General features: G+C 34.5%; 1 non-coding gene and 1 pseudogene across 1 annotated transcript; both read left to right on the plus strand.

Annotated features, from left to right (window-relative positions):
• Positions 1-13,482: 13,482 nt before the first annotated feature.
• LOC140594112 (large ribosomal subunit protein eL6 pseudogene) lies at positions 13,483-75,227 on the plus strand (annotated as a pseudogene).
• A 46,519-nt stretch (positions 75,228-121,746) lies between these two features.
• Positions 121,747-121,851, plus strand: LOC140594348 (U6 spliceosomal RNA). Its single transcript, XR_011995063.1, has one exon. It is a non-coding gene; the product is annotated as a U6 spliceosomal RNA (small nuclear RNA).
• Positions 121,852-144,179: the final 22,328 nt, after the last annotated feature.

The raw sequence follows: 144,179 nt of genomic DNA on the forward strand, positions 1-144,179 counted from the left end.
GGAATTTTCTAACTTTGTACACTCTATTTAACCTCTCCAAGTCTCAGTTTCTTCTTTTGTCAAATGGGGCCTCTAACTGGTAAGTTTGTATGAACCTATAAATGAGTTTGGACACAAGGTTTGCTTATTTTTTTTTGCAATTATTACTCTTGTTTAAGATAAATTCACTTATATTTCACTATTTTTTTAAGATGTATTTATTTATTTGAAAGAGAGAGACACACACAGACAGAGAGAGAGAGCATTGGGGGAAGGGATATAGAAAGAGGAAGACAAATAGACTCTCCCTTGAGCAGGGAGTGGGATGTGGGGCTCCATCCCAAGACCCTGAGATCATGACCTGAGCCAAAATCAAGAATTGGATGCTTAATTGAATAAGCCACCCAAGTGCTTTTTCACTATAATTTTATGTTTTTACCATGCATTAGTTTGGAGACATCTAAAAGTAAGGATTAGATTAATTAAGAAGTTAACCTGACTTGCAAATTAACATTTTTATAAAATATGTACATACACAATTAGCCCTATATCTTTGCAAGCTACAATCCATTTTTTCAGTGAAATGACTCCAAAACTCACTGAACAGACATAGTCCTCCATAACTATTTTGTTAAATAGATAGGGCGTTGAAATTACAGTAAATGATGACTAACACAAACAAAATAACTGAATAGTCATATGATACTAGGTGAAATGGAAACTGATTCTTAGAGCAATACAGTATTATAGGTGATACTTTGGCCTAAGGATATCAAGTTTTTCTTTTCTTTTTTTTAAGATTTTATTTATTTATTAATGAGAGACACACAGAGAGAGAGAGAGAGAGAGAGAGAGAGAGAGAGAGGCAGAGATACAGGTAGAGGGAGAAACAGGCTCCATGCAGGAAGCCCAATGTGGGACTCGATCTCGTGACTCCAGGATCACACCCTGGGTCAAAGGCAGGCGCTAAACTGCTGAGCCGCCCAGAGATCCCCCCAAGTTTTTATTTTCATTTCAAATTATAAGTGCATTGGAGTCAGTAAATCTTTTAATGTAGAAATTATTGTTTTGGCCAATTCTACATTTGCTGCTAAACTCACTTAACATAATTCATGTCGGGCTTTTTCCTATGTTAATATCACATAGTAATGAAACATTTTCATATTTAGAGTTAATTAAGAATGAAAATCTACCCAAATAATGTTAAAATGAAGAAACTACTGAGGAGGGAATTACTCAGATAATATCCAGCTTCTTTGTTCTAAACCAGTAGCCAAACTTTGGGAAGCTATGCTATTACTCCAGTGTTTGAAAAAAACACCCTAGGATGCCAAGATTAACTGGCAAAAAAAGAAAGCAAATAATAATACCAAACATCAAAAGCTACTTTTCACAGTTCTGCCCTGAAACAGAGGATTATAAAAACCTTACTTGTTATAGTCATAACAAAAACACAAAGTTTTGCGTCAAGGCAGGAATAGTTCTGAACCTTTTTAAATTCCAGCTTAAATGAGACCCCTGATTAAAATATTAAAAAGAAAAAAGGAACATGTTTGAGGTGCTAGGATTAAGGGTAATCACTGGTGAAAACCCTACATTGGAGCCATAGTTCAACAAACACATTTATTACACTACCTTTAAGGTGTTATTCTTGTGTGGTTTTTAGGTAGTATAACATTTAGCTTAGTCTATCCTAAATATGGATCTCTGAACTTAGAATATGAATAAAATAATTGTTTTCAACATTTGCTAACTTCTGTTTTCTACTTGGATTGGTGCAGAGAAAAGCCGTGGGTTTCATTAATGGTTCCACCTATTTTTTTGTCAGCTTTTAAATGGAAATAATTTTCCCATCTTGAGAAACAGGCTTTTGGATTAACAATACAAGCAGCCCTTACCATTAGGTGTGTTGTGAGAATCCAGTTTGAAAAAAGTCTATACATAAATATCTTTTTCACAGTAAGTGTCTGTAAAATGTAAGATGTTGCTTTATTAATATTAGGTATTTTTGTGAGTAGGCTTTGGCCCTAGAATTAGGGTCCATGTGTTATGAAGAATTTGTCACCTGCTATTTTTGCAACTAATGCATGAAGAAATGCTATCAGAAGACCACAGGTTTTTGGAGGAAAAGCCTATTAAAGCATTAGCTAATGAACACTTTGGATAGTGATAAGATTATTCAAGAACTGTCAGTTTTCAATAAGGAATATAGAATGACATAGTAATTTCAGCTCAATAGGCTCTGTTTAGAATTTTTAGTTTTAGTTTTAAATACCAGTCCATTCATCTATTCTCCTTTAACATAATTGAAGCTAATTAAAGAAAATTCTTTTGAATGAAGTCTCAGATACTCTGGATCATAGGAACTTGAATTGTTGTTTTTCTTACTTGACGCAATCCTAATTCATATCTTCTTAAATGAGGCATATTAGTTTTACATATTTTTACCCATGTCTGTGTATTTCAGACTAAATTATAGCTATGGCATGAATCTGCATATTATCTTTTTGCCTATCAGTTTTAGCAAAGGCAAATCAATAGGTATTTCTGAAGTCACTGTCAAGTGAATTATTTCTAATCCAGTAGTTTAATCCTGATGAATCATGAGCCATTTCTATTGTAGATCTATTATTTAATCACTATATGGTACATTTTTCTTGAGTACCCATTATTTGGCTGGCACTGTGTTCGGTGTGGAAATATGCAGTTTAATAAGTTTTGCTCTGTGCCTGAAAGCAGAGTCCAGTGTCCTTAAGTGGAAAGAAGAAAGTTAGGATTTATGTTTTGTGTTGTGCTATATATGCATGCATTGTACTATAAAATGAGAACCCAAAGAGAAGCCGTTTACTCAGACTTGAAAGACAAGGTAGGCTTCAAGAATTAACTATTGTGCTATTCTGAGTAGGACAGAAGGCACTTGGCCAGGAAGAAGTACAAGGCATTAACATCATTGTGAAGCAGGTGCTCTGATAAGCTTTTTTAACATAGTGACTTTTAGGTCCTCTGAAATTCAGACTCTAAGTTCATATCTACTTTTATTACCAAGAAGCATGCAAAAAATAAATGTTCACCCAATCCTGAGCCACACCTCATACTTCAACCTTAGCCCATCTATGACTTTGAAGTTTGAGTTTAAGAATAATGGATGAAGGAGGGCATGTGCCAGAGTAAAGATTTAGAGGGGAGATTTGGGAATAGCGTGAGGGGTGGGTTTTGTGTTTTCACCCTCTGATCAATAACAGATAACCCAGGGTCATATATTTGCCACACTTACTCATTTCAGGAAGGGCCATCATCTCTCTAAGTAAAGTTTCTACTCATCTTTGGCTGCTCATTTGTATCTTAACCTGATTCTCAAATTCTGGGTTTCTTTCTTTAGTTACAATAATTACAACCACTTACTTTCAATTAATGCATAGACTTGACTACACAATAAGTATCTTTGAATTTTCATATATTTATAGAAGTGATTACCTGTATTTTCAATGGGCTTCTGGAGCCAGATAATCACATTGTGAAGGAACATATTATCATTGTATATCTGATGGACCACTGAAAAATATAATGTAAGTAGTGAAATAATCAGATTATGGGAGACAACTCTCACTGGGAGGTCCTAGGAAATATGTGTGAAGCAGGTAAGCTTTTACAAAATGTAAAAGAACAAATAACCTTCTCTTCTAGTCTTTATGATCTTTCTCCTTCACACATGGGCAACAAGTGTTCATAGGTCCCCCTTAGCAGTACAGAAATCTTTCATGGAGTAAGTTCTCCTGCTCCAAATGCATCTGTGGTGTCTCTCCTGATCAGATGGGGACCCTCAAATGTGTTGTGATGAGTGGGTGGAAGCTGGTGTTGGGGCAGTGAAAGGATTCACCCAAGGGTGAAGCAGAAGTTTATCGAATACACTGCAAGGGAATGGCAGAGGGGACAGAAAAAAAAAAAGAGACTGAGATAATGGGTTGGGTTGTTTTTAAAGAGGAAAGGTGAAGAGGTGTGGGGATATATGTATGGAGTTCTCCCTCTTTGGTAACTGTGCCTGGTTATAAATAGCCCATTGGTCAGTAGGGTCTATGGCTATTTTGAGGTGGGTCACCTGAGGGGCCTATCTGTATGCAGCCAGGTGGTCCCCTGTGGGCCCTTTCTGCATTCCATGGCTCAAGTCTGTTGCCAAAAAGTGACTTCTACACTTACTAAAGTCTTTTGACCTAACAGGACAAGGAGTTCTAACCAGTGCATTTTTATAGTAAATAATTGGAATTCTATATAGGTCTTAAGCATTTAAAAGCACACCCACAGCATCCTGGGAAGGAAGAAAAAATTAAAAACAGGAATAGTTGAATGATTTTGACAAACATTGCTGTATTTTTTTTGAAGAAAATTTTTTTTCTGATGAAGAGAGATCACTATGTAAAGATAATGTGGATCCCTATAATGTATTATCTAAAGCGTATAGGTAAAGGTTAGGTTGTGTAATTTATGTAGTATAACAAAATTCAGTATAGGAAGGTGGAAAAATTAAAGCTTTAAAAGGGATGTTTATGGGGGATCCCAGGGTGGATCAGCGGTTTGGCACCTGCCTTTGGCCCAGGGTGTGATCCTGGAGTCCCGGGATCGAGTCCCATATTGGGTTCCATGCGTAGAGCCTGCTTCTCCCTCTGTCTGTCTGTCTCTCTCTTTTTCTCTCTCTCTCTGTGTCTCTCATGAATAAATAAATAAAATATTTAAAAAAAAGGATATTTATTTTAAAATCATTGGTGGAAAAAAGGAACAAATGAATTTCCTTTCCTGCTAGTTTGGCATAAGTGGTAGTCCAAAACAAAAAGTCACATGGAGACAAATAATCAATGAAAGAATATTGCTGGGAATAAAGCCTAACACGTGATGACTGTTACTGAATCACAAGATGTGAATGAGAGGAGAGCCTTGGAAAAGGAATCCCATCATGCCTAGAACTGTTATTTGTGTATGTATGTATTTATTTATTATAATTTATTTTTTTAAGATTTTATTTATTTATTCATGAGACACAGAGAGAGAGAGAGAGAGAGAGAGAGAGAGGCAGACATAGGCAGGCTCTTTTGTGGGGAACCTAACGCAGGACTCCATGACAGGATCCAGGGATCAAGCCCTAAGCCAAAGGCAGATGCTCAACCACTAAGCTGCTCAGGCATCCCTAGAACTGTTATTTAAAAATAGGGGATCCCTGGGTGGCTCAGTGGTTTAGCGCCTGCCTTTGGCCCAGGGCGTGATCCTGGAGTCCCAGGATCGAGTCCTACATCAGGATTGAGTCCTACATCAGGCTCCCTGCATGAAGCCTGCTTCTCCCTCTGCCTGTGTCTCTGCCTCTCTCTCTCTCTGTGTCTCAAAGAAAGAAAGAAAGAAAGAAAGAAAGAAAAGAAATATGACTGTTATTTAAATAAAATACAGTGTAGTAAGCATAGTTTCTTGTTTGCTTTATGACTCATTTAATAAATGTTAAATATTCCATTAAAATTTTAACACCGGAGAAACAGTAACAGATGCTTAGTAAATGTAAGTTTCCTTCCCTTTTCTCACTCTTGCAAAGATTTAAATCATTTTTTAACCACTATCCTATGCATTTTGATTTCTGATAATTCCTATCACCTAATACTTTCTACTATAAAGGCTGAACAGTGTGTGTGTGTGTGTGTGTGTGTGTTGGGGGGGGGGGCGGAGGAATCAATGTTCAACTCACGATTTAGCCAGAAAACACACTTGTACGATCAAATTTTTCTTATGAAATTTCAAAATCTATATCTAATTCAATGCCTTGAGATTTTCCTTATTATTAATTTAATCAGTAGCCACAAGACATAGAAGATACATACACGATATAACATAAGGAAGTTATCTCCACATAAGAGAGAGAAAAGCACTCCCTGGGAGATTTGAATGGAATGAAACCAGGTTTAAAGTGCTGCCTGGCTCCCCGAGATAGGATTCAGCAGCACAGTTAGAGGCATTCAGCTGGATTCTAGCAAGATACCTGGAAGCCAGCAACGAGGAAGCCATGGCCAGCTACTGGAAAGCCAGAGACTTGTCCTGGGAGCACTCCACAAGGAACCTTATCACCTCAGGCAGGCCCAAGATGTGGCTGTCATGACAGGAAACCCCTGACCAAATAAGGAACAAAACATGTGAAACCTTGCTTCCAAGAAATCCCTGCACCAAGTAACAAATATTCCAGCCCCGAGTTAATAACTATCAATAAAATATAGAAATCCAACCCTGAGGGCACGCAACTATCTCTCAAGCTCACTCACTCTTTCATCTGGAGAGTGTATTTTTTCACTTTAAGAAACTCTTGCTTGTGTTGCTCATATGCTGTGCCATGTCTATCCTGGAATTCTTTCTGGTGACAAGACCAAGAGCCTCTAGCAGCATCTTTGGGATGGAATGGGCTGAGACCTCAGGGCTCAGTGTCTTCCCAGTTCACCCAGCAAAAGCATCACTATGTGGGCTTTGGCCACGAATGGCAGAGTGCAGCGGTAGCAACCACATGAAAGCAGAGGGCACTGGTGCACTGCTTACCATTGGAGTTTTTAGTGTGCTCCACGATCCCAGGGGGTGGCCCTATTAGAATGGAAATAGTGACATTGTGTGATGAGGCAGAGAAAGAGCTCAGATTAATTCCCTGCATTCCCCATTTCCTGCTCCTGGCATGCGGTACACTAAGTTATTTCTGGAGCTTCCATGATGAACACAACAAGTGCGCTGAGAGCTGGAAACCAGAAAGAATCCGAGGCCTTCAGGAAGGGGATGCAGTGTGGGAAAAGGTCCTTAGGTATTTGCATGGATGTTAATGCATGCCCGGAGGGGTGAAGTACAAAGGCCAGGAAGACCCTGGAGCTCAGTGTTCAGGTAACAGACTATTCCCTCCTCTATCATGATGGAATGTTTCCATCTGTTCCCAGATGCTACAGAGGGAAAAGAGAAGAAAAAGGACAGATTAAAACCTTCAATTGACCTGAATTCAAAGTCGCCTACTTCTAAGTAGATATGAAGTCAAATCATTCAAGAGCAATTGATTTCCATAATAGGAAAGTAAAGGGAGATATATTTCTGCCCATTAGAACCATAAAATGATTATAGAAAACATTTACACTTGCTAGGATCTGTTTCTAAACATTTAAAATATATAAACTCATTTTATTCTCTAAACAACTCCCTGAAGTAGGCACTATTTTTATCAGCAACTTAAAAATGAGCTAACTTAAGTGGGAATACTATACTTCATATTGGGAATAATTTCTATCTAGTTAATTTTATGCACATTTGCTTTTTTATCTCCATCTCTATTCTTCATAGCATATGTTTCTTATTGATACCAACTATTACATATTTTGTTTGTCTCATTTATAACTTAGCCACTTGGAATCCTTAAGTTTTTATATTCCTTCCTTTGACAATATTGCTCCCCCATGTCACGTAACTTTTTTACTTGTGATTTTGTGTTATCGAGCAAGCTGAGTTAATAAAAGTTTTGACTCTACATATTTCATTCGGAATAGTTCATTTGGTGCTGATAGACTTTCACAGGATGTTCATAGCAATTATTTTGCAGTTTTATAAAGTGAGTAGTAAAGTGAAATAAATGATTCATGAATTCAAGGACCAGAATAACAGTCTCCAAAATATCAAATGGATTGGTGAAAGGCCATATGATATACTGTACTACAGTATCTGCAATATATTATCCATATAAAATAAATTTATTTCCTTTATTGGTCAGTAGTCAAAGCAAGTATGAAATTGATTTTCCTAAATTATTATTTTGGGAATTATGGCATCCTATAAGATAAGGGCCTAGATCTTGATGTCTGACATATCTAGATGTCAGTCCCAGTTCCTCTAGTTTATTAGGTGTTAAATCCGAAACAAATTCCTTAACTTCTCCAGTTTTTTTTTCATTGATGATAGAAATATTATAATATCTATGTGCCACAGTATTTAGTGGGAAGTTTGGGTAAATTATGAAAGTTAATTACTTAGTCCAAGGTAGAAAACAATAAGCACTTCATCATCATTATCATCACCACCACTATCATCATCATCATTCTTTATCATCATTACCTAATCATGTTACTTCTCTTCAAAAAGATCAAATGTTTTGGGGGTGCTTAATGTGAAAAAATCATTGTTTTAGCAACTGGGACACATTAATGGACAAAGCAGATACACAACTATCAGTCTTTTGGGCTGCTATAACAAAACAACACATGCTATAACAAAATAAGGCAAGCTACAAACAGAATGCTTTAAATGGCATAAATTTATTTCTCACAGTTCTGGAGGCTTGAAGTCTAAGATCAGGGTCCCAGATGGTGATGGGAGGGCCTACTTTCAGGTTGCAGCCTGCAGAGCTCTCACTGTGTCCTCACATGGTGACAGGGCAACAGAGTTCTCAGGAGTCTTTTTATAAGAGCATTAGTCCCATTCATGAGAGCTGCACCCCCATAACCTAATTATTCCCCCAAAACTCCATCTCTAAATACCATCACATTGGGCGTTAAAATCTCAAAAAGTGAATTTGGGTGGGACACAAACATTCAGATCATAGCAATAGTGTTGTTTTTTGCTCTGTACATTCTATCAGGATTTAGACCAATTTCACACAATACATTAAATATGTAAGTAAATCACATGGCCTTTTCAGAAGCCATAAAATGTCATGGAAAGTGGCAAGAAGCAGAGCAGGGTAAGGTATATCTTGACTCTTGATTTGAAGGAACCAGGGTATGGAATGGGTTATATTTAAAAATATAGTCCTCATTGGAAAGGCAATATTTAGGCAAATGTTTAAAGGATGTGAGAAAGTTAGCCAGAGAAAGTAGTTTCAGGCAGAGGAAATGACCAGTGCAAATGCCCTAAGACCGGAGCTCATGTGAAGGTAGAGAGATTACAAGGAGACCAGTGTGGTTGGAATGGAGTGAGTGTCTGGGAAAGAAGGGATTGAGGTCAGAAAGTTAACCATGGAGACAGATCGTTTTGGTGCATGGAAGCTGCTGTAAGGGCTTTGGTTTTATTCTGAGTAAGATGAGGGGCGACTACCGAGTTTGAGCCAGGAACCGATGATGTATCAACATCTTGAAAGACAGTGAATCATCACTTAAAATAAAATTCTCAACATATAAGAAATGGATCTCTTATATTTCTTAACAGTTATAAAATATCTGAATTGTTATAAGATATCTGAGGGGGATACCCAGGGTGGATTTCATGTAACAATTGAGTTAAAATTTTGCATGTCCCTTAATATATGGTCACAAATCTATTTATGAATATACCTCTATCGCCCTAAATATTTTGTGTTAATTACTTATTATACCTACACTACTCTGAGATTTTTTTTAAACATGTGCTCAAATATATACTAAATGGGGTATAAAATGTTTAACTACTTGAAAGCAAATGAGTTAAAAATATTCATAAATGCAAATAGTTTTATCATTTTCAACACAGCTAGTTAAGAAATGTGATTTGAAGCATTGAATGTGCAAATATTTTGCATTTGATTTTCCTCTTCTTTTTTTCTGTCCTATTCAGAAATTGATTTGATTTATAAACTTATTGTCATGGTCAGCTTGGCCCTCACATGAGAGGACCTCATCTTGGAGCCATTTAGGCATTTGTCTAGCTGGCATGCACATTGGAGCTTGGACTATAGCTCAATGAGGCTGTGCAAAGTATAAATTGAAGAAACAATTAGAATACAGAGACTCTTCTAGAAGTATAGTTCAGAAGCCATGTCAGCACATTTTCTACATTAGTTCTTTTATGTACCTTAAAATGGTCATCATAACTCAATGACTACTCAGTAACCACAATGTATTTGAGTTCACAGCATACCCTAGAGCTTAAAATTCAAGTGGCACTTGTTTCCTACTTCACAGACCTAAAGCACTCTCTAGCTTTTAGTCTAGGCTCTACCTAGCCATGTCTTTCATTTAAGACAGAGACACAAAAAAATGAAAGGGCCTGCCCACAATCTCAGAGCTCAAGTAAATGATTAATGCTGAGCTTTCAGACACATAACTGCTTTCTGAGAAGGCTTCTATTTGTCCGTGTGTAAGGAAGCAATTCTTATTTTAGGTAGAAGCGGTCTGCTACAGTCATTGAAAGCATGATGCTGATTTTTGTTATACAACTAGGGTGACGTGATTGAAAAGGAACATCTGATGGAGTAGAGAAAGGAAAGTCAAAATCTAAATGATTCATAAAAGATGGCCTTGGAAGTGATTAACTCTGGTAACCAAACTGGAAATTCCTTGATGACTCAGGGCCTCCTACTCATCTGTGCTTGGCAAATTAGTGAAGAACTGAAGGCTTGCCTCAGACAGGAAATTGGAATTTAGTGGGTAGTGAAGTAGTAAAGAACAGGTCTGCAAGAGCAAGAATAAAAAAGTTTCCTTGTCAGGAAACTGAAATGAAGTTTTTAGTCTCTAAGAAAAAGCTCATTCACTCTAGAAATCACGTTCTCATGGATGTGACAAAGTTGAGATGCCAGCCCAGAAAAGAGGTGAAAGAATTAGATGTTGACAAAGAATAGAAAACTCTCAGACAGAAGAAAAAGATACAATAGATTTTGAAATGATGTCCTCTTGACTCTTAAATTATACTATTGAAATTATATTTAAATCATTATACAATAAAATTCAAATAGAGTACAGCACACATCTTATATCAGCAATGTATGTGGTATATTTGATAGCCAAAATAATAGAAGAGAATATGGTCAGTTTTTAGTGGACAATGGGCAGGGATGATAAATATCCTGCAATATGGCAAACACAAATAATCATCTCATCCAAAATGCAATCACTTGTCCCACTGAGGAAAAAAAATGACTCAAAAGAGGTTTTTTTGAAGAACCAAGTCTGTATCATCAAGTATTGAATCCAGAGGCAAATGGAAGATGCTCAGAACATGTTGAGTGAAACCAAAAAGAACCTCTCTTCTATAACCTAATCTATTTCTAGATGTTAATATCGTTTCATTAATATTTGGTTCAATGTTGGACTTTTCCCTTAAAAAAAGGTCCAAATCTTTAAAATCTGAAATAGAAGTCCAAGGATCTCCTTATTTTAGATAGAAGTGATGGCAAGTCAAAACAGTGAAGCAGTGAACGAGGAGCAGTAGAATGAGCCAATATCATGAAATGATAAGGGAGGGGAATTGTGACTGCTGTTATCCTAGCCTTTTTCACAGATTAACTCCAAAGGGGCAGAGGAGTCTGTATTTCAGTATCCTGTTCCAAGTATCTTGTGATGGTCTTTAGTATCCATAATGTGCAAGGAGAGCCTGGAGATGTTGGGCAGAGAGGTGTCAAAAGAACAAATCTGAATCCAGTGCAATGCCTAGTCTTTGTTCTGGACACTAACCTGATCTGAAGCAGATGCCTCCAATCAAAGATTTTTGAACCACCCAGTTTAATTCCCAATTCTTGGAGAGTGACTTTGACTTATTCCTATTTGCTCAGTGTTGCTTTAAAAGTCAGAATGGAATAATGAGGTCACTGACTGCCCCACTACATTTGGAACTTAAGTTCGATTTTATGACCCATAGCAAGCTTACTCATTTTTTAGTCTGTTAATTATCCCATCATAGTTGTCAGCCCAAGCTGATCATGTAAGAAGGAGAAAAGGTGAGAGTCACAGACACATTTCTATATTAAAAATGGAAAAGAAAATTACATTGGGCTTTTATAATTAAAATCTCTATGTCCCATTTGTATGTCATATGTTTTTTAATTGTACAGTCTTTATTCTTGCTCTGCCAATTTATTATTATTTTTTTGCTCTGCCAATTTATTGATAAAAAGTATCAACTCCATAAAAAATATTTAGAGGCATTTTAAAATTTATAGCTTCATTGTACATGTCATTTTCTTGAGGGTCTCCTAGAAAAATTTCAAAAATGTCTCTGCTACTTAAAATAAAATAAAATGTTATTTTAAAGAAGGGGGTAAAACTCTTTATCATGCCAGTGTATATTTTCACAATTTAACTTCTATCGACCTTATCAAAGACCTTGGAATAAACCCAAAGTAGATATTACTTACAGATTCTATGAATAACTAATGATATGGTTATAAAGCAATTTGCCAAAGTATTAAGTACCCGTAGGTATTAAGTGTCCAAGGATATGCTGACTACTGGGAAGTTGCCTGCTCTTATAAAAGAAGTAAATTCACTCCACGAAGGCAAGAGCATATGATTTACTATAAATACCTTCTCAGGTATTCAAGAAAGAATAAACTTATTTCACATGATTGAGAAACGTTCTCTAAATTTATTTTAAAATATTCTCTTTCTCAGGGGTGTATGTTAAACCCAGATCCCAATATCCTTCCCTAGAGCCTATGATTTAGTACCTCTAGTGTGCATGTGAATATATATGTAACTGTGTCCAGGTAATTTTTCTGATGTAGGTAAAAGGTACACTATGAAAAACCCTGCTATTAAATAGTATTAGGCTTACTCTACGCCAGTTATTCTAACAGAGAAAATTTAATACAAAGAATTATTACCTAGGTATAGAAAACTATAAAAAAAGAAGGGAGTGGAAGAGAAACTAAGGTGTGTTAGGGGTCCCTGTTAGCAGATCTAGGTTTTTAGAGAGAACTCACTGGGTTCAACATATAGGCATCTTCATAGCTATGATTTATTACAGCAAAATAATAGCAAAATCAGCAAAAAGGAGAAGATTATGGGTCAACTTTGGAGGAAACCAGACTAGAGCTTTCAAAGGTCCTCCCTCTCCCAGTGGCATCTCACAGAATGCCCTTAATTCCCTCAGCAGTGAATTGTGACAACATATGTGGAATTTGTCTATCAGAGAATCTCATTAGACACTCAGTAATCAAAAGTTTTACTGGAGGTGATCACGTAGGCACTCTCTGCCTATCACCTACCAGAATTCCAGACCACCAGAAAGAGAGCAAGTACTCAGTATAAATAAACCACAGTATCTGCAGTTTAGGCACAATAAACCATTCTTATGAGGGAAGGGTGAGACCTAATCAAATATTGAGAGTTCCCACACACTAGCCAGGAGACAACCTTGCAAGCAGGACTTTCCAAGGAGAAAAGTCCCCCTACCTACTATATGAACCCTTCTTCACACATAAGGTGTCAACAGAGGTAGCGTCTGGGGGAAGCGGTTGCCAGCCCTAGAACAGGGAAAGAGAAAGCAATAAAAAGAGGTTGGCATTATTAAAATTTAAAAGTTTGGGGTAGGGGACTCCTGGGGTGAAACTTAGATCTCTGGAAAGGGGATGGTGCACCCCTGGCCATTTTGCCTCTGAGTCAGGGGCCCCTGATTGCCAAACATCTGACAGGGACAGTGGTATCAGATGTCTGATGCCATGTCTCAAAGGCGGCTCAATGAACTGGTTCTACAGGAAATGGAAGCAATTCAATCTGGAGTGCCCTCCATTTCTACAAGCTGCCAATGCCAAGGGGACAAAGGAATGGAGCAATGCTGATTGGAACAGGAAATCAACAGTCAAGCAAGAAGGAGGAAGTCCTTTCTGGAGCTTCTCAGTCCATGTCTAGAGCCCTCTTTGTGCAGAGACTGATGGGATCCCTGGCAAAGCTAAATATGGTTTGCAGCTTCAGCAGCAGCCTCAGTGGAGTCTGTAAAGGTGGTTTTGGAGCTCAGAACCAAGAGCTTAGTATCCAGCACAGGATTTTGTAATTTTTCTCAGAAAAGTTACAAAATGGTAACCTAAAAAGTTTATGGAAGATAATGCATACATATAAAATTGTGGCATTTGGAGTGATGCTGTGGGAATATTTGCAATACCAACACACACTACTACAGTAGTGTCTAGAATGTAAAGTGATCCGTGAAAAGTAATATATCTGTGTACTGGAACACTAGTTTGTTTCCATCAAGTGGCTTCTAATCCATTTCCATGGAAAGCTAATAGAAAAGGGCAAGAATCATAATTATGCCACATTATCCTGGATGGCATCCCACTCTGTGTATTCTTCTCTGTTACTTCTGGGAAGTAGGTATGGTAGTCATGCACTGGCCTTGGCCAATCCAGTAAAATTTTCTGTCTGTAATGTCTCATCTGTTATTATGGTTTTGATTATCATAGCCTGACATTCTTTTAGTAGAAAAATGCAACCACTTCTGTTCCCTATCTTGATGTTACCCAACTGATCTGACTCCTTTTGACTTTACTCTGATTACTTCTACTTCCTTTGTACACAGAAACCACTTGGGTTGCATTCAGTCCAAAGAACAGTGTGCAAAAAGACGTGAAAATGATTAAACTATCATACACTGATCTCTTAGCATGAGCCAGACATTTTCCCAAGTACTTACACATTATCCCTCATGTCTATAAAAATCCTACAGGCAAGGTATTATTTTCCATTTTATAGATATGAAAACTAAACTCACATTCATAGAACTCTAACATTTGTGTTCTCCATAGCAGCCCCTACTGCACCCAAATATTCTACATTAAACTTCAAATTTTCAACTTCATACTCCATCTATTACCATAGACAGAGTCTTGGTTTAACAGAAGGAATCCAGAAATACAAGTCATGATAGTTAATCTTTGCCTTCCTTTTATCTATAACTAATAGGGCTACCATTTGCTTCCCTTACAAATTAGCCTAGTTGACTTCCAAAGAAAGTAATGAGATCCAGTGGAAATATTATAGGCCTTGCAATCAGATATAGATAGTTTTAAATCCAAGCTCCAACCTTGTTATCTCAAGTAAGCTTAGAAGTTCTCTTAGCCAATTTTCTCAATTGTTAAAACGAAATAATACCTAACTCACAAAATTATTCCAAGAGTTAAAATTGTGCATGTAAAGTGCTGGTTATACATCAAATTTGTGAAACTGATTCAATAAAATCCCTGTAAAATTTTAATCATAGGCTCGAAACTTTCCATCACTTGTAAAAATGCTTTTGAGAATTTGGTGAATAAATAGTTAGTTCTCTCTATTTCAATTCTAAATTTGAATTATAAATTTAGACCCTTTTCTAGATCTTTATTTTTCATTTCCTCTCAGGCTCATGCTTCCAAGGTTTTGGCCACTAAAAATAAAACAAAAACAAAAACAAACCACATCCATCATGTGTACTGTATTCTTGCCTGGTTTCACCGGCCACTTAACCACTCACAGTTTTTGCAAATAGTTAAGTCGTATTCTTTTATTTTTAAAACCAACACTCTAGGTTAAATCTAAAAATAATTCTGTATAATGGAACTTTCCCTCACCTAAAGTGCTTCTCTCCTTTTCCTTTAAAGCAGCATTTTTGGTTTTGGTTTGGTTTATATTGTCACATGCATTGACAATAAGGCTTTACTACTATACTTAAGAAGGCAATGAAAATGTATGCTGTGAAGTATGAGAGCAATGCAAAACCCTGGTAAAGCATGAGTCATTTCTTAATTGAAAATCTGAGAATTTTAATTATTGAAGTAAAAATCTTTGAATGCTGTATATTTAATTAAGTCATTCTTCTGGATCAAGTAATCATTACCTATTACTTGCATGTTATTTATTTTCATCTGTGGCATTTATTAGATATGTCATGGATTTTTTTTTCACAAATTGGCATTTTATTTCCAAGATTAAGTCCCACAGTCAGTTAAAAAAAGAGCTACTTGCCATATAGCCAATAGCAATTTTACAAGCCAAAAAAAGAAAAAAAAAGTCTGAGCGTATAGATAAGACTTCACAGGGAATTTATTGAATCAGTTTACAAATTAAGTTAAGAATGGACTTCTCAAAGATAATCCATACATAATAATAATAAACAATGAAGAGTTAAAAAATCTACTACTGTAGATCCAACATTTTCTGTTAGGGACAATTAACAAACATAAAACCAATCTTATGCATGAGCATAACAAGAGTAGAGGAAAATAAAGTCCAAATATGGATAACTAAACAAATGAAAGCTTACATAAAATCTTATGTGGGTAGCCCAGCCCTCCAGAGGAAGTCTGCTATATGCAGCAATTCAGATACAGAAGCCCTTGGGTGGCTCAGTTGGTTAAACATTGGACTCAATTTTGGCTCTGGTCATGATCTCAGGTGAGATCAGGCTCTGTATTGGGCGTGGAGCCTGCTTCAGATTCTCTCTCTCTCCCTCTTCCTCTGACCATCCTCTCTCTCTCTCTCTCTCTCTCTGTCCCTCCCTCCCTCTAAAAAAAATACATACACACATACATAACATAGCTATTTATCCAGAGATACAGAAACCTTCACCCTATTAACAGTGTTGTCTCAACTGGCAGTTCTGTGATGCTAACAGCAGAGGAAGAGATAGTGTTGAGTGTAGCACACAAGTTCTTAAATGCTTTGGTACGGAAGTGATGCACATCATTTTGGTTCATATTTCTTGGCCTAGATTAAGTCAATAGGCTCACATAACCATAAAAGGACTTGGAAAGTTTAGTCTTTCTATAAGACCAGAAAGAGAGAAGAACCAGAATTGGATATGCATTAGAAACCACAACTGACGGGATCCCTGGGTGGCGCAGCGGTTTGGCGCCTGCCTTTGGCCCAGGGCGCGATCCTGGAGACTCGGGATCGAGTCCCACATCGGGCTCCCGGTGCATGGAGCCTGCTTCTCCCTCTGCCTGTGTCTCTGCCTCTCTCTCTCTCTCCCTCTGTGACTATCATAAATAAATAAAAATTTAAAAAAAAAAAAAAAAAAGAAACCACAACTGTAGTCAAAATGTATTTTTTATGATATTCAATTAGTTAACATACACTGACTTCCAATATGTGCTGGAGTCTATGCTAGATATAAATGTATGTAAAGGATGTAAAGGTAATCAAAAATAGGGATATTTAAAAATCTTCCTATAGCTTACTATTCAGAGAGAAATCTCTACTCATTGTCTTTAAGTAAACAATGCAGCTCTCTGCCAATCTGTTGACCTCATTCTTAGCTGCCCCCCCCCCAAAAAAAGGCTAATAGGCTTCATGCATGGTGTGAGGGTACAGAACTACTCAAGATTGACTTGAATTACAAAATTTCTGGTCCTGGTACATTTGCATGGCTGTTTATGGCCTAACTGAAGTCACAACCTTAAGGATTTCATAAAAGGGCAGCCAAGGGTGCTGCTGCTGCACCTTGACTTTCCGTGATGCATGTGCATGCACAATATTTGCTACTTGCATAAATCAAGGGGGCTGGATTAAGCAGGTGTAATGTTAAATATTGGTTTCCAATTTAGGCAAGCAGCACGGGATATGTTGCCCTAAATTCCATACTGCATTCAGTGTCAAAAGAAGAAAAAATATACAGGTGAAATTTAGAGGTACAGGGCTTGCTGCTACAGGCTCAGGGGTCATTCCTTTTTGGTCTTAGTGTGACCCTGGGTTGGTTAGTTGAACATGAGGGAGTAATTTCCATGAAAGGCAGGTTTCATACACGAGGTTGCTATTTGTTTTAAATAAGAGACAATGACATCGGATTCTGTACCATCAGCCTAAGGATTTGGAAGGAGTTATTATTATTTTTTTAGATAATTTTTTTACACAAAAACATGGGCTAAATGGGGAAATAAAAATTAAAGAGATTTTATAAATTTAGGTGGATTTAAATATACTCTAAAGGAAATTGAGATACCTGAAATAAAATTCAGGGAAAACTCAAATAATGATAGGTATAAAGAAAAAGGGGCTCCTGGGTGGCTCAGGGGTTGAGCGGCAGCCTTCAGCTCAGGTCGTGATCCTGGGATCACGGGCTCCCTGTGAGGAGCCTGCCTCTCCCTCTGCCTGTGTCTCTGCCTCTATCTCTCAGTCTGTGTCTCTCATGAATAAATAAATAAGCTTTTTTTTTTTTTTAAAAAAGAAAAGAATGAAAATGAAACAGAGTCCCAATAGAGATGAAGGCAAAGCTGAATAATATCTGAGATGCTAGAGGCTTCTATGTGAAAGTAGTCTAAGGTCTCTCTAGAGGTGGTCATAAATATATTTGACCCGATCTATACAGAGGCTATAGAAAGAGGCCTTGGTTCTAAATTGAAAAATTTGCCAGTATGTTGAATCCCTCAGGTGCAAGTGACATTTAGTATTCAAGCCATTTTCCAGGGTTAGTGCTGAAATCCACAAAATGAAATCTTTGACTCTGACCATGACATTTCTCTTCAAAATTGCCAAATAGGTCGAATGATGAGACAACCTAAATAAATGTGCAGTAAGATATAACAAATCTAGCCTGTCGGGCCTTGCCATCTAAAAACAGTTATACTAATTGATTGTTTGCCAAAAACTATTTATCCTTTCCATTAAGTCACTGATAAGAAATTCTGACAGTGAAAACAATTCTCCAATACATGAAATCTCCAGTCATTTTGGTGTTTGCAAATCACTGTTGTTTTTGACTTCTGGGAGTGAATATTCTAAGATATGATTCAATTATATAAGGAAAAGCACTTTACTATTCCAGGGTGTTAAAGAAGTGCCAGAAACTATCCTTCCTTTTACAGATGTGTAATCAGGAATAGATTTTAATCAAGAATTTTAAAAAAAGGCCTCTCTCAACCGTAACAAAATACCATAGGCTGGACGGCTTCAACAACAGGGATTAATTTTTCACAGCTCTGAAGATCAATGTGCCACTAAGTTAGTTTCCATTCTGAGGTCTCTCTTCCTGCCTTGTAGGTGGTTGCTACCTGGCTATGTACTCATATGATCTCTTCTCCGTGTGCCCGTGAGGCGAACGAGCAAGCTCTCTAGTGTCTTACAATAACAGTAATTCATCATGAAGGCCCCACTCTCATGGCCTAATCTAAACTGAATTATCTCTGAAAAACCACATGTCCAAATACCTTCACAGTGAGGATCAAGCCTACAACCAATGAACTTTCGGGGGACATGAACCCTTTGTCCCTAACAAGAGCTGTTTAAGGCCGAGAGCACCATTATTCCAGGACACTAAAACAGCATTAGAAATAATCCTTTTCCTTATGGAGCATTTAAGTGAGAGAAACTTATGAACAAACAATAATCAAAATCTGATCATACATAATGGCAAGATAGTAGATTATAAAAATAGTCATTCAGAAAATGAATGAATAAATATATAAATGATAATGGTGTACATTGATAATAATAAATAAATACATGGGTATCATTTTGATAGTTAAATATACAGGATATAATATAGACTATAATAAATATATATATATTTACTATAGAGAAATATGTGGTTCATGCAAAGTAAATGTAGTCATAATAGAAAATATAAATGTTTTATGACCTTATGGAAGATATAAGATTTATATTGGGTCTGATGTTGCAAAGAATAATATCAACTCTAGTTTTAAATTCCAATTAATTTTATTGCCAAAACGCATCGCAAAAAACGGCTTAAAAATGTTATGTCTGGACATAGAGATTAGAGATATTTGCATAAATAGATATGGGTTATAATTATACAGCATTTTAACTGCCATACAAATCAGTTTTAAGTATGATTGTTTCTTATTTGAAGTATTTTTGATGGTCAATATTGTGAGATGTGTTTGCCATTTATATACTGGAGAAGTTCAAAAACATTCTATGTTGGGTAACTCTTGCAATCCAAGGATACTTTTTGAATACAAATGACTAACCTTGCTAATAGGTACAAGAATAAACTTCATTCATACATTTTCTAATATTTTATTCTCTTTTATGAATATTGCATGTTATTTTGTCTTTGACCAAGATACAAAGATTCATCTTAGGTAATTATTTTTAAATTAGTGCTTTCCACAGGGTTGTAACAATAATAATGGCTATGATTATACTACAATTACATTTGAAGTTTTTATTAGATGTTTTACATACACTATGATAATCTGCCTGTAAGGGGGTGAATTGTGTCCCTCTCTCCAAATTTGTATATTGAATTCCTAACCCTGAGTACCTCAGAATGTAACTGTTTGGAAATAGGGACCTTAAAGGGATAATTAAGTTAAAATGAGGTCATTAATGTGAGCTCTAATGAAATATGACTTGTAGCCTATTAATAAGAGGCAATTAGGACACAGACAAGTATGGAGGGAAAACCTTATGAAGACATGAGCGAAGATGACCATCTATAAGCCAAGGAGAGCAACCTCAGGAGTAACTAATCCTCTCCACACCTTGATCTTGGACTTCTCTGTTATTTAAGCCCTGTCTGTGGTACTTTATAATGGCAAACCTAGAAGACTAATACACTTCCTAGCACCATTTCAAAGGAAAAAAAAAAAAGGTTCAGTGGGGTTGATTTACTCAATGAAGGGATGAAGGGTAAGGACACCTACCTATAGTTTGAGTTATCATAAGTCATTATTTACATTTTGTGAATAATTATATTGAAAAGGGATTAATTCATTTCTCTTTCTTTGATTTTTTTTGAATGTTAGATGGATTGTCAACAATCTAATTTCTTAGCTGGGATGGTTTTCTGTATGTATCTTATTAAATTAAACTGATATAGCATGTGCATAATAAAACGTAATAAGATATAAAAAGATTTAAGAGAGTCACTTAATACATATTCTGGCAGGATACGTCTTCTTTCAGTACCTTAGAGAAATTTCAAAGCAATATTAAAATATCTGCTTTTTATAAAGCTATGCTTACAAGAAAAGCTTGTACTAATTAAAATTAATGTTTACCTTTGCTATTAGCTGTAAATCAATTTATCTCTTTTTACCTATTAGATTCAAAATTAACAACAAAATTAGATTTAAAATTACCTATTAGATTCAAAAATCAATTCTTTTCACCAACTAAATAGGTTAAAAAAATATATATGTATATATATTTTTTTAAATCAAGTGAATATATAAAATACTTAGTTGTAGCTTTTTTCTTTCTTCAACTTTCAGCATCTCTAATTTCTCTTTTCAGGGGAACTATGGCATAGTTTTTCAGAATTTACCATACTGATAGTATGGAGGAGATCCTGAACTCCACCAAAATAACTCTACAAGCTAACATAAAGCCTTGTCACAGTTTCATGAATGCTGACAGAAGACAGAGGACTCTTGAGTCAGAGATAAAGGACTGAATGACAACAAAAGTGGGGTCAAGCTTGTGAGCATTGTCCTACTGGATCTCTGCATCCGAAGTCTCACAGCAAAGCCTGTGAGGCCAGGTGGAGCCTATATGTGCCATGGGATGTTCCACGTGAGAACTTAGGGAACCCACTACTTTCCTGCTCAGTTGTAAGCAGGTCTTAATTTTCTCGGAAATGACTAGGTGCATACAGAACTATTTGAGGCATTCCTGCAATGTATTTCTTCACTTCTCAAGACTGTTAGCTGCATAAACAATGAGAAGTAGTCTGGGTAAAGGACAATCCAAATGTTATAATTTTTGTAAACTCAAGATATATAAGAATGCAAGAAGCTTATAGCAAACTGCCTCCTACCAGTAAATTCTTTAATGCCATCATATGTGTGTGTAGTATATATATATATATATATATACACACACACACACACACACACACACACACCATATGGGAGATATATGGAATTATATATTGTATGTTGTTTATGATTATATGAGATATATGATATAGTATATATGTATATTGTATATAATATATATAGTCATATATATAATGTATGTGTGTATCATATATATGTGTGTGGTGTGTGTGTGTGTATATAAAGATTTTGGTCTGTAGAGAGTTTAGCTAAGCTACTCCATGGTACTTCCTCCATATCAATTTTGTTTGGCCAAGTGGCCTACAAGAACTTTGACATGACACTGGCCCTTCATGCAAGCCTATGCCCTACTGTATCACAGGCAAATAGAAGTTCCTGTTAGGATTTCCCCAACAGCCCTGGGGTCAACAGCTTCCTCTGTCTCCTAACACCTTTCGTATACACCCCTTAGATAAAACTTTCATATAGCTTTTTAAAACCCTCTTTTGGTTTGAATTGACCAATTGAGCTTTTTTAGCCAGAGGACCCCAACACTCAACTCATGGACTCTAATAAAGGCTGTGCCTGAGCTCCAGTCTCTCTCTCTGCATTCTGCCCTGACCTCCTTGTATAGCTCCTGTAGGCATTCTGGGTACCTCCTCCAGGACTTGTGAATAATACACTTCTCTATTTCAATTTCTCCTGTGGTCTATTGCTGAACTTTGGCTCACCATGAGGTACTCTGTGCTTCACTTAAAAAGTGTTAATGTGACAAATTCATAACATGGTTAATACATCATTTATATTTATTACTCACAATAAAATTATAAGTACTAATCATTTACCATTTTGAGAAGTAAAATTAATCTTAAAAAACATAAAAAAAATCTTAAAAAACATTATATAATTGAGCAAATCTCATAAGGAGAGTGATAGGCCCATGATTCTGAATTCTAGGATTAAATTTTCAAACTTTCTATTCTAGGGCAGAAGTAAATCAGTAAATATTGTCTTAGGTGATTCCATAAGAATTATTATTTCTCCCCGCACTGTTATGAATTTATCACAGGAGTGTTCACTATGCAGGAGGCTCATTTACTGAGATGCTAATTTGCATAAAACACTAAGAGCTATTTATGTTTGGTCCAGTATATTTTTTCCTCTTCTATTCCAAGATGGTAGCTAGTCCTTCTTTGTTACCATGTCTCAGTAATTTAGCAGCTCTCAATACATTAGTTTACTAAAGAGAATGCCTCTTCCGGTTTGGATTTGGGAAGGGTTTAAAAATTAGGGATACATTCTAAGGGTCTGAACGGTAGGCAGAGAGTTAAGGTAAATAGAGACATGCTTTGAGATGAGAAAGCAAGAGGAAATATAGACAATAGTTGTTCCACCAAAGAAGGAATTAGTTGATAGTCTGTGGTTTAGCTGCTTCATTAGGAAATGACAGAAATTTGGAAGTTCTAGGCGTTAATGGAAATATGAACATGTGGCTTGGTAACAATAAGTACTGAGCACTTAAAGCATTCTGATGTTTTCCTTCTGTTTAAGATCAATGTTATTCTTGTACCAAAAGTTTTTGCACAAAAAAGGGTATTTGGGGGTACTTGGGACTCTCCACAGTCTCACCAAATGAAGATCCAAGCTAGAACTAATTAGATTTAGGGAAAATACACAGCTTTTTTTGAATGCCAAAGTGTGTGAAGAAGTGACATTTATGCAACAAATAAAATACACCAAATAACTGGTGAACAAGGTAGTACTTGACTTAAACCGAACTGAATTTGAATTATAAGTCAATTGAATTGAAATTGTCCAGTGTACTTAGGTTTAATACTATCCTGGGGGAGAAGAGATGTCATCATTATCAATGGTGGCTTCTTATCTAAGGCACCATTACCCCCAAGGTCATATTTTATTGTCACTATTGGTATTTACTCAATGAAAATGTGTCTGCCTAATTTGGGGAGTGAAGATAGATGTGGAGTAGATTAATGTGGCAATATCACAAGATTAATAATATCTGTTTCTGGGACAATACTCTACATCATAAGAAAGTTCTTCTTAGAATGGTCTATAGAACTATCTCAAGTATGTAACACTAAAGAAAGGAACATTTAGGCAGCACCAATATAAAATTAATTATGGAATATAAGTTTAGCTAAGGCTGTGAATAATCTCCCAGCAACCATTGTAGAATCCCTAAAATGTCAATCTTTTTTAGAGCTATGGGAAAAGGAATTTGAGATTTGCAAAAAGATAATTTAGAGCTGGAATAAAGAAATTCTCTAGCCTAAAAATTTTCTATTTTTGCTTTCTATTTGCTGTAATGCAGATTGTATCAACTGTAATGTGTGCATATGTATTTTCAACCAATTCATGTAACTTCTTTCTAAATCTGAACAATGATAAAATTGCAAATATAATGCATTTATTTCAAGTCAATATTTTCTGCATTTATAGACTACAGATTAATAGTTTAATGTTTTTCAAAAAGGTTGGATATAACTGTGATAACTGTGAGTAACATGATTATCTAAATGAATGGGGTAGTTATCAAAGTAATAAATGAGATGATGTAATCTAAACTGCTCAAACATGTTTCTCCCTCGATCTCTCTCTCTCTCTCTCTCTTTTTTTTTTTTTTTTTGTCCCTTGCAAGATTTTGTTGAGGAATTCAGGTTATTTGCTCTCTAATTTCCCACAGTCTAGATGTTGTACATTACATACTCATGATATTATTTAATATATCTCTCTTTTCCTTATTTCTTTTGAGTCATTGTTTTTCTTCTTTAAATAGGTAGTCATAACTATAGGTTTGATTAAATTCAGATTAGTTTTTTCCCCCCCACAAGTCCTTTTAAGGTGGAAATTGCTTGTCTCAGAAACCATTGCCTAACCTAAGTTGAAAACACAGAAATAAAATTGTTATAATTTTTGGTTATATGGTGGTTTCTTAGATATAACACCAAAAGCATAAGCAACAAAACAGAAAATAAATAAATAAGACTGTGATACAATTAAAGATTTGTTATTTATTACTTATTTATTTTTTTATTTATGCTTCAAAGGACATCATCAAGAAAGTGAAAAGACGGTCTAGTAGAATGCCAGAAAATATTTATAAATCATATATCTGATAAAGGCTGGCATCCACATTTAAAAAGAAAGTTTATACTCAAAAATAAAAAGACAATTTAAAAATGAGTGAAGGATTATTTAAATAGATATTTTTCTAAAAGAAAATACTTAAGCACTCAATAGTATATGAAAATGTTCAACATCATTTGCTATTAGAGAAATGCAAATCAAAACCATGGCATACTACTTCATATCCACTAGGATGGATACAATAAAAAGACAGTAAGTAAAAAGTGTTGGCAAGGATTTAGAGAAACTGGAAACTTCATGCATAAGCTTGTGGGAATATAAAGTGAAAACCCACTGGTAGTTCCTCAAAATGTTAAACATACAGGTACCATGGAGCTACTCCTAGATATATACTGAAAAGACATGAAAACATATATCCACTCAAAAATTTGTACATCAACACTTCCAGTAGCATTATTAGTACTATCCAAAAAGTGGATATAATCCAATGATTATCAATTGAAAAATACACAGGTAAATTGTGATATATTCCTACAATATACTATTTGGCAATAAAAAGAAATAAAGTACTGATAAATACTATAGCATGGATGAATTTTGAATACATGTTAAGTGAAAAAAGGCACAAAACACCACATTCTGTTTCTTCCATTGATATGAAATGTATGTAGTAACAAATTTATAGAGATATAAAATAGATTATTGGTTGTCTAGGGCTGAAAGTTTTAGGGAAGGAGGATGGAGAATGAAAGCTGATGGGTATGACTTTTTTATTAAGTATTTATTTATTTTTTATTTTTTTTATTTTTTATAATAAATTTATTTTTTATTGGTGTTCAATTTACCAACATACAGAATTGTTTTATTAGTTTATTCGTGAGAGACAGAGAGAGAGGCAGAGACACAGGCAGAGGGAGAAGTAGGCTCCCTATGGGGAGCCAGATGCGGGACTCAATCCAAGACCCCAGGATTACACCTTGAGCCAAAGTCAGATGCTCAACCACTGAGCCACCCAGGTCCCTGACTTTTTTTTTTTTTAAGAAGGAACAGAAATGTTCTAAAATTAGATTCTGCTGATGATTGCACAACCTTGGAAATGTGCTTAAAAACATTACATTGTATACTTCAATTGGTTATATGATATGTCATGTGCATTGTAGCTCAATAAGTCTGTGAAGAAAGAAAGAAGAAAGGCAGGAAGGCAGGAAACAGGAAGGAAGGAGTAAGCAGGCAATGGTCCAGAAATCAGAAAATGGAGTTCCAATCTTCATGAATCAGTGTGCCTTAGAAACATATCTTAAACTTTTTAGCCTCAAATCACTTTTAGTTTATCATGTAGAAAATGAGGGGTTAAGATTAGGTTATCCTATTAGTCACTTTTGGTGAATTTGAAAATTAAAAGAGTATTCTTCACTTAATTATCATTATACATATTAATAAATTTATTTCTGATATATTCATGTCATTAATCTCTCCTTGAGTAATTTATTAAGTTTATTACAGTTTCCTGAAAATAGATAACACCTGCCAAACCAAAATAAGGCAGGGGCAGAGTTCACTGTATTAGCATTTTTGGCTGAGGTTTATTTCATGAAATCCTTGAACTCTGGTATTATTGGTCCTGTCATCAAGACTGTCATTAAATAGTCGAGTTACAATTGTTAAAACTTTTTTTCTGTACAATAATAAAAAAAAAAGTTTAACATTCATATGTGATAATACCCATATACATTATTTAAATATATTTTGCCAGCATTTATACATTTAAGATTGAAAAAGGAAATATCAGTAATTTGTTAAAAAGAAAAAAAATTCCTTTATATTTTTGTTGGGATAGATGTTTATTTTACTACTCTTAATACTGTGGGGAATAAAACATACCATCCAAAAGACCATGCTATAATAATTCCTTCTCTTTGAATTGATTGAAGAATGACCAGATATCTTAGTTATATTTTTCTAACATGCTGCACTTTCCTGGAGATAATGAAAGGTAGCTATCATGCAGTAAACAAACACTTGTCACAAACATCTAAGGTCTTCAAATATAGGATGTGTTACATAAAATGAAACAAGAGAAATTAATTATGTGTTTAAAATAATTATGCAACTTCATTTTATGTCCTTTGTTATTTACATAAATATCTAGAAAATTCTAATAGTTGCATAAAATATGCTAGGTTTCGGCAATTGATTCCTTACAGTTACCCAATTTGGCTTCTACATGGAACTTTGCATATATTACACACTCCATTGTGTTTTGAGAGTTGCTATTATTTTACCTGGACACAGCTAATGAGGTCAACCAAAGAAAAACATTAACTAATCTTACAACATTCATATTAATTATTTTATTTGTAATTTATTAAGATCAAGATAGGACTCATTTTTTTAGTAATATAAAAATCATCTGAAAGGATATTTTCTTAGAAACTTCATTTAGTTTAATGTTTTCACCATACCTACACTGTTTCTATTATTTCAGAATTATAGGTTTATAATATATGATAGAGAAAGAGAATGGTGTACTGTAGAGCAAATTCAATGGGAGTCAGATGACTTTAGTTTCCTTTAGCAAGTTGTTTATATTTCTTTTATTTTGTTTTCCTTTCTTTTCTTATTTACAAATGATGTAAACTATACATACCAGAAAATAGAACTATCTTAGGTGTACTGTTTGTTTAACACAATCATGTATGCAGCTCCCAGATTTAAAAATGGAACATGACTAGCATCCTAGAAATGTCCTTGAGCCTCCTTAGTGCTATTCCAAGGGGGCTGCTATTATTCTGGTGTCTAACATGAGCAATGCATTCAACTTGTTTTGATACTCATTAAATTGTAATAAAAGAATATTCTCTCAGATGACTGAAAATAATTGCAATTATCCTTTTATATTGGTATATTGCTAGCTTGCAAATGTGCCACAATTTATTTATCCATTTACTGTTGGTAGAGATCTGAGTGGGCTTCCTTTTTGGGGTTTCTATGATTGCTATAGCATTTTGGTATATGTCTTTGGAGAATATACATGGAGCCTGCTTCTCCCTCTGCCTGTGTCTCTGCCTCTCTCTCTCTCTCTGTGTCTCTCGTGAATGAATTAATAATAATAATAATAATACATCTTAAAAGAAAACATATGCATGTGTTCAGCGTTAGTAGGTAATTTTTTTTTCAGTTTTTCAAAGGTCTGGACCAACAGCATGAGAGTTTCAGTTGTTATTCATTCTAGTCAATATGTGATATTTACAATATTTCATTACAATATGTTTCATTTAGCCATTCTGATGGGTATGTGGTATGATTACATTTGATTTAAATTTGCATTACCTTTTTTTTTTTTAAGTAGGCTCCACGCTGAATGTGGAGCCTAGAGTGGGGCTTGAACTCACCATCCTGATAGCAAGACCCGAGCTGAGATCAAGAGTCCCACACGTAAATGACTGAGCCACCCAATGCCCCTGCATTCTCTTGATAACAATAAGCCTGAGTGCATTTTCATATATTTCTTGACCATTTATTTTTCCTTTTTTTGTGAAAACTGTTCAAATCTTTTTTATTGGATTTTCTAATGCTTCTATCTCACTTAACATTAACAAAAAGAGAAAAAGAACTCCATTTGTTGTGCTTTAAATTCTCTATAATTTCTATCACCTTTTAATCTGTGGGCAAGCCTCCTGATATAACTTAGATCTCTTTGGCAATTAACAGTCTTATTTTAGAACCTGTCCCAGGAGCTTGCTCTGTGTATTGCCTTTTAATTAATTAATGTTAAATTTACCCCAATGTCTACTTAGTTTTTGATATTCTCCCTCTTTAAAAGAAAGGAAGGGAATCTTTTATTTCAGCTTAGGATCTTATGTTAAGCCATCTCAGATATATGTTTTTTATTTGTTTCTTTTTTTTTTTTCCCCCTTATTGGTCTCATTTAGACTCTATTTTGAAGAATGGTCACAGTTTAAAAGGCAACTAAAGAGTGAATTTCAGGCCGAGAGAAGAGGATATGTAAACCTGTAGAAGCATGTTGTTTTATTGAGGAAGCTCATATTTTGACAGAAAGTAATAAAGGGTTAGGAAACAGCTGGTTCATAAACCTTGTATTTCTAATACATGCAATTGATTTTTTGCTTATTTAAAAAATGAAAGAAAGAGAAAGGAAGGGCGGAAGGAAGGAAGGAAGGAAGGACAGAAGGAAGGAAGGAAGGAAGGAAGGAAGGAAGGAAGGAAGGAAGGAAAGAAGGAAGGAAGGAAAGAAGGAAAAGAAAGGGAAATAAAAAGGAAGAAAGAAGAAAGAAGAAAGAAAGAAAGAAAGAAAGAAAGAAAGAAAGAAAGAAAGAGAAAGAAAAGAAAAGAAAGAAGAAAGAAAGAAAGAAGAAAAAGAAAGAAAAGAAAGATGAAAGAAAGAAAGAAACAAAGAAAGAGAAAAAGGAGGGAGAGTGCAGGGAGCGAGGAGAGAGGGAGGGAGGGAGGTCTTATTCTTTGTGAAGTACAAACAGATCACTCTTCTCTCCAGGGTGAAAGAAAACATTTAAGGGCTTGTATTTCTGATAATACTGGACAAGATTTTTAAAATTTACTCATTTGTATCAATTTATTTTTTTTATTTGTATCAATTTAAATTTATCATCTGTATTGGGGAGAAAATGAGGCAGTCAATATATAAATAGAAAATCCCTGATCATTTTCTTGTACTGATAATAACACCAATTCAGGAAGCCTAAGAAATTCTTTTTATGTTCTTAAAAAACAAAAACAAAAAACCCTCACATTTGGACACTGCTTAATGAAACTTGAGAGTGTCAAAACTAAAAAGAAATTCTTAAAGTTAACTAAAGGACAAAAAATTAGCTCACAAAGGTACAGTGCAAAAGCATCTTCAATATGTAAGAAAGAGAGACAGAGGACTGGGGTCCTAGAACTTCGTATTAAGCAAAAATTTCTTATAATTATGATAGTAATTTGAATTTATTTTCAAGCAAGTACCATATCTCAATATGGCTCTGACAGAAAGCAGATGATTATACATAAGAGGTTTAAGAAGGAAGAAAAAATGATGATCCAAGAAAATAGTAAACATTCTGGTAAATATAACTAAATAACATCTGCACAAACATAAGTCATAATGCAGTTTAGAGCTAAAAACCAATGCAGAATTAAAACACCCAGTAACAGTAGCATAAACACCAGAAGATGGTTACTGTATTTTGAGCCACATGACAATGAGCAGGAAGAAAGAGTCAAGAAGAAACTTTTAATTTAACATGGATGCTATAATTTGTAGGATGTTCATGAAAAGAAAAGAAAAACATCATATATTTTAAGTAAGTAAACACCCATATCTAATGACCCAACAGTTCTATTTTTAAGAATACATCCAAGAGAATTGGGTATTTGACACCAATAAACATGTACAGGAATGTTTATTGTAGCATGAATCAAAATAGCCCCAATCTTGAAATAATTCAAAGTGTTGTATCAACACTTGTTGGTTAAATACATAACAGTGAAGTCTAAAATATAGTTCTATACAATATCGAAAATAACAAACCCTACCTACATGCAAAAATACAGATGAATCCCACAAATTTTGAATGAAGACATACAGAGATTTTAAGACCTTTGATCTTATTTATATGGTGTTCCAAAAATAAGCAAAAGTAAATTATATTGTTTAAAGATGTGTAGGTGATAGCAAAACTATAAAGGAATGCAATAGGCTAATTATCAGAAAGTTATTATAATGGGTACTTCTGGAAAGAGAGCTTTATGGATTTGTGTTTGGAGTAGGATACATGATTTTATTTCTTTTTTTTTTTAATTTATTCATGATAGACATAGAGAGAGAGAGAGGGAGAGAGGCAGAGACACAGGCAGAGGGAGAAGCAGGCTCCACGCCAGGACCCCAATGTGGGACTCGATCCCGGGACTCCAGGATCATGCCCTGGGCCAAAGGCAGGCGCTAAACTCCTAAGCCACCTAGGGATCCCCCATGATTTTATTTCTTGATATGGATAATGGTTATATGGGTATAAACGTTATAATTATTCATTAAGGGAGATTCTTCTTTGAGTATGTTTTATATATCTTAGAAAAAGGAGATTTAAATTGAATGTATATTGAGGATCCTGAAAGCAAGTTATTAGAGTATTACTAGAGTAACAGAGCCAAGAATTTGGAGGATAATGTTTAAAGGGTTTTTCAGTATTAGATAGCAAAGATCCCAGTATGTCGGCTTCCAATTTGAATTTACCTTGAATTAGCTAGCAACGTAACTAGCAATTTATGTTTTACAAATTTGTTTATATATTTTCAATGATGTTGGTAACAAGGTTAGGAATCTGTACAATGTGCATTATATAAATGAGGAAATAAAAATATATGAATAGATTTTCTCAAGAAAACAGAGTCAATAAGTGACAGCTTTAAGTGTTCTTTTCTCGGCTTTAAAATCTGAAAGAACTTGTATTTAGTTGGTATTCAGTAAATGCATAATGAGCTGACATTCTACTAACAGAAAGAAAATACTGTAAAGATATCAGTCTAATTACATAATCTTCTATATGATATTTGCTCTCAGTTTTACTCTCCACTATATACTTTTCTAGGATAGTTATGTATTTCTAGGTGTTTTTCTTAAGTAATAAAAGTAAATAGTTAAGTTTCCAAAGAGGTCTACGTTCTTCTGGCCAAATTGGAAAGATTCTGAAGTGTCTCTGAGAACCTGGATGGCACATGTGGTTTTATGCACCACCATGGTTATTCAACAGTGAATAAAATATCTTCATCACACGATTGTGATTATTCAATCTTTCTTTAAGATTCTTTCTCTGAAATTGTCTGCAAACAAATCAGAATACATCATGCAATTTTATCCAGTATGTGCTTTCCGTCATTTAACCATTCAACTCAACTGTAAGTTGACCAAGAATTAATACTTTCCATATTTAATTAGAGTTAAAACACAGTCGTTTCTACTTATCAATTATTGACTATAGCTTGGTAGAATAATGACAATCATGATACTAAAGGTTTATTTTCTAGCGATATCTACAAATTGGAAGATATAGCATGATTATACGCACAAATTAGAATGCGCTTGCTTATGAGAACATCTTCAAGGAAATCAAACATGCTTTGATTAGACACTTTAAGTTACCCTCACTCATGCTGATGTACAAAGATTTCCCCAAGGACTCCACTATGATTGCTACCTAAATATTTTATGACACTTGGATTGATCGGGTTGTTCCAAAACATAATGAGTATTCAAATTACTTTAGTTTTGTCCAATAACTGAGTAGTGAATTAATTATCATGTCATTAACAGAACATCTTTCATAAATGTCTCACTTTTTCTGGCTGTTTTAATATATCATGTGGAGAGATAGGAGGAAAGAGAGAAAGACACGAAAGAAATTCTTATTTCAGGAAATTGCCAGTTTGTAATTTTTGTTATTTTTTTATTTTTTCAAAAGACTTGTATTTATTTGAGAGAGAAAGAAAGCATGAGCAGAGGGAGGAGCAGACTCTCTGATGAATGGAGAGCCCAATATGGGGTTAGATCCCAGGTCCCTGGGATCATGACCTGAGCGGAGGGCAGATGCTTCACTGACTGAGCCACCTGGGCATTCCAGGGAATTGCCAATTCTTAATTATGAAAATTGATGCTGAATTTCTGAACTGAGCTTCAATATTTTGATAAAATTTTATGAACCGACAAACAGAAAGCATGCTGCATTTTGATTTTTTCCCCCTTTTTACCTACTTTCCTAAAGATCCCTGGTAACATCGCAGATTTAAAAAGCAGCAAATCAACTATCACTGGCATTCTAGAAGTAGTAATTTTGATAATGATTAAAGAAATATGAGCCAAATTAAATGTGATTTCTTGCCAAAAATGCAGTTAGCTATGAAAGCAGTGCCTGGAATACATAAAGGTAAACAAGCCTTCTTGTCAGCTTTCAAAGGCAGCCATCCTATTCAATTAGACCCGGATGACAGACTCCCAGCTGAGTCCCCAGGCACACTGCATGAGGACAGACTCAAGATTATTTACCCAGCGCTATGTTTATATTAAATTGGGATAAATTGAGCCTTGGGAAAGCTGTAGACAAGGAAAGGCTTTTTGGTTAAAATTCCTCTTTGGACAAGAGCAAATGTCATTTATGCTCGTTTTGGCGAGCACAATCAAGTTATGATGTTCAGAGTAGATGTGCTCAAGGAAAGGTGCTATATCCCAAAGAATAAACTCTTCCCAGCATGATGATTAGTAATAGCCCAAGAGTGATAACGGTGCTCTCTTCTTGTTCACATGATTAAAACATTTCTTCAGCTGTGAGTTGCCAGAGACAGATTCTTGCTCCACTCTTCTTCATTTAAAACCAAGGAGCTACACTTTGGCATGTGAAGGATTTCTTCTGCATCTTAATTATAATGTAAGTGTGTAAAATCTAAAAAGAAAAGATAGAAAAAGGACTTTAGGGAAAAGATATGCTTGCTTTAGATATGTGCAAATTTATCACAGAAATCCATTTCAGAATTTTTTTTTGCTAATTAATTATTTTTCCCTTTTAGAGACATAAAACATCATAATTATAGAACATGCTGGATGGACCCTCGTTTCTTTTTCCCCCAACCTTCTGGTGACAGCCACATCACAGAGAAGACTTATTTCTGCTAAAGCAGATTAATTATTTTCTCTACATTAATTTCCAGTGTAATTTTACTCCCCTTTGGTAGTTAAGTGAATCAATCTCAGGTTATTAATAAAGTACAGATTAAGCAAATTCTTCATGTTAAGAACAAAAAATACACTCGTTTTCCTTTGTAAATTTAGAAAGGTGCTAATGCATATCTCCTGAGATCAGATAAGAGACTGTGACTTCTCTCACAGTTATTCGTCCCACGTACCCTTAATGTGATCTTAAGGGACTAAGATCACAGTGTGGTTGCAGTCCCCACAGAATGGGGTATCTTCAGACTAAAAATATATTGTGCTTTGGCTGCTTTATCCTGCAGTAATTTTTAAAAATTATTTTTGTTCATTATCTTTTACACAGAATATTGAGATCAGGCCTCTTAGCTGAAGCAAAGAACAACCCAATATTGCAGATAATCCAAGTAACGACATTCAATAATAGCGGTGGCTTAAGCGAAAGTTCACCATTTTTTCTGAAAACTGTCTGACCTCTCTGACTTATTTGGCCTTGGGGCTGTCATTAAACTGTGTGGAAGAAGTGCCTATTTTCTTATGGTACAGGTATAAATAATTTAGTGGGGAAAGAAACACACCTTTTTTTTTTGGTTTGGACTAACATTATAATAAGCTGTCCCCAAGGGGTTGAAGGGCAGATAGTTTAAAGCACAGGAGATTCTATTTTGAAATTATGATAAACTTTTGTCAAGGAAAATAAGTAAGGAAGGAGTATATCTCTAAGATACAAACATGATAACCAGGAATGGCACAAAATGGAGACTAGTCAAAATTATAAATAGACTAGCTACAAAATGGATGATGATGAAGTAACTAATGTGACTCAATAACCAAAAATCTTACTTTCATGTTTTTTTTTTTTAGAAATTTACTGATAGAGTTGACATTTTTGAGTATTAAATGTGGATAGCAATATGGCTAAACTATAACAACATTATATTTTTACTGTTTCTCATTTCAAAATTTTCTACCCACATACATTATCTCCAAAGGCTAATTCTGGCCTTTGACTTCTCCACATCATTCATTTGGAACTTATTGTAAAATGGTCAGTTATCTTTGTGTTTTGTCACCAGCTTGCAAATGTTTTGAGATTAGAAATTTACACTTTTTTTTTGTATGCCCTCCAATACTCCTGAATGTATCTCTCAGAGAGGCAAAGGGTGGCCTGCATGCCAAATCTGGCCCACTGCTGTTTTTGTGAAATTTCGTTGGAACAAAGCCAGACCCTTTATTTATAAGAACCAGTGCGATTGGAGGTCAGTGGAGTAATGAGTCCTGTTAATATAGCAGCTAACATTGTGAAAATGTAGAAGAGCTGGGACAATAGCATTTAACCATTCTGTGACTTCTCTCAGAAAAAAAAAACAATAAAGAAAACCTTTAATATATGATAATGGATTTGGGGGAGGATTTCAACTTTCTTAAAGCTTCCAGGAATATTCTTTGAAGAGGATTACTCTAGTGTCACTATAGTTTCTTTTACTCATATGAGACTAACGACCTGAATTCTTAATGAAAATTGTTGATAGAGTAATTGAGGGAAATGGAAACATGAGAATTCTATTCTGGAAACCAGAAGACATCCCAAAATTTTGGAATGTTAAATGGTGGGTAAGGACATTTGTACATCTCAGGAAATGATTTTGCCTGTTTGGGTGTATGTTGCTGGACATTAAGTCCCATTTTATGAAGTAGTAGGCCCCTGAAGTCAGGGTGATGCAAACTTAAAAAGAATGAGTATTGCTGTGATCATCTAAATCAACAGGGAAAAAAAACAGTCCTCATAACTAATGAGCTAAGTTATTTGTTACTGAGGAAAGGTTAGAGCAACGGAGAGTAATACAACTATGGCAATGATGTATCCAAATTTGATGGACTTTTAAGGTCCCAGTGAAGCTCAGTAAAATTAAGAAAAAACAAAACAGATCTAGGCCTAATATTAAAAATATTCAGCCAACAACTTTTACTCCTCTTTTTTTCTTATTTACTTTTTACATTACATGTTGACATGAAAGGCACAGGAAAGACCTTACTTCACACAAATATACAGCCATTGTTTAAAGTAAGTAAAAGTAAAGAGTAAGGTGGGGTTTGTTGATTTGCTTTTCTTTTTCCTTTATTTGGGGGGGGGGATTTTTCACACATTTCAGTGAGATTCTTGAAAACTTCCCAGCAGTGATATTAACATGAAAGTGAGAGCAAAGAAACAGAATTGAAAGACCTTTCGCTGACCAGTCACATGAAAGACTATAAGATCTAAATTTGTGTTTTCTAGTCTTAGACAGAAATAAGCACTTTTTATGACTTCCCATGCTTGAAATAACATGAGCCTAATTTTAGTCCTCAGGTCAGACATCAGATTGGACTAAACCCACAGAGGAAATAACCTACAGTCCACAAGAATTGTCTGAGACTGGGGAGAGGACAGAGATTAAGAGAAACGGGGCTATAGAAAATGGAGGGGTGTTTTTTCTCTACCTCTCTTGCTTGTTTTTCCTTTTTTATGAAGATATGAGAAAAAATAAAATGCCACCTCAAAGGGAAAAACTGAGAAGATTCTCTTGCTAAGATTCAGTGGGGACCAGAAGATACCAGGTCAAGGATTGTAGCTGTAATTAGGTTATTAATGAGGAAGAAGAGGAAAGGTGATACCCCAATGTGACAGAGGAGCAGATACAGGCCCTCTGTCTATACCTGTGCCCAAGATTTCTCCATGTCTCCTCTACAGATTGCCAGTGAGCGGAATAATATTTTAGAAACATGTATTTTACAAAAGTTTCCTTTTTCAGACAATATTGCACAGATTTATTGTGTTTTGCTAACTTCTATTGTGCAGAAATGTTTCCTAGTTTCCCACACTTAAAATGGGGGAGTGTCAGGCTATTTAGTGAGTTATATTTTTCCATCATTAAAACTTCAGAGATAAAATAAAAGGCAACATTTAGGCACTAAGGGGTATTAACCTATTTATACTTAGAAATAATTTGCCTTGTTAGCTCATATGGAACTCAGAGGGAATTCCCACATTTGATGCCAAGTGGAGCTGTTTGATTTCAGCACCTGACCCACTCTGATCATTATATCTTTCCTAACACTTTTGTAAATATCTTCTCTCTGTATATAAACTTTGCATAAAACTTTGATTGAATAATTTTGTAAATAATTTATTTTTCTTCTAAATAATTTACTTTAAACAAAACCTCCTTTCTCTTGCTTTAAATGAAATTCTACCGAGAGTGATCAGTGGTACACAGAATCTTCCAGTCATTGGACAACCTCTAAATTTTGAAGGGCCAGCCCAGAACAAAAAGTGCATATGAAAGTTCATATATTTTATGTCTAAATATTTAAATACGGCAAATCAATGTAAGAAACTGCCTAATTGTATATATCCTGTACTCCTATTTTGACAAAGAAAACTTCATTAAACATACAAACAGACACCCCTCCAAATGTATAAACTATGGTTGTTCATTTAAAAAGACCAAATTTAGGTATTATTGCATAAATCTGAATATATAATTAAGGAGTCAATAAATTTTTGGTTAGAAATAAAATAAGAATGCACATAATTCATAATATGTTTATATATTTCATAAGTTATTTTATTTCCCTCACTCATACAAAAGCAATAATGATTTTGCTAGAGTCAAAGTTTTCTTATAAATTTGTGTTTATTGAGTCCAAATCAAGACCGGAAAACTGATGAATCACTTTGGTCCTCACCACCTCTCCAAACCAGTTCCCCTACAGAAATCTCTCTGGAGACCCAGGTTTTCACCTCCACTCTAGCAAAGCCTGTGCTCTAATTTCAGACACTCCATTTCTCCAGATCCAGAGGTGGAAGTCATGGACCAGCCTTTCTGCCACTGTGTGAAGAAGGCTTGGGAATCTGCAGAGGTGGTGCTAGAACTCCCACTGCCTTTGCCTCTGAGCTCAAAAGATTTGGGGCCATGGCCTCTCCCTTTCTACCCTAAGCTGGGGGAACCCTGGTGGGACAGTATATATTTCAACTGGGAACTACTTTCTAGTCTGTGTGGGCTACTGAGCCACACCTGCCCTCAACACAGCCACTCATCTGGAGCCCAGAACACTTTGGAGCCAGACTTAGACCTGTATGCATAGGAGCCATCATCCACGAGCCAAAAGGAGTCAGACAGCCTCCAGAGAACAGGGTACTACAGAACACTGGACAGCTACCTGCCATGGCTGGCTCTTAGCCACATCCATCCAGCTCTGGACACACCCCCCAGAGACGGAGATCTGTGGTGGTGGAGACCTCCAGAATGATGCTGTCCTCCCCTACCCCACCCTAGATACTTGCTACTTTTGAACCATGAGGCCTTAGGACCATATGGCCTTAAGAAAGCTGAAGGATCAGCCTGGGAACTTGTCTCTTCATTTAGTCTCTAATCAGACAATAAATGTTGTTTTTAGAGGCCTTTCAAAAAAAAAAAAAAAAAAACTGATCTGGAGATTCCAAAATCTTGTATTAAAGATTTTGTATTAAAATAATAAAATCATAATTCATTGGAGATGTTAACACAAAATTTAAAAATAAAAATGCAGTTATTTTAACTTGCTTTTAAAAGGTTATTTTATTAAAAATAAATAAAATAAAAGGTTATTTTATTCTGAAATATTAAAAGTTGCTGATCAAAATTAGGTGGAAAAGACAAATTCTAGGAGTACCTGGGTGGCTGAGTGGTTGAGCATTTGCCCTTGGCTCAGGGCATGATCCCAGATTCCTAGTACAGAGTCCTACATATGGCTCTCCCTAGAGAGCCTGCTTCTCCCTCCTCCTGTTTCTGCCCTTCTATCTCTGTCTGTCATGAATAAGTAAATAAAATCTTTAAATAAAACAAACAAAAAACAAATCCTGGGTAAAAATATCAAAAATTTAAATAAAAATTATTTAAGTCTAAATGACTATACATGACTTTAATTTTTGAAAATATAACTAAATCTTTTAGAATACAAAATAAAATTATCATTCATTGTAATTAAGATTGGTTTAGGAAAGAATCTTTAATTGGTGCTAAATCTAAAAGAAATTTTGGTAAGGAGCAGGATCCTTGGCACCATCTTAAATTGTTCTCTCACAGATTCCTTAATTTTTACATGCCAAAAAAAAATTGTAGCTCTGTGATAGAGAAATTGGAAATCCCTAGGCCAAAGGATTAAGTTGAACATTACCAGTGAGAATCAGATGGACATTACGTGCCACCAAGATAAGGTTCTAAGAAAGACGGAGCATCCTTAGACATTACTCCATGTCGGAAGGCATACATTTAATGTCATCATGAGTCAACATCAGAGAACCCAAATCGAGGCATGTTCTGTTTCAGAAATAAGGGCAGGATGTATTCTTCAATAATGCCCATGTTATTACATTATTATATTAAAGACACAAAGGCTATGGCAATGTACTAGATTTAGAATGATAAAAGACACATGAGAGTCAAATGCACCTGACCCTAGACTTGGTACTCTACGTGTTTCTTCCATGTTTGGCTTCTTTCTCTCTCTCTCTCTCCTTTCCTTCTGTTATTTCTTCTGTATACATAAGGCTGTCATAAGTTTCTCTGAGGCTCTTTTCTGTTTTCTTCATTTTTTTTTCTCTCTGTTCTTCAGACTGTATACCCTCTATCAGTACATCTTCAAATTCATGGATTCTTTTCTTTTGCCTGTTCAAATCCTCTGTTGGGTCTGTCTAGTGAATTTTTCATTTTAGTTATATTTTTTTAATTTCAAATTTTTTAAATTTATTTTTTATTGGTGTTCAATTTGCCAACATATAGAATAACACCCAGTGCTCATCATGTCAAGTGCCCACCTCAGTGCCCGTCACCCAGTCACCCCCACCCCCCGCCCACCTCCCCTTCCACCACCCCTAGTTCATTTCCCAGAGTTAGGAGTCTTTCATGTTCTGTTTCCCTTTCTGATATTTCCCACTCATTTTTTCTCCTTTCCCCTTTATTCCCTTTCACTATTTTTTATATTCCCCAAATGAATGAGACCATAAAATGTTTGTCCTTCTCTGATTGACTTATTTCACTCAGCATAATACCCTCCAGTTCCATCCACGTCGAAGCAAATGGTGGGTATTTGTTGTTTCTAATGGCTGAATAATATTCCATTGTATACATAAACCACATCTTTTTTATCCATTCATCTTTCATTTGATTTTTTTCATGTTTTCCACCACATTATTGATATTTGCTATGCGATGGGAGATTATCACCATACCTCCTACTTTTTTTTAATTGACGTATAATTGACATACTTCTGTTACTTTCTTAAACATGATTTCCTTTAGCTCTTTGCACCTATTTATAATGGCTGCTTCACAATCTTTGCCTAGTAAAACCCAGTTTCTCACCTTTGTTTTCCTTATATAGATCTTTTTTTTTTCTTTCCATACTTCGTAATTTGCTTCTTTTGAGAAATGGACATCTAAAAAAATATATTATTGGAACTCTGGGAGCTGATATCCCCCTCCTCCTCTAATCTCCCATGAATTGTTGTTTGTTGGTGTGGATTTGCTCATCCGTTGAGTAACTTGGCCAGAGAATTTGAGTGAATTTTTCCCCCTGAGTGTGAAGTCTCCCCTGTCATTCCTCAGAGGGCTTAACTTTGGGCTTATGCAAGGTCAGCCTGCAGTGGCAGTGGTTTTAGCAGGGCTCTTTTGATTTTTAATTTCCCTGATCACTCCATTATACTGTCTACCTTTATTATGTTCACACCCAGATGTTAGGCTCCACTATTTGGTGGCTGATTGTTTTAAAGTTTCTGGCAATGCCCTGAGATATAAATTGCTCTCGTCCAATCCAATTATATTTGGATCCTTTGCAGGGCTAATTTTGTGGGCCAGTCTTTGAGGTTTGTTTTGACAACAGGAGGTCTAGATCTCTCTTAATAAACTAGCTGGCTTACAGTCAGCTGTTGCTTTCATATAGCGATAGCCTATTCTAAATTGCTGACCACCAAAATATCCACAAATATCCGTTGTTTTGGGAAGTACTACTAGGCTTGAACTTCTCCACAGTGTTTCCATTCAATTCATTATTTTGGGCAAAGCTTTGATGCTTGTTCTTATAATATGCCTCTCCCACTGAAAACAATCTGACCCACTGCTCAGGGGCAGGAGGCAAGAACAGTTGTCACCAGTGAGACCCCCTAAACTCAGGAAACTTCTAGAAGCTTCTGCCTATTAATTTTATCTTTTAGAAACTTACTAATGAGTTCTTGGAACAGGATAAGAAAGATTTTGAATATGACCCCAGGAGAATGCCTGCACAGATAAATTATAAAGTGCTGGACAGTTACCTCAGCCTCATTATAATATTAAAGTCTCTACCCTGGCAGGAGCATAAGCTTCATTGACATAACATACATGTATATACAGGCATGTTTTTTGAATGTACTTGTGCAACTTTATGCCTGCCCATTCATTATATGTGATGATGAGGTGTCCCCCTTTCAATATTTATCTCAAACCCTAATAAAAGGCACCTGCATAGCTCTACTGGGGGAGTCACAGCTTTTGAAATTATTCCTTGTGGTCTCCTTATATGTTGCAAATAAAGGTGACTCTGTGAGGCAACTCCACCTAGTGTAGTCTATGTATGTAACTCATCAAGGAGCAGACCCACATTGGTTCAGTAACACAGTGACCCACTACTCTCAGAGTAGCACCCTTGGTTTGTGATTGGAGTGTTGTTTGGGGAAAATAACTTCTGGTGCTTTCAGATTATCTTACTCAATACCAAACCTCCGCCCTATGAGTAAGCTGTGGTAAGGGTGATCAAAACCCCAGTATTTTTGGCCTTCCACACCTGTGGTAAGCCTCTGGTTCATGAGTCAAGTCTGGGTGGAGAAAAGGAGTTCCTGGCCTCTTGGCCTCATTCACTTGGAATTTAGCTTCTACAACATGTAGCTGGGGGAATGAGAAATGCTGGCTCACCACTCATCCCAGAGACATACCATACCTCTTAACTGGGAGCTGGACAGAAAAGGAGTCCCATTTTCTTGGCCACATTGTCTCCAAGTGGAGTTTCCATTAGTCTGAGCTATGTGTGTGTGGGTGGGAGATGAATTGTGACTCAAGTACTACTAGATGCTCTTACCAAGGTTTAGTAGATTTTCCTGAATCGATATTTCTTCATTTATTGTATATACTTTGAAGGATTTACAGAAAAAAAATTTGCATTGTTAATAAGAAGTCAACAAATAATGATTATCTTTTAGGGGAACTGATCCACAGAGCTCATGCTATAATTCTAGTACTGGAATGATATCAGATCTCTCTACCTCAATATCTGTCTTTGTAATTATTTAGTTTTTCAATGTATTCATTCAGTCATTCAGCAGCTACTCCAAGACAATCTTGAAGGATGCTTCTGAATGAAGGAACAAATGTGGCAAAACAAATGCTATTATATGAATCTAAACATATAATGTTTCCATGAAATAACAAATAAATGGTCTTTATGAAGCCACATGTTGTCTTATTAATATATTTCCACTGGAATCACTGCCAAAATAAAGAAAAAATAAATTCATAGGAAGCATAGCATAGAGGTTAAGAATAGAAGGATTGAAACAAAAGTCTTTGTTTTTGAATCCTAAGTCTGGCCCCTAATGACAAGGTAGTCGACCTTCCTTTTTTTCTGTTACCATATCAATATAACAAAAACAATAACAGTACCTACTTACAGGGCTTTTGTGAGTTATATATAAAATGCTTAGAGTAGTCACTGGCACAGAGTAATTTTTATATAAATATTTGCAATTTATCTTTAATAATCACGAAACCTACATTGACTACATGATGGAATTCAATCTGTGTGTACAAAATTACTCCATAGATATTTCTTTTCAGTATCAATTAATTACACTAAACCTACTATGGCTATTGTTAAGGCAATTAAAAATGTGAATGTTGAGGACAAGAGTTCTTTGTAAGCTCAAAAAGCAAGTAATTGCAAAGGAAAGCTAACTTGAGACATTACTGCTCTCGTCTTAAATACATCCCTATTTTTAAAAACTTATAATTGTTCCTGAAGTCAAATATCATCAATGGTCAATGAAAATAAATTAAATTAACCTAAATTTCTCTAAATTTTAGATATTAGATATTTAGGTTTAGATATTTAGATATTAACTTTAAAAATTCAGTTATATTTTCCAAAATGCATCTAACATCTATAATATTCATTCTCACATACTGGATTTTATTAAGCAACTTTTCATCCAAGAAACAATTTAATTGAAAAAAATCAAGCTATGCCTATTCCTATCATGTGATTCCATGTAGGTTCTCATCATAACAATTGAGATTAATTATGATCTACATAAGTGAAATCCCATCCTACAAGATTCCTCCTAAACCTGACATCAAATTACTATTGGAAGGATTTTAGAAATGGAAACTGGAAACTGCTGTGTTTTATAGACTTATGCCATAAGTTATGCATCCAGAATAGGTAGAGATATATACTTTAGGTGTCACATAAAAATCTGGAGAAGTAAGGTCCCAGGTGGCTTAGTTGGTTAAGCACCTGCCTTTGGCTGAAGTCATGATCCCAGGGTCCTGGGATCAAGACCCACATTGGGTTCCCTGCTCTGTGGGGAGTCTGCTTCTACCTCTACCCCTCCCCCCTGCTCATGCTCACTTTCTCTCTCTCTCTCAAATAAATAAATAAATAGGGCAGCCCAGGTGGCTCAGCGGTATAGTGCTGCCTTTGGCCCAGGGCATGATCTTGGAGTCCCAGGATGGAATCCCGCATCAGGCTTTCTGCATGGAGCCTGCTTCTTCCTCTGCCTGTGTCTCCCCCCCTCCCCTCTGTGTGTGTGTGTGTGTGTGTCTTATGAATAAATAAGTCTTTAAAATTATATATATATATATATATATATATATATATATATATCTTTAAAAAATCTTGGGAAGTAATGAAGCTAAATAAGGCAAAGAACAACAGCTGTGTTGAATTCATCTGGTTCTAGACAATAAGATATAGAGGTATTCTCTTTTGCAATATTAGCCTCCCTCAGGTGAAACTTTCTTCCCTTTGTGAGTTCTCTTGAATGTATCTATCATTCTAATTAAGGATACCACTGTTCCACTGTCCTTTGCTTTATTAAACTTTACAACTTCAAATGCCTTCTTTACAGACTATTCATTAATGATAAACTAATATATTTTCCTCTTTCATAAAGAACTTAGAGACACATCATAGAGAAATGGAAGGATACATGGAATTTGGAATAATATATATGTTGTTTAAAATCTTTATGGTGTACTGACAGTGTTTGGCTGATAATGTATGTTCCTTCACTAAGAGCTTTAAGGAGAGAGAAGATCATATTATAATAAAAATCACTTCAGAAAGACAGTAATGATGTAATGAGCACCGGGTGTTATATATAAGTGATGACTCACTAAATCTACTCCTGAAACCAGTATTATACCATATGTTAAGTAACTATAATTTAAATAAAAAATTGAAAGGAAATGGAAGAAGGTCTTGAGTTGAACATAAAATCCTGTGAAACCAAAAAGTATAAGACAGTTGAAATCAGAATCTTGTATTCATCAACTTAGTGCAAATAAAAACTGGTTTAAATGGAGCATGGGCCGTATATAGTGAAGAGGAACCTAGGGAAAAGGGGCCAAGGGTTATCCATGAAATACATGATAGACTATTTCTGATGTTTTGATCCTTGTTTTACTGTATAGTTTTTTTCTCTATTAATGTTTACATTTAAATTAACTTTTTTCAAAGAATAAGTAAATATTTGATTTAATGATTTAAATATAAACATAATTTTGAAAAAAAATAATGTTCTTCATTTCTACTCCTAATGCTAATAATGTCTAAATATCATGCTATTCTTACTTCTCAAAAAAAGGCACATGAGCTGCATACATGTTTTTCAAGAGACTTAATCTGGAGGAAGTACAAGCCTCTATAGAGAAACTTTGAATGGTGATGAAAAGTCCCCCAACAAAGCAGAAAAGAGACTTGTAAAATATGTAAAGAATTTTCATTGTGTGGGGTGCCTGGGTGGTTCAATTGGTTAAGTGTCTGACTCTTAATTTCAGCTCAGGTCATGATCTCAAAGTTGAGAGACAAAGCCTTGCATCTGTGTAGGGGCTCCCTACTCAGCAAGGAGTCTGCATGGGATTCCCTCTCTTTCTTGCTCTGCACCCCCCTCCCCAAGCTCTCTGTCTCTTTCTCTCGCTCTAAAATAAATAAATAAATCTTAAAAAAAAAAAAAAGAATTTTCACCGGAAAATAGATAGGTGAATGGATAGATAGGTGAATGATTTATATCATCCATTTTTTTCTTAGTACAGAAGAGTTTGGCCTAAGAACCTTTCTGGGTTATTGGTACACAACTGTCATCTGCCAATGCCATGGAATCACATTGATTTGAAGCACCACTGAATAGTTATCCTGATTTTATCCCTAAAAAGATGAAGAAAAAATATTTACTGTGCGTTTAGATGATATTTCTATCATCTTCTCTTTTTGACTTCTATTTTTATTAAAAAACATTTTATTTCTCCAATAACATTGTTTACTCTGTAAATGATCTTAGAATCAAAAATCTTACTTTTCCATAGATTTTCTTCTTGTCTGTTAGCTTTGTCAGTAGTAATAACAACTGCTTTTCTAAAACATACACATACAGCAAAATCTGTTCTGACTATATGAAACCATTTAAATTTTGTTTTGCAATTTTAAAGGCATCATTTTTATAAAATATGTCCAGGAAATTGACAGTTAGATGCCAGAGAAATATTTATATGTTCTCTGAGTGGAAATAGTATATGAAATTCCTCCAGCTACCTAATACTACTTTTTTACCCTAAATAAAAAAGTAGTTTGAGATCACATACAGCTTTGCTTTAATTTGTGCCTATTTTTTCAGAAATCAATTTTTCCTTTCTTTCTCCAACTTGATAATATGTTTTATTTGTGGCTAGCACAATTGGATTTCACTAACATGTAGCTATAGTCTAATTCTCTATGCTGTGCATCAGCACTGACAGATGTCAATATATAACTAAATGTTTTATAAAAAATTGATATTGTACTCGAAATTTGCCTGAATATAGTTGTTATTCTTATGACATCACCAAGTACATTTTATAGCCTAAGAAACTGTTGTATACATAGAATCTAAAAAAAAATCATTAATATATTGTCCTTTTCTTCTTCGTGTTGTGTGCACGTGTGCATGCATGTATTCTTCTCTATATTTCTGTACTAGTAGATTCATAACACTATACAACATATGGACAAAGAAAGTGTTTCTAAAGATTAAAATATTTTCCCATAGGAAGGAAGGAAGAGAAATTGTCTTTGACAGATGTTCCCCCTCCATACCATATGGTACTTCCTTTATCATTCTTTTAATCATTAATCCTATGACATGAAAACTATCATTACAGCTCTGGATATTTAATTTTGAGAACCCGTAAACTGCTGTTAATATTAGTAACTTCTGAAATAGCCTTAAAATAATGAGGCAATTAATTTTATTTTTTGCATGTTCATTACTTACTGGTAAATTCAAATCCATCTATGGAAGAATAACTGGGCATCTGTCTGAAACAAAATCATTGGGCACAATAGATACAGGTTTAATTTAAAAATATCTTGACATGAAAAATAAACTTTTCGTTCTATGGCTTTCCATGACTTCATGTGAATCATCCCACCATTTGTGCATGTAACTTCTATGTCCTCATGCCTGTTTCTTTAAATCTCTGTTATGTTTCAACTTAATGTGTATTTAGGGCCTCCTGGAGCAAATTATTTGGGAGGAAGTTATGCTTTTATGTGACCTTATTAACAGTTTTCAGTACTTTTCTCATCTAGACACATCTAAGAGACAAAATAAGCACCCACTTCATATGAGAACCTATGGCATCACTCATGCTCTCTTAACTGGGGAGATATGTGTCTGAGATACTGTTAGAAATTCAAGGAGGAAAAAAAAAACTTCTATAAAATGAAAACTTCCCATGAGACTCATATGCTTCCTTTCATAAAGAGGCAGGGGAAACACACTTTATAGTTTCTCTGCCATCCATCACCACCACTGCCATCACACACACACACACACACACACACACACACATGCACATTTGTGATGTACTATTTTAAATAACTTAGTCCAGTACCTTCTAAAATAACAGGGAAGAATCAAAGTCTTAGAAAGGCAACAGTGACTCGCCAAAGGACATCAATTTAACTAATATTACAGAAAAATTTTATCCCCGAATTATTTAGCCTATTATATTTGAGCTAGAAGTAATATTTAAATTCATGTCGAAGCATGCATCTTTGCTGGTTCATCTGATCTCGTTTTTTAATTTCCATGTTTCCCTATCTCCTAGTCATGGTATTTTAATTAGATCGAATGCTCAAAATAATCTCTTTTTTAAATTTTATTTATTTATTCATGAAAGAGAGAGAGAGAGAGAGAGAGAGAGAGAGAGAGGCAGAGACACAGGCAGAGGGAGAAGCAGGCTCCATGCAGGGAGCCTGACTTGGGACTCGATCCCGGGACTCCAGGATCACACCCTGGGCTGAAGGCAGTGCTAAACCACTGAGCCATCTGGGTTGCCCCTCAAAATAATTTCATAGTAAGATGAAAATTTGTTTTATTTGACCTTAAACTAATTTCTAGGCAATAAAATAAATAATCAGTAAATAATTAACGAAGTGAATTAATTACCTAACAATATTGCCATTTTTAATGTTTATTGTGAAAAAGTCTATTTTTAAAGGGATTGCTTCTCTTTAGCCCTCTGGTTTCCTTGGACTGGGAACTTTTCTAAAAATAATACCCTTGGCTAAATTCTGTCCTTTCACTCTGTCTTTCTCTAGAGAGATTAGGCAAGAACTAGCCTTTTTATCTCTGCCTTGCTCTTTTTCTTTTGGGAATAAGTCTGCCTCAGAAGACAAATATATTCTTCCTTTTCGTGTTCCAAGTCTTACTGGCATGTCCTTCCTTGGGAGGACTCTTGTTCTTGGTACATAACACTGGGAGAGTGGGTGGTGGACAACTGGCAAATGTATTAGTCTGGCAAGTTGGCTTCATTGGCTTTACTCTGAACTATGTTCGTCCATCTATCTTATTATAATATAATTTTATTATTTTGTAATAATAAAAAAAGGGGATGGGGTGGTGGAGGTTACTTTGACTCTCATCTGCTTTATTTTTTTGGTATTATCTTTCAATATACACAAGAGAGTATTTGTCTTTGAAGCTCCTTTGAGGCCTCAGCAGAAATGTAAAGAGACATTTCAGAGTTAAGATAAACACATTCTGAAATTGAGCTTTGTGGAAGACATAAACCAAAGTATAGAGGCAAAAGTTACAACTTTTGAGTCAAGTAAATCTGACACTGGCCGTAAGGAAAGTTATTCATTCTTTGAAGTTATTAGGTAGGTTGTTTATCCTTTGAACACCAGTTGTGTCGATAATAAAATAGAAATAATAAGACTTACTTCACAGAATCACGAGAATAGAATTTGATCACCTTCTGTGGCTGATGGATAGTAAGCACACACCACATAGTAGGTCCTACTAATGATACATAAAGGTAAACCTGAATTCTCTGGCACTGAAAATTAACTTACTTACCAGAAAAAAATCCACATTAATACTATCTGAAATTCCAAGTATAGTAAGTGTAATATATAGAATTAGCAAAGTTCGATCTTTATGGCCAGTTCATGAGTATAGAAACACTATCCTAAAGAAACATAGCATTACTTGGAAATTCATCAGTATAAGAGAGAATCTTAAAATCTGTGGAAATAAAACAGATTGGAACATCTGGTCCATGGAACTTCACAAGACATCTGGAAGAAAACGGTAAAATTTCATTCCAAATGTGTAAACATGCAAGGACACATGTTTATCCTTTTATTTTGTTTTTAGTATCTTTTCCTAAGAAATTATACAGGAAAAATATGTGGTGCATCCGGTCATCAGCGTGCAGTTTGTTGACTTACAGGTAAAACTACATATATATGATTAAACTGACCATTAAAAGAAACCTCTTCAGCTTTCTATGTATTAAAAACAAAGTCCATATGGTAGTTGTGGGGTTTTTTTTGTTTTGTTTTGTTTTTTTGTTTTTGTTTTTTGTTTTTTTTTTAGTAGTTCTGGTAGTTTTTTGAGGAATGGCCTTACTGTTTTCTGTAGTTATTGCAGCAATTGGCATTCCAACCAACAGTGTGTATGAGGTTTTTGTTCTTCTCCACATCTCTCCAATAGTTTTCATCCTTCGTTGTTGTTGTTGTCTGATGATAGCTAATCTAATAGGTGTGAGGCAATATTTCATTCTGGCTTTGGTTTGCATTTCTCTGATAATTAGTGATGATAAGTATCTTTACTTTTTGACCATTTGTATGTCTTCTTTGGAGAAACATCTATTCAGTTCCTTGGCCCACTTTTTAATTGAGTTATTTGGTTTTATACTATTGAATTGTAGGAATTCTTTATATATTTTGAATATTAATTTTTTAATAGAGCTATGGCTTTCAAATATTTTCTCCCATTGCATACATTGTCTTTTCCCTTCAATTGTCTTTTTCTCTGCTATACAGAAACTTTTTAGCTTAACTGAATTCCATTCATCTATTTATTTTTGTTGCCTGCACTTTTGGTAATATCCGAGAAATCATTGCCAAGGGCAAAGTCAAGAAGCTTTTTTCCCTAGGAGCTTTCTTTTAGGACTTCTATGGTTTTGGGTCTCACATATAAGTCTGTAATCCATTTAAATTGGGTTTTGTGTGTAGTGTAGATAAGGGACCAATTTTATTTTACATTTTTCATATGGATGACCAGTATCCCCAATACCATTTATTGAAAAGACTTTCCTTTCTCCCTTGGAAACTTTGTCGAAACTCCGTTGACCATATGCATGTAGGTTTGTTTCTAGACTCTCTATTCTGTTCCATTGGTTTACATATGTTTTTATGCCAGAACCATACTATATTTAAAGAAATTGAAATCGTCTTTTTTTATTTAAAGATTTTATTTATTTATTCATGAGAGACAGAGAGAGGCAGAGACACAGGCAGAGGGAGAAGCAGGCTCCATGCAGGAAGTCCTATGTGGGAGTTGATCCCAGGACTCCAGGATCACGCTCTGGGGCTGAAGGCAGCCACTCAACCTCTGTGTTGCTACTTTTATGAAGAAAATAGAAAGGGAAAGTTGTATAGTTAAGTTCAAATAGCCAAGCCTATAATCAGTTCTTATGTACATAGTTAACTAAATGATCATTCAATGGAATGGTGAAATGTTCTTTCACTGATCTTAGAGATTTTCTCCATAAAGTAACAGTAAGTACTGAAGTAGTCAGAAGAAAAATAGATTTTACTGAGGCTAAATTTATCCCCATATAATAGAGCAAGCTGAGAAGTTCATACGGTCAGGTTGTTAGTACAAAAGGCTCATAACATCTTGAGGAAATGAGCAACAGAAAAGAAAAGAAATATAAAGTCGGGAAAGTGATCTGTCATTTAAAGTTTGTAGGAAATGGAACTCAAAGTTGCCTAGAAAGTGTACAAAGGAATTTGAACTCATTCAATTATAAAATATCAAGTAAAAATATGGCCAACTCTTTACAACATTCTCCAGTATTCAAAGGATGCATTTTTGTCTTAGAATTTCTTGGGTTAATAGATAAGTGAAAGAAAATGTATGTAATTTAGAAAGGAAAAGAGACATTAGAAGTCCTAGTAATTTTTTGAGGCTTGAAAATTATTACAGACACAAGAATGTTTAGGATTCAAAATGAAGTTTTCATAAAATAAGGAGAGGAGTTTCAGGGCTTACCCCCCCCCTTTTTTCAATGATAAATCAATTTTTAAAGATAATATAACAATGAGATATTTTAAATGTTTTAATATTGTAATAGTAATACAAATGTGATAAAATAGATAATTTGGATTATCAGTAAGATGCAAAATCGCCAAAAGAATATCTACTCTTTACAGCATTTAGAATTTCTACCTAAATATAATTATAATGGAAATTATTTAAAAGAACAGATAGACGATGACAGATCGATGATAGATAGATAGATGACTAATAGATAGATAGATAGATAGATAGATAGATAGATAGATAGATAGATAAACTGGAATATGTTAAAGCATTCTTTTTCCCAAAATACATTTGTATTCATTTCTGACAGTAGCTCATAAAATTTCTGTGAGTATTAATGGGAGTTTCAGCCTACTATTCCATACATTCAAAATCAAATTCTGTTCTTACAAAGTCCAGTTAAAATACATAAAAACAATAAATAACTTCAATCAGTACAGTGTCCTTCTGCCCTTGACAGAGGCATCAAGCTTATATAATTGGATTTTCTCACTCAAGATATCTAATGAATGTGCATATTTTACTCCTGGCTATGAAAAAGCTATGCGTCCATAATTGGAGAAAAACTTTAAATACATTATAACATGTTTTTTTAATTTAAATTATTTTCTAATTTTTCCACTTTAGTTTTCACTTTAACTTTTGAATATTAGCTATTTCCTTCTATTCTTTGTACATATTCGATATAATGAGCATATTACCATTTTGAATTTTCAAGTAACCAATATTTATAAAAGAGACATAGGTACAACATTAAATTTCTATCCAGCAACTGTGTTCTTATAAGCAAGATCTCTTCTTGTGGGACTTTCCCTTTCTTCATCTTATATATGTACATGCTTCTTTATACACCTTCAAACAACCTATTTGTGCTAAGGACCAGAGTCAATATCTTGGTGACAAAGACCACTTTATTAGGGAAATAAGCAGATTTTATCTATCTAGAATATATATTATTAAATATATTAATATGTATAAATAAACTATATTAATGCTAAATTGAGCAAGATACAGTTATATAGTTTGAATTAAGCATTATATAGTTTGAATTAAGCATTTTCTTTGAATAAAATATTTAATCTTTGAAGATAATTAGCCAAAACTCAAGCCATGGGTGACAGACTTTGCAAAAGAGCATTTGTCATTATATCCCAACAGTATTCGCAAATTGTTTTTAGAACAAGGAGAATTGAAGGAAATCGGAAATGTTAGCCAAGAGATTTTTATAGTAATTCAGGTAAATTTCAAATTAAGCTATTTCTATTGGGCTTGGAGAAGATATGAGGAGAAATATTGCAAAGATAAAATTGATGGAGCTTGTTCAGTGCTTTTATGTGAATAATGCATCTAGGTGATAGATGGGGTCCCAGTTTAAACAGTGTCAAATGGTGATTGATGGGTACACAAAACAGGCCATTAAATTTGATGATTCTAAATCATTAGTGACTAATGCAAGAACAATTTCAGTACAATGAGAGATGAAGAGCAAAATACTTAGAAGGCACTAGATGAAATGACATGGAATATTCTTTACAAATAACTGATATAAAAACCATGATGAAGCATATTTGAAGGAAAGTAAAGATGAAGGAAAGATTTCTTGGGGGTATGGGATGTCGCTTCCTATTTTGCATATTTCTTACTAATAAGTATTTGTTATCATGCATTCTAAATAGTGTTCAAAGCTGATATTGTTATAAGACATGCCTATAACCTAAAGCTTTAAAATATGTGAAAAGAACCACTGTTCATTTTCTATTTTATTTTTGTCCTCCAAATTTTCTTTGTGTTCTACCAATTTAGTAGACATTCAGTAAGAGGGATAAAACTATAACTTTTACCTAAAACTATGTGTCTATCCAGGCATTTGCCTGCCATTTTGTTATGCGAGGGCAAGGGGAATTTACAATAAGAAATAAATATTCATGGTTATGAGACCTATCACCCTGTATGCAATTAAAATATTATGCCAGATTGGTTTCAATATTTTAAAAAATGCTAGAAAAATGAAATGGTCTCATTGTTTATCTTCACTCATTTGGGCAATGTTTAGGTAAGTTAATTCTTACATGGAGAGACTCAGAAAAAGAGCTGGGATTTGGATATCTGGCTGAATTTGGGGAAGAGATAAATTATTCTTCTATCTTATTTCTGGATATACCCTAAGGAAGCAGTTTATTTTTTTCATAAAAACTTTGTGAAGTTAATTTGTTCTATATAAATATGTAGGTACTTTGTAGAGTATTATTTACATAGACATGGAATTTAGTGGAGATAACAGTCCAAAGTGATTTTCAAACTGTGAGATGACATATACCATCAATATAATTGACCACAATTTTAAAAGAGTAGCATTATTGGCCCTAACAAGGTCTAATATTTCATTTAAAGCATAGCCAACATTTTTTCTCCATTTTCTCCAATCTCTACTTATTTTTATAGCTATAAAGGAAAAATGGAAAATGCATCCATTCCATATTTTTAATTGAAAAGCATGCTCTATCTTACTCTAGAGGCAAGAATCATATTTTATCTGCTTCATATCTGAGTTGTGTCTTAGCAAAGCAAGGACAAAGGATACCTGAAAGAAGCAGGTGTTTACATAGCAAGTTTTACATCTATTTTTCCTAAATTTAAAATGATAGATTTTCATTGATCTTATCCACTTGCCTTCTATTTTTCAATATGAAGGCAGAAACCTGTTGGTAAAATGAAACAAGGCAGGTATTTGGTGTAAAAGGCTTAAGAAAATTTAATTTAATTTTTTAATCCTTTTGCTATTTTAGGTATAAGTATATACTTATTAGGTAAAAACATATAGACTAAAGTTAAGAACTTTTAGAAAACAAAAATGTAACCTAAAAATTGTCACTGATAGTAAAAAAAAAAATGATGAAAGCTTTTATTTTCCAAAAAACAATTGATATAATTATGTTCCATGAAGAAATAGTTAATAAAAACATCTTCTTCTTTAGCCACAAATATGTCACTGTATCCTTATGTTTTTGTGAAATGCTGATTCATTTTTCTCCAGAATAGATGTGACTATTTCCTTCAAGCATTTTCTAAAGTGCTTGTGCAAATGTAATTTTGTCCAGCCTGGTATTTGGATTTGTTTTTTTTTTTCTTGACATGATTTATCATGAAATTATTCCTCCCTAACCTCATCCTGTTTGTATTATTCCCATTTCTACCTTGAACCTATGTAAAATAGAAAGACACAGTCAATGTAACTCCTATGATCTGTCCCCCAGAAAATAACTGTACTAGGATCCAGACATGCAAATATTTCACCAAACATGCTCAGGGAAATATGCTCTGGCAAATATGAAGAGAACAAAAGGAATGAATTTTATAGATATCAAAATGGTCTCAGATATAAATTGTGTGATATAGTTTCTTTTTTTTTTTGATATAGTTTCAAAAATGAAGGATATTTCATATCAGAGTGGATGATTTCCATCCTAACCATAATTTGTACTAATAATGTTTCAAAAATCAGAGATCACAGTGAAGCATGGTGTATACCCTCTTTTCAACACTGAAATTTTAAGGAAGATAGCATTTTAAAAATCAAGGAAACAGAAAAGCCAGTAATATATAGAAAAATCTAGAAAACAAAGAATGTTGTACATCTTTAACCAAAATACCAAATACTTCCTGGATCTACTTATCAAATGTGAAGTAAGTATTCCACGACCAGCATTAAACTCTGATCTCATTACTTAGTAATAAAAGGACTCCTCTCTCTTTATATTTTCCTCTTGATATTACTGTGATAGTCTTCTGAATGTGGCTATAATGGTAAGATCTTCAGATTCCACATTTTTTAAACGGTTTTATTTATTTATTTGTTGAGAGAGAAAGAGCACACAAGCAGGGGGAGCAGCAGGGGAAGAGGGAGAAGCAGGTTCCCCAGCTAAGCAGAGCCCGATATGGGGCTCCATCCCAGGACCCCAAGATCATGACCTGAACCAAAGGCAGATGCTCAACAGACTGAGCCACCCACATGTGCCCAGATTCCTCAATTCCAATATACTTATTTTTTAAAGTGCGGAGAGGATCTCAACAATATGTCAGAGGCAGCATGGGAAGTGGAGGAGTTCTTGCACCCAAACCCCAATCACATCCATGAAATTATGGTTTTAGTTTTAGCAGGACATTTGTGTGTGACAAAGCGAACATTTTCTAAGGGTTATATAGAAAAACTCATGTCCCTGAATCACTAAGTCACTTGTTGTAAAAAGGTCAAAGAGAGGGCGATTCCTGTCATAGAGAACACAACTTGCCACAGAGCCATTGTTAATACAAATTAGAAATAAAAAAAGTAAAAAATACAATGTACTACTGATGTAGGGTGAAACACATAGATTAATATAACACAATAGAGGCATACAAACAGTTCAGAGTACAAATGGAAGCCTAACATAAAATCAAACCAAAAATCTGAGAGAAAATGTTAATAAATGGCTTAGGAAATTTTGTCACTTCATGCAGGAAAATAAATGTTATCCCTGCCTTCCTTCCTAGGTTAGGTTGACCTCCAGAGGGTTGAAAGATAGGAGTGCTACACATAAAATCCTAAATCCAAAGAAATCTAATGAAAAGTATATAAAAAATATTTTTGTGATGGTCGGGACAAGGAATAACCTTTCAGAAGATAAAAATGTCATAAATAGTGACCTAAATGTTAAAAAAAAGAACACCAGTTTACAGAGAGGCAATGAGGAGGCCGAAGGAATTAGATTCCCGTCTCTAAATGGAAAATGGTCTCAATAAGCCCAAGTCTCAAACATCTAATAAAGCTTAAATTCTCCCTATTCATTCATTATTTTTACAACTTTAATTGAGTCATAATTGATATATAAAAACTGCACATATTTAATGTGTACGATTTGATGGGTTTGGCCATATGCAAATACCTAAGATACCTTCACCATAATCAGAGTAATGGACATATACAACATCTCTCAAAGTTTTTTAGCATCTGTGTGTGTGTGTGTGTGTGTGTGTGTGTGTGTGTGTGTGTTAGTAACACTTAACATGTGATCCACTCTCTTAATAAGAGTTTCAAGTGCACAATACAATATTCTCTATACGCCATTTGTTGTACAACACACTTCTAGAAATTATTCATCTATGTAACTGAAACTTTATGCCCATTGAACAACAATTCTTCATTTCTCAGACCTCCCAGTCCCTGTCAGCCACTATTCTATTCTCTTCTTCTATGAGGTTGACAAATTTAGATATGTCATGTAAGGACAATTATGCAGCTTCTGCGAGTGGCTCATTTTACCACATAGTATAATGTTTACAGGTTCATTTGTGCTGTCACATATGTCAGAATTTCTCTTTTTTAAGGCTGACTAATATTCCAGTTAATACCATATGCTTCCCATCCACTAATCTATCAGTGGACACTCGGTCCATATTGTGGCTATTGTGAATAATGCTGCAATGAACACAGCCAGGGGGCAGACAGCTCTTTGAAATAAAGATTTCGATTCTTTTTTGTATATATCCAGAAGTTAGATTTCGAATCAAATGATTATTCTATCTTTAATTTTTTGAGCCACCTCCATACTGTTTACCTTAGGTCCTGCATCATCTTACATTTCTACCAACAGAATTAGAGGTCATTATCAGACAGATTTACCCTAGAAGTCTCATATAGGAGAAATACTGAAATACTGTGCAATTAATTTATATACTATCTGCCATACAAAGAATGTAAACAACAGTAATGAAAATAACTAGGCAAAAGTATTACACTCACTCAAAATAAGTAACCCTAACTTAAAAACATCCATTCACATAAAATTGCCAGTTGCTTACATCACTTTGTCATTCAGAATAAAATAGCTGAGGGTATATCCTATGATATAAGAGGCTCAAAAGCAAGATGGCAAGGAGCGCCCAGATGGCTCAGTCTATTAAGAGTCCAACTCTGGATTTTGGCTCAGGTCATAATCTCAGGATGTGAGATGAGCCTCCTGCTGGGTATAGAGTTGCTTTAGATTCGCTCTCGCCCTCTGCACTCCCACATCCCCCACTCCCTTGTTCTCTCTCTCTCTCTTTCTAAAAAAAAAAAAAAAAAAAAAAAAAAAGCAAGATGGCAAAATGTCTGTCTCTTTTTTAGGGGAAATCATGACATATGTGTGGTTATATTTAGTTACCTATATACCTTTTTTTGGCTGTTGGTAAGGCATTAGTATTAAGAGGGTTATCTTAAAACTAAAACGTATTTTAGTCTTAAAATTAATATGTCTTATCTGGAGGTTTTGTAATCATTATGCTTGTAGATATTATTTTTGTTGAAGTTAGTATTTAAAAATTTGGAGCAACACAATTCTGCACCATTGCTCTTGCTTAAGTTAAATAAACTAAGTCACAGAAAATTCTAAAATATGATTTATTCATATATTCACAGTTCATTTCATATAAAAATTAGTTTTTTTAAACCTTTCACAGATAAATCAAATCAAATCATCTTTAAGAAGTAAGACCATCTGAACTCAAATCTATGATATGGAAATCAGGTGGAAATTTTTTTTTTTTTTGCTTAATTATCATATGTGGGATATTCAAAAATAATATACAAAATATATGTGGGTTATACAAAAATAATACATTAGTGTATTAGTTTCCAGAAGCTGCCACTATGCTTTTTGTACCAAAATTTAATATATTCTCCTCGAACATCAAAGTAGTCCAGGTAAGTTCTCCAACAAAGAGCTCCATTGCCTTTAGACAGTTGTTTAATCAAGTGTGAAGCAATAATAAATCCCTACCCACGGTGTTACAAAATTTTCTGTCCGTAAAAATATAAATTCACTTGCCCAGAAGCATCCACTTTCATCTAAGATATATCCAATTTCTTTATCAAAGTGTGTATAAAATATCTTCATTTTTCTCAATAATTTGTTAAGGGTTTTTTGTTGTTGTTATTTTTGTGCATTTTGTCATTCCAACAGTGGTTCTCCTTTTGGGATCATTTCTGAGTCATTCTCATACTTACCAAAATAGAGCAGAGTTGGTACACTGAGGAAGCATCATGTTTTGAGGTATGGGAAAACAGAAGATTTTCATTATTTGAGAATGTTATTTTGTTTTTTATCTCCTCTCTTCTGATTAGCAATTTTCTGTCTCCACTTCATCACCCCTATGAGCTCTACTCATTTCTCCCTTTGGTTTACTGAATACTTTTGGATCTTACTCTTCACCACCAGTTGAATCATCCCTGACAACTTCACATACACTTGATAAATCTACCTAAGGCCAGGATGCTTGCTGTTTACTCACCTAATTTTCACCAGTGACCTGAACATTCACTATGCTCGAGCTGTGTATTCTACATATTTTGTCAATATCTAGCGCTATAAGCCTTCTGAAATATTAACTTCAAAGTTATTAAATCCTGAACCATATATGCCTATCACTAGGTAACACCCACAGTATTTAATCTCTGACCTCATAGGGACCTTCCAGCTGTGACCTTTCTGCTTTTTATTTTTTCTCCTCTTTTGTGCATTCACATCATTATCTTTCAGCTTTGATCTCACTGTACGCTGTTTTTCCTCTTGATACTATTCTCAAATACATTTTTTAAAGATCTTTTTATTATTTGCATTTATTCATGAGAGACAGAAAGAGTGAGACAGAGACATAGGCAGAGGGAGAAGCAGGTTTTCAGTGGGGAGCTCGATGTGGGACTCAATCCCAGGGCCCCAGGATCAGGCCCTGAGTTGAAGGCAGACACTGAACCACTGAGTCACCCAGATGTCCCCTCAAATTCATTTTTATTCTTACTTACCATTGAACTGCCTAGGAAAATTCCAATTTGGGGTGATCAAATTATCTGATTTCTCTACATCATTTGATAGCAAAACTATAACTTCATGGCCTCTCAAATGGCTTTCACCACAAGATCCTCTAATGCTCCTATTGGACCTCGTCAATTTTCTTTATAGTTTTCTACAGCAATGTGTGTGAATTTCCTCTGCTTTCCTGAAAACTTTTGAATGTAAGTATAGTTTTATCTGCATTTATCCTTTGTCTCCCCAAGGCTACAATAGAATGAAAGCTCCTCCTTTTTTCCCTAAGGCTAAATCTCTTTAATTGTATTCTGGAATTCATCCTTTCAAGCCTACTCAGATAAATTTCACTCTATTAATTACTGCCTTTCACATTCAATTTGAAACTTCTCTGACCCTAATTTATCTTCAGAGGAAGGGAGTCCTGCTACTAACTTCACAAATGCATCTTTTTATTTTCTGATACAATTAATAAATTATTTTTAAATTTCAAAACACTTCACTGATTAACCCAATAGGGACATTTAAATTCTAAGAACAGAAGGTCTATTAGAAACTTAACCTATCATTTTAAAATATATTCTCATTTTCTCTTCCCAATGTCTTAAGGGTCTCTTTTTCTGATTTTGTCTACAAAACAATTAGTGTATTTTAAAACTGAAAAGTTTAAAGAGGATTCCAAACAAAACTGCTTTAATGAAGATTGAAACCAATATTGTTATACATAAAAGAATTTATTTTCCCCTCTGAAGGCTTTTCCAAAGACCAAGGCCTATTCAAGGAAGAATTGCTGTTTGAAGTATCCTTTAAATGGTATTGTGAATAGGCTGTGATGTAGTGACCTGAACATATTTTAAACAGAAAACAAAACTATGTGAGCTGTTTGTTTGAATAGATCACCACCTGAAATTTGTCATAACCATCACTTTTTATGGGTCACACATCTAAATTTCCTTTAATAAACACAATAATTTGCTTCTTTTCTACCTGCTAGTTTCTTGGTGAGAAAGGCCTCTTTCCTTTGAAAACCCAGAGAATTTCAGTTCCATATTTTTTTAAGACAAAGATGAGCAATGCTGTTGAAATCAATCTTTAGCAATATGCTGTGGTACAGATGCAACATAAAAACAGACCTCTGGCTGGCTTATCTTTGTCATACTTTGAAAATTCCTTCTTAAGTTTAAATGAAATACTCTGTGAGAAAAGATGAATGGTTTATCCATTGATAAAGCAAATATGAAGCCTTTTCTCCCAGAGTCTGAATAAAACATGAGTTCACTGTAAAGTAAACCTAAAAGCATTTAATAGCTTAGAAGCTTTTAGTATATTATGACTTGATTTATTGATAACTTGAACAAACAAGTGAACGGGCAAGCACAGCTTTTAAGTTAAATTTTTAAATGACTCAATTATGTTTACACTAAGGACAAAAATTTCTGTTTGTTCCTTCTAGTGCAGCAAGCAGGAAGACACTGAAGGAAGGAAAGGATAAGCAGGGCGGCACATCATTCTCTCAGTTGTTGCTTTGTTCTTTGAACATGCTTTGTACCCCTAAAGATTTACAATGCCCATTTTCCATGCCCAAACCTCCAAGAGACAATGAGCATGTGCTACATGAGGATCTTCTTTCCTTTCCAGCAGAAAGATATAAAGTTCACACATAAGAGTATGAAAATATTAGATAATATTTAATATAGATTAAAACCCAGACTGTGGCTTTTACCAAGAGGTTTGATGATCCCATGCAGGAATAAATCATAAAGGGAGGTTTTCATCTGCAATGGAGGCTCTTTGACATTCTAATTACCTCAGCAATAATTTCTTCATGTTAAATTTAGGATAATCGATCTGTTCTTGTGCTACAGAAACAAGGACACTCCCAGGAACTCATGGGCAACTGTAGGTATTTTGGTAAAGTTCACATGTATTTCTTTCTGTCCACACAATGTAATGATATAGTACACAGTCATAGCCACTTGGAACTGAAACAGCTTATGAATTTGTATTTTGGTGAAATTCATTCATCCACTCAAAACATGTTTATTGAGACTCTGTACTTCAACCAATAATTCCCTGCATTTTTTTTATCAACACTGATATAAGAAGATTGTATGTCATGGAATGATTTACAAGGTCGAGCAACTGGGTAAAGAATATTGGATGTAGAAGTTGTTAATGATGCTAGATATGTTATCTGGAAAAAAAACAGAATTCAAAAATATATCATTGGAACAAAAAGCTAAAAATGTTATCATTACTTTAATAGGAAATACTAATCAGAAGAATTATATAATAAGAAATATAATAATATAGCATAGTAAGCCTCGATACTGTAGAGGAAAATCAACTAGAGTGCAGAAAGACACAAACCTTTATTTAGAATGCTGAGGCATGAGAACAACCCTGAAAGAGTATCCTCACTTGGGAGAAAGAGAGCAGGGATTTCACAGAGTATTTACAATAGGAGTCAGCTGAACTTCAGCTGCTTTGGGAATATTTGCTCAAAAATCATCTCTTAAAATGCTCTTAAGACTTAACAACCCTTGGTTTGCAATTTGAATTTAGCAAGAAGTCAGGAGAGGAACACCCTTGAGGGAAATGAGATCATACAAGTACAACAGTAGAAAATTTTCTGTAGTCCAGGTTCTCTTAGGTTATTAAACCTTTTTATAACATATGCTTATGTGTTTACAAGTGTTATATCTATAACAATGTTTATGTCTCCGTTGGCCTTGCCCTGTATCCCCAACTCCATCGGTATCTGGCCTCAAACTCTACTCCTTCTCTACATCTCCCTCCTCTCTTTTATCCATCCTAATCTCCTTCGACATCTCAACTTCCCTCTAAAATGACAAGTATAACAATTCAACTACAATTTGAAATCAAGATTAGGTGCTGTGTGAGTGAAGAATGGGAAACCACTTGAAAAGTTCCTCAAGTAAGACACTTTTCTTTTTTTAAGACTTTATTTATTTATTCACGAAAGATGAAAAGAGAGAGACAGAGACATAGGCAGAGGGAGAAGCTGGCTCCACGCAGGGAGCCTAACATGGGACTCCATCCCTGGACTCCAGGATCACGCCCTGAGCCGAAGGCAGACACTCAACCGCTGAGCCACCCAGGCATCCCAAGACACTTTTCTTTGTGAATACAACACACTGCCTAATTTGGAAAAATGACAGGATTTTATTAATTTTGGTCACATAAAATATGTAGTTCCTTTTAATTATAAAATCAGTAAGTCCTGGAAATGTTATGTACAACATGCTGACTATGATTAATAATACTGTATTGTATAGTCAAAAGTTGGTAAGAGAGCACATCTTCAAAGTTCTTATAACAAGAAAAAAGTTTGTAACTTTGTACGGTATTGGATGTTAACTAGATTTTCTGTGGTTATCATTTCATATTATATACAAATGTCTAACGATTATCTTGTACACTTGAAACTAATATGATACATGTCAAGTACATCTCAATAAAAAAGAATAAAAATAAAATAAAATGTGTAGTTCTTTATTTAGAAAAACTTAGTTCTACCTAATTCAGTTCTTCTTGACATCTCAGAAGCTCTAATTTTTTTTAACTATCATGATCTCTTCCCTTATATAATTTGTTTTTTTTTTAATTTTTTAAACCTTAAGTGTAAATCTTACATATAAACCTTAAAATATTCTTTGTAAAAATTCTAATGAAATGTATTATGCATTAGGTAAAGAAAAGGTAAAGAGAAAGATAAAGTTTACTCAATTTTTCATTCTTGTGGAGGGAATAACTAAGTAAATCAATGAATTAGTGAGGTTATTGTGGATAGCAGTGAGTATACTTTCCCTACAGATGACAAGGGGCCCAACTAAGATTTGTATAACATCCCTCTGACTCCAAAGCCCCAGATTTTAATTTTGTGTCCCATTTCTCCTTCCAGTCATTTAGCATTTATCTTCTTGTGCCTGATACACAATGTGTGTCCTTTATACTTATCATCAGTTTGGTTTGGTTGGTTTGTTTGTTTCCAATGGAAAAAATAAAAACTATAGCTAGTTGTTAAGTCTTCATCAAAGTAATATGGCTACCAGAGCCCAACTTATCTATTTTTACACCAAGTAAAAATATTTATAGACTACTAGAGACTTGTAGAAAAGAGATTGAATTTACCATACAACCTTATTAATCATATATCTATAGCTTTGGGACTGCTTTATTTTTGCTCTGACCTGTCCACAATCCATTTCAGTGGTCTATTTGTGTAAAGAAGGCAGTGCATAGAAACTTCAGTATTTTTACACCACACCACATGCATGTTGGGTTGCCTAAAATAATTTATACTAGCTTAAACATGTTGATTCATTTTCTGAGACTCACGTAGTGTGATATATTTTTAAAAGAAGGACTAAAAGAAAAGAAGGCACATTATTTTTGAAAGTTTTATACTTTTAAGAAAAGAGCTTTATTTCTTAAAATATAATTATACTGTGAACATCATAGATTTGTTTAGGAAAAACATATTTGATGTTTGTTCCTATGGAAAAATGCATTTTCAAAACATCTTATGAAATGAAATTTTGAGCTACTAAATATGAAACTCTGGATCAAGCATGTTGTCATTACTGAAAAAATTCCTGTGGTTCTCATGGTTAGCTTTCTGGCATCCAAAGTTATGGAAAGTCTGAAGTCCTTCTAATTTTGGAAAATATGGGTGGATATTTTAGTCTAGTTGTGCAAGCAAGATTCTTGTCTTTATCAAAACTAAAGCTTCAAAATATGTCTCTGCCATTTTGAAATAAGTGGCAGAGACAAGAACTTACAACCCAGTGGGAAAAATGTTATGTTAGATTTTTTTACTACTTATAAGAAAAGAAATAGTTTACCAGTTTAGCTATTTAATTAAGTTGAAAACCCAAATATTAAGAGCTAATCTTACTCTATACAGTGATACATCATCCTCCAGACAGTTGAGGTTAAGAAACTTTCTCAGTCACACCCCATACATACTAGATTCAGGGACCAATTTAAGTGATAGTTTGTAGCAAATGTAATTATCATATCCCTACTTTTAATGAGATATGTTGAAAGTACAGATTGGATTAAGACCTATTTGAACTAGGGTTGGGATATGTGATGGAGTCTGCAAATGACCACCAATTATTCCAATCCTTGCATGCAGTCCCCATCAGAATATGACTTTGGTCTTCCCTCATGAAGAGATAAAGTTTATTTTTACCCCTTGAATCTAGGCATGGCCAAGTGACTTCCTTTAGGCAATGAGACACAAAAAACAGACACGGAGACTTGAAATGTGATTGCATGTTACATCTTCACTTTTGCTGCTCATGAAAGCCAGACATCATGAAGACAAAAAACAAAACAAAAACAAACAAACAAAAAAAGAACAACAACAACAACAACAAAAAGAACAAGCTAGCCTGTTGGCGAGCAAGCAACTGAGTAGAGGAACCAGCTGGCAACCAACTCCCTGCTGACTTGGCAACTTGATGATATTCTGTCCTTTGAGAAAGGAGAGATATACTGTATCCCCATAAATAGATTTCTGTTTGTAAAGTCTACACATCAAGATTATTTAATTATCTTCACTTCACATGTGTGAGAAGAAAATCAGAATTCATATCAAGAACCTAGAAGGACTGTGTGTTGTCACAAGAAGACAGGGGCAGACTCATGCATATACATAGTACAAGATCAAGGAGCAGCTTTCAAGGAGTGACTGAGGAATAACCATTGGCAATTGATAGGATTTCACTTGTCCCATGACTATTCTCATTCTTTTTTTAAATGACTCATCATGCTGTTTTAAAGGTTTATATAATTCCCAAGAATAGTGTGCATTATATCTACAGTAATATTTATATATATATTACATGTTTCACAAAGCCAAGAGAGATTGGATATCCAAATGTTTTATTATTCTGTGAACACAGAAGAAAGCAGGAGACTACCAATATTGTGATATGCTGTCTCTCTACAAGTCTGTGTTTTGGGAAGTACCAAAATGGCTGTAATAACTTGAGTCATATCCTATTATAGCTACAGTTAGAAAACATAATGGTATTTAAAGAAATTGATATGTTATAAAGATGAGGGATGAGCAGTACAATTTTTAAAGGAGTTTAAAAATAACTGAGGATTAAAATATATTGTATTTTAAAACAGGTATTTGGTTATTTGTAAAATAATACTGTATGAATGAACTTTTCAGTAAACCCTATGATTTTCCTCTTGTATATATAATTTTATTATTTTTAATCATTAAGGATTAATAGTAAAAAAAAAAGGCAAAGTTTTCAGATCAAGAAAACATGGTTATAACTGTACTTGACCTTTAAGTCTCCTTATTTTTCCTTTCTTAAATGTGGGTTATACTAGATTTGAATATTAATATAAAAAATTGACTTTTATGCAGTAATCTCAACAAATAGCCTATAATGTATCATGAGCACTCAATCTAAGTTAATTCACTATATTTCTTAAATATAAAAGTATTAATTTATGAAGGCTGAACAGTATGTTAAATATGATTGATTATGAAAATATACTTTTTACTTATTAAGCTAATTGGTAATCAGTCAAATGTACATTAGTAGCAACATGGTGAGGAAGTGAAGAAGAGTGCTCAGAATAATTCATCTAATGACCCTTATAATTTAGAAACAGGAGCTATCTAGAGTCAAGTTCTGACTGGGAATGAGAATTGCTCATCCTGTGCCTCAAGACATAGCCTGTCTTTGTTCATCTTCTAAAGTACTTGAGATATTTCAGCTCATATCCAGCTGCCACCATAAAATTGCCCACTTTAGAGAGACCAAGGAGAAGCTATGATCCTTCATTGATTTTTAGCAAACATACTGAGCCTATAATAGTTACTACACTAGTTTATACATTTCTGAGAAAAAAATCCAGAGATAAAGCAGTTAGTTAAGGCACTGCTACCTGAATCTCTAGTTGTCATCTGATAACATTTTAAAATCTATGGTGGTAAAGCAGAGAATCATAGTTATATAATGATGAAGCTGATAATGAGGAGAAGGATAATATAGATAAATTGGTACTCCTAGTATGATACAATGAAAAGGTCATTTCAGAGCCTAATCTTATTTTCAGAGAAAAATAAATTGAAGGAAATTCTGCAAAATATCTGAAAAGCACTCCTCAGTTGTCAAGGTTGTGAAAAACAAGGAAAGGCTGAGCAATTGTCACAGACCAGAGGAGACTAAGAAGATATGACACTAAATGAATGTGATATCCTGGATTAGATCCTGGAATATACTAGAGAAATCCAAATAAGGTATGCGGTATGCACTTAGTTAATAATAACCTATCTATGTGAGTTTTTAATTGTGACAAATGTGCCATCTAATGTAAGATGATAACATCTAGAGGAAATTAGGTGAGGAAGATATGGGAAATTTTCACACTATCTTTGAAAACTCTCTAAATCTAAAATTCCAAAAAAGGAAGTTTCCTAAAAAATTCTATAGGCTGTTGTTCTTGATGCATATATAAGACTTTTTGTTTAAGTATTCATTTGGCTGTCCAACATGGAAATGAAAATAATTGTTGCAATGCAAAATAAGATAGGGTGTAGAATCTCATTTTGCTCACAAGGAAGGAAATGGCTACACTTTCAACTTGTGACTTGAGGGCCCTTTAGAATGTGTTTCAAAGGCTGCAGGTTGTAATCAAATAGGCATTATTCCTTGTATATAATGACCTGCCTGGTATTTAGCTGGGAACATGGCTTCTCAGAATAAAAAACTATGTATTTCAGGTTCCCTAGAAATAGGAATTGTTAGGAATTAGGAATACAAGTGGAATTGGTATATATGACTTCCAGCGTGTCCTTAAAAGTAGGAGTACACTCTCTTGTGTTGTCCTCTCCTTTCTTTTGGCTGGAACGTAGGCAGGAGAATGAGTGCTGAGAAAGTTATATTGGACCATGATGACTTAAAATTTCTCTTTTTTTTTCTTTTCTTTCCTTTTCTCTTCTGTTCTTTGTCATCCCTTCTTCCCTTTCTTTATTCCTTCCTTTCTTCCTTTCTTTTCTCTGTTTCTTTTTCTTTCTTTCTTCTTTCTTTTTCTTTCTTTCTTTCTCTCTCTCTCTCTTTCTCTCTTTCTTCTTTTCTCTTTCTTCTTTCTCTTTAGTGCTAAAGAATACTCTATAGTCTGGATGTATCACAGTTTATTAATCTACTCACCTACTAAAGGACATTGTAGTTGCTTCCAAGGTTTGGCAATTATGAATAAAGTTGCTCTAAACATTCATGTGCAGGTTATGTGTAGATACAAGTTTCCAACTCCTTTGGGCGAATATCAAGAGACATGAGTGTTAATCATATGATAAGAGTATGTTCAGTTTTATGAGAAATTGCCAAATTGTCTTTAAAGTGGAAGTACCATTTTGCATTCCACCAGCAATAAATGAGAGTTCTCATTGTTCCAAATCCTCGTGGCATTTCATGTCAGTGTTCCAGATTTTGGCTATCCTAATAGGTGTATAGTAGAATCTCACTGCTGTTTTAATGTGCGTTATGGCATATGATGTGAACCATCTTTTCAAATGCTTATTTGCAAGTAGGATATCTGTTTTGGTGAGGTCTCTGTTTTTAATTTCAATGAAATATAGCTTATTCACTATTTCTTTCAAGTATCATAATGTTGGTGTCATATCTAAAACATTGTTGGCCATACCGAAGCTTATCTAGGTTTTCTCCTATGTTATATTCTAGGAACTTTATAGTTTTGCATTTTACATTTAAGTCTGTGATGCTTTTTGAGTTAATTTTGGAGAAAGCTACATGGTCTGTGTTTCTTTTCTTTTCCTTCCTCCTCTCCCTTCCTTCCATCTTTTTTTTCTTTCTTTTCTTTTTTCTTTTCTTTTCTTTTCTTTTCTTTCCTTTCTTTTCTTTTTCTTTTCTTTTTTCTCTTTTTCTTTTCTTTTCTTTTCTTTTCTTTTCTTTTCTTTTCTTTTCTTTTCCTTTCCTTTTCTTTCTTTCTTTCTTTCTTTCTTTCTTTTTCTTTCTTTCTTTCTTTCTTCTTTCTTTCTTCTTTCTCTTTCTTTCTTTCTTTCTTTCTTTCTTTCTTTCTTTCTTTCTTTCTTTCTTCTTTTTCTTCTTTCCTCTTCTTCCTTCCTTTCCTTCCTTCCTTCCTTCCTTCCTTCCTTCCTTCCTTCCTTCCTACATGTGGATGTCCTGTTGTCCCAGTACCATCTCTATTGTATTTCCTTTGTTTTGTTAAATATCAGTTGACTACATGTATGTGGATCTATTTCTGGGCTCTCTATTCTATTCCATTGATCTATTTGCCTTTTCTCACCAATACCATAATTTTTTTATTACTGTGTCTTTATAATAAGTTTTGAAGATGAGTAGTGTCAGTCTTCCAGCTTTGTTCTTCTCCTTCAATATTGTGCTGGCTGTCCTAGAACTTTTGCCTGTATATAAACTTTAGAATCAGTATGTCAACAGCAATAAAATAACTTGCTGTGTATTGATTGAATTTGCATTTGATATATAAAGTTAGGAAGAAGTGACATCTTGAAACTACTGAGTCTTCTTACCAAGTAACATGAAATATCTCTTCATTTGCCTATTCTTTGATTCTGTTCATCAGACTTTTTAGCTTTCTTCATATAGTTTTTTCATGTATTTTGTTAGGTTTATAACTAAGTGTGTCATTTTGAAGGATGTTAATGTAAATGATATTGTGTTTTTCTAATTTCTAATTACACTTGTTCATTGCTGGTATACAGGAAAGTGATTGCTTTTTATTTATTAACTTTGTTCCCTAAAAACTTGGTATAATTATTCATTAGTTCTAACATGTTTTTGTAGATCCTTTCAGGTTTTCTACATAGATGATCATGTCATCTGCAAACAAAATAGTTTATCTCTTCCTATCCAATCTGTATAAACTGTATTTCCTTTTTTTTTTTTTTTTTTTTCTTTTTTTGGTCTCATTACGTTAGTTAGGACTTCTACTTGGTGTTGAAAAAGAGTAATGAGAGGGGGATCTCTTTGATTTGTTTCTGAAATTCAAAGGGAAAACTTTGAGTTTCTTACCAATAAGTATCATGATACAGACTCTCAAACTTTCAGGTGTAAAGAATCATTTCAATCACGAATTGATTATTCTTGCATTTACAGAATCATATTTAGGTAACAAACTCCAGTGATATGTTTAAAAAGAAAAATAGTGTCTCTCAATAAATCACAGAAAGTTAAATTTGGGCCATGAAGTAACTGCTGATACTAAAATTGAGTGTAAAACACAGAGTAGAGGTACTACAAAAGGGAGACTCAGACTGTAAGTCCTATGAAGAAAATAACCATTGCTTGTATTCACTGGTATAAAGCCTAGAATGTATCATGTACCATACACCCTAGAATAAATACATTTTGAATGCATTAATGAAGAAATAAGTGTTTAGAAAGGTAAATAACAATTTTTGTTTCATTTTCACTTTTAGAGCAACTCTCCACAAGAAAGTTTTTCTTCCCAGAGAAGCATAGTCATGTTAACTAAAGTGGTATGGGGCAGAATCACTCTGGAAGGCCATGGCTACTAGTTTCTTAGGAAAATTAATGTGCAAGAGGACAATGGTGAGCAGTTTTCCAAAATTCCATTAGTTCACAAAAGTTAATTAGCCAGAATTAAAATTCTGAAGACTATATCATATTTTGGATATTGTAGAGAGATCATTTCTGACTGAGGCAACAGGACCTGGGAAAGGGGCAGAGGCTTTGTGACAGAAATAGCTATGAGGGAATGTTGGATATCCTAGAGCTGTAGTAGAAGCTCAGGCTATTGCTGCATACCTGCTCTAGTATCATTTCTTAAGAGTGAAGTTACTACCAGTGCACAGAAACAAGATTATAATCCTATCATATTAGGTTTCCATGTGTGGAATGCTATTTCTACTATACGTGAGAAGCAACAAAATGTTGAAAGAGACTCATTTGCATGTATCATTAACCCTCACATATAAACGTGAGGGTTACATTTTACATTTTACTTTGTAAAATTAACTGAAATTATTGAAACCGAATTATACTTTCTTTGTTTACAATAGAAAATAAATATTAACAAGGAGACAACATATATTACATTACATAAACAACAAAATAGAAGAATCAGTATAAGTATACTTAATATGACTTAGCAGATCTTTAGTATTGGAATTGATTTCTATTTACTTTTTCTTTGTACGATTGCACATCAGTTCAAAGTTCCAAAGTTCACCACAAAGTCAGGATATTCATCCTTTTTTGTGGGCTTCATACCGAAACTATAGAACAGTAGCAAACATTACACTACATTATCTAAAGAATATTTAACAAAGACTGAAAAATATTAAAAAAAAGATTTAACCAGAGGGAAGAGCAGTGTGGGGATTGAGTTAGGCAGATGATGGGAACTAAGGAGTGTACTTCTTCTGACGTGCACTAAATGACATATGGAACTGTTAAATAATTGAGAAAATGCAGGGACAAAATGGACGAAAATTATCAATAAAATTTTATAGACTTTTTAATTACCAATAGAAACGGATAGAATTTCCACTTACATATATTCTAGAGCATTGATATATTTTTATTCATGTTTAAAATCCGAATTTAACTTCTATCAACCAAATGTACTTCAAACTTGTGTTTTTATAAATAAACTTTTGTCTTGAAATTAATCTTCATGATTAATGATAAATACCTGATAGAATGTGTGTTATTACAGTGGTGCTTGCAAATATGCAAATATTAAGAATGTATACATACTCTGTGATCAATAATTTGATTCAATACCAATAATTTAGCATTTCTAGGACAGTAGTCTTCTGAGCATGATATCAGTAGATCATCTGGGACACTACCCATCAGGTGTCAAGCGTCTGGGCTGGGTACCCTCACTATTAATTTTCAGATTATATGTTTCACATAAAAAGAACACTAAAGTTTTTTTAAATGCACATTATACTTTGAACTGCACTGATTTATTATTAATAACCCTGAGAATTTATTACAGTTAAATGAATCTTTTTTCCAGAAGATTAGCATTACCTTAAACATTGTCATATTTTTTGAATCTCTCTTTAAATTATTGGTATCCTAAGAAGTTGGAGGCTTTTAGCTGTTTATAAATTTTGGTTGATCATCCAAACAAGAAGCAATAGGAAAACAACTTTAGGGAAGACCGAGAGCAGAAGCTGAAAATATGTAGGAAACAAAATATCAATACATGTAAGTCCAAATTTAGGGTCAGTAGATAAAAAATAAAGGGCAGGTCAAGTTTTTATCCAATGAAATGGAGAAAAGAATTCAACATATGAGTGAATTGACTAAGTTCACAGAACACACTGATTTCAAATACTTATTTTTAAAATATTTGGATATGAAATAAATAGCCCTTGAGACTTGCACTTATTTATTTTTCTTGCTTTTTAAACACTGGTTTGAGCATTTGTTAAGGAAATGTGATTGGGTCACTTAGACAAAAAATAAATTGGCAGTTCCATTATATTCAAATGTATTGTTCATCCACTCAACTGCACCTTTAAACATATGTTAGGAAGTTGGCTTCCTGCCTTGCTTTTGCACTAGATAAAGTGAGGTACTGCATAAGCAGTAAGAAAAGTTTTGTTCCATACAGACAATTTTACTTAATACTTAATGCATCAGTGAATTTAATTCAAGATATCCTTCCATGCAAAATATACTGAATGTCTGATATTTTGGAGACTTTATAGATTTCGGTGATTTATTTTGTGCTGACATAAGATATTCAATACATAAATTCATGAGAATGAAACATGTGCTGTGAATGTAATGCTCCAAAATTTCAAGGATTTTAAAGTACAGAAATGCAGTCTCTTCATTAGCCTGAGGCCTCCTGTTAGGGCCAGCCAAATTGTCTCTAAGCCAGGGTTTTAAACCCTGGCTATATGTTAGACTCTCAGAATTTTAAAGTATCTAATAACTCCTTCCAGGCTGCAACACAGAGCAATTACACTAAAATCTATGGAGATAGATTTTAAGCATGATTATATATATATAATCTATATATATATAATATATAGATATATAATCTATTATATATATATAATAAATAGATTTAAATACTATATATATAATCTATATATATAATATATATATATATAATCTATTATATATATATATAATAAATAGATTTAAATACTTTAGATGCAACCAGGATGGCAAAGCATTCATTTGAACAATGGGCTGAAGCCACAGCCTTCTCCATCACTTGCGTTGACCTGAAGCAGTGATTTCCCATGGAGGATGGTTTTGCTCCTCAGAAGATATTTGGCAAAGCCTGAAAACATTTTTGGTTGTCACAGTTCAAGAGTATTGCCTGGTATCCAATAGGTAGAGGACAAGAATGTGGTGAAACATCTTATAATGCACGAGAAATTATTCAGACCAAAATGTCAATAGTGCCAAGAATGAGAAATACTGAGATAGGAGAGAGGTTGGGAGACTAGAGCCCAAATCCATGGGTCTAAAATCATTTTTAAAGTACCTTCTCTTTATCTTCTAATTCTAAAAATTCTAAGCAATGATAGGAGAAGGGGATCTTATCTTCTTTCTTCTCAACTTTACTTTTCTGTTTTCTGTTGACAGTTTGAAAGTGGATGGATAGCACAAAAAGTTCAGGCAATTCTTTCTTTCTTTCTTTCTTTCTTTCTTTCTTTCTTTCTTTCTTTCTTTCTTCTTTCTCTCTCTCTCTCTCTCTCTCTTTCTTTCTTTCTTTTTCTTCTTTCTCTTTCTTTCTTCTTTCTTTCTTTCTTTCTTTCTTTCTTTCTTTCTTTCTTTCTTTCTTTCTTTCTTTCCTTCCTTCCTTCCTTCCTTGTTTTTGCATATTTAACCCTTTCATATGTTTCCAAAGCAATTGTATTATTATGTTAAATAACAACTACAGTTTAAAGAAAGAAATCTGTCAAACCAATGGACCATGATAGAGACAGCTGAATCCATCCTGTACAATCGATCACCTGACCCATCTATCTTCATGTTGTGTAGGTGGCCAAAGAAAGATTAAACTTTCATAGGAAGCCCCATTTTGACATTGTGATAAAAAATCACCTAAATATGAAAAGTGTATTAATGTGCTTTTATTATTTTTGTTTTTCAAAGATTTTATTTATTTATTTATTCATGAAAGATACAGAGAGAGAGCAAGAGACAGGCAGAGACACAGGCAGAGGGAGAAGCAGGCCCCGTGCAGGAAGCTGGAGGTGGGGCTCGATCCCTGTCTCCAAGATCAGGCCCTGGGCTGAAGGCAGTGCTAAACTGCCGAGCCACCAGGGCTGCCCCTAATGTGCATTTATTTATGTAATAAACTTGTCAGAAACAGAGAAATGATAAGCTGCCATTGTGAGGCAGCTTGAGGTGGGGGGTGGCAGAGGCTGGTTAGAGATAAAGTATTGGAGCTTGAAAGAGAGGATGGGGTTAGAGATAGAAGCATCGCTTACTTGATGGGAAAGAATTATGCTTTCCCAATGTCTCCAATGAAGATGCTATAAGGAAGGACAGGAAGGTTGAGAATGTAGCTTTGGTAAGGGAACAATTTGCATGTTAAAAAACTGAATGTGGGCAGCCCGGGTGGCTCAGCAGTTTAGCGCCTGCCTTTGGCCCGGGGTGTGATCCTGGAGACCCGGGATCAAGTCCCATGTCAGGCTTCTGCATGGAGCCTGCTTCTCCCTCTGCCTGCGTCTCTGTCTCTCTCTCTCTCTCTCTGTCTCTCTCTCTGTGTCTCTCATGAATAAATAAATAAAATCTTAAAAAAAATAAAAAACTGAACGTTAGGTCTACATGCAAAAGGCAAAATGCAGAGCAAAAGTTCTACAACAATAGGAGTATATTTTTTCCATCATCAGAGTTTTTTTTTTTTGTTTCTGTTTTTGGCAGGGAAGATAAGGGTAGCTTAAATTAGTACTATTATTTTATCCCTATTATATGATAGTTACATTTCTAAAACCTGAGTTTTTTTCTTCTTCAGGAGGAGTGGTTGCACAACTAGGTGTGGATTTGGTGTGTCAGCGGAGGAGGGGAGTTCAGGATCTTTCCATGTCGTCATCTGGAACCAGACTCTCTAAAGCCTCTGTGTTCCTTTGCTTAAACTAATAGGACTCCAACTTCCTTTAATAAAGGGAAGTATAGATGTGACATCCACATTTTTAATTGGAAACTCTAGGTAATTCAGGATTCCAGAAATGTTATCAGGGCAGGTAGTTGGACAGGGATTAAGTAAAGTCCAGGACTGGCACAGGTATTTACAGACATTCAGCTATCAGTAGGCTGACATGTCATTGGGGAAAAAATTTTAATTGGTCTGAGTTGCTCATATACTTGGGCTCTGCTTTTTCTTAAATATCTTTGTCTCTGCATAATAACTGTTCAATTCTCATGACTATGCTTTTGCCGTCGTGTTCTGGTTCCAACTCTTTCCTGAAGCTGGAGACTTGTCCTGATCGCCAACCCCCGAATAGCCCTTGCCAGTCCCTTACTCCAATACCACATTTCTGATCCTTAAAACTACCAGCCGAGTAGAGCTAGGTACATGTAGTGATTGGTAATAATGAATTCAAGCTCTCCAAGTGAGTAAGTGAGTGAGTGAGTGAGAGAGTGAGTGAGTGAGTGAGTAAGGGAAAACAAAACATGAAAGAAAACATTTGGTAAAGTTGTCAGTGATTCTTGACCCAAAACTAAGTCTTTTCTAGATCACAAGAGAACAAGTCAGCTTTCATCATTTTGATCCTGCATGCAAAAAACAGAAATGAAATATTTGCAGTGATGTGAGCTGGCTTTGAAATCAGCAAACCTTGGCTCACACCATTCACCAAATTGGCACATTCATTGGAAATGATGTTCAAAGCAGCTTACAGTAGGAATGGGAAAAGCAGCTTTTGCTTCTCTGCAAAAAAAAATATACAACAGAATTTCCTTTGGAATTCACATTCAAGCTTGACATCCTAAGCATGTAAATGTGCAGAAAGATGAAGGTATCCTATATTCGAATTTAATTAAATTAATTTATTTTTAGGCAACTAAGCTGCCTGAAACAGCAGGTGCTGATTATCTAATGAGAAGTGTACTTACCTCACATTTTACAATAGCCCATGGAGTGCCCAATTTCACTATGAAGTACTTCTGTGTAGAGATTCAAAAACAATTAAATCCATGTATTTCACGGTTTGGGGGTGGTTTACTAATAAGATGCCGATAGAGTACATATAGATCCACCTGCAAAAATGCGGCTGGTTTTTGGTGCAGGGGCTTCCCCCTACAGCCTTTTCCTCTCTCCAATTGTCATTAGTCTAGATCTTGCATAGACTCTTATAGTGCTGACCAGTCAAAAAAACAGGGCCTCAAGCTCTTTTCCATCCTCAAGCAAGACAGTTGGTGAAAAAACTGAGATAGTAGATTTTAATGAGAAGAAACCTAAAGACAGGAAAGCTGATGCTGGTAGCAGGGTCTCGAAGGGTAACCTAAAGGCTAAAATGCAGACAGAAGATGAAGCCCCATGGCAGCCAAAACCCTGTCCCAGTCAGAGGACGGAGGCAGATTTTCTGGATCGGCTCTGTATTCCAGGAAGGCCATGTACAAGGGGAAATACTCAGCAGCCAAATCCAGAGTTGAAAAGCCAAAGGAGAAGTTTCTTGCTCCTGTCAGGGAACTAGTTGTTGGTTACAAGAATGGTGGTACCCAAGTGGTTAAACTTTGCAAAACGCCTGGGTATATTATTCTACTGAAGATGTGCCTGGAAAGCTGTTGAGCCACAGCAAGAAATCTCAGTCAGCATGTGAGAAAACTCTGAGCCAGCATCACTCCCGACACCATTTTGGTCATCCTCACCCGAAGAGTCAAGAGGGTGGTTTTCCTCAAGCCACTGAGGAGTGACTTGCTGCTTGTAACCTGACCTCTGGCCCTCAATTGAGTTCTGTAGAGAACACACCAGAAATTTGTGAATGCCACTTCCAGCAAAATTGGTGTCAGCAGTGTGAAAATCCCAGGGCATCTCACTGATGCTTGCTTCAAGAAGCTGCACAAGCCCAGATGCCAGGAAGGTGAGGTCTCTGACACAGGGAAAGAGAAATAGGAGATTACAGAACAGCGCAAAGTTAATCAAATTCTGCTACAAATTAAAACTGTTCCTCAGCTTCAAGACTACCTCTGCTCTTCTGTTTTCTCTTGCAAGTGGAGTTTATCCTCACAACTTGATGTTCTAAATAACTGATCCATTTAAAAAGAATCATGATCTCAAAAAAAAAAAAAAGAAAGAAAAACATATGGGCAGTAGAACAGTAAAATTCTGGGATGCTCCTTCTATATCCATTCTCAAAAAAATATATACATTTAAAGATGAGAATTTTAAGTTAATACTATGGGGACAAACCTCAAGGGAAAAAATAGAGGCAGTTCACTACAGGACCATATTCCGCGTGTACCTAGTGTTCAGTGTCGGAAAGGGAATGTCATATCTATACTTTATTTTAGTCTTTAACCTGCAATTAACAGAATAATGAAGTAGCACAGAAACTCTGCTTACAGAACACATTCGTCGTGTTTAAAACTGTTATATAATTTCATAATTTGATGCATTTCTCTTGGGATCCTAACATTTGACAAAAAGTGTCATTTAACAGATCATTTCTTACATAATATTTATTGTCCCTAAATTTGTTGGTGAATAATTGAGTTATATTTAAATAACTATTTGACCTCACATTTCTGTGGGTAACCCCTAAGAGTTATAATGCTAGTCTAACATTTCTACCCGAATATATGTTAGAGACAGTAACAAGTACAAATAGGGTTAAGTTCAGAAGAAAAATGCACAGAGAAAAATCACATGGAAGAAAATTAAAGACCACAAATACCAGGTGGGATGAATTCACCTTAGTGCAAATATTTTAGGACAAATTTAGAAATGGTCATACTTGACCAAAGGGTAAGTAAGGGTGAATCAGCACAGTGGGCCAGAGCAAATAAAAACAAATGTGATACAACGGCATGCGAATGCGGAAAAAACTGACCTGCTACCATTTTTGATCAGCCCACTCTTCACCAAAAGTAATAAATTCCATTGATCTGGAGAAGGAAGCTTAATATAATCAGTACATTTAAATACCAGGTCAATTTCTGCTTTCTACAACTAAGAAATACTGAAATAAATGAGTGAACATAAAAATTATACTAAAATCATCCTTCATATTTATTAACTTAGGCTTACTAATTGCATAATCCTTTATTCCTATTTTAACTACATTAATGGTTTTTGGCATTCTCTTTTTTTCTTATATCAACTTTAAATTTTACATTCTTTTTAAAATTTAGATATTTATACTTTTTTCAACTGTATAACTCATCAATTTCATATATTATTTTGCTTTAATGTCTGCTGTGTTTTGGGAATTATATATGTATACATACTTATGAAAATATATTTGACATATATCGTTTTTTAAATTTATTTATTTATTTATTTGCGCAAGAGAGAGAGGGAGGCTGAAGCAGGCTGAGCAGGGGGCCCAACACCAGACTCAATACTAGGACCCCAGCTGGGATACTGAGATCATGACCTGAGCCAAAGGAGATGCTTAACTAAGCCACCCAGGCACCCCTAACATGCATATTTCTACCCTAATACATATTAGAGAAAGAAGCAAATAGAAACAAGATTAAGTTCATATTATAATTATAAGTAATTTATTTTTCCTTCTTACCCTATTTCTTGTCAATGTCAGGTTTTTAACCTGTAGGATAGTTTTTCTATTTTTAATTTATTTATGCATTTTCAATGCACTTATTCACTTATGTCTATCTTTATTTTTAAAAATTTTCTATTTCATTCCAATAAGATCACTCAATTGTTAGTCACTTGCACTTATTTTAATACATGTATTTATAGTTATAAATTTCCTTCTAAATACTTTTTGTTGTATCTGTTAAATTTTGATGTGTAATAGGTTTTCTTCATTCAAGTCTAATGTGTTTCACAAATTTCTCTTTACACAAATTATGTTTGATAGATTTTTATTGTACAGACCATAAGCCATCTTTATAGCTATCCTCTGTGATTAACTGTTAAATATTTTTCTTAACTTTTACTCACTCCATCAATCTATCATTATATGAAAAAATATTTTTTAAAAGATTTTATTTATTTATTCATAGACACAGAGAGAGGGGGGCAGAGATACAGGCAGAGGGAGAAGCAGGCTCCATGCAGGGAGCCCGATGTGGGACTCGATCCGAGGTCCTCAGGATCACACCCCAGGCTGCAGGTGGCGCCAAACTGCTACACCACCAGGGCTGCCCTGAAAAAAATAGTTTTGATGGCATAGATGACTTTCTTCACCCAAATTCTATAAAGTTTTGCTTAATAATTTTGAGATGGCATTGCAAGATTAATATTTTTCACGTTATGAAAAATAATGAAAATGTTTTTCATTTTTTCATCATTATATCTTCTGGATCTTTTTTTTTTTTTTTTTTTTTTTGGATTTTGTTTTTGTTTTCTGACCTGTCAGTCAGGTTTTAGTCAAGAAAAGACATTGCATTTGATATATTTAAAGATAGAAGAGTGTTGGAAACCACACAACTGGCATATCTTACATAGCCATTTATCTTGAAGAATTCTGGACTTATTTTTCTTATTCGACTACCTCATCCAAGATTATTTTCCAAGAGAGTCTTTATATGAGTTTAAAATTCCTGAGACTCTGTATGCTTAAATTCTTTTTTTGTCTTCACTTTTAAACAGTAGTTGCATGGGATAAAAAAATATATATATCTTGACTAGAGTTTCTTTTCCTGCAGCACTGTGAAAATATTCTCCTGCTTACCCAACTATTGCTAATGAGAAAATTGATATAAATCTGTATCTTATTTCTTCATGGATGGTTGGCTTTTTCTTTCAGGAAGATTTTATCTTTTAAATCTTTAGTTTTAATATAATGTGTCTATATGAAGAAAATTTAAAATCTATTTTGCATGGCAGCTTCAGAAACCTTTTGATCTGAATTCACTTTTCTTTAACTAGGAAAAACTCTGAGTCGAAGTTCCATGAGTCCATTTCCTTAAATATTTTCTTTCCTGCCATTCTTTTTTTTTTTTTTTTTTTAGTTTTTAAATATATTTATTTGAGAAAGAGAGGGAGAGAGCCCAGGAGCAGGGTGGAGATGCAGAGGCAGAAGGAGAAGTAGACTCCCCACTGAGCAGGAAGCCACATGTGGGACTTAATTCTGAGACCACGACCTGAGCAGAACTCAGGCACTTCTCTTTCCTGCCACTTTTGCTTTTGTGTGGAGTCTCTTAATTTAGGTATCACAGCACTTCTGTTTTATCTTATCACCCATACTTTTTTTTAATGTTCTTTTAATATTTCTATTTTTTGTTGCTTCCCAGTGGTCTCTGAAAGATTTTAATCCAATATTCTAATGCTTACATTTATTTTGGGCCCATGCAGAGTATTCAATCCATCCACTAAATTTCTATTTCAGCTGCACTATTTCTCATAGACTTTATTTACAGTTGGCTTTTCTTTATGATTCCTTCTTTCTTAGCTTTACACATATGGTCCTTCATCTCTTTGACAATATTTTTTAGACTAATTCCAAATTTTTTCTCTCTCTGTTTATTAACTTTGTTTCATCTGTTATAGTCTACTCAGTTTTTCCTTCTCTAAAACTGTGTAGTGCTCAAAGTTTGATTATTACACTTTGTGAGCAAATATTGTCTCAAATATTCCATCAGGTACCTTGGCTCTTAATTTAGACCCTGCTGGAGGAAGTGATGACTAAGAATATTGTGATTATATAATGTATCATCCAAGTCAAGATATTTTTGATGAGAAAGTGTGTTAAAATAATTTAAATCATACATTTTATTGAATAGTTATTTATTGGTGATATGTTTTATTTTACCATGGATCTTCAAAAGTTATTTTCAAAACTATTTTCAAAGATAAGGTTCTTTCTTATTTTTATTTTAAAAATAAAATATAACTGCCTACATTAAATTTTGAAAAATGGGTCATTTTTATTGTTTATTTGAGCATTAATTTAAAAGTACCATAAGCAGAATTGCAGAATCATTATTCTTGAAGTGTGTATATTATATATATACTATATCTAATATATATATTTATACATCTATATATAAACTATATATATATAAATATATATAAATGTCCTTAATACAATGGACTTATTTATTTGGAATTTTATTTTAAAAATATGCTCTATTTTTGTAATTTATAAAACTCATATAATCTTCTTCAAACTTTTATTTTATGTTTAAAAAATTAAAAATAATTGTCTTCAATTGATTTTTCTCCTTCAGGTCATAATAGATTTTATTACAATATTATTGATTATTTTCCCTATGCTGCACTTTTCATATGACTGCCTATTCAGCTCATAATATTTTAAATTGAGTAAAGTCTTCCAACAGATGTTGAAATATCCAATAAGCTCAGAGGAAATAATACTAAGTGGAGAAGATTCTCAATTATAATTATTTTTACATTACAAAACGTGTAAATACTTTGTCCCATCATTTTTTGGTCTCCATTCTCAATAAAACTCTTCAAGAAATATTTTTATGAGTTAAAATTTATTAAATAAGTTTTTTTTATTTTTTAAGGAATTTTATTTATTTATTTAACAGAGAGAGAACAAGTAGGTAGAGCGGCAGGCAGAAAAAGAGAGAGAAGCAGGCTCTTCACTGAGGAGAGAGCCAGATGCAGGGCTCCATCTCAGGACCCTGGGATCATGACCTGAACCAAAGGCAGACACTTACCAACTGAGCTCCCAGGTAACCCTATAAAATAAGTTTTTAAAGTTTATTATTGTTTTGAATGTTTGGGCAAATATAGATGCTGGAAATTAGAATCCCATTTAAATGCATTCTTTTCCAGTACAGAATGCAAACATAACCAATAAATATAGGAGATACATAAAGAAATTATCCCACAACATGAAGTATTCCAAACCCCAATAATAAAATTTCAAGCTTATATTTGTAAACAGATCAACCTCTCATAGATTAATTGGTACATATTTTTTTCTTATTTTTTAAAGGAATACATTTTAATATCTTTCATTTTGAAAGCTTTTCAATAATTACAATGCAAAACCACTTCCGAAATTTAATTGATAATAAGTAGCAAATAGAAATGACATTTACTGCCATGGCACAGACATTTTTGTAATAATAACAGCTTCATCACTTAATTTTTATTGTTTATTTGCTATAGCTGTGTATACATAGAAATGTTTGTAAATTTTAACAACAAGCTTATATTTAAATTGATAGAGTATTACAATTTGTATGACAAAATTATGAGCTTTGTGTGCATCACCACCAATTCCAAGCACAATTTTATTCCAACGCTTTTGTAATTCAGCAAGAATAATGTTTGTGACATGATGCTGTGCTCTCAGGAAATTAGTATTCTTACAACTGCGAGTAAAAATTTAATATTTAATGTTAAATCCCTAACTCAATATACCATTCAAATTTAATAACTTGGATTAAGACATCAAATAATCATTGTAATTAACTATTTTTCTCTATTTGAAACATCATATGATAATATAAAATTGGTATCTTTTAAGTGTTTAAAATTCTTCTTTTACTAATGAAGCCAACTCATTGCCTACTATCCCTTCACTTTTTATAAATGCATAAAAAACTTGCAATAAAATATGAGCAGTTTAGAACAGCCGATTTGTTTTAAGTGTATCCATGTTTTACAGAATGATAGCTAAATGCAGATGTCTCACCTTCCATCATCGTATTAATGTAACTACTAAAGCTTGAAGTAAGTGCTAATGTTTTTTCAGCAGTTTTTTTGTTTGTTTTTGGTTTTGCATGTGGCTAATGACATAATCCTGATGACAGATATTAAATATCAACAAATACTTTTGCAAGTTACATGTTCACCCTCAACTTCCTTGAAAACTGCAAATGTAGTACAAAAATTGTTCTTATGCTTGCAACTTTGCTCTTTGAGCTCATTGCTGTGAAAGTGCTGCTTCTACTAGAATTGATCTGTTGGACTCAGGGACTGAACACAAGATAACTATACATGGGGGATCAAAGAAGACATTCTAAACAAATTATGACTTCTAGAGGAAATCCACTCCTTTTGTGATCATAATTTTTATTTTCAACATGTAAGAGAGAGGAAGTTGATTAACCAATCCAGTATTCTCATATATTGTTTTGTTGCTGCCCCTAACATTTTAAACATGTCTTCAAAAAGCAAGAAAGAAAGAAAAGAAAAGAAAGTGAAAATCTCTTCCAAGAAATACATTCAGTAACTACTGCCAAGTCTCAAAGTGAATGGAAGAGAGCAAGTACTCTTTATTAGTTCTCTGGGATCTCAAAAGATGTGTCAAAATGCCTTAGTTCTGAAAACTGGATATTTGTGTTTTCTTATTCAACTTGATACTGCCCACTTTGAACTGCCCAGTAAGTGCTGGCACCACAGCCCTGTGTAATTCCTATTCCTTTCACAACAACCAACCTTTTTTTTTTTAAGATTTTATTTATTTATTCATGAAAGGCACAGAGAGAGAGAGCGAGGAAGAGACATAGGCAGAGGGAGAAGCAGGCTCCATGCAGGGAGCCGGATGGGGGACTCAATCCCGGGTCTCCAGGATCACGCCCTGGGCCAAAGGCAACACTTAACTGCTGAGCCACCGGGGCGTCCCTATAACCAACCATGTTTTAAAAATGATAGTGGACATGGCCAACAAGCACATGAGAAAATGCTCTGCATCACTTGCCATCAGGGAAATACAAATCAAAACCACAATGAGATACCACCTCACACCAGTGAGAATGGGGAAAATTAACAAGGCAGGAAACCACAAATGTTGGAGAGGATGCGGAGAAAAGGGAACCCTCTTGCACTGTTGGTGGGAATGTGAACTGGTGCAGCCACTCTGGAAAACTGTGTGGAGGTTCCTCAGACTTAAAGATAGACCTGCCCTACGACCCAGCAATTGCACTGCTGGGGATTTACCCCAAAGCTACAGATTCAGTGAAACGCCGGGACACCTGCACCCCAATGTTTCTAGCAGCAATGGCCACAATAGCCAAACTGTGGAAGGAGCCTCGGTGTCCATCGAAAGATGAATGGATAAAGGAGATGTGGTTTATGTATACAATGGAATATTACTCAGCAATTAGAAACGACAAATACCCACCATTTGCTTCAACGTGGATGGAACTGGAGGGTATTATGCTGAGTGAAATAAGTCAATTGGAGAAGGACAAACAGTGTATGTTCTCATTCATTTGGGGAATATAAATAATAGTGGAAGGGAATATAAAGGAAGGGAAAAGAAATGTTGGGAAATATCAGGAAGGGAGACAGAACATAAAGACTCCATATCTGGGAAACAACTAGGGGTGATGGAAGGGGAGGAGGGCGGGTGTTGGAGGGGAATGGGTGACGGGCACTGAGGTGGACACTTGACGGGATGAGCACTGGGTGTTTTTCTGTATGTTGGTAAATTGAACACCAATAAAAATTAATTAAAAAAAAAAAAAAAGAAAGAAAATGTGAGTAAGCAGGAAACCTGGGTGGCTCAGTGGCTGAGTGTCTGCCTTTGGCTCAGAGCATGATCCTGGAGCCTGGGATTGAGTCCTGCATTGGGATCCCCTCAGGGAGCCTGCTTCTTCCTCAGCCTATGTCTCTGCCTCTCTGTGTCTGTCATGAATTAATTAACTAATTAATTTTTTTTTTAAAGGAAATGTGAGTAAGCATTGTGACAGTTTTAAAGTAACTTTGGTAACTTTATGTTTGGTGAATGCAACAACAGCATAATAATAATAATATGTGCGTTTGTGTTTTGTATGCTTTTTCTCCCCTTTTCTTATTCTAGTGATTTTGTTTAATTGGATTTTGTAAAAGTGTAGAGCCATGATGTATTGAAATTTTAAAAATTAAACTAATTCTTCTCCTCTCATAAAAAAAAAAAATGATAGTTGAGGGGCACTTGGTGGTTCAGCTGGTTAAGCATCCAATTCTTGATTTCAGCTCAGGTCATAATCTCAGGGTCAGGAGATCAAGCCCTGGGAGACCAAGCTCTGTCACAGGCTGGTGTGGAGCCTGCTTAGGGTTTTCTCTCTCTCTCCTCCTTGGTCCCAAACCCCCATCAATCTCTTAAAAATATAATAATTGAAATCATAGAAATAATTGAATTATCCTTTAATTACCATAACATCTTATCTTCTTTCTGAATTTTGCATACAGGGGCTTTGCACTATAAAAACCTCCCTATTGCATCCCCAATATAGTGAATTTCCCCTGATGATCAAAAGAAACATAAAAAATGTAGAAGGCAGCAATGCTTACAAACTTGCATCCTATGTATAGCTCACACCAGCATTCTCTTTATTATAATTAAATTATATTGCCACTATATTTTCTTTTAAAATTATGTAATTATGTTAGGAGTAAGATTTTATTTATTTATTTATTTATTTATTTATTTATTTATTTATTTATTATTTTATTTATTTTTTCATGAGAGACACAGAGAGGCAGAGACACAGGCAGAGGGAGAAGCAGGCTCCATGCAGGGAACCCGATGTGGGACTCGATTCCGGATCTCCAGGATTAGGCTCTGGGTCCAAGGCGGCACTAAACTGCTAACCACCCAGGCTGCCCAAGATATTTATTTTTTGATGAAAGTGCATTTAGAAAGAAATCATTAAAAATAGTCTAGTCCATGTAAAGCAGTTCTGAATCACTTTTCATCAATCTGAATACTAATTCCTTAGTCAACCTTAATAAATCTTTCAAAGATGAATTTTTATTGACCAGAACTATATATAAAGAAAGCCCTAATAAGCTACTCATGAATAATAAAAAAATTATAGCCCCCCCATTAATTATCAAAATACATCTGGTACAGAAATTAATGATTGTGGAAGTAAACCATTTTTTCAGGCTTCAGAAAATTAAAAAACAAAAACAAAAACAAAAACAAAACGGGCCTAGTATCTCAAAACCCTGGGAATGATTTTAACTTTAAAATATTATTTTATTTTAACCTAAGTTATTTGGCTAAGTACCTGTTTTCAGCTCCCCATAAGTTACAGAACTCATAAATGTCCAAAATAAGTTTTTTAAGCAATAACATACAGATTTTTATCCTACTATTATTAAAGACTCATACAATTTCCTCAGGCAAGATATGCAAGAATATAGAGAGTTTAGGAGAATGGCTAACACATATGCAATAAAAAATCATTTGACAGAGATAGAAATTTCAAGACAACTAGCTTTCAACCTTTGGAGTATTTTTTGTGCTCCAATTCACATATTCATTTATTGATTTATTGTATAAAAATGAACAAAACTGCAGAATGCTTTACTTTAAGGAGGGTTCATCTAAAACAATTTTTGACATTGACAAAAAAATTTTTTAAAGATTGAAACTGGGGTGCCTGGTTAATCCTCCAACCCTTGATTTTGGTCAGGTCATGATCTCAGGGTTATGAAATTGAGACCCACATCAGTCTCTGTGCTGGATGTGGGGCCTGCTTGAGTCTCTTTCTCCTTCCCTCTCTGCCTCTACCTCTCTTCCCACACTCCCCCAACATCTCTAAAAAAATAATTTAAAAAAAGATTGAAACTGAAGCAAACCAAGTATGACTAAGTTTCATAAACAAAAATCATCTAAACAGTGAGGTAATAGCCAAATTAAATTATATGTAACTAATTGTTTTAGTCCCCTTGTTGAAGTATATGTCTCAAATTATCTTCTACTTTTTAGTGTCCTACTGGCATATAGATGAAATGGATAGATGTACAGAGTTTAAGTATCTTTTGATGCTTATAAATAATGTTATAGCATACCTGAAGGCACTGTTTACACTCTTTCAAGCATTCTACATAAAGAGGGTTTGTTCATTTTTGATAATGGCTAAACTATTAGAAGTGGACGTGTGTTGCTGAGTGAAGATGATCGACTTCCCCCTAAAATGGTGCATGTTTCATTTTTCCAATTGAGTTGATAAATTTGGAAATGTATGTCTGTACTCTCTATCTTGTTTGTCCATATGACCAGTGACCTATGTGTCAGACTTCCTTATGGAAGTTAGAAAGGAGATACATGGCAATGGCAAAGAGCCAAACTAACCAGCCCATGAGGAGATCAAACCTGGGGTCTGGGCCTCATTAGCACCATGCTCAAAGCAAGCAAGTTAATCATTCACAGACTAATTGGGCCCAGATCACGTTAGTTCTCTTGTTTTTAAGTTTCTCCTAGCTTAGTATCATATACAAATAAGCAATTAATAAATGTTTTCCTATTACAAAGTGTTTAAATGCAATATTTAATATTAAATGTTTATAATTGTTGCTCTCAAACGTGTGTTTTTAACTTTGTACATGTTAATAGACTAAAAATTATTTTAAATATTTAAATATAGACATTTTTATTGTTTGCAAACTCCTGGACATGAAGGGTTTAAAGAAATTTACTATTAGTTTCATCAACAGATGTAGGGATAAATGACCATTACTATGAAGAATTGACAAAACATCATTCCCTACCCCATGGTATACCATTTCCCACTGGAAGTATTTTCAGGGCATACACAGGCCCCAAATTCTACACTAGCACTAGGAAGTTAGGAAACCTACACTATCACTAAGTATCTCACTTTATGATGGGAAAACTAACACAATTTAACAAAGAAGAAAGTTCATTTGGGGGAAGAAAATGACTTTATATGTTTAAATATATATGTAAGTATCTATTTTCAGGAAAATAATGAGAAAATCCATGAGGTGAGAAATGAAGAGTCTTAAAGGAAAGAATTAGAATAAGGCTCAAAATTTGTTATAAGTGTACAAGAGTTCTGGGTAAGGAAAGGTGATCTAGCAGGTTGGGAAGAGTATAGAGTAAGGATGGAAAAATTGTGTGAGGACTTTTTAACAGCAGGATAGTATAATATTAAATTTTAAACCAATGGTTTTCTGGTGTAATAATGCAAGTTCCAGTGAACCGAAGTTCGGAAAAAAAATAATAAAAAGCTTCAGCCCAGCACCCTGGAACCTCAGCAGGTAATACATAGACACAGGCACTGCTCAAAACTTCTTCATGGTTGCATGGCAGCAGGGCCATCCATTAACCAGCAGCTCTGATTTCTGTTACTTTACTTCTTTTCTTGGCTCTTGGTACTTGGTTCTCAAGACTACCCATAGATCCAGAGATTCTGTACACTAATAGCCACCTAACAAATTCATTTTCTCCTTTGGTTATTTGACTAATACAGATTTGTCAAAAATATATGAAAAGCCACAAAAGAGCATAGGAAGCAGTAATTGTGCAACAGCAGAAATTTGGAGCTGACTATCAAAATGTGAGCCCTTGGGAACTCAAAGATACTTCAAGACGACCAATGCTGACACACCACCTGGTGTGGTATAACTCTGGTATGGTCCTGCTGGTCATTTGGGCCAGGACCATTGTGATTGGCTGTACCACACTGTGGTTTTTCAGTGCCTAGGCCATATCACTTGTTGGATACTTTACATATAACTGCTGAATAAGACATTAGATTTTTTTTTTAGCATGTGGGACAGAACTATCCTAAATGACAGAGTGTCTTGAACTACTTTATAGATTACCTGCATAAGGTAAGAAATTGGACTTATTTCATTCCATTCATCTAAGAAGAACATTTAATAGCATTTATATTTAAAACGAAATGATGCAATAGTACAGATGAACATGGCCTCACGTCAGTGACTATTAATAATTACAATTCAAATCTTCATATCTTCAATTATATATGGGTTTGTTTACAGCAACTTGATGACCTCTTAAGAGCATTATATACCTTCATTACTGTCTCTTGTATATTTGCTCTGAGTCAGACTGAAGAAACAGAAAGCTTTAGGAATAGTAGCTATCCTCAATCACTCTACCCAAATGTCCTTATATTACTAAAAACAGTCATATTTGATTATTGGTAGCAACAAGGAGAATGCCAGGCTGGCAGTGTCTGGGAAGAGGCTTCACATATGTGAAACTAAGAATTCCTCACATATGTGAAACTAAGAATTCCTCTATTCTTTCTCCCCAAAGGTGTGCTTCCAGGGCAGAAAACTGCATCTAAAACTGGAATCAGCTATGCTTGTCTTCACTTAGTTACTGGTTCATGAGTTCCTTGAGGCACTCCTTCTCCTTGGTACAATTGTTTGACAACTACAGAAAATAGTATGCTTTTGCCATACGTTTGCCTGCAAACATCACATTCTCATAATTTCAAAAAATTCTGTAAAGTGAAAACATTTTCTTTCATTCAGAGCAGTTTTGTTTGGAGAGATCTATTAATATCCCTTTCAAAACTTTTCTCCTCAGTTTGAGAACATTATTTGGTAGTGAAGACCTTTTTTGCTTCTTCACTTTGAACTGGAAGTTTTGTTCTCTGATGATACTTGTTGGCTCGCAAAACCTAAAGAAAATCACAGGGAATCAAATAAAGCCCTCTTCCTTTGATGTCTACCCAAGAGCATGGAAAAACTATCACTTCTTTCACCTAAAATTCCTTTAATTTAGTTGCTCAACTGCTGAGAGATGACAAAGCATTCAGGCTCTAGAATAGAACCAAAAGTATAATAAAAAACCAAAAGAAGCATTTAGAGAAATAGTTTTTAAGATTTCACCACATTTATGAAATTAAAATTAAGTTTGTGTCTCAAAAACATAGTGCAATAAAGAACAGATATATATAGATGATGATAGATGATAGATAGATGATAGATGATAGATAGATAGATAGATAGATGATAGATAGATGATAGATGATAGATAGATAGATAGATAGATAGATAGATAGATAGATAGATAATTCAGGCCAAAATACTTGGTATATTTTAACTTCTCCTGATAATTTCTGATTATAGTTTTACTTTTGTGTCATAAAATTAGAAATACAGTAATTTCCAACTTGTTTCAGTATATACATTCCATTTCTCCCGTAAGGACAAACATTCTTAATTCTTCCAAGTTTAAAGTATCTTAATTTAAATAATGATCAGGCCACTGGGTGGCTCAGTTGGTTGAGCATCCAACTCTTGGTTTTGGCTCAGGTTATGAGATCAAGTCCCAAATTGGGCTCCTTGCTCAGTGTGAAGTTGGCTTGCAATTCTCGCTCCCTCTCCTTCTGCCCCTCCCCTGCTTGAACTCTTTCTCTCTCTCTCTCTCCTTCTCTCTCTGTCTCTCTCTCAAATAAATATATAAATAATCAAAATGGTACTATAATAATTCATGTTTGTCTAGGTGGAGAGAGATTATATAATTTGTAATGCCAGAAATAAAGTGTACCAAATGATAACATCACCTCCTATGAATCCCATTTCTCATTTTCCTTTTGCAATAAGCCATTTTGCTTATGAATAAAAATAGTATTCACAAAATATTGTTTATGGTTATATGTGGCTCCCTTATTAATAATCAGGGCACTTAAATACAATGTTTTTTGAAACATCCTAGAGGAATCATGTTAAATTTGTAAAATATAGAGAAATATATTAATTTGTTGGGCTCTATGGTAGACACACCACTACTGTGTTCTACTATTATGCTTTTGCACCTGAGATTCTAGAATTTTTGAATAGGAAATCATTTTTTTCCTTCTAAATGGTTATTGAAAAGGACAAATAAACCAATGGTTGTAAAATTTTTGGCTAAGACATATTTCTTTATATAGTGTTATATTTAGTTAATTATTGTCCTTTCCATTACTAAAATGTAGATTTTATTGAAAGCAAATGAATTTTAAGGTTACATTAAATAACATATGTATGTTTGTGGACATTTTCCTTGCCATCATTGTAGAATGTTTTGGGTAGCACCATAACTAGCATGTACCTCAATGTTTCTCAAATTGTGATCCTTCCAACATGCCCATCTGACATACACAGACTTCCTTATACGTCAACAGTGTGGTATACATAGGATGTATATTTTTAGAAAGCGTTTTCAGACCTTGGAAAATGAAGAATTTGTGAGCATTTGTCCTTAAATCCTCCTGCACTTAACAAATCTTTCTCAAAATACTGTTTACTTAATAACAACCAGAAATGGAATGGTAAAACTGTCTTTAAAGGCAATGTCTAATGTGGACCTTTTATATAGTCCAACAAAATTTTTATTTGGTTACACATACATATGTATGCACATTTTTGTTAATAACCAAATCAAAGCATTTATATGAACTAAAATTATTTTGATATTAAACATTGACTGATTATATGTTATAAAATATGTATTATAAGGAAAAAATATTCTTTCAGTATAATTACACTTAATGCATAAACATATTTATAATAATCTTGGTTATTTTGGGCTTTGAAAAATAAAAAATAAGGTTTTTGTTGTTGTTATGAGTCAATGATGAATAGATTGAGTCTGTTATATAATGTTCCTGCTTTGATTGAATAAAGCACATACTGTAGAGTTTCCAGGTTCACTTCAGACAGAGTGATCATATACCAGCATATCCTTCCTACTGATTTCAACTAAAAACACTGGACAACAGAATATATAAAGCAACTATCACCAGACACTGAAAAGTAATTACAACAGAACCTCTCATAGGAAAATCAAAACTCAGAGAATGAGAATGAGTTCTTCTGTAAATCTGCTATTTAACATAAACAATCAAAAGGCCAGGGGATCCCTGGGTGGCTCAGTGGTTTAGTGCCTGCCTTTGGTCCAGGGCATGATCCTGGAGTCCCGGGATTGAGTCCCACATCAGGCTCCCTGCATGGAGCCTGCTTCGCCCTCTGCCTCTCTCTCTCTCTCTCTCATAAATAAATAAAATCTTAAAAAACAACAACAACAACAACAACAACAACAACAACAACAAAAACTCAAAATGCTGACCATATTTCAAAATTTACTTTTTCAAAACTCTGGGTATTGAATGAATTTGGGGGGAAAAAAAAGAACAACAGAGGATCATTTACTCAAGAAAAGCTGCTTAACTTCAGGGCAAACAGCAGATTGCAGCCTTTTTTTAAAAGGTTTATTTATTTTAAAAAGAGAGAGAGCACCTGTGTGTGAGTGAGAGTGGGGACAGGGGAGGGGCAGAGAGAGAAGGAGAGAATCCTCAAGTGGACTCCTCCTCGCTGAGTATGGAGCCTGATGCAGAGCTTGACATGGGACTTGACTTGGAGCTCCATCTCAAGACCCTGAGATCATGACCTGAGCCGAAATCAAGAGTCAGCTACTTAAACAACTAGGCCACCCAGGTTCCCAGAATTTGGGGCTTTTTAACTTTGCTTGTTCTCATCCTTCTTTCCCCAGCTTCATAGAATCTTCAGAGCCAGCAGTCTCATCACCATGGTAGCTGTTAATACAGCCTGGCCACCACCAAAAGAGAGAGTAAGAGACTGGAGATCTTAAAAATTCCCATCCTCAGAACTGTGTCACTAGTCAATAGGTCTTGCAGATCTCTGGAAAGGTGATCTTGCTGAATAGGAAAAACCATATCCCAAGAATTTGCTCCCCCCCAAATCACTTGTTTAATGCAGCCTCTTCTTGAGGTTTAGACTAGTTGGGTAAACAAGAGTCTGACCAAAACTGTAGAAAGAAGATCTCTGGAATGAGATATCCATAAAGTACTTTGAAAGCTCCTATGTACACCTGGAAGACAAGACAGTTACAGGCATATGCAGGACTGTGGATAAGCCCACAAAAGAAGAAGACTCTAGTCTCTCATCCCTGGGTGACCTTGTAGCCCTGCCCAAATAAGAAGTTAAGAGTATGACAGAGTTGTAAACTTCCTGAACCCTGAGCTTTATATTCAACACACACACACACACACAAACACACACACACACACACACACACACACACACCACAGACTCTCAGGAAAGTTTGGAAGACTTACAGTTTCAAGGAATTTAAGGAAATCTCTGTACATGTATTAACTGACCAGAGTAAACTATGTAGATACTTCAGTGGATGCTGAATCATTCTTTTTGTTTACCCTATGGGCAGTTGTCTCTACAATTGAGATCATCCAATGGGTGGGTAAGTAAAAAATTTTGCCTCACTTTCTCTGCACTGATCTGTGATACTATCTTGGCCCCCAAAGGCCTTAGATCTATATTAACTCACTGACTAGGGTTTCTTATGAGAAAAATGTCCTAGTCTTCCTCCTTATGGTTCCAGGCAGAAGCTGTATGTTCTTCTATACCTGAAATAATGCCTCAGACCAAGTGAAAGTCCATACAGAAACTTCTGAAAAAAGGCCTGACCCTTTGCTTAACTGGTTAGATCCAGGATGTTAGAGGGTATAGTTGAGGTTATTAGTGTGGATAAGCTCCATTGTGCTCTTTGGATTCCTGTTGATATAAAACTTAACTAAATACTATACAAGAAAAATTGAACAAATTTGGTCCTGGACCCTGTGAGTAAAATTAATCAGAGTGGCTGACAGGGGTGCACTCATGGGAAAATGCTTCTGGAGCCAAGAAAATATGGGAACCATGGATGAATATTGTTGCTAGATGATTCATCATAGGTCTCTCTTGTTCTGTATATCACACAAGAAGAAACACTAATAATCTTTATTCCAGATTATCTTTTCAATGATGTTTCGTAACAAATGGTCTTACAAGGTGGAGCTAGTAACTTCTGCTGGAGCAAAGAGAAAGTTTATATGCTGCTTAGCATAATAAGGATAATTCATCCATCTGGGATGAAGGATAGTCAGGTTCACCCCATACCATAAAAAGATTTGGGTTCTGTAGCTGAGATTCACTGTGTCATCTGCCTAGGCCCTCTCCATCACATGTTTAGGAGAAAGGGAACCAACACAATACAATTCTCATGGGCCTTGCTGGACCATAGTGATAAAATCCTTTGTTTCTGACTCAGAAATCTATCCTCTATCAGCATCCATGAAATATATGAAGTAATTTTTTAGCTTGTAAATAAAGTAAAATATGACTTTCAAAGGTTCTTGGCAAAGAGATGAAACCTAGGAAATTAGTAAATTATTTTGATAAAATATTTAGCACATTTTCAAGAAAGATATACATTCATAATAAATTCAAACTAAAATCATCTAATTGAAACACCACAGAAAACTAGAAAGATGGCAGGCACCACTTACCCACTTAATCAATATTAACACAACCAATAATAAGTTCTGTTGATATTTTATTCCTCTTGATATGATTCAATGAAAAACACTCACCTCTTGGGTATTATTCCCCCAAAACCATAATCCCCAGTCTAATCCTCAGAGAACAGTCAAGTTGAGGGCCTTTCTACAAAACACATATCCATTCCTCCTCAAAATTTCCCATCATGATTGGAAAGACCAGGAAACTTTCACAGATTGGAGGAGACTAATGCATGGCTGCTAAATGCAACATGACATTCTGGATTGAATCCTGGAACAGAAAAAGGATGTGAGAGCTAAAACTGGTGAACTCTGAGTAAAGTCTACAATTTATTTATTTATTTTTAAAGGTTTTATTTATTTATTTATGAGAGACACAGAGGAAGAAGCAGAGATATATGCAGAGGGAGAAGCAGGCTCCCTGCGGGGAGTTTGATGTGAGACTCTATCCCAGGAACCCACGATTACAAACTCAGCCAAAGGCAGACGCTTAACCACTGAGCTACCCAGGCGTCCCATCACCATAGCTTTGTCATAAGATGTTCCCAGTAGGGAAAAAAACGAGAAATTTCTGGAGATACTTGAGTTGTTATAACTGAGGGTTGCTACTGTTGGAGGCCAAAGACACTGCTAAAATCCTACAATGCACAGAAGCAGCCAACAAGAAAGAATTATCTGAACTGAATTGGTGTTACGCTAAGTTTGGTAAATTCTCATGCAATGACTGTTTTATTTATTCTGTACCTCTTAATGAAGACCATTGGAAATGGCTCTCTTTATGCTGACAAGGCCAGTGATATACCTTCACTCTCTTACCCAGAATTTCCAAAATTCTACATTCCTTTGTCATTATCTATCAAGAATAGTTCCACTCTATCCCATAGGACAACACATTGGATTATTGCATTAGTGATAACTTGATCATTGAACTAGGTGATGAGAAAGTAGCAAATGCTTTTGATATGTTATTAAGACAGGTGCAAATCAAAGGGTTGGTAGGAAACAAATTCCACAAGACCTCAGGAAGCTGTTATTTTAGTGAAACATTAGGGGTTCAGTGATATAGGGCAAGTTGAGATATCCTTTGAAAATGAAGGATTACATCTTTCCTACTATGAACAGAGAAAAACAATGGCTAGTAGGCTTGTTTGGATTTTGAAGGAGACATATACCTTATTTGAACATTCAGTCCAATCCACTTACTAAGTAACCCCCAAACCTACTGGTTTTGAGTGGTGTCTTGAATAAGAGAAAGATATGCAGCATATCCAGACTGCCATGTGGTTTGCTCAGATATCTGGGTCATGTGAATCACAGCTCTCATGATGCTTCAGGTATATATGGGAGGTGGTGGCGTGTGGAGTCATTAGCAGACCTCCATGGGAATCATAGCAAAGAAGCTGAGGATTTCTGAATAATGCTCTGCCATCTTTTATAAATAACTCTTCTAATTTTGAAAAGTAGCTCAGATGCTACTAGGCCTTATTAAAGACTGAGCACTTAACCGTGAGCCACCAGGTTCCCGTGTGATCTGAGTTTCTCATAAGGAACTGAGTGATACCTGATTATAGAGCTTAACCACTTCTACCTTGAAAGGGATTGCATTTTGTTCTCACTGGAATAAGTATTTATTCTGTGTATGGAATTGCCTTCTCTGCCCACAATGAGTGGGCAATTGACTTACAAATGCTTTATACACCATCATGTTTTTCCACACAGCATTGCTCCTGAATAAAGAACTTACCAAATAACAAATGAAGTGAGGCTTTTTAAAAATTCTGTAAATAATTTTGTAGTTCTGTAATACATTTTGTAATGTAAATTGCAATCAGCCCTATATTTATGCAATTACTAAAACTTTTAAAAATATAAGCTAAAATGTACCTATTGTAAGCCCTCAAATGAGCTTTAACTTGATAATATACAAGGCTATTTTTTATTGAGCACTGACTACATTTCTAGCTTATACCAGGACCCAGAAATATAGATAAATCATAACCCCTGCTGCAAAGAAACTAATAGAAAAATGTATAGAAATTCCAGGAATTAATAAAAATATATGCAAAGTACTGAAAATAATAGCTTTCACAAAACATTTTACAGTTAATACTCTTCTATTATATGATTATGCCTTAAATGTCAAATACTATTTTAGGCACTTTAATGTATATTAGCTAGAAGAAAGAGCCTTCTGTCAATAAAACAACTTCAGACTGTCACATGAAACTAACTGCTTGGTCTCCAGAGCTAATATTATTGATCTCTGGATCTAATTTTATTATGTGATTTATAAACACTTACATATGGCTTATTATTTGCCAAGCACTGACTTCAGCTCCTTACAAATATTTACATTGATTTAATGTAATTGTTAATTTGAATTATATCAAATTATCCTGATGATTCAGCTCATTAAATAACATAGGGACAACAACACTGTAGGATGGTGGGAGAAATGTGTCAACACTGTAGGATGGTGGGAGAAATGTGTACTAATTTAGCCTTTGGGGAGGGTCTCTGGTACATCATCAAATCATCCATCTTAGAGGTTGCCTCATACCTGTGTCCTATTAACTTCATTCACATCTTCCATTCCTTCTCCATTTCTTTGAAACACAAACATCAGGGACATATATATGGTGGTCTTTCCATTTTGAAAATTGGCACCTGAGATTTCTGAAGACAATTTTATATATCAAACTCTACTTTATTGATTCCCAGCAGCATGATTCAATACAGGAGAAATACATAATTTGGAAATTCATATTAAATACACATTTCAAAGATTATTTATTTGAGAAAGACAGAGCAGAGTGAACAAGAGAGGACACAAGTGGAGGGGAGGTATAGAGGGATAGGGAGAGGCAGGCTCCCCACTGAGTAAGGGAACCTGATGGGAGGCTGGATCCAGGACCTTGGGGTCATGACCTGAGCCAAAGGCAGATGCTTAAATGACTGAGCTACCCAGGAGCCCCAGTGTCCTGATTTTGAAATGGGAATAATGAATTTCCTGCATGTTCATGGGGTCTTTCAAACTCCTATCCCCAAAAGGAGTTTTGATGTAAAAGTAGAAAAGATTTTAAAAGGCTTAGCAAAAGCTTCCATACATTACACCAGAAAAGAATGCAGAGTGCACAGGAAGTAAATTTGTACACAGGTGCACATGCACACATACTTCCAAATTGTATTTTGATGGATAAGCCACTAAGAAATTGAACAATTATAAATATAAGCATAATTCTTGATGCATTTTATCTTTGCAATGTTTTCTCACTGTACTGTGTATTCTTACCATCCAGGAAAATCTTATTAATCAAGTAAAACTATGTATATTGAGGGGCTCAGATCATGATCCTGAGGTCCTGGGATCAAGTCTCCTGCTGGTCTCCTTGCTCAGTGGGCAGTCGGCTCCTCCCTCTCCTTCTGCCCCTCTCCTTCACTCATGTGTCCTCTCTCTTTCTCGAAATAAATAAAATCTTAAAAAATAAAAATAAATAAAAATCAAGACACTTAGTTGACTTCAAAAAGAAATTAAAACTCATGGTGGAGGAATGGTATCAATCTTGAATGAATTAGTGTGACTGAGGGGACCATGAGACAGACTGGAAATGTTTCTCTTCTCTGTTCACAGAGAATGTTCATAGAATCATTTGTTCTATGGCCAGCACTGAACTTGCAGAAACAAAACAAAACAAAACAAAAAGAAAGTAAAATTGCAAAGTTCAGAGAATCTCAAGAACACCAAATTAAAATTCAAACGAGCGGATCCTAAAAGTTTGCTTTTTTCCTCTGTATTTTTAAGATGAAGCAAAACCCATATTTCTATCTAGTTCCCTTCCCTAGGGTGGCTTCTCCCTTTTCTTCAGAGGGTATTCATATCTATTACTGCCAGGTGCTGATAAAGTTTTGATTTTTCAAAAATTGAGATCTTTCATTCAGCAAATGGCATTGAACCTTACGAAGACCCTAGCAATAACCACTGTTGCTGCATTTTTTTTTTTAAGTTCTTAGGTTTTTATACCTTACTCATGAGCACAACACATGATATACTTCCTCCAGGTAAATCTGGATAAAAGAATAAATGTTTGATGTAAGAATTGAATTCAGTGTAAGCAGACACCAAGCAATTATATTACAGAAGAAGATAAGTATGGAAAAGTAAAAGCAGTATACACATAAAGCTAAAGTGATTTTACAAGGTAAATTAAATATATATTTGCATCACATTGACCTACATTACCCTTCCGTACAATCTGAAAGTTTAGTTTTTTAGTCAGGTGATATGGAAAAAATGACAAATGTTTTCTTGTTTTCAAAACCATCTAAATATTACACTAAAATTCCCTAATCACTATTCATTTTTCAAAAATACTAACAGTAAGAAGGTAAAAAAAAAAAAACTGTTCCATAAAAATGACAGGAAAATTGAGTTGATTTCATGTAATTGAGTAATTAGAAGATACAATTTTCTGAACAAGAAATTCACAATCATTATAGTAATCTGCTGATGGTTCTTCCTCTTTTCTCATTCTTAAATTTTGAGTGATTAGAAAATCTAAAGTAAGACAAAGGAAAATGATATTTTGAATACTCCAAACCAGATTTAAAGTTTGCATTCCAGGTACTAAATTTCTTGGATTTTGTCCTGCATTGAATTGCTTATTTCTGTCAAATTCAACATTAGAAGACAGAAATCCTGAAATCAGGGATCCCTGGGTGGCGCAGTGGTTTGGCGCCTGCCTTTAACCCAGGGCGCGATCCTGAAGACCCGGGATCGAGTCCCACATCACGATCCTGGAGACCCGGGATGGAGTTCCACGTAGGGCTCCCGGTGCATGGAGCCTGCTTCTCCCTTTGCCTGTGTCACTGCCTCTCTCTCTCTCTCTCTCTCTCTCTCTCTCTCTCTATCATAAATTAAAAAAAAAAAAAAAAAAGAAATCCTGAAATCACCACTCCTACCAATTCTCTCCAACTGTTTCTAAGATTGCAAGAAAAAAAATTTAGAATCCTTGGGGATGGAGAAAAATGACAGGATTTGCTGATAGTAAAAGCACATAGCATGCAGCACACTTACACAAGAGTGTTGTTATAGTTTGAAATAGTCACAAATCTAAAATCTAAATATTAATTGAAGATAAAATGAAATCATATACTTTAGGATATTTGTGCAGGGAAATATTGTAGATCAGTGAAGTTTTATAAATTTACCAGCTACATGAATTTATGACTAAACTCCAAAATGTGATGCTAGAAAAATAAGAGTTGGGGCACCTGGGTGACTCATTTGGTTAAGCATCTGCTTTGGGCTCAAATCACGATCCTGGAATCCAGGGATCAAGCCCAACATTGGGCTCCCTGCTCCTCTTTTCCCCCACCCTCTTGGTTGTACTCTATCTCTCTCGCTCACTCTTTCTCTTAAATAAATAAGTAAATAAAATCTTTATTTTACTTAATTTTTTTTTTTAAATATTTATTTATCTGAGAGAGAGAGCATGAGCAGGGAGGAGGAGCAGAGGGAGCAGCAGACTCCCCACTGAGCAGGGATCCTGATGAGGGGCTCCATCCAGGACCCTGGATCATGACATGAGTCCAAGGCATACACTTAACTGACTGAGCCACTCAAGTGCCCCTTAAATAAATAAATAAAAATATTTTTTTAAAAGAGAAAGAAAAATAAAAGTTGCAGAAATATACATACAGCATCATAGTATTTTTATGAAATTCAAAGCCATGCAAATCAAAACTACATGCCTATTAATAATAATACATATAGAATAAAGTTAGCTTATGTAAATAGCCCAGATTCACAATAGTGATTACTAGAAAGAAATGCAAAGGAATTGGGGAGAGGTATATGAAATGTTTCAGTTGCATTTGTGATTATTCTTTCTTTGGTTAGATTGGAGATATTATCATTTGAAATTGATATTGATATATCATATGAAAAAATATATATATTTTTTATATATATTTATATATATATTTTTTTCATACAATAAAATAATGATCTTTTTTAAAAATAGAAAATACAACAAAAATAGATAAATTAAACATCTAAGAATGGGCAAACATATGCTAGTGTCATGCCACTAACTTCTGGATCTTGACTAATGATGGACATGGACAAATGAAGGGTTCTTTTATATGGTAATTGAATATGAGAATCATGACAGCCAGCCAATATGACATTTTATACTTGTTACCATTCTTTGAACTACATTTTGTCTTTTATATTGTCTTACTTTAATTACCCACTGAATTGCTTAGTCTCAGCCTCATTTATCAAAAAATATAAAGTAATATACAATATTCTTCCCTCATGGAAAATAAATTCACTAGCTTCTTGAAATCACAAAGTTTCACTATCCTTACAGCACTAAACTCTAATACCTTGAGGGGAGAGTCGTCCTCTTCATGGTCCAAGATGGTGGTTGTAATACAAATAATCACAACATATACTAGTACAAAGAGGGAAGAAGGGGAGTTGTTTTAAGGATATTTTCTAGAGTGTGCAGGCAGTGTTTCTACTTGTATAAGAAACTTGTCACTTGACGACTAGATCTTCAATGGAGCCTGGGAATTATCGTCCTTATACCAGGCATATGGCACAGCACATTTGGAATCCATATATTAAAGGTAAGGTGAGAATGGGATATATAGTTGCATTCTCAGACATGAAAAAACATACATCCATATCTTCTGGTTATTTATTGCTCTATAATAATCTATTTCAAAATTACTGGATTAAAGCAACAATTCTTTATATTCAAGATCTATGAGGCAAGAGATTGAGTAGGGCTCATCTGAGTGATTTTTCTACTCCAGGAATCAACTGGAGTCACTCGGTGTACTCAGCTGGCCCCTAGGCTAGTCTGAAGGGTTCACAAAGGCTTTATTCATTTCTGAGCCTTGGGGAGCATGATCTGAAGATTGGGCTGAGTTGGTCCACTTCCCTTCTTCATGAAGCCTCATGATTTCTTTACATTATCTCTCCAGTGGGTAGGTGCTCTCTTACATGGTAGCTTAGACTACAAGAGTGAGTATTCTATGAGAAAGGAAGTAGAAGCTACCAGACTCTTAATAATTAGGCCTTGAAGCTGGCACAACATCCCATCAGATGCAAGAGGGGAGATATGGGGTATTGATGCTATCTTAAATTAGAGGGATTATCAAAGAATGGGTGACCATCTAAAATCTGCAACTTCATGTAACAAAATTTTCAGTTTTCAGGGTTGTTTTATTTACCCGTAAAATCTGTATCATTTTTGGTTGAATTGGAAAAAAATCAGGTTTAAGAAATACCCTGGGAAGGCTTTTCTAGATACAGGTTACTGATAAAGAACCAAGTTATGGTTGTAACTACACTGTAGATTTTTCTTTTTTACAATTTAAATTGAAGTTCTGGAAGAAATTACCAACTTTTAATACTATATTTACAGTGTTAAAGTGGTTTTTTAAGTAATAATAATTTAGTCTCTTCCTTTGAGTTTGAGTGAAACATTCTAGCTTCATACCTTTCACAATATTTTCTGAACACTGCACAACTGCATGTTTGGGGTATATGTGTGTGTTTTCTATTTTAGGAAGAGATTAGGGTAAAGGAACAGGTAAGTGAGCCCACATTTGTTTGTTATTAATTAGAAAGAATTTGATATTTTCTTTTCTTCTAGAATGAAAATAAAATTTTAGACTTCTAATTTGGTGTCATACAAAAAAAAAATAGAGAAGACTTACCAGTGTCAACCAAAACCATTATAGCTCCATGGATACTTCATAAAGTATATATACTTATTACTTTATAAGTAATAAAATAAGAAAGAGGCCTTTTCTTGAAATTTTATTTGGATATCTTGAATTTATCTTTAAACTTTCAAATTTTTATTGGAGATCATATGTGCTTATAAAGGCTATTAGTCCCTTTTTCAAAAAACTTCATTTTGAAGTAATTTCAAACTTACCAAAAGGTTAAAAATATTACAAATAACTTCCATATCCTTTACCCAGTTTCTCCAAATACTAATGTCTTTATAAAACCATATTACAGTTATCAAGACCCAGGCAATTAACAATAATAAGATATTAACTAATCTATATGCCCTATTCAGATTTATTATTTGTTCTATTTATGTCCTTTCTCTGGTCCAGGAGTCAATCAGGATCATATATTTTATTTAGTTGTCACCTCTCCTGAAAGTCCTCCAAATCTGTGGACAGTTCCTAGCCTTCTTGTCTTTCATGACTTTGATGCTTTGGAAGAATGTTCACCAGTCATTTCGTGTATTGTCCCTCATTTGGGTTTGTCTGATTTCTTCTCATGTTTATATTTAAGTTGCATTGTTTTGCAAAAGTGCAAGTGGTTCTGTGCCTCTCCATTGCATGACATTAAGAGGTACGTGGTATTTATATGTCTTGTTATAAGGGACACCTGGGTGGCTCAGTGATTTAGCATCTGCCTTTTGCTCAGATTCTGATCCCAGGGTCCTGGGATCAAGTCCCATATCCAGCTCCCTGCTTCTCCCTCTGCCTATGTCTCTGCCTCTCTGTGTTTCTCATAAATAAACAAAAATAGGATCTTTAAAAAAATGTATCTTGATATCATATACTAGTACAATAATTACTATTAGTTTATTATAATTATTTTCTCTTTATAATTAAAAAGCATTTTGTAGGGAAGCACTTCGATAGTGAAGCAGAAGAGTGAAGTTCTTGTCTCACTGAGGCAAAGACTGAATCTCGCAGACAAAGGAGATGAGCAAAGAGACAGAGATTTACTAAGCGAGAATACAGAAAAAGCTCTCAGGAATGAGAAGGTTTCAACTAGGTTGCCGATGAGGGCTCTTCATCTCTGGCCTTTTATCAGGACTTTACCAGGAAACTTGTTGGTGGAACTGGACATGGTGCTTATACATTGTGTGAGAGTTTTCATTTCTGTGACATCTATGATCTATAGATATGGGTTGCTAGGTCTGGTTAATCTTTATAGTGAAATTTCCTTTGAGGCTTGATTAGTTTTTGTGGTTATTTTTATTTTCTGTGGCTACAATGTAATTATCAGGAAAAACATTTTAACCCTAGTAACTGGGATAGGTGGTCTAAATTTTCCTTATCTCTGTTTTTGTCCCATCTTCCTACCTGAAATACCCTCAGAGTCTGGTTGAGGCCTCTATTCTTTCCCTGCCTAAAGTCTCATCCTTTCTCTATTCAATAGTATGCAGATACCCTGTTTCTCATTATACTTTTGCTCACAAATGTTGGCATTCATCAATAATTCTGCAAAAGTTATCCTATGGTAATGCCAAAATATGATTTTTATTTCCATTATTCTTTATATATGTATTAATTGGAAATACTACCAGTTAATCCTGGATTTTATTTTCCACTCTACTGTGGCTTTGTGAAAGCAGTTATTAACATTATTTAGAAAATAATCCTAAAGTTTCCATTTTTTCCCCACTCTGCTTTGGTTAGCTATTGTTAGCATTATTCTTATCTATGTGTTATTAAGGCCATTTTGTAGAGGAGTTTGTTTGTTTTTTTTGTTTGTTTGTTTTTGTTTTTTGTTTTGTTTTGTTTTACTTTCTTCTTTTTTTTTATAAGTTTGGTTTTTGTTGTTTTTTTTTTTGTAGGGAAGTATTGAGAATATCCCCTCCCCCTTCTCCCTATCTGCCTATTCTTCTTCTCTAAAACTTTTTATTTTTCATAAACATCCTTTTTATTTTTCTACCTATTGCCCATTACTGTATCACCTCCGTTATGGTGAAGATATTAACTATAATATAAGGGCTTGGATATGAAACTATTTGAATAAAAATAAACTAATTAACAGAACAGAAGAAAATAATATTTTACTTTGGTTTTATTTCCTGAGCTAGAAAATTGACACATTAAGGAAATGAGAGAAAGCTGCTTGAGCCAACAGAAACTATTAACAAACGCTGTTCTCTTTTGGTTCTACGGCCCCCAGAAAAACAGGTTGGAAGCAAAATTCAAACCAACGAGGAGACTAGTAGGAAAGGAATTAAGTAAACAAGTTCCACAGAGTAACTGTTCCCTAAAGGGTTTTTAAAACAGAAGAATTTTAACTGGATCTTGAAATAAATGTTCCTGACATTGTTTGAACAAAAGGAGAAGTGGCCCTCTGGCCACAGATCCAGTGATCTGAGGAGACTGGGATGTGTCACTTAGGAATTCCACAAACAAAAGCAAAGTGAGGCTGGGAAGGTTGTAAAGAGGAATGGCTGGGGTGATTGCGAGGATCAAAGGATGGGGTAGTTGAAAAATGATTTCAATTCGAAAATTTAAAAAGACTTGTAAATTAAGTTTATTTTCATCTGAAGGATGGTCATGAAGTATATTACATGAGAGAATTGCCAGAGTCAAGCTCATCTCAAGAGAGAAAACAAATTTTTTTTTTTTGAAAACAAAATATTTTTAGAACTAATCCTTCTGGGTCTCCTATTACCATAGATAGATGATAGGAACAATTTATTTTGTAATCTCTCTGATAAAGTTAAGTAGCTCAATAAACTGAGTCACAACTAAACCTTGGCCCTGTCCTTAACCTTTACATACCTCTAGTCCTTCATCTGCACAATCTAAATAACAAATGATTTGCACATTAACTAGTCCACGTCTGCAAAGTGCTCCAGACTCCAAAATAAAGCTGCCATCTAATCCCAGAGATGGTGGCATGTGGGAAGTAACAACTGATGTCATCTATGGCTCAAGTGCCTTTGATCCTGTACAACTTGGTGGACCAGCTTGATCCCAACCTATGCAGGAGACCAAGGAGGAATAAAAGGAGGCTTTCTTGCTTTTAAACCATTGTGCACTCTAAATCAATTTTTCAGAACACTATATCCCACTCCTTAAGTATTTCATCATGCACTCCTTTAAAGTAATTCTCAAATTGTTCCTCCCTGAACATGTTGAGACGTCTTATCCAAAGAAAACAGTTTTGTGATTAAGAGTATTAGTAAGCCCTGAGCAAACTAATTTACATTTCTAAAAAGACTCAGATTTGTGACTTTGGTCATCAAGCCTAACAAAAGCTATCTCACATACTCTTTTTTTTGTTTTTGTTTTTAATCTTGCATTTGGTAGGTATAATAGTGATTCCATTTTCATGGAAAATAAAAGTGAGGCACAGAAGCTAAGCAATTTGCCCCAGGTCATGCATGTAGAGAGTATAAAGGCCAGGATATGGATCCACAGGTATAATATAATCTAATTAATCCAATTAAGTTACAGCAGTTTTCTTTCGATATTTTTCATTTATACGTTATTTTCTCTGCCATTTATGAAAGAAAAACACGTTTGTTTAACTCATTTCCCTTAAATATTTATCACTTGATCAAATGTGAATTCATAGTAAATTAACTTTGTAAAATCCAGGCTAAAATTGTTTCTCAATGGAAAAAGTAAAATGCTGCTTAATAAGTGGTTAAGCCTGAGCAATCTGGGAGGAGGGCCAGGACTGAGTGAGGAGAGAGGACAAAGGAGACAGGCATGCCATACCTGCTACCCAAAGAGAGCATAGCAGTAGTGTGAAAAGATATGGTTTGGGAGGGGATAGCTACAACGGCAATGAGCTGGAGTGATAAATGCCTGTACTTGCGATGTGATGTTTTCTTCACTTTTGACTCATGAATTATTCTATGCAGGATATTATTCTAAAATGCTTTTTCTGTAATTCTATTGAAACTGTATGTTCCATGGAAATCATGTGAAATCACACATTCACACACAAGCAAGGTATGTCAACCATCATCTCATCATGTAGAGGTAACCTCTATTAATGGTCTTGCCAACAAGCAATAAGAAAGGTTAATATACTGATTGGTGTCTACAACTTAGGAAATTCTCTAGGGCACGTGATAATATTTGCAAATATCATGGCAAACGTTAGTGGTAAAGTACAGAAAGACAAAGCAACAAGACCAATACTGACACAGGAACTTGAGAACTTAAAGTTTGGATCACCTAATAGTCTTTTATCAATGATACATTTACTAATTTTGATAATTGTGCCAAGAGAATGTCCTTGTTCATAGAAAGTGTCTGCTAAAATACTTAGTGGTAAAGGGGCATAAAGCCTCTAGCTTAATTCTTGAATAGTTCAGGAAAATGTATTATGTATATATACAAATATAGAGAGATGGTGAAAAAATAAGTGAGATAAAAATGTCAATAATTAGTGAACCTGGATAAAAGATATATGGGAGTTTTTGTACTATTCTTGTAACTTCTCTGTAAATTTGCATTATATCAAAATAAAAGATCAAAAAAAATTTTTTGGACCACCTGACCAGGTAATGAGATTTAGATCACTTCACTAAATAAGACACTGACTGACCCTAAAGTATGCGCAAGATGGCTGATGGAAAACGGATGTTGTAAATACCAACAACAACTATGTGACCAGCTACAGAAATGAGAACAAAGGAAGATGCATGCCCCTCTTTTACTTTGACAAGTATTTATTTGTATCTCTTTACCAATTTGTTCTCTCTCCTTGCCATTCCTATACTCTCTAATATAAGATGTGTGATTAGTGTTAAATTCGGTAATTCAGTATTACAGTTACACAGTACCAAATGGGGATTGGAACTAAAAAATAAGTAAAGCACCATCACTCAGAGTAAGAAAAATAATACATGGAACTACCGACAAACTGAAAAACTTAATAAACCTATAATCAAGTCATACTTTGTAAAGAATTGTGAGGTTACTGACTGAAATCAAATAGATTAAGATCCAATTCAGGTTTTGAGATGGTACCACCATCAAAAGAACCACTTGGCTGAACCAAGAGACTAACCTTCCTCCATCCTGTCCAAGACTTAAGACAGCTTTTGAGATGCCCTTACTTCGAAACTTCTATTAACAGGAGGCAGGTTAAAAGATCTCTGCATTCTTCCAAAATAGCATATTTTCCAATGTCTTCTCATCTATGATTAAAAGAAATAATATCTTTCAGATGATGGAGTCAAAAGCCATAGAGAACCATGGATTTGGGAGTTAGTCCCAGGAAGCAGAACTGGAGTTTAACCAAGGAACATTGCCCATCCTTAGGGTAGGGCTCTCATATTTTCAAAATGGGACTCTACAGAATTACTGTGTACTAGGGATGGCCCTGTGCCTCTGCTGTTCTTTCTGTAAAGGAGTCTTTATTGTGGTTTTCTGTATTTGTTCAACCCTTGTTTTTATGAGTGTGTGTGAAGGGAAATAGAAAAATTGTCTTTATACTTAATGAGTCTACAGATAAAGAGGATCCACATAGAGAGAATGTTATGATTATCACTATATCCCAAAACTGGGACCTTTGAGTTGGGTTAACCTTTGGGAAGGGGTTGAGTATATTTTATGTGTGTGGGAAGTAAAGCAAATATGTTTAATTAAGAGGGCAACTGTAATAGATCGTATTAGTGTCAAAGTATCACCTCTCCTACTGAGCCTATCCTTACAGGATGTCAGGCTTAGCCAAGTAGCAGTTTGGGGCCAAGAAATACTAGTAAAAATGATGTGTATTATTTCTGGGAAGTTTTATAAAATGTCAAGTGGATCTGTCATTGCTCTTTCCATTGTGCCAAGACTATCCTAGATAGTGACTATTCATCTAGCCTGGGTCCTTAAGTAGAGAGAAGTAGAGTAGAATGACAGGCAGTTGTCAGCCAATATGTAACAGCCATGAGAATCAAACCTATATTGGTGTCTGCCACTGAGATTCTCGTAGAGTTTATTACTACAATGTAACTTAGCAAAATCTAACCACCACACTGAAAAATTACTGAGAGATAATCAATTTCTATTATAACAGGGAGTAAAGCTAGTACTCATGGTGATAATCATTGAGCTTGAAAGCAGATATGCTATTTGTCCACTAATTTAACAAACATTTATTGGAAATACAACCATGTTCTGGAAACTGTGTTATTAGCACTGTTTTTGGTGCCCAGGAATGCATGTGATCAAGCTTTACTTATTGTGAAATGTTGAAAATTAAAGATCTGGGACAAAAAGAAAAATAGTTTCGGAGGAATTATATACAAAAAATTATTGCTTACTTTTGGTCACCATATGCCTGTGTGAACCAAGTATGAAAGTATGTAAAGTATTCAAGAACAGAATTAAAAATCTGTCATTAAATCTGGTAGTTATTGGGGAGAAACATTCAAGATAAGGAGTTTACAGAACATCTGACGGAGAATACAAGAGTTGTTTTCTTCTAGTCTTTGAAATTCCATGGATCACATGAATATACTTGAGTTTAGTAAGTCCCAAGGAAACAGAGCCATGAATTCCCATCATCTAGCAAGCATTTTGGCTGCAGGTAAACCCAATGGCATCTCTAATTCTTACACTAACAACCCTTTGAAAGAGGCAATAAGCAGAGAGGGCCCAAATGTGATGTAAGACACCTCCCATGTGTAGAAATAATGACGGCAAATGCCTTAAGGAATGTGAGATAAGTGGACATCACAGCACAGATACCAGTTATTTTATTAAATTTAGTGAATCCTGAAGAGGAATATGTATATGGCCCAAATTCCATGTACTTGTATTAGTTCATTTACCTAGGAAAGTGATTTAAATGGCTAAAATATAAACTTACATAAGGCAACAAACCAAAATCTTTTGATTTTGGAAAAAGAATTGTTAAGAAAATAGGATTTTATAATAGGGATGATACTAAGGAAATTGTAGACAAAGCTACTAGGTAAGTTGCTGGGACTTCAATATAAACTGCAGAGACAAATTTTCTGTGTGGATTGAGATAGAGAACTGAGGGATTCTAGAAGAGAGGAGCCAATCTAATTGACTTAGAAAAACACTCATGTTTTTCAGAACAACGAACTCTCTGAGAGGAATTTTACAAATTCCATTACTGTAAACAAAGTAGCATCAAGAAAAGAAATTCTCAAATTTTTTAAGAAAAAATTTGATAATTTATTCAATAATGTAGTTTGAGGAGTGTTTTTGAAGTTTTTTCTATTTCAACTTTTCATTTTAAACTAATTTTAGACTTAAAGAAAAGTTGCAGAAATTGGGAGTTGTCATATACCTCTTCCCCAGTTTCTCCTCAAGTGAACATCTTGCATTGTCATAGTCTAATTATGAAAACCAGGAAATTAGGGTCACCTGGATGGCTCAGTGGTTGAGCATCTGCCTTCAACTCAGGTCATGATTCCAAGTTCCCTGGATGGAGTCCTGCCTCGGGCTCCCTGCATGGAGCCTGCTTCTCCCTCTGTCTATGTCCTGGCCTCTCTCTGTGTATCTCTCATGAATAAATAAGTAAAATCTTCAAAAAAAAAAAAAAACATGAAATTAATACTGATATATTACCATCAACTAAAGTATGGAGTTTATTTTATGTTTATTTATTGTGAACCTATTTCCCCACTGATGTACTTCTTCTGCTCTAGAATTATGCTCTAGAATCATCTGCAGGATCTGATATTTTGTTTTGCTGTTATTTGCCCTTCATGTCCCCCAGTCTGCAAAGTTACACACTTTTCCCTTTGTTTAAGGACCTTCACATTTTAAAGAATGAGGTGAATTATTTTGTAGAATTTCCCTCCGTTTGGGTTTTTCTGATGCTTCCTCATGACAGAAGTTAATGTATATATTATTTGGTAAAACTAGAATAAACATGATACTATGTGCCTCTCAGGCCATCATGTAATAGAAGTCATAATGTTACTGTTTCTCAGTACTGGTGATATTAATTTTGCTGATTTGGCTAAAGTGTTGACTGCAGGGTTTCTCCTCTAAAAAGCTACTATTTCTTTTTCCATGTAAACACTTTCTGGTGGCACCAGGGTGGCTCAGTGGTTGAGCAGCTGCCTTCGGCCCAGGGCATGATTCCAGGGTCTTGGGATCAAGTCCCACGTCGGGCACCCCATGGGGAACCTGCTTTCCCTCTGCCTTTGTCTCTGCCTCTCTCTCTCTGTGTCTCTCAAGAAATAATGAATGAATAAATAAATAAATAAATAAATAAATAAATAAATAAATAAAATCTTAAAAAAAAAAAAACCTTCTGGAGAGATGTCCTTGGCACTATGTAAGGATACTGCTTCTCTTCAAATTTTTACCCTACACTTTTAGCATCAATAGATTGGTTTGCCACAGTCATTGTGGTGTTTGTCTAATGGTGATTTTCTATTTTCTTCTCACCTCCTGCATTTATTAATTGAAATTATTCTGTAAGGAAAAAATATTTCTTGTCCTCTATCTAATTATTCAATTAGTTGCTCATGTCAAAATAAACTCTTGGATATTTATTTTATTATGTGGGTTAAAAACCAATATAATTATCTTTTTTTTCTTCTCAAATTATTTCAGTTTTGGCCCTTCAAACTCCTTCCAGATGGCTCCTGCATTTGTTTTAAACAAGCTCACATCTTTCATTAAGTACTTCCAAGATCTGGGTTGTAGGTGTGTTCACTGCTTGTGGGTGTCATTAATTATAGTGCTTTTGGCCACAACCAATAGAGGTAGGAATATATGTGTACACTGACATCTGTATTTCTAGATCTATCTATTTGTATAACTGTTAAAACAATGAGTTTATACTGATATCTGATTCCAGTCGAACATCTCAGTGTTTATTTAGCTTTTCCCCTTTCCTTATATTTAATATCTTTTTCCAAAGATGAGAATTCCAGTTCTCTTTGCATGCAATCAATATATTTCCTTTTCATTTTTTTCTTTTAGTTCTAGTACACATGTTATATCATTACATAGTTTTGAAATTGTTAACCTATACCCTATAAAAAACACATTTACTAATTAGATAGGATCATTTGTGTAGTGCTCTTTTTTGCCTTTTTTGCCTTATGGTAAGCAATCAAAGTTACAATTATAAGCTATCAGGTTAGCTGTTTTTTCTGTACTAGTTCAATATGATTATGTTATTCATTTGTAATTCAGTTTGGTTCACTTGTACATGTTTCCATGTGACATAAGTTTTCCCTACATAGTTTTTTGGGCTAAGTTTTGAGGAGATGAGATATCTATGAAGCATTACTGTACATCTAAGAATCAGAAATATACAAAAAGATATATTCAGGGTAGAGTCACTCTGTCCTTATCCCTGCTCACACTCCCTTCTCCTTTACAACCACTTCTCATCCACTTTCTAGAAATAAACCATGTCTTTACTTTTTGGTAAAAAAAGTATCATTTTTTATGTTTATTTCACACAAATGAGCAAGTATGTGTATATTTTCTCATATCCCCACATTTCTTATATGAAAGATAGTACACTATAGTTTCTTTTCTAATTTGGTTTTCTCATTTAAGAATATATCCTACAAATCACTCCATATTAATTCATACAAATCTTCCTTATTCTTTTGTGCATAGTCCTCCATTGTTTAGACCATATTTTATCTAATCTCTTTCCTGTATATGAGTATTAGTTATTTCCAATAGTTTGAAATTACAAATAATGCTGTAACGAATAACATTGTACACAAATGTATTCTTACTACTGGGGGTGTATCTTTAGTGTATGTTTTTAAATGTTTCTGGATTGAAGAGTAAGTGTGTAGGTAGTTTTGTTAAGTATTACCAGATTTTATCAAAAATGTATTTTACTAATTTTCTTTCCCATTAGCAAAATATGAGAGTTTGTTTCCCCACAGCCTCACTGAAAATTTCAATATTACATAGTTAATTTTTGTACATTAGATACATGATAAGTAGGATCTCGGCATTTTTAAACTATTATTTCTCTAATTATGATAGAATATTTTAAGAACATTTTTTTCTATTTTTTTTGTGATTCTTTTAGTTATTTATTTTTTTTTCTCAGTTTCTATCAGGGTTTTGATCCTTTGTCTCTTTATTTTAAAAAGGACACTTTCCTTTGGTCGGTTTTAAATGTTGCAATTTTTCTCTACAAGTTAAGTCAGTTATATTTTTAAATACTGTTTTTTTTTCAACCATTTTTATTTTATGTTGTCAAATGCAACAGTCTTTTCAATTAATGCCTTTGAATTTTATATCACACTCACTATGCCTTCCCTATGCAGAAACTAAAGAGAAATTCATGAATGTTTCTTTGTAGTAGATCCATGGCTTCATTCTTTACATTTAGATACCTAATCCATCCGTAGTAATCTCTTATATGATATGAGACAAATTTAATTTTAGCTTTTTCCATATGGCTACCTCGTTGTCTTATCACTATTTATTAACGAGTCAATCTTTACCCTGGTAAACTGATTTGCCAGTTTATCATATATTAAATTTCTATATGTATTTGCATCTAGTTTTGGACTTTCTATTTTATCTATTCTATCTATTCATCTCTATTTAGTTTTAAATTTTTTTCCTCATGCTGATCTTACACATTTCTTGTGAAATTTATGTCTTTATATTTAGTCTTCTTTGTTGCAATCTTAAATGTATATATGAAGACTGTTGACTTTATATGATAATTTTATATCCTGGTCAACTTACTCAATTCATTAATAGTTGAATTAGTTTTAGTATCGATTCTCTGGCGTTTCTATGTATTTTATCATATTAACTGAACATAGAGATCATTTTACTCCTTAAATTGCCCGTTTTTACAACTCTAACTGATTTCTCTTATTTAATTGTCCTGGCTAAGAATATTTCTACTACATTGCCAAATCATAGAGATATATATGAGATATTTAGTAGAGAAATATAATCATATTAAAAGAATATCTCTCCAGTCCCATTTTCTTTATCATTTTCATCATGAATGTATATTGAATCTGTCTAGAACTTTCTCAGTATTTAAGGAGATAATCATGTGATATTGAATTGAGCTAAGATGAAGGAAGCAATGAATGTAGATTAGTGAAAAGACAAGTTATAGAGGAAAATGGAGGGAAGATTGACAAATAGAAAGTCTGGTAGAAACCAGTAAACCTGTGCATTATGTAAGTATGAAATGGTTTGTATCAGCACAAAGGACCCATTCTTAATACAGATAAATCTATAAGTTTTTTTTAAATGAGGATTATTTTTCTTCTGTGAATTTCTGTAAGCATAATGAAACAATATTTTATGATGAACTAAGAACCAGTGAAGCAGAGACATTTTTATTCCTCCTGTTGCCATAGAAACAATGAATACTTAGGAATACTTAGGAACAATTACACATGATAACCAACCTGTCATATAGTTTGTGTGACATTTTAGAAGACTCACAGATGCTATAGATTCTTTACTTTCTAAAATAATATCCTACATATTGTATTATTACAAAAAGAGATGATAAATATGTTGATGTTCAGGTAATTCAAGATCTATCTAGTTTTATCTACCAAAATCTATTAATCTAATTAAATGTTAGAATAAAATGGAATTTGGTTTTAAGTACTACCTTAGGTTTTAGGAAGTTTTTTTTTTTCATTTTTGTTTAACATGTTTGATAGTCTCATTTCTTATTAATCAAACACTTCATAATCAAGGAGAAGCATTTTAGTCTACTTTTGAGCATGTTCCTTCTAGCTGCAGGATTTAATTTTAATTTCTGCTAAATTTGTCCAATAAACCCCTTTCAAAACAGAAATATATATACTTTCAAGAATTCTAATCTAGATATGACTTTTAATAATCCAAAATAAATTAAGATGTAAAATAGCTAAGAACTAGCTCTCATTAAACTAAAATGTCTATGTTTACCTAATATTTAGTCTTGGGAGTTAAATAGTATCTTATGATAAAATCATTATTCCAGTTTAATAGATTCTGTGAAATGTCATGTATGCCTTTGGATTATAAAAAATATAAGTTCTGAAAAGTTTCTAATAGAATGCCTCAATATAGGAAACTAGAATACAAATACGAAGTAAATTTTTCAAATGGGCTGGTTTAGACCTTCAGTAATAAATCAGTTAATAGTAGTGAAGTCATGAAATATTTAAAATACACACAGGTATTGGTTAATAAGCAGGTAGACTGTAAAATGTGGAATCAAAAATGTGAAATTAAAGTTCCCTTAAAAGGCTAGCCTTCAGATACTGTAATTTTGTTTCTCCAAGAATCATAAATATTAACAACCTTGGAAATAGTATTCAGGACTATTAAAATAATACAATAACAACCAAAAGAATAAAATGTTACTTTCCTTACCAAATAAGAGTGGTATAAATTAGCTAAAAATTTTTAATCAGCTAAAATTTTGATTAAAATATAAAAAAAATTATAAGATCAATGACAAATCACAGACTTCAAATACTTTTCTCTTTTTTTCTTAAAGATTGTATTTATTTGAGAGAGAGAGAGAGAGACAGAGCACAAGCAGAGGGAGCAGGAGACAAAGGCAGAGAGAGAAGTAGGCTCCCCACAGAGCAGGAAGCACAATGTGGGGCTCAATTCTAGGACCCTGAAATCACAATCCGAACCTAAGGCAGACTTAGGTTCTGAGTGCCCCTTGAATAATTTTCTATTATCTCCAACATTTTCTACTTTTGAGAGCTGTAATTTCAAATTTTTAACTTCAACTCTTGGTATTATTATTATTATGTCACCAGGTCAAGATGCTGATAAATGACTAATGCCTTCTGCTGCACATGAAAAGTAATATAATGCAATGACATATCAAAGTAATTTTTTATTCCAAGCTAGAAATTTACAGTAAAAATTAAAGTTAACAATACATTAAAATGTCCAGTTCATTAGAATATATCACAGCCTCCGAATTATCTTTCTATAAAAATGTTTCAAAAAGGTACTATTACCAACCTTGTATCTTTATCTGAAATTTTAATAAAAACAAGAAGAAGAAAGACAGGAGGGAAGAAAGGAAAGGAGAAGGAAGAGAAGAGACAGAGAGGAAGGAAAAGGAGAGACAGAAGGAAGGAAGGGAGGAAGGAAGGAAGGAAGGAAAGAAGGAAGGAAGGAATCTAAAGAAAGAAAGAAAAGAATGAAAGAAAGAAAGAAAGAAAGAGAAAGAAAGGAAGAAAGAAAAGAAAGAAAGAAAGAAGAAAGAAAGAAAGAAAGAAAGAAAGAAAGAAAGAAAGAAAGAAAGAAAAAGAAAAAGAGAAATTGTGTACTTTGACCACAAATAACTAGACCAGATGTCAGCCAGAAGTTGCTGTATCTTCAAATAAACCTAAACGTTTGGATCACTTTCACAGCTGATGCAGGGTAAATTCCAGGAAACAGGCATACATCCAAAAGAGTGCTTCCCTCTACATCACACCTCATATAACATTTCAGATATCCCAAACATGGAACTATGGTAGTGGCTAACAATGCTAGAATACTTGGGTAGGAACATTTTTCACCATGATTACCATTTTTTTAGGTAGATGATTCTAAGGTAGATTATTTAGATTAGTATTTCTACTTTCTTCTTTCTTTAACATATTCCCATGGGGAAATTAAAAAAAAACAATGATTCTGGTAATATGTTCACAAATACCTCTATCAGGATGTAGTTACTCTATAATTTTAAATTTTCCAAAATAAATTATGGGAGAGAAATTTCCCCATGTCATTTCTGGCACAATAATGCATGGGAAATAATTCTGAACCTGTGACAACAGAATTTAAATCTGTGATTTATTTTGTTAATTTAAATAAGAAATAGGTAAACATAAAGTTAAGAATATTTCCATTCTTTTTTTTTTCCCAGACATTTCAGTAAGTTTTCCTCTTTGGGTATCCTAAAAGAAGAAATTCAGATGTTTGCTCATTTTTTTATTCAGAACAAACTTAGTTGGGAAATGTAAAATGTGTCTTAGCATTACAAGCCAATTTGGTCACTAATTCCTCTTGAAGAGAGGGTAGGTAGTAGTGATTAAGAATGTGGCCACTGGAATGAGGATGTCTTAACTACTAGCTTGACTCTGCTTGACTCTTAATGAAGTTCATCAAACATCTATTTGAATAGTTCCCCTATTTCTATGATTGGATTATTGGTGTCCAAGGACTACAATGGGTGTAAGATCTGGAATCAGACTGGCCAGCTCTACACTGACCAGTTGTATAACTTTGAGCAGTCTATGTCTTACATCCTTCACCAGTTAAAAAAAAAAAAAAGAAAGAATGAAAGAAAGAAAGAAAGAAAGAAAGAAGGAAAAAGAAAGAAAAGAAAAAAAAGAAAAGAAAAGAAAGAAAAGAGAAAGAAAAAAATGTGTTTTGTGTATGTACCTACCTTATAGGACTATTATGAAGATTGAATGAGATAATGTATGTAAATTTAGCACAGTACCTGGCAAACTACAGGTATTTGCAACAAATAATTAATTTTATTACTGTTTGTCAAACTGACAATGAAAGATAGCTTTAATAGAAAGCCAAGTTAAGCTGTTGAAGTATTTTATGTAAGGTTGAAATTTAAAACTGCTCAAAGAGAAGCTCTAGAAACTTTGGAAAACTCACAAAATAAAGAACTATCTTTATGATCCAGCTTATTTTGATTGAATTATTATTTCCATTGGAAGGCACTAATATCCACCAATGTCTTTGCAAATGTAGAGTAGCAATGGACAATAGTATATGGGCATCCGGCATTGCTCACCCACAGTCTCTAAGGTGGAAAACATTATGAAAAACTGAACTACTACAATAGGTACCTGCTCTGTTACGTGCTTACATTCTTTCTCATCACCACACCTGTATGGCTCTAACTCTATGGAATGGAAAGTTGTTGCCACCAGCATGAACCTTGAGCAGGGTTTTATGTTGCCACCTGACAGCTCCTGGAAATTCATGGGTGAAACTTGCCTTGGGTGAGAGCTTGTATGGTCTTATTAGGATTGTTTCTTTCTTTCTTTTCTTTCTTTCTTTTTTTTTTTTTTAGATTTTATTTATTTATGCATGAGAGACACAGAGAGAGAGGCAGAGACCCAGGCAGAGAGAGAAGCAGGCTCCCGGCAGCGAGGCCGATGTAGGACTTGTGTAGGACTTGATCCCCAGTCTCCAGGATCAGGCCTGGAGCCTAACGCAGACGCTCAACTGCTGAGCCACCCAGGTGTCCCAAGGATTCTGTTTCTTTACAGACGGTCAAAACAAATTCTGCCTTTGTAAGCTATTCATTGTGTCTGCTCCCCTTTGTCTACTGATTTGGTTGTTTTTCTATTATATATGTGAATGATGCATATATTTTAAGAAGGTATGTTTTTGTGTATTTGATACATGTTTTTTCAAGTCTTTTCTTTGATGCCTTCTAATTATTTTTTGTTTTCAACCTCTCATTTTAATATATTCCTCATGATTATTATGATAATTAAAAGAAATAATATATATTATAAATGTAGGAATTATCACATAGAGAGAACTGTCATGTAGGTTGTAATTTTTACAAGAAAAATGAATATACTTGAATATATTAAAATTGCTAACTTATATGTAATTATCAAGTATTTTTATTTAACTAGTGATTATTTGATTATTAGGAATTCTTTGTATATTTAAAAATAGAGGCACATTTATATGCATACGTATTTATGTAGTTAAAGACATAAATTTGGTATATACAAATCTATGTGTGTATATAAATATTCAAGTTCTCATGTACAGATATATTTTTCATTTTTATATTAGTAATTTTTCACATACTTTTAAAAACATTTAAGAGATTTACTTATTTATTTTAGAGAGGGAGGGGGAGAGAGACCATGAGCAGGGAGAGGGGCTGAGGGAGAAAGAGAGAAAATCCACAAGCAGAGTTCCCACTGAGTGTACAGTCCAACACAGGGCTTTATTCCAAGATCCTAAAGTCATGACCTATAGCTGAAATCAGGAGTAAACCACTTAACTGACTGAGCCACTTAACTGAGCCACTTAGGCACCCTGATTTTTCACATGCTTTCTACTGAAGAATAGAAATTTAGAAGTAAAATTTAATATCATGTGTATTTAATCAAGAACCAATATCATATCTATTTAATCAAATTATCCAAATTTGGATACTTTGTTCCTGCTAAATGTTCATATTTAAGTAAAAATGTCTATTAACAGATCATTTCTTCAAAGCAATTATTTCCAACAATAAGTTGTTTTTACCCAAACATGTTCAATATAAATGGAGAAATGTAAGAAAGTAATATATGAAGTTTTAGAAACAGAAGCCCATTGACATTTAATACCATTGCAAAACATTTAAATCCATTATTTAAAGTACTCAAATGTTTTCAGGACTTTAGTGTATTTAGACAATGAAGGTAAGAATTTTCCCATTGTAACAAGACAATATTATCCCTGTTAAATCATAATAATATATAATTCTGTAAATACCACTAATGAATCAAATATATCAGACAAATAATTTTAATTAATGCATATAAAAAAGCCAGCAACGTTATATACCAACAACCCTAATTTATGTATCTGATCACTTTCATATTGCATTATTAAACCACTACCTATCACATAATGTTTAAGAAGCCAAGTAATATCAATAATTGATTATAACTTTTAAATTACTCTGCTTTTAAAATTATCCATAGAATGGAGGTCAAGTTTAAATTGCTCTTATCCATCACTGGGTGTTGATGGATGCAAAATATCCATTATATGTAAATTGAACCTAATGGGGCTAGAAGCAAACCTCTGGGTTCTGTTATATTATATCTTGTGCAGGTAGAAATACAATTGAACTATTTCAAAAAAATCTTAATTTCCTTTAGAGGATGAAATAGAAAACATTTCAAATTTTTTCTGGACAATTATTTCAAAGGATTTTTAAGTATATATTCTCCCTTGAATATTTTTTCTTTATTTTTTTAAATAGTTTTAGGTTTAAAATAAAATTGGGAAGGAAGTACAGAGATTTCAGTACAGTCTCTGCCCCACACATTCAGAGTTTCCCTGATAGATCATCCCCACTCACAAGAATGGTGCATTTTAACCAACAATGAGCCTACACTAACACATCATAATCATCCAAAGTCCGTGGCTTACCTTAAAGTTCACTCTTAATATATATTCAATGGGTTTGGAAAGATATATAATGACATTTTTCCATCATTGCAATCACTGCCATAAAAATTCTATCTGCCCTGCTTATTCATCTCTCCCCCAAACACACACCTTGGGCAACCACTAATCTTTTTGTTTCCATAATGTCACCTTTTCCAAAATGTCACATAGTTGGAATCATACAGCATGTAGCCATGACAGATTGGCTTTTCTCACTTAGTAATATACACTTAAGGTTCTTCATGTCTTTTATGCCTTGATAGCTCATTTCTTTTTAGCACTCAGTAATATCCCACTGTTGGAATGCACCAGCTTATTTATTCAGTCATCTGCATTTTGGTTGCTTTCAAATTTTGAAAATTACAGATAAAAATGCTATAAACATCCATGTGCAGATATTTTTATGGACAAAATTTTCAACTTCTCTGGGTAAATACCAAGGAGCAAGATTACAGGGTCATATAGTAAGTTCAAACAAGAAATCATCACACTGTTTTCCAAGGTGGCTCTATTATTAGCATCCCCACCAGTAATTTATGAGAATTCTTGATGCTCCACATCCTCACCAGTGTTGTCAGTGTTCTGGATTTTGGCCATTCAAATAGATGGTAATAGTATCTCAGTGTTTTTGTTTCTTTAATTTGCAATTCCCTAATAACACACGATATGAAGCATTTTTCCAGATACTTACTTGCCATTACTACTTTTTGTTGTTGCTGTTGTTGCTAAAGTGTCTGTTAAAGTCTTAGGCCATTTTTTAATTGGAATACTTGCTTTCTTATTGTGAGTTTTAAGTGCTTTTCATATATTTTGGGCAATAATTCTTTATTGTATGTGTCTTTTGCAAATATTTTCTCCCAGTCTGTGGTTTGTCTTCTCATTCTCTTGACATTGTCTTTAGCAGATCAGAGGTTTTGATTTAAATAAGTCCAGCTTATCTATTATTTTTTTCATGAACTGTGCCCTTGTTATTGTCTACAAAAAGTCATTACCATACCCAATGTCATTTAAGTTTTCTCCTGTGTTATATTTTGGTAGCCTTATAGTTTTACATTTCATATTTCAGTGTGTGATACGTTTTGATTTAACATTTGTGAAGGATGCATGGTATGCAGGTAGATTATTATTATTATTTTGCATCTGGATGTCCAGTTTTCCAGTACTACTATTAAGAAAACTGTCTTTGTTCTATTTTACGACCCTTGCTCCTTTGTCAAAGATTAGTTGACTACATGTACATGGATATGCTTCTGGGCTCCCTGTTGTGTTCCATTCACCTTTTTATCTGTTTTTTTTTTTTTTCTCACCAATACAGTACTGTTTTGATTACTGTGGCTTTATAGTAAATTTTGAAGTCAACTAACATCAGTTCTCCAATTTTGTTCTTGTCTTTCAATATTGTATTGACTCTTCTGGGTCTGAATATTTTTCATAATAATTTCTCACTGTCACTATCTTCCCTGTAAAGTTCTTCACATTTTAAAGTCCTCCTTTTTCTTATTCACTTTCAGGTAAAAGAGTAATTGATTTTTAAATATTCTACAGAATCTACCCATGATTCACATTCTAGTTATAAATTAAAATCCATTCTGACAAATAGCTCTGCAAGATCTCATTTCTCCTTGATTTATTTTGAAATGTCGGAGGTTTAATTGATCGACATATTCTACAACACTTTAAGGCTATAATTGTTAACTTTTCATAAGTTAGTGTTCTTTTAAAAACTAAACTTTAAGACACCCCAAAAAAGTATACATGTTGACTAATGTCATGAGAAGAAGCATAATAGAGTTTACAAAACTGAGACATAAGAATTGTTCCTTACTGTATAACAGTTTCTGGCTGGTATTAGTTTCACATACTAAGTAGCACATGACTGAAGTATGTAAGTACAAACATCATTTATAAGACTATATTAATTTCCAGGGCCCCTGTGTTTCAGTTGGTTAAAAGTTCAACCATTGGTTTCAGCTTAGGTCTTGATCTTGGGTCCTGCGATTGAGCCCCTGTGATGGGCTCTGCACTCAGCATGGAGCCTGCTTGTCCCTCTTCCACTGTTCTCCCTATGTTTTCTCTCTCTCTCAACTAAATAAAGTAATTAAATTTTTACACACAAAAAAAGGTCTATATTAGTTTCCTGTTGCTTCAGTAACAAATTACCACAAGCCTAGTGGCTTGAAACAACACAAGGAAGTCCAAAATGTGTCTCACTGAGCTAAAATCAAGGTATTGGCAGGATTGTGTTCCTTGTGAGACTTCAAAGAAACTTTACCTCATTGCCTTTTCCCAGCTTCTAAAGGCCCTCCATACTCCTTGGCTCAGGTCCCTTCCTTCATCTTCAAAGTACTCCACTCCAAGCTTTGCCTCTGTCATCCCATCATCTGTCTCTGATTTTGACACCTTTGCCTTCCTTATATCAGGAATCATGATTACAATGGGCACACCGGATAACCCAGAATGATCTCCTTTTCTCAAAATCCTTAATTTAGTCACAAATGTAAACTCTTTTTTTTTTGTCAAAATAAGGCAATATATTCATAAGTTTTGGGAATTCCTATATTTTTTTTGTCTTCACAGTGACCATGGGATATATGTACTTGGAGCTAAAAAAAATAAAATCTAGGGAGATTGTTAACACTTTGAAGTTCTTAGTCTGTATGGTCAATCATTAAAGCTATCTTGATGGAGACATAGGGTGAGAAGTAGGGGGAATTTCAGCTTATAAGGTCTGGCAGAGGAGGAAGATCTGATGGAAGACCCAGTCAAAAGACTAGAATAGCATGATCTCAAAAGTCAACCAGATTTCTGGTTTTCCAACAGCCCCACGTGAGACACTGGGCAAGGTACTTAACCTTTCCAGTCATGAATTTCCTCATTCACGTCTTCTCCACAGAGTTGTTGTGAAGACTTCGATGGTATAATGCTGTAGAGCCTTTAGCTCAGTTCCTCAGTGCCTGCTGTCATGGTCATGGTCATCGTCACCACCTCCACGGTCATCCTTAGGGATAAAGTAGGATGCAGTCTTGGAAGTGTGGTTGCAGCACTCAGATCTCTGGCTTTCTTGTGAGGGGAAGAAATTCTCTTTTGCTGCCCAGGCCCTTTGGCCCCCGTGTCCTTCCTTAGATTACGGGAACTTCTTGTGGGGGAATGATCGGGTATCCTGATTCCAGCTCAGCACCGTATTTATCAGTGACAAAGAGTACCAGAAAACTTCTTGCAATACGTACAAACTCAAAGCTACTTAAATAGCCATGTGGCCAAGTCAAGACTACTGTGTACACAATAATATAAAGATAAGAGATCTGCTCGATATAATTTTTAAACTTTATCTTCCTATACTTTCCATATGAGTTTCTACTCCAAAAATAATGAGATATAGGGAATGTCCAGCACCAAATATAAAGATTATGAAGACCACAGAGATGTATTTACCTTCCCTTTTATATGTAACTAATCCATTCAATTGTATGCTTTGAAAGGAGTAAACTGCCTAAAACAATTTATGTCAAAACCAATTTGGATTAAACAACATAAAAAACAGAGGCAAATTTTTTCTTTAAAGGTCAGAATGTTTCTGTATTTCTATTCATAAGTATCCTTGATTTGTTGCTATAAAACCAAAAATTGATAAATGTAGTGATGTAAGATGGATGTATCTTTCTTTTTTTTTTTTTAATTTTTATTTACTTATGATAGTCACAGAGAGAGAGAGAGAGAGGCAGAGACACAGGCAGAGGGAGAAGCAGGCTCCATGCACCAGGAGCCCGATATGGGATTCGATCCCGGGTCTCCAGGATCGCGCCCTGGGCCAAAGGCAGGCACCAAACCGCTGCGCCACCCAGGGATCCCCGGATGTATCTTTCTTATGCAAGAAAGATAACAGCAAAGAGGCCAACAAATCAAGCCCTTGACTCTGAATCAACAGAGGCAAGTTAGCATACATATATACACTTCAATTTTATGAAAAATTATGAAAAAAATGTGCTTTCTACTTTAATTAGATTTTTAAATTAACCAATGACTTTTCTAACCTGATCTTGTCAAATAATTTGGTCTCTAGGACTCATTACTGGCAAAACTGTAGTGAGGCAGGCAGGCTCATGTACTAGTGAGAGAGTATAAACTGAGGAAAGATTTGTAGAAAACAAATTAACCTTTAAAATGTCAGTACATTTTAAACACTTCTAGGAATCTCTTCTAAGGAAATAATTCATTAAAATTTTGGGGAAAAATCTTTATGTAATAATGTTTAAAACTAATATTTTATATATAAAATACAGGAATAAATGATGATGGTGGAGGTCACACACACACACAATTATACAGCCACATGACAAAATTTTATGCACCTGTTGAATGTGTAATGGCACAGAAAAAACCTGTCTCAAACAATGTTAATGATAGAATAGATCACAACTCTGTATGTACAAAATTATTTCAATAGTGCTTGCTTCTCATATGTCTGGGTGGCTCAGTCATGTGTCAAACTCTTGGTTTCAGTTCAGGTCATGATCTCAGGGTCATAAGATTAAGCCCCACTTTGGGCTCTGTGCTCAGAGAGAGATTCTCTCTCCCTCTCTCTCCCTGTCAACCCCTCCCCTCGTTCATGCTCTCTCTCTCTCTCTCTCAAATAAATAAATAAAATCTTTAATAGTGCTCACTTTAGCAACACATAGTAAAATTGGAACAATACAAAGGAGATTAGCATAAACTCTGTGCAAGAATGACGTCCAAATTCATGAAGCATTCCAATTAAAAAAAAAAGAAAATAAAATTATTTCAACAAACATAAGAATAAATAGGAAAAACTGCATCAAAATGTAGTATTGGATATCTGATTATTTTCTCCTACTTCTCTTCATAAGCTTTTTGTCTTTTGCAACTTTTATATGTATATATCTTTGAATTAGAAAAGAATTAAAATTTAACAATTGTTTCATAATAAAAAACTGAAAAACATTTATATCTTTATTGAAATGAATAATTAGATATTTTTCCTTTTTTTTTCTTTTGAGACAGAGAGAGAACATAACACACAAGGAGAGAAGGGACAGAGTGTGGGAGAGAGAAAATCTTAAGCATACTCCACGCCTAGTGTGGAGCCCAAAGCAGGGCTCTATCTCAGGATCCTGAGGTCATAACCTGAGCTGAAATCATGAGTCAGAAAATTAACCAGCTGAGCCACCCAGCTGCCCCTAATTAGCTATTTCTCTAAATTATAATTTTACATCGAGAAGTTTGGGAGGGAGGCAGAGTTTCTGAAAAGTTATTCTGATTCTCTGTGGGACCTTGTCTTTATAAGCACAGTTAACATGTTCTAGAACAAAAATAATGTATGTCAAAATATTGTGCCAAGGACAAGTAGTAAAAGTTAAGAACAGAAAAGTAGAATTAAGAGATATTCTAAGAGTTATACTTTCAATAATGAATACCTCAGTGTTCTCTTTTGTAAGATTAGAGATTTTGACTGATTAACCTCTGTGTTCTTTCAGTACCAACAGATTATGCTTTTATAATTTTCTCTCCAAAAATAATAATTTGCATCCAAATTTACCTTTGCACAAATATATCTCCCTTTATTGCTGGGGAGGATGTAAAATTTATATATATATATATGTATATATATATATATATACATATATATATAAAGTATATATATATAAAATGATGATCTAATGAACTAATGGATGGATAATATATATATATACAGGATATATATCCTAATGGATTATATATTTATATATTCTCAGGACCATAACCTATTGCCCTGCCATCCACAGTTTGCTTGCAGATTTCTTGTTCTCAGCTTTCACAGGTTCTCAGTTTTATGGAAAGTGGAATTATTCTTTACAAATCACTTGTTTAGGCTTTGAAAACTTATCCTCTTGACTTCAAACCACATAATCTTATTCTTGCTGTTTTATTTTGTTTTGTTTTCTTTTAGACACTGGAGCATGTTTCCCTCCTTGTTTAAATTGCTTTGCATTAGGGTCATTAATTGGTGAATGTTGAGGGCTCAACATATGCTTCCCATAAAGTTGCCAGCTTCCTCCGGTGTTATATGACAGCCTTCTTGAAAGTTGAAGGACAAGGTGCTTGCATTTCATCTAAAAAAAAGACATAATTTGAACTAATGTAAATTTATAGTAGCCGAGATTACATTATAATAGAGAAGTCTGCAATGGTGGATGTAGGAAGAGTCATAAAGGACAAGTTGCAAGGGTGAAATATATTAATGTCGGTAACAGGATGTGAGAGCACACCATGTATACATCTGGGAAGCTTCAGAAGCAAGGGAGGGAAACCATCAGGAAACAGAGGCTGGTTAAATATCACATTGCTCTCAATAGGCAAATCAGATTAAAAACAATCTTGATGTTTTGAGTAAAGTAAATAAAATCACACTCTATAAAGCAAGAAGTGATTTTGTAACTGAGAGAAGCTTCCTGTAACTGCAAGTTTTATGTGAGGTCCCTCAATACTCTTTAGACAATTTTTTTTTCTGGACTTTTTATCAAGGTCTTTTCGGTTTTTGTTTTGTTTTGTTTTGTTTGTTTTGTTTTTTGTTGTTGTTGCTGTTGTTTTAGTAAGCACATGAACCCCAAAGATAGGATTCACAGGGAAGGTTGCAAACAGAAGTGAGGTTTTTTTGTTTTGTTTTGTTTTGGGGGGTTTATTTATGTATTTATTTATTTATTTATTTATTTATTCATGAGAGCCTCAGAGAGAGGGGCAGAGATATACACAGAGAGAGAAGCAGGCTTCATGTAGGGATCTCAATGTGGGACTTGATTTTAGGACCCCAGGGTCACACCCTGGGGCTAAGGCAGACTTTCAACCGCTGAGCCTTCCAGGCATCCCAGAAGAGAGGTTTAAAATAAAAGTTACATATACTTAAAAATGAAGTGCCTTTACCTCCTTTCCTTGTTTCTATTAAAACAAAATTTTTCAATGAAAGAATGAAAGCTTGGAAGAGAAAGAAAATAGAACTGCATATGGGCAGGAAGAGATAAATCAAAGATGAAAAGTTAAAGAAGACATCAGGATAAAGAGATGGATATTCCATAGTAAAAGAAATCTGAGGGCTCATCTGGGAAATAATAAAGGGTCCCTGACTACACATAATAATGTTGCTGATTTTTTTCTACTAAATCCAAGAGAGTAGTAGCATAAATATCTATAAAAATAATTTCCATTGCCTAGCTTGTTCAAAAACTTTCATTTCCAAAGAAAAAGAAACAATTTATAGAGTTTGAATATAAGACATAATGAGCTTTTGCAATATATATTTATGTTTTTGTGTTGATGAAGATGATGAAGATATAGTCTTGCAACCCTGTATTAACATACACTACACATATAGGAAGAGTTAAGAACTACACTTTCTGATGGCATCATACAGGATGTTTGTTCAATTTAACAGTTATACTTGAGTAAATTTCAAAGCAAATTAATGATATCACATTTTTAAGCATCATGCAGGAACAATGGTCATTAATAATAAACAATCAAGTGCAAATACAAAATTAACAAATATTCTCCAATGAGGTCAGAAGAATCCACTATTGCATTTGGAAATTAAAATATAATGGGCTTGCCAGTCATAAAGTTCTAGGTTTGGTGAGGAGAGAAAAGTTCTCTTACTAATGAGCTATATGATTTCACAATGGAATATCAGGCAGTAGCTTGGATATGTGGCTAGGTATAGATAAATAGAATTTCCACATTTTTCTTGAGTAACTTGTAAAACTTTCAAAATAGTTGATATTGGCTTTTAGGTGAAAGGCCATTTTATTGATAGATGGTCTGATAATACTGGCAATTAAAATATTTGGGAACTACATAAAAATCCTTTACAAACATCTTTTGGCAACACAAACTACCTTACATATAGCTCTCAAAAATGAAAATGTTCCAATCCAAGGAGAAGATAATTTAAAAAGTCTGGAATACTGAGAAAATGTAAGTTATTGTAACTTTCTTTGTTTTAAAAGATTTTATTTATTTATTCATGAGGACACAGAGAGAGAGGCAGAGACACAGGCAGAGGGAGAAGCAGGCTCCATGCAGGGAGCCCAATGTGGGACTCAATCCCAGGCCTCCAGGATCATGCCCTGAGCTGATGGCAGACTCTCAACCTCTGAGCCACCCAGGAGTCCCAATAAATTACTGTAATTTTCAATCTCAAGTTCCTACTAAGAGATTTATGTAATATAAAGCTTTTTTGGTTCTTTCTTTAATTATAACAATTACGTATCAGTCACATCATTTTATTTGTGATTTGGCAATACGTGCTACTTTTATTTGCCATGTTATGGCTTTACAAATTTCTTGCAAAATTTTATCTCATTTACTAGAGAAAATGAATCATGGTGTGGAGTAAAGATACCCAATTCATTTGTTAATGAATGAATGAATGGTGAATACATTCATTTTAAAAAATCAAGGAAGAAAAGAAAAGAGGAAGAAAGAAACAGAGAAATGGAGGAAGAAAGAAAGGGATGGGGAAAGGAAGTAAGGAAGGGAGGAAGAGAAAAGAAGAGTTGAAGATAGGTAAACAGAAAGGACAATAAAGAGCAAAGACTGAAGATTCCTGAAGAAGAATTTCTCCTTAAGACTGCAACATTACCTAAATTTCCAGCTTGTTGGCCTGCCCAGATTTTGGATTGTCAGAACCCATATCACATAAGTCAGTTCCTTAAAACAAATCTTTGTCTCTGCATGTATAAGTGATAATAGATGATAGATAGATATAAAGGTAAGAAAAAAGAAGAGATAACAAATAGATATATAGATATGTATAAATAGAAATAAAAAGAAAGAAGAAAGATGATAGATGATAGATCAATTGATTGATCTCCCATTGATTCTATTATTCTTGAGATCTTGACAATACATATTTTATATTTAAAATAATAATTTAATAGTTTCCATTGAACTGCATATTATAAACTCAAAACTCTTAGAGGAGTCTTAAACCAATCAAGGTTGTTCTGATAACATTGGCCTTTTAATCCTGTTTTAGTGGGTTATACAGACGAACTCCCACCACCAAAATGTTTATTTCTAGGGATCTTCAGGTACCATAAAACTATAAGGATTGTGTGGGTAGAAAGAACGATCAAGTCAATCAGCTATAAGTAGGAAAAAATCAGAAAAACATAGGAGAATATAGAAGAATATCTTTTTATTATAAGTAATCAAATTAGTTTCCTCATTTGTAGCTAACAATCTCGGAGATCTTTGTAAAGAAGGATCTGTTTTAAAATAAGAACTATGGACAAGGTTAGCACCCTTTCAAAATGATCTTGTCTAAGAAAGAAATTTCTTTTATTAGTGTAATTATACCTAGCGAAAAAAGTCTTCTTAATTCCTTAATATTACATCATTGTAATCCTACAAGAGCCTTATAAGTCCTAAAATCTCTCATGAATTTTCCACACCAGTAATTTTTAATATTGGCAATGGCATGTTCCTCATCATAAATTCCCCTGTAGATTAGCTAAAATATTAGAAAATTATTCTTGTTGTAATGTTAAAATATGTTTATATCAGAAACAATATAATGGTAATTTGCACATTAAGTGAAAAGTTTGTGTATAGGCATTTAAGTTTCCTGGAAGTCTCATCCTGAAGATCACTGAACTCTTCTATAACCACTAAATGAGCAATGTTCAAATATTTATAGCTATAATCCTAACTTCAGTACCCCAAACAATAGAAAACTAGACTAATCTAAACTCACAGGACTGCCACTGTCTAGTATGGGAAGGATTTTGAATTGGAAGAATGAAAACTTTTGAATTAACTCTATGATTTTGAGTTACCGTCCCAAACTAGCTTTTTCAGCAATGAACATGAAGAGGGCATCTGTGGTTTGAATATTTCCCCCAGGTAATCTGTGATCCAATATATTTGTGAACCGCTAGACTTGAAGCAGAAAGAGTACTCAGAAATATTGCAATAGTCTAAATGAAATAAGTCCTATGGCAACAGGAATATACAAAAATTAGACATGATGGACAATAAAGCTAAGAGAGTTAGGGATACAAGATAGTAAATAATTAAATTTGGAGACAGAGAAATGGGAGGCATCTGGATGATTGTAGAAAGATTAACAAAAATAGGGAAAACAGAAGGTGGAGAAAGTACACATGGAAAGGTAGTATATTCAGCTTTTATTGCTCATCAAGGAATCTGTGAATGATTAGAGTAAGCTGTATATTAAAGCAGCCAGAAAGATAGGTTAGGAATGCAGAAGAGAGATCTAAACTTGAAATACAGATGAGGGTTACCATTCTAAAGGTAGTGGAAGGAGGAGGAGGAGGAGGAGGAAGAAGTAGCAATAAAGGGAACTTGTAGAAAATATGTAGTCTTGTTTTCAATGGGTATGTTTATTTTTATATAAATATTATTATAATAAATTTATTAGTATGCAATCTGGTCTTTTTCCACTCAGCAAAAGTTTTTGGAGATTGTTCCATGTTGGTACATATATACTGACTTCAACATGAGTAAATATTTAAATGATAACGGAATTTCCAGAAGGATATACAACAAACTGAAAATGATGATTACCTCTAGGTAAGGGAGGTGATTAAAATTACGCATTGCGGTCAAAGAGACATTTAAATATTCTTGTCAATTTTATTTATTTAATATGGAGACTGAATTTATGTATTGCCAATAAAATCAAGAATTCAGTTTTTTTTTAAGTGAGGTTAGACTATTTCATTCAGATTTGTCATTCTCTGCTTGCATAATTCGTTGAATTCTCATGATGCTTTGGAAAATTAAATTATGTGCTGAAGTCTCTTGGAAGTCCAAGAAAATGCCAATGTTTTGTCCTAAAATAGCAATTTAATAAGATACATTTATTTCTACTGAATTGGTACTGAAACTGCTAGTGCATATGTATCAAAACCTTGAGTAAGTAATGCAGCTGCAAATGTCTACATTTGTAGATCATCTATCATCTTTATCAGGATATTTCTATCAGTCATTCTGACAAAAACAGCGTGCATTTTTAAAATAGCAAATCATTTAAAATATGTGAAAGTGCTTTCTCGAAATTCACTATCAGAGTACTTGTGAATTGTCTCAACAAAGTGAAAAAAATGAAATGATTATGATACATTTTCCTCCTTTTATCTTGAAGATTGACTCGTTTGTTCTCTACATTTTCCTTTTGGTAATATCCAAACTCCCTCCGACATGTCAGAAGCCCTTTTCTCTCCTTTGTCCATATAACACTTGCAGAGAATTAACTCATTCCCATGACATTAACTTCTTTCCATTAAATGAATGCCACTCAGGTGTGATATCTCAAGTACAAGTGCAGCTGTCATCTCTCTCTCATACTTGACACATTGTAACCTCCCATAAACACCCCAAACACATTTCTTTATCTTTCCTTCCTCCCCCATCTTGCAAATCAGGGTCACTTCCAAAAGGACTTTCTCTTTGGCATCCTTATTTATTGATAGTTCCCCAAGGTCATTAAAGGTAGGAATGTTGAAGCAGAAGCTCCAAATTCAAATATCTGACATAGCTAGACAGGAAACAGGAAGAAGACTGGATTCAGGCAACATAGAGTGATATTGACCAGTTATTTAAGGGTACACAGCCCAGTAGAGGCAGGAGCCTCTTCTTAAACTAGCATAGCCTATTGCCAACTTAGGGTTACAAATACCTAGTCCTGCCAATTAAAAAAAAATGGGCTCCTGGATGGCTCAGCCTGACTTTTGATTTTTGCTCAAATCATGATCTCAGGGTCCTGAGATTGAGCCCTGCTTCTGGATCTGTAATGGGTGTGAAGCCTGCTTAAGATTCTGTCTCTCGGGATCCCTGGGTGGCGCAGCGGTTTGGCGCCTGCCTTTGGCCCAGGGCGCGATCCTGGAGACCCGGGATCGAATCCCACGTCGGGCTCCCGGTGCATAGAGCCTGCTTCTCCCTCTGCCTATGTCTCTGCCTCTCTCTCTCTCTCACTGTGTGCCTATCATAAATAAATAAAATTTTAAAAAAAATTAAAAAAAAAAAAAGATTCTGTCTCTCCCTCTCTTTCTGTCCCTCCCCCATTCTCACAGGTGCGCACCCATGCTCTCTCTCTCTCAAATAAATAAATATGTCTTTAAAAATCTTATATTAAATGCTGGTAACAAATTTTATACTAAAACGACAGCAAAATAACAACAACAGTAATAAATCCAGAACAGTTGACAGCCTTTTATTATAGAGGATTTTGTCTGATATCTAAGGAAGCAAAGCTGTGCTTCCATTCTTATTAATTGGCTTCTGAGAGCCAGAAATTAGAGCACACACACACACACACACACACACACACGAACAAACAAAAGAACTAAAAACAGGTTCTATCTTGCTTTAGTCTCTGAAGCAAGTGAAATCTTGAATATTACCTGTAAGTCACTGATTCCCTAAAAACAAACAACTCTATCACTGATTTTTACAGTACTGATATCTGAAAATATATCAAAGCCTTTTTGATACCTGAAAGGATCATCTGAGAAAATTGCTGTTTTCCCACCTAGAATAGAAAAACTGTAAGGTCAGTAATTCTGGTAATTGGGTATGCGAGAGAGAGAGAGAGAGAGTGTGTGTGTGTGTGTGTGTGTGTGTGTGTGTGTGTGTGTTGTATTTTTTATCTGATAACCCCGTGCTGCTAACACTGGGACTCCTTTATAAATGTTCTATCTGGGACACCCGGGTGGCTCAGTGGTTAAGCATCTGCCTTTAGCTCAGGTTGTAATCCAGGGGTCCTGGGATTAAGTCCTACATCAGGCTCCCAGCGTGGAACCTGCTTCTCCCTCTGCCTGTGTCTCTGCTTCTCTCTCTGTGTGTTGTTCATGAATAAATAAATAAAGTTCTGAGTAAACTTTACTCTTTTCTAAGTGGCATTATTTCCAACCTAACCTTAACACTTAAGTCGCTATTCCTGCATCTACAATTTGATGTTTCTTCCCTCAAATTGTTTCTTGAACCAGTTTCAATCTTTAATTGTGGCAACTATTTTTACAACTCAGGCTTTAAGCCTCTTACACTGCATGCACAGTTTCTAATGTTGGGCAAATCCTTTCAACACATCATACATGCTGCAAAGTATAATCAAGTTTATTTCCCTAATAAATTCCTTTCAATAAATCCCACACCAAAAAAATCAGTTTCAAATTCCTTAGATGGATATTCAGAGATTTCTAAAAACAGGTATCTCTTTACTATCTCAAGTGGAGTAGTTTACAACACAGACTACCTTTTTAAGCCCAACCAGCTCTTCTTTCTCCTTCTCCACAGCAAAATGTTCTCTCTCAGCTCCTTTGCTCATACTCCTTAGTTTCTTGAATAAGCTTTGCTCTGCACTCCCTTCCTCTGTGCCTTTGCATTTTTAATAAATTATAATTTTCGTTTTCAAATAGTATATATTGGCATGGGAAAAAGCACATGGTATATTGTCAAGTAAAAAATTATGAAGCATTATAAATAATTGGATATTATTTCTTAATGACAGAAGATGGCAAGAGAACAAGAGCACAGGGAGACTGTTTTTCAGATCCTCAAATATTTAGGCAAATTACATTTTATTTTCATTGCTCTTTTTTATTTATTGTAATTTTTGCTTTTTACATTAGTCATTTTATACCCAGAAAAAATAACCATATGCGCTTATATATGGTACCCAACCTTTAGGACCCAGCTCTAATAAATACTTTGCTTTGTCATCTCAGAATTCATCCATCCTCAGAGATTTCTCTTGGAATTCTTCATAGCATTTTCCATAAGAAATATTGATTCATCTTGTTGATAATACATTAAAACTCAATTTTTTCAGTTCTTTGACCACTAAATTCCAATCCTCCTCCTCCAACTCACCTTTATTTGGACCCAGGATTAAGCGTTCCTTACCCAGAAAAGACTAGGGTATCTAACCCATATCTAATTTAAAATGAACATAATTAATAATAAAACAAAATTTCCAAGCAAATTAGGATTTTATTAGTCTTTTGAAATAAATATTTAAAATATAAAATTATTTCAAGTTTAATTATTTGTTAGCTTGCACATTCTTGCCCATAAGTGAATGAGTGGTTGCATGTGGTGTACATATACACATGCTAAGCATGTTTTTAAACTATTGGATAATTCAGTACCAGCTTCCAGCACATATTCTCTTGGTCAGATCCATGACATTGTTATAGCCATGATTCCTCAGCCACCATCCCAATTTCAAGCATATTTCTCATCCACCATTACTTTAGTTTTTCAATTTAAGTATTCTATCATCCCCACATCAACAATTCTTCAACCAAATTGAGCACTCCAAGCTATTATCCTTATAGTGTTTTCACTAGCCATCACCTACTCACCACTTTTATTCCTTAACCAGTGCAAATTCCATGGTGTCTCAGGAAGTAGGAAGGCCCGAGGACAGGAACAGAGATGAAGGAACAGCCAGTCAGTGGAGGAGTCAGAACACACACCACATTTATTGATTCAGTTTGTTGTCTTATAAGGGCATGTTTTATGGTGCGCTAAAACAGTTACAGTAGTGACAACAATGGTTACTGATCACACATTATGATAAGAAGCATTACAATAGTGAAAATACTTGAGATGCTGCAAGAATTACCTAAACTTGACATAAAGACACGAGGTCAGCAAATACTGTTGGAAAAATGGCACCAATAGACCTGCTCAACAGGAGTTGCCACAAATCTTCAATATATAAAAAATTGCAGTATGTGTGAAGCACAATAAAGCAAAGCACCATAACATGAGGTACACCCGTGTAATCCAGTGCCAGGAATGGATGAGAAAATAAATAGTAACCAAGTAAAATACTAATGTTTCCTATTACTTTGTTTTATTCTTTCAGTTACACGCATGTATAGCTTATCACTTTAGGGGATTTCTTCTTCTCATTAATTTATTCATTCATTCAACAAATATTTAGTAAGAACATATTTTTGTCTCAGAATGTCATTGGATTTTTGTAATACAAAGACAATTAAAACAATTTCTTTGCTCAGTGAACTAATGTAAACTACCCTAAATTTACTAGTGGATTTAATGAAGCCTTGTATACATGGCTGCATATCCAATAATATTTATATTAATTATTCAATTAAAAAGTGAAGAAAATCTTTCATAAGCCTCTAAGTAGATAATTGCAGCTTTATAAATATTAAAATAGAAGCTAAAGAGATTTAACTTAGCAATTAAGAAATTATTTTCCTTTTTTTTTTTTTCTGCACACACACATGAGAATAAGGTTTTGACTACTTTCATTAGAGAAGTTCCTGAGTATGGTAATATTTTTATAAAATTTTCAGTAACTTACTTTAAAAAAATTTTGCTTTTTAGTACAGCCAGGAAACAGAATATTTTGGATAGGTAAATGTCCTTGAGAACTACATGTAACATATTTTTAGTATTGTACAAATAAAAATCTCAGAAAGTGTGTCTTTCAACCTTCTACATTTATTGATGCAGTAAGAAACTATTTGGAGAATGTTTAACAAATTTATTTAGTGTCCAATAGCAACACTGCTGAGAAAAGAAATTGTCCATTATAAATTCATTGGCGTTAGTTAAAGCTTACAGTGTTAAATGCCCCAAACATTTCTTAAAGTTCTTATTTTATTAAGTGGCCTCGTGTTGTCCTGAAAATTGCACGGACTTTGGCAACAGGTAGATGAGGCTTGTGTGAACTCACTTTAGTCATTTGCTAGCTATGTAACCTCAAGCAATTCAGGTAAATATTTATTTTGATTTTTAACTTTCTTATCCTTGAAATGAGAGCAAAATTATCTTATGAGGCTATTGTCAATGTTGAGTAAAATGCACATGAAGCATATACCTAATATTGCTTTTTAGGAGAACATTTCTTTTTCTTTTTAATTTTTTATTTATGATAGTCACAGAAAGAGAGAGAGAGAGGCAGAGACACAGGCAGAGGGAGAAGCAGGCTCCACGCACCGGGAGCCCGACGTGGGATTCAATCCCGGGTCTCCAGGATCGCGCCCTGGGCCAAAGGCAGGCGCCAAACTGCTGCGCCACCCAGGGATCCCCAGGAGAACATTTCTAAATTAGTAGTAGCAGGCATTTACCTTCTAAATAAACTACAAAGTGTAATAATATCATAATACCTGTATTGTAAGGTAGAAATTAGCTAGTTAAATAAATATAAACATGAGCATGAGTCTCATTCTGCATGAATTCATCACATTGTATCGGCCTTGTCATTTCTCCCTTTTGGAACAGAATTCCTGTCGGTTCTAGAGATTGGGATACATGATTCATAAGGTCTCTTCAAGTTTTAATATGCTAATATTCCAGTAAGCTTATGATGATTTTTTGACATGACACTGTGTTGCTCTGAGTTCCTCTTTGGGTTGAATTGTGTCCCCCAAAAGATGTGTGAAAATTCTCACTCTGGGGCTCATGAATGTGACCTTTGCAGATGTAATCAAATTAAGATGAGGCTATTGGGATGGATCCTAATTCCATATGACTGGTATAAAATGAAGGAAAAACCATATATGGACAGAGATACAAAGTGGAAGTCCTGTGCTGACAGAGGCAGAGATTGAAGTGATGCAGCTACCAGACAAGGAAGGCCAGAGATCCACTGCCACCACCAGAAGCTTGGAACAGGCAAGGAAGAAATGTACCTAGAGTCTTAGAGAAAATATGGTCCTGCTGGCTCCTTGATTTTGGACCTCTGGCCTCCGGAACTGTGAGAGAATACAATTCTGTTGTTTTAGCCACTCACTTTGTGGTGCTTTGTTACAGCAGCCTTAGGAAGCTAGGCAAAGAAAGGTCTTGAAGCTGTGAGAAACTGTTGGTTCCTTCCACCAAATGGTACCAGTTCACTGATTTGAGGTTTAGGGCATCTTATGTATTTTCTAAATATTTTACAAACTACCTAGCATGACATATATATCTCATTGCCATGGACACATTTTATAATTTTCTCTGTATAGTTTCTAGAAAAGATTAAAATTCGGTTTTCCAAACACACACAAAAATTTTTAATATATATTCCAGGATTATTATTTTCAATTTATGTGATGATAAATTCCTAACATATTTCTTTTTTACTCTTTTAACAATATGTAAGAAATATACTTGACAGTGTTTCATTTTACTTCTTGTTTATGATATAAATAAGGCACCTCACTGCCTTACCATTAATATTTATTTGTATTTATATTTATTTTTAAAATCATTTATAGATAGAATTTTTACAAAATATTTTCTCTTTCTCAAGATAAAATGTTCTGACCTACTAAGAATAATAAATAGACCTACTAAAACACTAAATTTTCATTATTTTCAATGTTGTCAAATAAAACATGAAAAATGTGGTAATTTTATTAGGCATTCTTCTTATAGTTAAAGGTATATGCCTTTCCAAAAACAAAAGAAATTATTATAGTTATTGCTTCACTTCTGATGCTTTCTTGTTTCTTTTTTCTCAGAAAAAAAAAATTATTTTTTTTTATAAAACTAACTAAAAAATCTCCATGGAGTCCATTGTCATTATAAAAGTCTTCCCCCCCAAAACTGAGAAAGAACTTTATGGATAATACTAATTTCATTTTAGTTTCTTCCTGCAAGCTTTGTTTTTACACCCTAAGAATAGATCATGGACAATGGCAATAATTCCTAACATTTGAATTCATTTGAATATTTTCATAGTATTTCTTTCAGGGTGGAGAGCCCAAGCTAGGGGTAGGAGAAGATAAGTTGCTATCTGCCTCTGCCATTAGTGGCAGTACATTTCTTTTCAAAGGTTTTTATTCTGTGATTGAAGAGGCATCATAAAGAGCCTTTCTCTTAGAGTGTCTCAATCAGTGATGTTAGTTATTCTCTATGGAATTGGAGGAAATATGTGGGTATTTTTATGAGAAAAGGCATAGAAATAAATATGCATTTGGAAATGCATTTGGAACCAGTAACATTTTAATGTAATGTGGGGGTTAAGAGCATAAGCTTCATTTTTTTTAATTTTTTTTTATTAATTTTTATTGGAGTTCAATTTACCAACATACAGAAAAACACCCAGTGCTCATCCCATCAAGTGTCCGCCTCAGTGCCCGTCACCCATTCCCCTCCAACACCCGCCCTCCTCCCCTTCCACCACCCCTAGTTCGTTTCCCAGAGTTAGGAGTCTTTATGTTCTGTCTCCCTTCCTGATATTTCCCAACATTTCTTTTCTCTTCCTTTATATTCCCTTTCACTATTATTTATATTCCCCAAATGAATGAGAACATACACTGTTTGTCCTTCTCCGATTGACTTATTTCACTCAGCATAATACCCTCCAGTTCCATCCACGTTGAAGCAAATGGTGGGTATTTGTCGTTTCTAATTGCTGAGTAATATTCCATTGTATACATAGACCACATCTTCTTTATCCATTCATCTTTCGATGGACACCGAGGCTCCTTCCACAGTTTGGCTATTGTGGCCATTGCTGCTAGAAACATCGGGGTGCAGGTGTCCCGACGTTTCATTGCATCTGAATCTTTGGGGTAAATCCCCAACAGTGCAATTGCTGGGTCGTAGGGCAGGTCTATTTTTAACTCTTTGAGGAACCTCCCCACAGTTTTCCAGAGTGGCTGCACCAGTTCACATTCCCACCAACAGTGTAAGAGGGTTCCCTTTTCTCCGCATCCTCTCCAACATTTGTTGTTTCCTGCCTTGTTAATTTTCCCCATTCTCACTGGTGTGAGGTGGTATCTCATTGTGGTTTTGATTTGTATTTCCCTGATGGCAAGTGATGCAGAGCATGGCCAACATGCACATGAGAAAGAGTATAAGCTTTAGATTCAGATCTCCGGGGTTTAAATCCTAGTTCTGCTGTTTACAAGCTCTTTGACCTTAGGCAAGTTATGCAAGCTTTCTGGGTCATTTGTAAAACAAAACTGTTGAGTACTATTATTCACTTCATAATTGTTTTGTGAAAAATGAACTTCAGTATATAAAGGGTGCTGCCTCAGAATTGGTACTGCATGATTGTGAACTATTATTAATATTATATATTATGATTCATTCAAGATGCTGAGGATACCAATATAAGAATGAAATAATATCCTTGTCCCTCAACTTTTCCAGGTGAAGTATGAGAGAAAGACACATAAATTGATCATTATAATGTTTGCCAGTTCAAGAAAACCAACCAAAAGCCTCAGAACAGTACCAGGGATTTCAATCTTACTGAAAGAGGAAGAAACTAGTTAATCACGTAGAGACACATTTGAAAATCACCAACACCTCACAGGAGACTGCAAGAAAGGTATTCCTTGCTGAGATGAGTAACTGATGGCCATTGTGCCCCTATTCTTCCTTCCCATGTCCTGGGCCACTGCACTCCAGTGACAGTTCGCAAGGAGAAATGTGGAGACAGAGCAGAAGGCAGTTGAGGCTGGCTGATGTGGGCTGAGACAGTAATCATGTGTATACTGAACTGGACAAGGTCTCCTGCCTTCAATCTTGTCTTCAACAACAAACTTGTGTTTGAGCTAGATTACTTGTCTATGAGAAAGCCATGCTTTTTGCTGAGTTTTCCTTCCTTGATGTTTCTAATATGCCCAGTGAATGCTTACCAGTTCCTCAGGCTACTTCTAATCACTCCTTGTCTATGTCACCCTTCCAGATATATTTGGGGAAAAGAACCAGGGGAAACAAATAAATTATGTGGCCTGAAGTTTCAGAAAGAGTCAAATATTGTGTCCAGATAATCTGGGCTACTAGGTAAATCATTTGGCTGAGACAGGTCATAGATTGAAATGGCTTGGGATGGAGAAGATGACATATTAAGTTCTACACAGGTTGATTTTAAGATGCTTGAAAGACATAGTGCACTTGGAATATTCGTAGGATATCTAAGTAGAAGTATTCCTGGGTGGCTCAGTCAGTTAAGTGGCTTCCTCTTGATTTCAGGCTCAGGTCAAGATTTCAAGGTCTGAGGATGGAGCCCTGAGGTGGGCTCCATGCTTAGCAGGGAGTCTGCTTAAGGATCTCTCTCTCTCTCTCCCTCCCTCTCTCTCTCTCCGTCTGCCCAACCCCCCTTCACCTGAACACTCTCTCTCTAAAATAAATAAATCAAAATATTTAAAGATATCCAGGTAGAAATTTCAACAGGCAATTTTATTAAAACATGTCTGAGGTGGAGAAGAATATAAATTTGAGATCTTAACATATCAGGCTATAAATTATAGGCAAAGCAATCAGGTTTTTATACATATTGGATAAATGATCACCTCATTAGTATAATAAAGAACACCTCAAATCATCATAGCCAATATTAGACTCACTGATGAAATGATACTTAATATATTCCCATGAGAAGACCATTACTATGATTTTTAAATAATTTTTCAATAAATTGTCTGCAATATTAATAGCTGTTTACATAAGACCAAACATTAAAAAATAATTCAAATTTACCATTATTTGCATTACCATTATTTTCAAGAATGAACTAGAATTGTTTAAGAAATACATTCAATTTAAAAACATTGCATTTGTCTTTTTGTTCTGCCATAATAAAGTAACAAAGCCTGGGTGGTTATAACAACAGAAATCTATTTTCTCAGAATTCTGGAGGCTAGATATCCAAGACCAAGATTCCAGCTGAATCTTTTTCTGGTAAGAACTCTCTTCCTGGATTCTAGATGATTTGCTTACTATTTCTTCACATGGTCTTTCCATGTTGCATGCATGCAAAGAGAGAGAGAAGACTTACTCTTCCCATAAAGATACCAATTTTATCAGATTAGGGCCCCACATTTTTGGTCTCATTTAACCTTAATTTTCTCCTTAAAGGCCCTATATACAAACATTCTCACATCGGGGATTGAGGCTTCAACGCATGAATTTGGGGGAAACACAATTCAGTGCATAACAAAGACTCTCTTGAATTTTATTGTAGAATATAAAATGAGACATAAAAGAATGAAATTGCATATCTTGTTCCTGGTAATAAATCAGTTTTTCAAATATATCAGTTCTCCTCAAACTAAGATATATATACAATTCCCCTCAAAAGTTCAACTAAATATTATTTTACAGTATATTTTTTCTTTTGTTAGGTGAGGTTTTTGGTTAAGACCAAAAACAAAAGCAAAACAAAATTGATTAATCATTTTCTTTAAAAAAATCCATGCCTGATAATTTATGGAACATTATAATCCTTTATAGTACAGATTTGTACAGTTCTTTTCACATTGATTATCTCATATAGTCTGTAAGGCAATCCCGGTAAGACACTGCCCCAAAAGAAAAGTACTCCTCAGTGCAATTATAAGAGAAATCAGCTATTAAATAGAAGTAGTTCCCATATGACAAACAGGAGCAAAAATTGAGGCAGGAGGAAATTAACCTGCTCAATATGTAAAAGCTGTAAGTCAATTTCCTTTAGCATTAACATAGCTTTTTTTAAAATATGTGTGAAAATCACAGATACAAACATTTTTCCTGTTCTCATCCAAGCCAATAACAAATATAACAATAATATGTTAGATGAATTATTATATGAAATTTGTTGATAGGCTCCCTAAAGACCCCATAAGATATGAATACATTAAAAGTAACAGTTCAATCTAGTAAAATAAAAGAAGGAAAAAATATAGAGAATGAAAAGCTTCAAGTCTCATGAGGTCAGTGGCAACCCCTCCCTTTGGCACTGAGAAACCAAAAGTTTCCTGAGATGTACTTCAATCTTTTTCCAACTTACTTGTCCTTCCACTCACCCTCCTCCTGACTCCCTTGTAGCTCCCATCCAATAGGCATACATGCAACTCCTAGCAGCCCCATTCACCAGCATTTGTCTGTTCAAAAATCTACCATGAAAAATCCTGGATTAATGTAACAAGGATACCATGTGAAGTGAAGGATTCTGTGGAGCCCACCACCACTGTAACTACATTGAGCACATCAGAACTCCTTCCACTTTGCAAACATTCTGCATAAATTCCCACTGATAGCTCTATATGAGACCATATTTTCATGGAACTACACGGCTGCAATGAAGGAAGGGGATGGGGCTGGAAAGGTGGGGTTGGAGATGAGGGGTGAGGGGAGTTAGTTTTAGCTCTTGGTGGTAATTCTAAAGAATGTCATGCATACATTAGCTGCTAGAGCACTGTTCAATTTGAGCCAAAATAGTTTCTCTTTGAAGTTGCCAATGCAAAATCTATGTCTATGACAGCCCAGTATGGAGGAACGTGGAGAGGACACCAGCATTCGGGCTCAGCAACCAAGAGTTCCACTATGAAATTCTGCTAGGATTTAAATAACTATGAACCATTTTCTAGGTCATTTTAAATGTCAGCAAGTTATTTTGTCAAAAATATTACAAATCCCCTTTCACTGCAAATCATACAGTGAATAGAAAAGAAAGGAAGCCTTTTTTAGTCAAATTATCTAGTGGATTTAAAAAGAACAACAGTATGTAAATACATCCAAAAGGCATAAAAACAATTTTAGAGTGACGTTAAAGTAAAGAAACATGGTTATTTAAAGCATGCGGGCAGACTTCTATAACTCTATAATTCCTAATCTGTATGACTGATCCAAAAATTCTTTTTTTCAGACAGGCCCTTGTTTTCTTTTCTACCTCCTTCTCTAAAAGACCTAGCTCAGGGATCCCTGGGTGGCGCAGCAGTTTAGTGCCTGCCTTTGGCCCAGGGCGCGATCCTGGAGACCCGGGATCGAATCCCATGTAGGGCTTCCGGTGCATGGAGCCTGCTTCTCCCTCTGCCTATGTCTCTGCCTCTCTCTCTCTCTGTGACTCTCATAAATAAATAAAAATTAAAAAAAAAAAAAAAAGATCTAGCTCAAATTTTATCACTTCCAGTAAGTTTTCCCAATTCCTCTCCATACCATCTCCAACAGAAGAATTAACTCTTTTTGCTTTTGTGTTCCCATACACTCTCACACTTCCTGTTCTGTGGATGCACTCAAGCATCTCTAAGTACTTTCTATCGTCAGGTGAAGTTGAGGATACACGAAGAAATATGTATCATGACCTCCATTAAAAAAAGTTTAGTCTAGTGGTAAGACAAACACACGAGAAAAAGAATTTGAATAGTGCTGTGATGTGTAATAACAAAAAAAAGGTGCGGTAGGAGCATTCTCTCTCTCTCTCTCTCTCTCTCTCTCTCTCTCTCTCTTTTTTTACCTTTACTTTCAAAAAAGGAATAAAAGCTGCCTGATGGAAATCCAATCTGAGTAGAATTTCAAAGGATGAGTTAGAGTGAGTATAATGATGAGTGATGCCAAAGAGCATTTCGTGGAGCTGAAAGAGGATGCGTGAACTGAAAGAGAGTGAGAGAAAATGAAGACATCAAGCCTCTTATTATATGTCTTTTGACAGTGTATTTTACTCAAGGTTGATGTTCTGTTACCAGACTTGGTTATGAAGTCTTTGCATTCACATTTATTTTTTAAGCTCAGTGCTCAGCTCAATGTTCTCCATCCAAGAAATCTTCAATCAATTTTATTTGAATGAATAAATCAATAGTGGTAGTAACTGCAAAAATGATTGAAAATAAGTCATTTCAATATATCTATTAAATAGGGGGTTTATTTAAAAAGGGATAAGCTAATTTAGCTTATACAGTATTTTGTACAAATCAGGCACTTTTATTTTTATTTCTTTAGGTTTTTAAGTGAAGCATAACTGACATACAATGTTATATTAGTTTCAGGTGTGTAGCGTAATGACTCAATTAATTCTATATATATTGCTTAGGCTCATAATGATAAGTATAGTCACCATCTGTCACCAATGTTATTAAAATCTTGTTGACTATATTCATATCTATGCTCTACTTCTCATACTCATGACTTATTTATTTTATAACTAGAAGTTGTATCTTTTAATCCTCTTTATGTATTTCACCCAACCCTCCAACTCACCTCCCCTCTAGCTACCACCAGTTGGTTCTCTGTCTTTAAGATTCTGCTTGTCGTTATTGTCTGTCTCCAATTTTCTTTGTTTTGTTTATTAAATCCATATATTAGTGAGATCATGTTTTTTTTGTCTTTCTCTGATTTATTTCACTTAGCACTATACTATCTAGCCCCATCCATGTGGTTGCAAGTGGCCAAATTTCATTCTTTTTTATGACTAATATTCCATTGTGTGTGTATCACATCTTCTTTATCCATTCCTCTATATGGATAATGTGCACTTTGGTTGCTTCCATACCTTGACTATTGTAAATAATGCTGCTGTAAACAGAGAGGTGCATTTATCTTTTTGAAATAGTGTTTTCAGGGATGCTGGGTGGCTCAGTCAGTTAAGCATCTGTCCTTGGCTCAGGTCATGATCTCAGGCACTTGGGATTGAGTTCCATGTTGAGCTCTCTGCTCATTGGAGAGCCTTCTTCTCCCTCTCCTTCTGCTCCACCCTCATGCTCTCTCTCTCTTTCTCTCTCTGTTTGGCTCTCAAATAAATAAATAAGAAATCTTAAAAAAAAAAAAAGAAACAGTGTTTATATTTCCTTTAGGTAAATACACAGAAATGGAATTATTGAGTCATATGGTATTTCTATTTATAATTTTTTGAGTAACTTCCATACTGTTTTCCATAGTGGCTGCAGCAATTTGCATTCCCGCCAACAGTGCAAGAGGGTTCCTTTTTCTCCATATTCTTTAAGGGACACTTGTTATATCTTGGCTTTTTTTCTTTTCCTAGCCATTCTGACAAGTGTAAAGTGATATCTATTTGTGGTTTTAATTTGCATCTCCCTGATGATTAATGATATTGAGCATCTTTTCATGTGTCCATTGGTCATCTGTATGTCCTCTCTGGAAAAATGTCTATTCAGGTCCTCTGCCTATTTTTTACTCAGTTTTTTTGTTTAAGGTGTTTTTTGTTTGTTTGTTTGTGTGTTTTAGTATTTAGTTGTGTATGATCTTTATATCTGTTGGATATTAACACCTTATTGGATATATCATTTGCAAATATCTTCTTTTCATCAACAGTTTGCTTTTTGTTGTTGTTGTTGTTGTTGTTGTTGTTGTTGTTAACTATTTCTTTTGCTATGCAAAAGCTTTTTATTTTGTTTTGGTCCCAGTAGTTTATTTTGCTTTTGTTTCCTTTGCCTCAGGAGACACATCCAGGAAAAATGTTTCTATGGCCCACATCGAAGAAATTACTGCAAATAGGCATTTTTAAATCATCTTAAGTAGACAGATCTATATAGAGGAGAAAAGAAAAAAACAAATCTAAACCTGCAGGAATTTCATTGAATGTCAAATCAGATCTGATGAACTATGATGAAAAAGAAAAAAAAAATTCCAGTAACTAAAGCTATACTTCTCTTTGCTGGACTGTCTAACAAGGTCACTCTATCACTCAGTTATTCTAAAAATAATTACTATATGATAGGTATGTATTGGATATGAGAGCAGTAGGATATTCAAGGACTTTGCAATTAGAGTTAATCTGAAATATGCCTTTATCAAAGATATTTTCAAACCTGTATTTATAAAAATTTCTCAGGGATAAAGTTACAGTGAATCTCATAGCTTTTTTATATTTACAGAAGATAAGTAAGGTTTCTATTTTACATTTTATTGTCTTTTTTTTGTTGTTTTTGTCCATTTTTAACAAGAACAGAAGCCTTAACAATTGTTTTGGCACAATTATTTTCAGTCAGTTACAGCCAGTTACACAAAAACAGGAATACCTCAATTTTGAAAAGTCAGGTCACTAAGAAAAGTAAAATTAAATAAAGAGTGGTAATCTGGGACATCTGGGTGGCTCAGTTGTTGAGCACCTGCCTTTGGCTCAGGGTGTGATCCTGGGGTCCTGGGATTGAGTCCCACATTGGGCTCCCTCTGGAAAGCCTGCCTCTCCCTCTGCCTATATCTCTGCCTCTCTCTCTGTTTCTCATGAATAAATAAATAAAATCTTAAAAAATAGTGGTAATCTATGAAATAAAAACAAGGAATTAATAATATTCATATATTTAGTCCCAAAGGGACTTGGTTAATAACTATGAATCCCTCAAGTGGAAAAGTACTCAAAGCTCACACCCACTACCAAGTGAGAGTAGTATCATAATTCTGTAACAAAAGAAAATTATTTACTCTTCAAAGTTCTAAACTTGTACTAGAAGTCCTAGCCTAAGCAAATAGACAGAAAAAGAAATGGAAGACATCCAGGTTGAAAGGAAGAAGTAAAGTTATTTCTTCATATATGACAGATGACATAATTTTATATGTAGAAAACCTTGAAGATTCCACACACACAAAAGAATCTTAGACCTAATAAACAAATTCAGCAGAATTGTAGAATATAAAAATCAACACTCAAAGATCAATTGTATTTTTATACAAAAACGAAAAATATGAAAAAGAAATTAAGGAAAACATTCCCATTTACAATAGTATCAAACTGGGTAGAATAGTTCAGAATAAACTTAAGCAGGAAGGTGAAACACCTGCACCCTGAAAACTACAAAACATTGCTGAAAGATATTAAAGATACAAATAAGAAAAGTCATTTTGTGTTCAGGGATTGGGATATTTAATATTGTTGAAAGTGCCCATACTACTGAAAGCAACAATGCAAGCCTTCTCAAAATCCCAATAGCATTTTGGAACAGAGAGAAAAACATTCTAAAATTTGTATGGAATCATAAAGGACCTCAAATAGGCAAAACAATCTTGAAAAAGAAAAACAGTGTTGGAGGCCTCACAATCCCTGATTTTTAAAACATATTACAAAGTTACAGTACTAAAAACAGTATTGTACTGGCATAAACCTAGGCATATAGACCAATGAAATAGAATAGAAAGCCCAGCATAAACCCTCATGTGTATGGTCAACTTATCTTTCTTTCACAAGTGTGCTAAGGCTTCACAATGGAGAAAAGGATAGTCTTCACATAAATGGTACTGGAAAAACTGGATATCCACATGCAAAAGTGTAAAGTTGAACCTTACATCACACTGTATACAAAAAATAAATCAAAATGGATTAAAGACCTAAACATCAAGACCTCAAATTACAAAACTCATAAAAGAAAACATAGGAGAAAACTTCTCTA

This window comes from Vulpes vulpes, chromosome 10 (assembly GCF_048418805.1).
Source record: "Vulpes vulpes isolate BD-2025 chromosome 10, VulVul3, whole genome shotgun sequence".
NCBI lineage: Eukaryota > Metazoa > Chordata > Mammalia > Carnivora > Canidae > Vulpes > Vulpes vulpes.